At 40.7% G+C, this 122,599-nt stretch overlaps 1 protein-coding gene across 1 annotated transcript; it reads left to right on the forward strand.

Moving 5' to 3' along the window:
- The first annotated feature begins 35,698 nt into the window (after positions 1–35,698).
- CPM (carboxypeptidase M) lies at positions 35,699–121,181 on the forward strand. The gene is made up of 9 exons (XM_024736371.1): positions 35,699–35,740; positions 36,044–36,206; positions 76,874–76,971; positions 87,035–87,207; positions 88,585–88,769; positions 89,469–89,639; positions 92,535–92,687; positions 114,512–114,660; positions 116,918–121,181. Exons 2-9 carry the CDS (start codon positions 36,047–36,049, stop codon positions 117,158–117,160), a joined length of 1,332 nt encoding a protein of 443 aa, XP_024592139.1. The 5' UTR covers positions 35,699–35,740; positions 36,044–36,046; the 3' UTR covers positions 117,161–121,181.
- The last annotated feature ends 1,418 nt before the right edge of the window (positions 121,182–122,599 follow it).

Below are 122,599 nucleotides of genomic sequence, written 5' to 3' on the forward strand. Positions count from 1 at the left end.
AAAAACAGAGAGTACAATGGTGGTTACCAGGGCCTAGGAGTGGAGGGAATGGGGAGATGCTATTTAAGAGTACAAATCTGCAACTAGGAGATCAATAAGTTCTGTGGATCTAATGCACAGCATAGAGATTAGAATCAACAGTACTGTATTATAAAGTTGCTAAGAGACTCAAAGTTGCTAAGAGACTAGATCTTAATTTTTCTCACCACAAAAAAAACAATGAGACAGTAATTATCTAATGTGATAGAGGTGTGAGCTAAGGCTACCGTGGTAATCATATTGCAATATATACATGTATCAAACCAACATGTACGCCTTAAACTTACAGTGTTATATGTCAGTTATATCTCAACTTAAAAATTTAAGAATAATAAAGAGTAAGTAAAATAGATTTTGGAAATATACTGCCAGATATTATAAACTTATCTTGTTGCTCCCAGGGAGGTGAGGGTGTCCTGAAGGGGAATGACTGCTCCTCAGCTACCCTGGAAAGAGGTTGGTTTCGGGGTGGGGAGCAGACTGGAGGAGGCGCATGCATGGTAGGTGTAGGAAAGCAACACGTGGCCCAGTCTCAGGTTGTGAAATTGCCTGAAGCACTTTTTTCTTTTCTTAAAGGCCTGACTTGGTCTGACCCCTGTCTGCTTCCCCATTCTTTTTTTTTTTTTTTGTCTGCGTTGGGTCCTCGTTGCTGTGCGGGGTCTTTCTCTAGTTGTGTCGAGCAGGGGATACTCTTCATTGCGGTGCGCGGGCCTCTCATTGCAGTGGTTTCTCTTGTTGCAGATCATGGGCTCTAGGCACACAGGCTTCAGTAGTTGCGGCTCACGGGCTCTAGAGCGCAGGCTCAGTAGTTGTGGCACACGGGCTTAGGTGCTCCACGGCATGTGGGATCTTCCCAGACCAGGGATCGAATCTGTGTCCCCTGCATTGGCAGGACGATTCTTAACCACTGCACCACCAGGCAAGTCCCACCTGAATCACTTCTATTGATAGGGGGTGGCTGCTCCTCGTCACTGAGTGGTAACCTGGGAGGGAGGCCGAAGTGGGCAGAGAAAAGGGCCTTAGGTTAGGTCCTGACCCTGCAGCGTCTCTGAATCATTCTCTGTGCCACGTGTCCTTTCATCACCCACACAGCCTATTCTGCACTGGATCAGGAAGGGTCCATGCCCACATTTTGGTCAGAGTGATACAAGGAAATGCTGAGTCCCCTCCCAAGGTCAGAGAATGGTGCCAGCAGGGAACAAGTGGGCTCAGCTGGGGCACTCCCTAGGGGTGGTCCTTTGAGGAAGGCACTTAACCAAAGTGCTGTCTCACTTCCCCATTTGTAAGAGGAAAAGAAACGATATCTACCTCTCAGGGTTGTCATGAGGATTAGAAAAAATATGTGTGGAGTGACTGGACTTTACATATTCATTCAATGTTTACTCATCTCATCCTCTGTTACTGTAATTACTACATGCCACCAGGCAATAGGGGTATGCAGCAAGCAAGACAGATCAAGTTCCCACTCTCTTGACTTTACATTCTAGAGAGTAGAGGAGACAGACCATAAGCAGATAAACCACTGTCAGCCGGAGATTTTCAAGCCGTGTATTTGCACCCGTCATGTACAGCAAACCCTTCCAGCGCCCAGATTTAGCTGGCAAAATCTTCCCAAAGCAACTTGCAGTTGCTTCCCTTGATATCCACCCTGGTCGCCTATATTCCCAACCTTTATACAGATATAGCCATTGATCATTATGCTGGATTCTCTGAAGCCCCAATTCTATAACTAGCCCCAATTCTATAATACAGAATTGGGCCTGATGAATTCAAAAGAACTACTGCCATTTGGGTGCACGTGATTTACTCAGAAGAAACCTGTAAAAGGTGAGGGAACCAGGCTGGAGATGGGGAAGAAGCTGAGCAAGAGTGAGCTCAGGTCAAAGCCCACCTTGGCCTGATCACTGGGGGCTCTGGCATGCAAACCGTATCTTCCAGTTGTACTTTAAAGCAAGAGGATGAAGCTTTGCAGCCCTGTCTCTGTCAGTCCTTGGCCACCCCAGCTGAAGTGGCTCCTCAGTCAAGGACGAGTCTGCAGAAACGGTCACAGGTGTCAGCTGTGCCATTCACAGGAGGGGGGCTACAGGCTCACCCTCTGGTAAAGGGGCTCTGGGCGAAGCATCAATGCCCTCTACATATACTCGAAGGGGAAAATGTCAGAGAGTGATAAGTGCCAGGAGAGAATGGACACTCAGTGACATGAGACTGTGTGATTACTTTAGATTGGGTGGCCATGAAACAAGGGGTAGATTCAGATTTTGTAGAACCTGAGGCTTAAAATTTGGGGAGGGGTGTCTTCTAAAGTAAAAGGATATAAAATCATAAATACAAAACTAATACAATCATGAAGATTTGTTCAGAATGAGAAATCACAACAAATTATAAATAATAAAAGCCAATAAATATCTCAAACATCACAAAATCCTGAAAAAAAAACCCATGATATTTATATTAATTAACTCCCTGTCACACCTCTATAATACCTTTTCCTCCATATTTTGACGGTATATTTTTTGACTACCTCTCCGTTTGATATTTGATAATAAACTCTCTGCTAAGAGAATAAAGACATTATTTATCTTTCCCCTAAAAGTTAAAATGGTAGATGAAAAAAAAATTTTATTAGTGATATTTTGTTAAAGTTTCTTTCAGCTTCAGAACTTGTTATTTGGTAAAATCATGTGACTTTTGAGGATTATTGTCAAGTTTGAGAAAGCCTCTAGTAAGTTTCTTTCGTAAATGAGCTACGAGCTTTGGGAAGACGTACTGCAGACTGGCTTCTGACTCCACACATTTCAAACTCACTCTCCTCCCGTGCTCCTCATTCTTCGGTTGCTGGGTTTCATGGGGCATATTCATAGTGAGATGCCTGTATATGACAAGGATAGCAGTCAGCGGCAAGTGATAATAATATTCCAGGAAATCCTTACTGTGCATCTAGCAATAATGTACTTACACACAGAAATGACCACAAACCACTTAAATATCTCCCCTAAACTCAGATGAAATGAATCCTTAAATCAACTTCCCTTTAGTCAGGTCCCCAGAATGCCCATAGCCACTCCAACGCTACCTGACCAGAGGTAGCAAGAGGGTGGGATATTTGGAGTAAAAAGAGAGTGTAGTTTTTCATTTCTACTGATCGTGCTTAAAATATTTTACTTTTGCAACATTTATAAGAACAAATAAGCAGGTGAATAGATCACTAGAGTCTCTCCCAGGACTTAGAAAGGCCCCAACAAGTCACTTGAAATCTGCCTGTCAGTGCGGGCCTCTGGGAAGAGGTGCCATAAAAGATGAAAACGCTTAGTTGACACCCAATAAATTATTATTAACTGGAGACTTGGGGTGAATCCACTGTGGTCTTTGAAGGCAGGGACCCTTGGCTGTATCCCGAGACTCAGATCAAATGACAAAAGGACAGGAACAGAACACTTCCCCAGGAAAGCCTGTTTTAAAATAGAAGTGGCCCACGTCAGAGACTCTCCCTAAAGTACCCCATTTATGGTTTTCAGCCACCCAGCATACAGGCAATGAATGGTAGCTGTCTAGCTGTGCAGTGTTGGTTGGAATCAGTAAAGATTTAAAATCGGTGCATTATTTCACTGTGATTTGCATCTTCTCTTCCTTTGCTGGCTCTGGGTCTCTGGGAAGGGTGGCAGGGGGAGGGGGAGGGTCCCTTGCTCCTGCCAGGTGTTCCTGATTAGGGCCTGCATCTCCCAGCCTTGGGATTATTTGTTTACCTGCCTTCCTCTCTTCCAAAAGTAAGCTGTGCCAGGGCAGGGGCCCTGTCTTATTTTAAGTGCCCAGCACACACCCCAGAGGCGCTTGATCCATGTTGCGAGCTGAATACATTATTGCCCACCCGGGAATGTACGAAAGAAGGAAGATCATTTCACCAGTGTCCTTCTTTTATCTCAAATTCCCAAAGACTTGTAAGTTAATACTTTGTTCAATTTGCTCAGTACTGTAACTCTTGACCCTGAGCGATTTCTCATTTACATAAATAATTTTCACTGTTGGCTAGAAAGCAGTCACAAAATAAAGGAGAAATACAATGTGCAGTTTTCATTCTGGTGACTCTGCCCCAAAATATGGAACAGATTCTCTTTCTTATTTTTGAGAAAGACAAGAGAGCTGCTTGTCTAGAATCACTGTTCTCTTTGTCAATGAATAAAAGGTTCTTGTGTTTGCAAGGATTTCACATGATGTCCTAAAAAAAGAAAAAAGAGTGTAAAGTTTTCATAGCAAGTATGCTTACCACGTTTGCATGAACCACTTAATTGCAGAGAATTCAGGGGGGTAAACTGCACTTCTGGGCAGTGCTAACAGAAGGGGTGCAGGATGTTGGCTTGTTTTTCCTTTGTTTTCCCCTTTCCTCTCTAGCTTTCACAGATCCCAAAACAACAAAAGCAGTAACAACAACAAAAACTCCACAAATTATTATTATTTATTTATTTATGGCTGCGTTGGGTCTTTGTTGCTGCGCACGGGCTTTTCTCTAGTTGCGGCGAGCGGGGGCTACTCTTCGTTGCGGTGCACGGGCTTCTCATTGCAGTGGCTTCTCTTGTGGAAGAGCATGGGCTCTAGGCACGTGGGCTTCAGTAGTTGTGGCACGTGGGCTCAGTAGTTGTGGCTCGCGGGCTTTGGGGTGCAGGCTCAGTAGTTGTGGCGCATGGGCTTAGTTGCTCCGTGGCATGTGGGATCTTCCTGGACCAGGGCTCGAACTCACGTCTCCTGCATTGGCAGGCGGATTCTTAACCACTGCACCACAAGGGAATCCCTATTTTTTAATTAAATCTGAAAATTTGAAGCTGATTTCCAAGGGAATAACAATATCTGACATCAAGCCAAATTAATAGCAGGAGAAAAATTTTTTTCTGTACTTAAACTACCGACCATGGTTAATAGAAGATACTTAAATCCTTCATAAACTTTCTAGGGTTCTCAAATAAACCCTGGATTAAAATAAAAACCTTCTTAACTCCAAATATTTCAAAGGAGTTAAGAAATATAACTATTTTTATAAAAAATTAACATCTAGATGAAACCTTAAACTATTGTAGCACATGAAGGATATTTAGATAAATATTTAGATAAATATCTGGATATTTAGAAAAGATCTACATGTATCAAATATCTCTGTGTGTAAAGCAAGAAGAGCATTAGTTTCATTAATAAAGAAACAACGGGGCTGGTAAATGGAATTTTATTAAGTAAAAGTTAACTTATGTTAAAAAAATTAATAAGTTAATCCATGTAGCTTCAGGTGATAATACTCTAAACCAACTGCCCTATTTTTAAGGGTAATTATGAATGAAACTGAAAGTTTTTGCCTAACTCCACTCAACGATTTCTCTGTACACTGGTCTACTATGTATGTGAAAATCTGGTATCAGCCTCATGACTGGGCTCTGCTAAAATAAGTTAGCTCTTATAGATCATTAATACGTTGTCTGAGTTGGCATTTGAGCTTGCAAACATGTGAAGGCAAGAACTCTGGGTAGGTAGATGGGCTTCAGGGGTCAGGAAAGGTAAACACATAAAAGGGTAAAAACAACAGCCTCTGGGAGCAGATATCCTCTCTTCGGGTGCAACCTGTAGAATGAGATCACACCCTGGACTATGGTCAACTCATCCAAGTCATGTCATGCTCAAAGGCTTGTCAGGAGATGGCAGATAACCTCCGAGGCCCATGTTCTCTCCATGTGGCATCGGGTAGAGGTCAAGCCCACAGTCTCTGCAGCCAGACTTACAATTCAGCTGTATGACCTTGGACAAGGTACATTTTCATTTAAGCACGTCTACCCCTTTAAAAAGTAACGTTCATGAGGGCGAGAACTTTCTCTAGCTCACAGCCATAGAAGAGGACCTAATGCATAGTAGGTGCGCAATACTTACTTTTTCGCAGCTTAATTGCTCTAGGCCTCTATTAGTTAGGATTAACACAGCAAAGAGGGGACAAAAGCTCACAAACACTTTATACAGTTTCACAAGATGCATGGCAGGGAAAAAAGTGACTAAGAAGGACCAATAGTATCCTAGGGTCTCAGTGGATGCATTCCTGGGGAAGGTGGACCTCTAATTCATGGTGGAGGGGGTCTCATTCCTGGAGGGGACCTGCCTATGGGTGTCCCTCAAGCAGGGGGAAGCCCAATGCGTGGGCCCATGGGTGGTCTCATACCAGGTCGAGGAGCCATAATGCCATGTAAGCCATTCCCAACTCAAAAGAGTCCATAGCCTTTCATTAAAAACCAGTATCCAGGGACTTCCCTGGTGGTCCAGTGGTTAAGACTCCACACTTCCACTGCAAGGGGCTCAGGGAACTAAGATCCCACATGCTGCGTGGCGTGGCCAATAAAATAAAATAAAATAAAAAAGAAATTCAACAAGAAAAAAAATAAATTAAATAAAAACAAAAGAAACCAACCAGTATCCAAAAGTGGGAAACATATTCCAAGCTCCTATTTAGGTTCTCAGGCTAAGTCTTCATTCAGTATCTTCAGAGTAAGTTTAGTCATCACTTCCTCAAAATGATACAATCTCTTCACAGGCCAGTGCTTATTAATTGAATGAGTGAATGAAGTGTTTAGCTCCTCTGGACCTAGGTTTTTCAGTTGTAAAATGAGGATAATGGTAGTACAACATGACATATACACAGGTAACAACCTTCATTAACACGCAGGAACAGGGTTTACCCGTCCGAGGGGCCCTTTATGTTCTTCCTGTTCAGACAGAGCATGGTTTCAGGATGTCCAGCTGCTGACAAAGGAGGTGTGTGTGAATAAACTACTGCAGGTGGGTCCTCTTATGCACTGTTTAACCGTGTTTACTTGGAAATTCACTCGGCTCTTTCAAGAAACAGATTTGATCGTACAGATGTCCTTATGCTCTTATTTTTGGTTTCATGGCACTAATATTTAATGAAATGAAAGTGACTCAAATAAAACGTGATTGAGGGAGTAAGAGGGATAGGAGGAAAACTCTTCAGTTCCATTTCGAAGCCCTCATTCTCATTTCACTTCCACATGGGTGGGAAAATATTTTTAGAATTCAGTATGCTCAGTTACAAAATAAGTGTATAAACATTGGAATCTTTCCTACAGACGGCTGTGTTCAGTTGAGAAAAAACTAGTGGAAATATTTTTGCAATAGCAAAACTAAATAATAAACACCAATGAATAAACTTAAGAAACATGAAGAATCCTCTACAAGTTTACTCAGAGGCATAAAAAAAGACATTATATGAAGAGACACACTTTATTTATGGATGAGAAGATTCATTATTATGAAGGCACCAATTCCCAAATTCATTTATAAATGTAATGTGAAACTTTCCACTGTATTTTTCTTTGGACCTATTCAAGATAATTTTCAAAAAAACATCAATTTTTTAGACTAAACTTATAAGAATAACCAATATAATTTAGAAAAACAGGAGAATATTGTAAAGGAAGGATTTGTCTTATCAATTATTTAACAAAACATATTATAAAGGTATAATACTTAAAGTGCAATAAATAAGACTGTGTCATGACCTCCAACATTTATTTCATGGCCTACTAAGGGTCATGAGCTGCAGTGTGAAAAACACTGGTTTACAGATATCAAAAATGGCCAATTTGGTTAAATACAGTATAGTCATAATGCAGAATACATGCAGCTATTAAAAATAATGTGGTAGAACTATATTTATTGGCATGGGAAGGTATTGACAACATATTGGTAACTAAAAACCTACTAGAATTATCCCTTTTTTTTTTTGGCTGTGTTGGGTCTTCATTGCTGCACGTGAGCTTTCTCTAGTTGTGGCGAGCGGGGGCTACTCTTCGTTGTGGTGCCCGGGCTTCTCATTTTGGTGGCTACTCTTGTTGCGGAGCATGGGCTCTAGGTGCGGGGGCTTCAGTAGTTGCAGCTCGCAGGTCCTAGAGCATGTGGGCTTCAGTGGTTGCAGCACGTGGGTTCAGTAGTTGTGGCACGTGGGCTCTAGGACACATGGACTTCTCTCGGGCTCTAGAACACAGGCTCAGTAGTTGTGGCACACAAGCTTAGTTGCTCCTTGGCATGTGGGATCTTCCTGGACCAGGGATTGAACCTGTGTTCCCTGCATTGGCAGGCAGATTCTTAACCACTGTGCCACAAAGTCCAGAATTATCCCATTTTGAAAGAACAAAAAACCATATATGAATATATATGCAGAGAAAAAAACATATGGACAGATAAGTGCCAATATGTTAACAAATGTTATAGCCCATTTGTCTTTAGCTTAAACCTTTTTTCCAATTTTTTTTGCTATTATAAATAATATTATGATTACTAACTTTATGAAAAAACCATTTTCCGAATTTCAAATGATGCTCTTGGGATAGGTTCCTAGAAATAGAATTACCACAATACACATTTTTAAGCTCATATCACAAAATTATTTTCTGAAAGGGTTGCATCAATTTTCATTCCTATCAGCAATGTATGAACGACCATGTTCTTGTACTCTTACTCATATTAGGCAACTCATTAAAAAAATTAATAGATACCGGGCTTCCCTGGTGGCGCAGTGGTTAAGAGTCCGCCTGCCGATGCAGGGCACATGGGTTCGTGCCCGGAAATATATTTTAAATATATTTGCTATTTTGATAGGCTAAAATTTTTTCACTATTGTTTTAATTTGTATTTCTTTTATTTCCATTGAGGTTAATCACTTTCCATACATTAGTCATTTGTAGTTCCTCTTTTGTGTGTTGCAAATGCTTTCTGCCTGGACCATTTCCTTTTGAGTAAGAATGAACATTCACACCATGATGATTACTTTGACCCAACTCTTTTTTTTAATTTTAATTTTACTGGAGTATAGTTGATTTACAATGTTATGTTAGTGTCAGGTGTACAGCAAAGTGATTCAGTTATACATATACATGTATTCATTCTTTTTTGGATTCTTTTATAAGTTATCACAGAATAGTGAGTAGAGTTCCCTATGCTATACAGTATGTCCTTGTTTACTGTGACCCAAGTCTTTTCATTTTCTAGAGAATATATTATTACATAACTCCATATCAAAACTCAGGGTCTAAAATCTTTTCCCATCTGAAGTCCTACCTCATGCACTGTGGTGACCTGAATGGGAAGGAAGTCCAAAAGGGAGGGGATATTTATATATGTAGGGCTGATTCATTTTGCTGTACAGTAGAAACTAACACAACATTGTAAAGCAACTATACTCCAATAAAAATTAATTAGAAAAAATAAAGTGCTACCTCATCATAAAATGAAAAGTTTTACAACATCTAGGGACCTATATGCTCTATAAATTTATTATAATCATCCATTGCCAAAGCTATTTTTCATCTATGCTTGATAATTCTAACATAATGGCATTTAAATTTCCCCTTTTTCCTCCACTAAACATGCCCCCCCAAAGTAATCTTAGCTAATATGTTGGGCCATTACTCTGACAAATTTATTTACACAGCATAAAATTCCCCTATGAACAACACTGAATAAATAAAGTTGTTTAGAAAAAAATTGTGTCCAACAGACCTAAAAAATTAAATAAGCTTACTGAGCTGGAACTAATTCTTGGTCTATTTTCAGCAATCAAAAGAGCTATGGTGGAACTTTCAGGACATACTTGTAGAGCCATAGTGAAGACACTCATTATTTTATTTTCATGAGTTGGGTATTTTGTCAAGTAAAAGCACTTTAGATCAGAGTTTTTCAAACTGTGAGTAGGTAATGAAATCAGTTAAGTGGGTCAGACTGGCTTTTTTTTTTTTTTTAATGAAATGGAATGGAAGGGAAAAGAAAGGAAAAAACAAGAAAAGAGTACACATGTAATAAAGGTTAGTGTTAACTTCATATGATATGCCAGGTCACTATGTCAAATGTATCCCTACTATGGGCTGTGGTCACATAGGTATAAAAGCACAAGACTGTAGGTAATAGCCAGTGTTCTTCTCATTAAGAAAGAATCCTTAATTAACTATATCCTTACCCCAACAATTACTGCTCATTAACATAGCCCTTAATAACTTAATTTTTTAATTTTTTTGTTTTAATTTTTATTGGAGTATAGTTGATTTACAATGTTGTGTTAGTTTCAGCTGTACAGCAAAGTGAATCTGTTATACATATATATGTGTATTTATATATATATACAGTAGGTCCTTATTAGTTATCCATTTTATATATAGTAGTGTGTATATGTTAATCGAAATCTTCCAATTTATCCCTCCCCCTGCTTACCCCCTGGTAACCATAAATTTATTTTCTACATCTGTAACTCTATTTCTGCTTAATAACTTAAATTTGTTTTAAAGGGGGTTATTCATTTGCTGCTACCAAATGCTAGGCCTTGTTCTAGGCACTGAGGATACAGTGGTAATACTGAGATCCGTACTCTCATAGAGCCCCCGTAGAACGGAAGACAGATGATGTATAGCCTCAGTGGTTATAAGCAGCGTGACAAGAAGGAGCTTAAAGGGAATGCAAGTGACTCAGGTGCAATTTTAGATAGGATGGTCAGGGAAGGCATCGCTGAGAAGGCAACATCTGGACAGAGCTCAATATTTAATTTTTTAATCTGGCATTTTAAATGCTATTTTAAATCTAAATGAACATCTTAATAAATAATAGTAGACAACTGCTGAGATTAAAAATATAGAAACTATTTGATGCCCTATTATGATGTTTAACTTTTCGTTTATATATTTAGAAATATGTATAAACTGAGAAAAAGACAAACTTCTTTCTTGCTCTCAAAAATGTCCAGTCTACTCGGATGTTCAAGCAAAGGAAATAGGCAAAGGCAATCAGAATGCGATAAGTATATAAGGGAAGGGGGGTACAGACTGCAATTCCCTTCTTGGAGGATCAGGGAAGGCTTCTGGAAGGAATGATGGCCATACTGAGTTATCACGGGTGAAATAAAATTATTTTAAGTTCAAATTTTTTTGACTCATCCTCATTTAAAGTTGTACTTGTGATCATAAACATTTCAATAGTGCTTAATGAGAAACTTCGAGTTGTGAGAAGTGCTTCTAACTTCACATAACACTGGATTGGTCATTACCCTCTCTTTAAAAATACAAAAGGAGGTTAGAGAATGTTTACACACCTGTTTCCATTAAATTTATGTTCAATCTGTAATGATTCTTTACCTTGTAATGGTAAAGTTAGGTTTCCCTCTCTCTGTTTACTGAGAAGGGCAAAGAGTGTTCCTGTAATATTCAGACATGTCCTTTAGTTGTAGGGACTGTTGATTCATAACATGGAGACTATGGATATTTGTACTGCAGAACTACATCCTACATGTTAGGATGTTGCTGCAGAGAACCATGTTTCTTCACTTGAGGTTGTAAAGTGTCATGGGAGGTTAAACTAGCTCACCTGCCTTGTGATGATTACTAGTAAGACCTCAATGATGCTGTTATAATGAACTCAACCAGGATAAAAGACTGGTTTTTCTTGGCGGAAGACATCTGAAGCTTTTTCCTCCTGTGCAGATTATGCAAATAAAAATAAATGAGTAAAGCTAAACCAATTACTTTTAAGCACAACCCCAAATCTCATTCTTCCTCTGAAGTCAGCACACAAAGTGGAACGGAGGAGTTCAGTGTTCCAGATTGAAGGAACGGAATACAGCAAAGCCTGGGCATTAGCACAGCCAAGTTTCAGGAACTCAAGTCAGTCAGAAGCAAAGCTTCCAGATGAAGATGGCGGATTGAATAGATGTCTGTGATTTTCCTCCCCAACTCGAACTGAATCTACTATGGCAATACCCTCTGGAAATGCCGTTTCATAACCACTACCACCTAATTTTTATACAAAGCATTTGTTGCCTCTAAAATGCTATATATTTTACCCACTTGTTTTCTGCTCCTCTCCCCAATTAGTATGTCAACTCATAGAGAACAGTACTTTTGTCTCTTTTGCTTATTAACCCCTCAGTCAACAATAGGAGACTGATTGGAAGTTCAAACAGAAGCCCTATTCAGTATATTTTAAATCAACTTTTCCATATTGCCTTGTAGACTCATGGGAGCAAATCCATGTCCCAGTTATCTCAGTTCAAGAAATAGAAGCAAGGGCTTCCCTGGTGGCGCAGTGGTTGAGAATCTGCCTGCCAATGCAGGGGATATGGGTTCAAGCCCTGGTCTAGGATCCCACACGCCGCGGAGCAACTAGGCCCGTGAGCCACAACTACTGAGCCTGCGCGTCTGGAGCCTGTGCTCCGCAATAAGAGAGGCCGCGATAGTGAGAAGCCAGCGCACCGCGATGAAGAGTGGCCCCCGCTTGCCGCAACTAGAGAAACCCTCGCACAGAAACGAAGACCCAACACAGCCAAAAATAAATAAATAAATAAAACACTAAAAAAAAAATAATAGAAGCAAAAAGCTGATTATGTGTCCTATGTCTTCCCATTCTATGCCTTCAACTTCTGCCAGTTCCTTTGGTAATCTCTCTTTGGTCCAGTTTATCAACTTAAACATGAAGATACGTCTGTTCACTTACCTTAAATCTTTGACATGCTTTGTGTGGATCTTTGCTCTGAGGCTTCCTCACTCATTCTTCCCTGTCCTTCTACCCTCAATGAACCCCACCTGTTCTTTTTTTTTTAAATACAGCAGGTTCTTATTAGTTATCCATTTTATACATATTAGTGTATATATGTCAATCCCAATCGCCCATTTCATCCCACCACTACCACCCCCGCCCCCCGTGGTGTCCCCACATTTGTCTTCTACATCCGTGTCTCTATTTCTGCCGTGCAAACCAGTTCATCTGTACCATTTTTCTAGATTCCACATATATGCGTTAATATACAATATTTGTTTTTCTCTTTCTGACTTACTTCACTAGGTATGACAGTCTCTAGGTCCATCCACGTCACTACAAATGACCCAATTTCATTACTTTTTATGGCTGAGTAATATTCCATTGTATATATGTACCACATCTTCTTTATCCATTCATCTGTTGATGGACACTTAGGTTGCTTCCATGACCTGGCTCTTGTAAGTAGTGCTGCAGTGAACATTGGGGTACATGTGTCTTTTTGAATATGGTTTCCTCTGGGTATATGCCCAGTAGTGGGATTGCTGGATCATATGGTAATTCTATTTTTAGTTTTTTAAGGAACCTCCATACTGTTCTCCATAGTGGCTGTATCAATTTACATTCCCACCAACAGTGCAAGAGGGTCCCTTTCCTCCACACCCTCTCCAGCATTTGCTGTTTGTAGATTTTCTGATGATGCCCATTCTAACTGGTGTGAGGTGATACCTCACTGTAGTTTTGATTTGCATTTCTCTAATGATTAGTGATGCTGAGCAGCTTTTCATGTACTTCTTGGCCACCACCTGCTCTTCTTATTTAGGGCAGGACCTGTTCCATATAGAAGAGGTCTTACTTATCTTTGTACAAGGCAAGCGTAAGCCTCATACAAGATGGAAGCTGCATGTATCTCTAATCAAAGAGGAGGAGATGGAGGGAAAGGGAAGCAAGGGAGCTGACTGGAAGTCTGCAAGCACCATAACAGCATATTTGGATGTTTATGGAAAGTTCGTGGAGCTCCTTAACTCTACCACATGTATATGAAGGTTCCAGCCGAGTTTACACGAACTTGATGAACTTCATTTCTCCATGAACTCATATCGGCAAGAAAAATGTCCTTCAAAATCAAGTCCTTCTTGGCTGAACTTTCCATTAATTCTTCCGGTTCCAAGCTCCTGTGCGCAAATGAGCTGCAAAGGTGAGTCAAGGTCACTCTTTAGCAAACATTTACCAGTGGGGACCCTGGATTCTCAGGCAGATGATGTGACTTTCCTCAAACAGTAGCAATACTTTACCTAATCATGGCTTGACTTGCTTTTTTTTAACCTGGCAGCCAAAACACAAATTTGCTGTTGATAATAATGGAAAAATCTTATTCAGTAGGATTCTTTTGGGGGGGAACACTGCAGTTATTTTGAAGGAATATCTTGATAAGACCTTTTGGGAGTACAAAACAAAAGACTAGTAACCCAAGTGTCCATCAGTAGATGAATGGATCAATAAAATGTGATATGTACATATGATGGAGTATTATTCAGCCTTAAAAAGGAAGGAAATTCTGACAGGTGCTACAACATGGATGAAACTTGGGGACACCGCTAAGTTAACTAAGCCAGTCACACACAAAAAAACAAATACTGTGCAATTCCACTTGTATACGGTATCTAGAGTAATCAAATTCAGAGACAGAAAGTACAATAGAATGGGGGTTGTCATGGGCTGGGGGAGGAGGAAATGAGCTGTTTAATGGGTACAGACTTTCGCCTTTGCAAGATGAAAAAGTCCTGGAGCTTGGTTAAACGACAGTGTGAATATACACACAACTGAAGTGTAGGCTTAAAAATGGTTATGATGGTAAATTTTATGTTATGTGTATTTTACCACAACTAAAAAATTGTTTTAAAAACTATTAAAAAAGTGAAATATGATATTTAAAGTAACCTCATATTTTAAAAGTTTGCTGATTTAAGCATACTTATGATGGCTTTCCAGCTTATACAGTTGTTTTTAAAATAAAAAATATATAATACAATTTTTAAATTTAAAATTTAAGTTTTTGAAAAGAATGTGTTTGCATTCTTTTTCTCATGACCCCTTCTATCCTTCTGACACTTTGGGGTCAGAACTTTTTCCTCCTGACCATTGCTCTGAGCATTCGATTTGGGAAGGACTGTTATCAACCCAGTACGTTAAAATTAACAAACTTTCCTAATTGTTACCGAGGATGGCAGTTCCCAACACTCAGTTGCGGAGTCCCTCAAATGGCCTTTCATCTGCCTGACTGAGTATAGTAAAAAGTCAAGATAAATAGGCCCAAGAGAATGTTCTACTTACTATTTTTTTCTATCTACTTTCTCACAGGGAACTTAGGCCCAAGAGATTCTGCATAGGTTTGCAGTGGGAATCTTTACTTTTTAAATGGTCTCCAAATATTTATGATGATCAGCCAGGCCTGGTAACCACTAGATGGTAGGGAAAGCATTAAAATATTTGCCTGGGCTACTAAATATTGGTGACTAATATTCTCAAGGATTTTGAAGCTCTTACAAAAGAGTTCCAAGTTTAAATGAGAAGACCCTTGTCAGGAGAAACCCTTATACTATAAGATTTGTTTTAAATTTTTATTTTTTCTTACTTAAAGATCACAACTACAAAAACAACTTGATTTCCTCCCTCAGATATTATAGGCAATCAGCATGCTTAATTGAAACTGTGTTCTTCTTCTTACCTATTGTGCGATTAGGGAAAGGTAGGTTCAGAATGGCAAGTTCACTTGAACAAATCATGCTTAGAGGATCTAAAATAAAAACTTATGCAGGGCCAGCTTTCTGGGCTCAAGACCTGTGTAGCCACATAGGGCCTCATGCTTAGAAAGGCCTCATGCTGGGTTTAATGCTCTTCTCTTGCCATCTTGAAACGCTTAATATTTTTTTTGCAAGGGGCCCCGCATTTTTATTTTGCACTGGGTCCCACAGATTATCTAGCTGGTCCAGGACTTAGGTCACTGATTCCAAAGCGTGATGCTCAGCTGGGGGAAGGGTCATATGAGTATAGAAGAAGAATTGTCCCTTTTATTCAAGATTCAATGTAGCCATTTTATACAAAATTTTCATACTAGTTTTGCCATGTAACATTTTAATACTAATGCTAGAATCCACAATTTAAAGAGAGGCCAGAGCACATAATAGTTACATCGAGATTCCAACAGAAATCCTCACAAAGATGGATATAATTTTCTCATAAATAGTTATAAGTTTCAAACTGATGAACGTAAGTCACTCCATTTATCTTGCTGTTTCCTTGTCAATGAAATCCATCCGGTGTATACATCTTATTGAGAAAAATCTGTGAAGCTAATGCAGAAAGAAGTATCCAAGAATGCCAAAAATAAATGTTTCCATCCTGAGCCAGGAATGAAACACTTGTGCATTCATACGTTAGAGAAAATGTGACTTCTTTTTTCTAGTGTTACAAGGCCAACACCTATCAGAAACACCAATTCTTACATTTACTGATTCGGACTAGGTCTCCAAAGCCATAAAAGGGCCGTTCATGTAAATGAACAAAGAACATATGTATGTGTATCTGAGACCTGTTGCCAGAATCCATTCCAAATCAGCAGAGTAACATTTATGGTTACATTTCCATGTTTTAGTGAATTTTATAAATCCTGAGGCTAACTGACTTTTGCTTATAGAGATATTTGCTTATAGAGTTATTAACTGATGCTGGGAGAGAAGACCAGGGATATTGCAGAATGAAATGTTTGTGCATTACAATACATTAAACCTGATCATCCTTCCTCACCAGAAATCACCATAGAGCCAGCTTTCCCAGAAGGCACTGAGATCCAAAGTTTGTGTTTCACTTCTTTGTTATCCATCAGACACTTAACACAATGCTCACACATGGAAAGTACTGAGTGAAACTTCTTTTCAACTTCTTTCCAATTTTGGCCTCTAGGGGATCAACTTCCTCCCGCCTGCTAATTTTTCACCCATATCTGTCCTGATTGGGTAGTGTCCCCAGGTAGCCAGCACATCACATTCTGTCTTTCATGCTTCCTGTATAATTTACTTGTCTTTTGTTCCATTCCCTCTGATTCCCAAAATGACCATAATCTGATTACTAACTCAGGCTCATGTTTCAATGAATTCGTGTTTTAACAAGGTAGCATGAAACTTCTCCTTTAGGGAGTATTTTTTTTTAATTAATTAATTTATTTTATTTTTTGGCTGTGTTGTGTCTTAGTTGCTGCGTGTGGGCTTTCTCTAGTTGCGGTGAGCTGGGGCTACTCTTTGTTACGGTGTGCAGGCTTCTCATTGCGGTGGCTTCTCTTGTTGCAGAGCACGGGCTCTAGGTGTGTGGGCTTCAGTAGTTGTGGTTCGCGGGCTCCAAAGCGCAGGCTCAGTAGTTGTGGCACACGGGCTTAGTTGCTCCGCGGTATGTGGGATCTTGAGGGACCAGGGCTCAAACCCATGTCCCCTGCACTGGCAGGTGGATTCTTAACCACTGTACCACCAGGGAAGCCCTAGGTAGTATTTTTTATAATAACAATGATACTTTAAGACAGTGGCTCATGGAATGATTCTAAAGGTTGAAATTTCTGGCTCGGCAATTGGGATTTTGAAATCACCTCTGAGTCAATTTATTAGGTGGCAGTCTTTGAACAAGACTGGCTCTTTCTAAAAGATATTTATTCATTTCTTTATTTGATCATCAAACATGCATTGAGGACTTACATAGACTGTGCCAGGACATACATCATGGAACAAGGTGACCAGGTCCCTACTCTCATTGAGCTTACATTCTAGGCATGTGGGGAGGGAACCTATGGACAAATAATAACATATTTCGTAATAATAAGTGCTATGATGAAAATAAAACCCAGTGATGTGAAAAGAAGAGACTACTAAAGCATGAGATAAGGGCTATAGCTGAGTGGTCAAAGAAGGACTCTCTGGGGAGATGACATTAATGTTGAGACCCTAATGATAAGAAGGGACCACACATGGGATAGTCTAGAAAAAGAACATATCTGGCACATGGGTAGAGCTAGTGCAAAAGCCCTAAGATGAGAGGCAGCTCTGTGTGTTCAAGATTGTTGTGGCTAGAATGTAGGATGATGAAGGGAAGTGTGGGTCAGGGGGAGGGCTTTGCAGGGGCCAGTTCATGTGGGGTCTTAGAGGCCAGGAAGAGGCTTTGGGTTTGATTCTCAGTGTGATTAGAAGCCACTGGAGCATTTTAAGCAGGGGGATGGTATGTTCTGCTTATGTTTTAAAACAACCCCTCTGGCATTTGCATTGTGACTAGACTATAGGTGTCAGAGAGGAAGCAGGGAGGGCAGTTAGGACAGAGCTGATGGTGGCTTGGGGAGGATGGCACCAGCAGAGATGTCAGCAGCAGAGTCAGTATATATCTTGGAGACAGAGTCAAGAGAACTTAATGATGTATTGCGCACCATTAAATAACTGAATGTATGGTGGTGTCATTTTCTGAGCCGGAAAACCTGGGTGGAGGGGAGAGTTTGGTGGAACAGGTTCGGAGAGGGAAATCAAGAGTTATGTTTTTAGAAAATGTTGAGTTTGCGATGTCTATTAAACATCTAAGTAGAATTGTCAGGTGAGCATTTGGATGTATGCCTGGAGCACAGAGGAGAGGTCAGGGATAAAATTTTAAATTTGAGAGCCATTGGCATATAAATGGAACGTAAAGCCACGGGGTAGGATGAGATCATCTAAGGAGGGAGGGTAAATGAAGAAGATGAAGAGTCAAGAACGCCACCGCCTAAAAAAATACAACAAACTAGTGAATATAACAAAAAAGAAGCAGATTCACAAATCTAGAGAGCTAGTGGTTACCCGTGGAGTGAGGGAAGAGGGGAGGGGAAAGGTAGGTATAGGAGAGTAAGAAGTACAAACTATTAGGTATAAAATAAGCTACAAGTATATATTGTACAACACAGGGAATATAGCCAATATTTTATAACTGTAAATGGAGTACAACCTTTAAAAATTGTGAACCGTTATATTGTACACCTTTAACGTATAACATTGTACAGCAACTATACTTCAATTAAACACACACACACATAGAGAATGCCACCACTTAGAGGATAAGCAGAGAAGTTAGCAAAGGAGCCACTGGGAGGGATAAAAATCTGGACTATGTATGTCTCAGAAGCCAAGAGAGGGTGTGTTTCATGGAGAGGGAGTGTGAAATGTGCTGGATGCTGATAAGAGGCTGAATAAGAGGCAGACAGATGTGTGGTCATTGGAGGTCTTTGGCAACCTTGACAAGGCAGTTTCAGAGCGATGGGAGCAGAGTGAGGGAAACCGAAGAAGTATATGTTATATTCTTCCAGGTTGGGCAATACCACCAAAGCTGTGCTGGTCTAGGATCACATGATGTTTTCTCAAAGGTTTTTTTAATTTTTCTGAACTGTGTGGCACACAGAAAACACAGCCAAAAAAAAAAAAAATGCTGTGACGTTTTCATTGCCACCTACATAGCCCATAAATCTTGAAATCCGTGAAGGAACTCCTAAGCAACCAGCATTAATAATTTTATGCAGTAGCTCTCCAAGACATCATGAAGGAACAACTAATAAAAGCAATTGTAAAAAGTCTAACAAAAATAAAAAACTTGACTGGGAATCACTCATGCCTGACGAATTTCTATGTTATAATGCTAACAATGAAGCTACCATAAACCTACAGTATCGACTTCCGCGGTTAAGGCATTCGTATTATAGCAATTCCCACAACTAGCAAAACATTGTGACAGACTTTTATTACACTTGTCACAAAGTGTCAAGTGTCATATCATACTCCATTTAATTTGGCAAATATTTTTATTGAGCAGCTAGTAAAGGGAAGGGACTGTATTGCTGGTGAAGGAGACACAAAGATGAATCACAAGTGGTCCCTGCCTTCAAAATCTAACAAGAACTCTCCCTACCACCTGGCCGCCAGCACCACAGGGGCGGGTACTAAGTCTCTCTGGATTACCACCGTAACCCAACACAGATGCAGAAGGCACTTGTCCTCCTCTGTTTGGGCTGCTATAACAAAATGCCATGGACTAGGTGGCTTGTAAACAACAGAAATTTATTTCTCCCATTTCTGGAGACTGAGAAGTTGAGGATTACGGCTCTGGCAGATTTGGTGTTTGGCAAAGGCTTCCTGGTAAATAGACAGCCATCTTCTTGCTATGTCCTCACGGGGCTGGGGAGCTCTGTGGGGTCTCTTTCAGAAGAGCACTAATCCCATTCATGAGGGCTCCACACTCATGACATAAGTATCTCCCAAGGACTCCACCTCTTAATACCATCACCTTGGACGTTAGGTTTTCAACATATGAATTTTGGAGGGACACAAACATTCAGACCAGATGCCCTCTCCTCTGGGAATCCTTCCAGGACATACCCCACCCCAGCTCACCGCCAGGACTAAGCAGGTCCTCCCATCCTCCTCTTTCCTCCCCTAATAGCAATATGTATCCCACTGCACTTAATAATTCTTGCAACTTGTCTGCATCCCCCGCTGAACCCCAAGAAAGATCAGAAAAGGGACTAGCTTGCCTGTTCTCCATTGTACTCCCCAGACCTGGCAGCTTCCTCCCCTCGACCACACATACACACACACACACACACACACACACACAAATTGTTGAACATTGTTGGCGGCCAGACGCTGTTAAGTGATTTTCATTCATTATCTCATGGCAATATTAGAAGGAAACGATTAGTGTTCCCACTTACTCCTCCCCTCGACCACACATATACACACACACACACACACACACAAACACACACACACACACAAATTGTTGAACATTGTTGGCGGCCAGACGCTGTTAAGTGATTTTCATTCATTATCTCATGGCAATATTAGAAGGAAACGATTAGTGTTCCCACTTAACAGATGGGGAAAGTAATTAAGATCTCTCTCTTAATCAGAGAGGTTAAGTTGCCCAAGGTCACACAGTTGGAAGTGGTGCCATCATACTGTCAGACTTTAGTCTGTATTGTGAACGCCCTGTGTCAGTCGGAGTTCAATCAGAGAAGTAGCACCACTAAGAATGATACAGAGTGAGGGATTTGTTTTAAGGATTGGTCTTGAATGGGCAATTGTTGGAGCTTGTTAAATGGTCCACCTAAGGCTACTGCTTCTGCATCTGGTGCTAGGGCCTGCAGTTTGCAGGGCAAGTAGTCAGGAGGGAAAGATGGACATGAAGTGGGAGAGAGCAAGGACAAACAGGAGCCTGCAGGGACCAGCTAGAATCCTCCAGGACAGACTGGAACCCACACTGGTACGTCCCCTGCCTCAAGCCTCCAACTTCCATGTGAGAAAGACTTCCATGAACAGTAAGCACCTTTGTCAAGGGTAAGCACACACCTGGCCCAGGGATCATGGAAGCTGAAGGAGGAGATCTGGGAGGGTCTGGAAGAGCTGTGGGCCCAGCTGCTCTACATCCACCAGGTGAAGCAACAGAGAAGCCTGAGCTGCAACAGCTCTGAGGCTCTGCCCTGATCTTCTGAGCATAAAAAGAATAGATGCGTCACTCCCACCTTCCAAACCTTGGCAAAACATCTCTTGTGACCATAGCAACCCAGAATTATGCAGGGAAAGGAATTCTGGGAAACACAGTTCCAGCTTAGTTTACTTGCCACGGTGTAAATCTACTTCACTCCCTCTCTTAGTTGCTTTTCTGTTACAAGTTAAAAAAGATTTCCATTTTCCTGAAATCCAATATTTATAACATTAATATACTATACAATATTATGCAGTATATTAATGACCTCAATAATTATTTTCATGCCAATTGTTTCCCATAATTCTGAAGTGGGCTTGCCTACATCAGCGATCTAATCTCATGTCTAGTTTTTCTGGGACCCCCTCCCCCCAAACTGTACTTGGAGTGGCTGTCCTGGCTGAATGGCTCTCCCAAAGTAGTTCTATATGTTCTCCAGAATGGAATGTGTTCATGCTTGATTTAATCAAAGAGGAACCTCTCCTCACAGCATTGCAATCAGGAATTTGGAATTGTGAAAATCTAGAGCGTTGTAACAGGCTCTTGTCTTTCTGTGCACTAGTTATTCACTTTCTTCTAGTGTATGTGGCTCAGTTTCCCTCTGAGGAGCCAGACTTTCTTCTACTCTCTTAGTCCATCTGGTTTAGGAGCAGCTGTCTCCACCTTCACTTCAGAAGTGAACAGATGAACAAGGCCACTCATCACCCCTCTTCCATCTTCCTCAGAGAATGATCATTTAAGATCATAAAACAGGTAGTTTCACACTTCCACTGAAAACTCCAGAAAATAAATTGTTAGCAGTATTTTTCTGATACCCATATCCCAGCTATTATAGGTAGATAGTGAAACCTGGGCTATTTGGGAGAACAGATCAAGGGGACAATTATAAAACTTCAGTTTCAATAGTTCTGCTGATTCTGGAAAGGTGAAACTGAAATGACTCCTCCATAGTCTGAAGATAATTCCCAATAGGAGTTAAATAAAGGCCTAACCCAGCAAAAGCACAGAACCCTTAAATGTTTGGGTCCTATTTGTTTGTTAGTTAGATTCTATTTGGGGCCTTGAGAATTTGCTTTCAGATGCTGTGATGTTGTGACTTATAATAAGAAATATGTATTTTGTCTTCATTCTGACACAGAGCTCCTAAAATGCCTAGAATGTCATAAGTGATGAGAGCTTAAAGGTGTCTCTTGCTATATAAAAATGAGACAACTTTTGCACATAAGGATAGGGACTGGTTGCCAGGAGAACCAACTGTGATTAGAGAGTTGGAACTTTCAGTCCTACCCCCTGGGTCAGGGAGGGAGAATCAGTTGCCAATGGCCAATGATTTAATCAATCGTGCTTTTGTAATGAAGCATCCATAAAGCCCCAAAGGAGGGGGCTCAAAGAGCTTCTGGGTTGGTGGAGATTTAGTGCTCACCTGGAGAGCATGGAAGCTCAGAGTCCTTCCCACATACCCTGCTCTATACATCTCTTCCATCTGGCTGTTCCTGAGCTATATCCTTTTATAGGAAACTGGTGCTCTAGTAAGTAAAATGTTTTTCTGAGTCTTGTGAGCCATTCCAGCAAATTAATTGACCCCAAGGGGATGGAGGTTGTGGAAACCTCCAACCTATAGCCGGTTGATCAGAAGCTCAGGTGATAACCTGGATTTGTGATTCTCAGCTAAAGGTGGGTGGGTGGATGGGAGGACGAGGGACCAGTCTTGAAGGACTGAACGCTTAACCTGTGGAATCTGATACTATCTCTGTGTAGATAGTGTTGACTTAAAACAATAAAGCAGCCAGTCGTTTTACCATCAGAATGAGTTTATTCAAGAAACAGCAAAGAATTGCAATTCAGGACACGCAATTTACGGAGAACCACGGGCAAGTCCAGAGAACAAAGGAGAGGACCGTTCTTTTATAAAGTAGAAGAGGAAGTTTGGAAGAGCTGTTATAAACAAAGAGTCCATTGGTGGAAACAGGAGTTTGAAGTGTAGTGGCTTTTTATTGGCTGAGTTGTGACAGTCTCATTGGCAGGGCAGTGGCCGGGCAAGGAGAAAGCCTTCTTTCCTCCTGCTGGGTGGTAAAGTAGTAGCTTTCTTCCTGTTGGAGATGCAGGATATGTCTCTTGCTGTTAGTAATGCAATTGAATTTGAGAGATAGGGCCTGAGAGCCCCTTCTTCTGGCCTTCCCATTCCATTTTAAATGTTTTCTGTTTATTAGTTTTCAGTAGTGTCAGAATTGAGTTGAATTGTAAGGCACCCAGTTTGTGTCCAGAGAACTCTTGTTGGTTGGGGGGGGTGGATCCCCATGTCCCCACATTGAAATTAGGTGTTCAGATGCTTTTAGATGAGAAACAGCTATTAGAATTGTTTGGAAGGTCAGGATGTTGGAAATGGATAGAAAATATGACAGTATAAATGTATACAAAATGGAATGACTCATCTCAATATTGTTTCTAATGGGTATGAACAAATGTAATAAAAAATACATGAGTATATAAAATAAAACACACTATTATCTCTGTCTGGACCCTCCCTTTCTCCATCCTTTAGGTTTCAGCTTAAAGAGACACACCTTGAAGAAGCCTTCTCTGACCTCCACTCATGTCCACCCCAACCTGATTAGTTCCTTCTGTTAGTCTGTCTCATAACACCCTGTGATTTCCTTATTTGTGATACACATCAAAATGGTCACTGTTTCTTGATCTCTGTGACTTCCCCAATAGAATATGAACTCTATTAGCATGAAGGCTATGTTTCTCCTTTCCACCATGGTATTCACAGTGCTTAGTATATTATTAGATGGTCAATAAATAATTATTGACAGGCTGAATCAATCAGGCAATCGTGAGGAGATGAGAATTTGTTTTGGGTGTTGTCTAAGTATATTTATAATTTGATTTTGTGGAGATCATTGTTGAATGGACATGATTTGGGCTATTTTCAAAAGGATCACTGAAAAGTAAATAATTAGATGAACTTACAAGTATCAACTATATGCAAATAGTCTGTCATTCTGGTACAGACACATCTTCTTCTTTCTTTCTCCCTGCCCCCCACCCCTTTTCTTTTCATGGCAGGTATGGGATATTAACAAAGTTGGAGAACGTTTCTCAAATACACAGGTTTTTTTTTTTTAATGAGCCAAAAGATATTAATTTCTCAACATTTAAAAGAAAGCTAGAGAAGAAAATGGAATTCAGTGATTATACTGTTTCCTAAACAGACATGAGTACATTTATCATCTGCTCTTATGGCAGATGGTTTGATAGCTACATAATCCAGTGACCCAATTAAATGCTGCTAAATGTTACCATCTTGGCTTTGGAAATTTGCCTTATTTGGCCCAGGGAGCTTTTTCTCAAATCTATCATATAAAATATAGCAGAAAAAGTGAGAATTATTTTTGCACTCAAAGCTTATAAGAGAAAAAGTCACTTCTAACAATTGTTCCCTAACAGTAGATTATCATGATTGATTAAGATCTATTCCACTATTGGGAATATGTTGGAAGAAGCTGGGATATAGAAATAAAAGAGAGGAACAGAAGCAATCTACTATATCTTTTGTCCCTTTCTGTCTTGCTCATTTTCCCTAGGTGATAATAATAACGATAACAACAATAGCTCCAGTCTGGGGCTTATGAAGAATTTACAATATGCCAGTTGCTGTTTGTTATAAGCTCTTTGCATATAATAACTCATTTAATATGTGCCACCCTATAAGATCCCTACAAACCTGTAAGATTGATACCATGATTAACCCCTTTTACAGGTAAGGCCATGAAAACACAGAGAGGTTAAGTAACATGCTCAAGGCCAAACAGTAAGTGGCAGAGCCTGGGTTTAAACTTGGGTGATCCGGCTCCACAGACTTAGTTTTGAGCAATTTACTATATTGCTTAATATGTAAAAATATTATTTAGGCTCTCTTCTTCCTAGAGTAACACTTATAAATCAGCAAGCATACACTAAGCACTGACCTAGATGCTGTGGAGCACAACTCACTCTAGTTGGGGTACCTTCCTGACCTAAATTAAATACATACCACACTTGTTTAGATTTTTCCCGACAGTGGTTCTCAACCGGTGTGTCAGGACACCCTGGAGTGTCAGATCTAAGCTTTGATCTGATTAAACTTTCATTCTGCTCCACTGTCAGTAGATAGATAAAATGTTGAGCCAAGAAGGTCATGCTTTGCAATGTAGAATGTGGTCCAAACCCCTGAAGATAATACATAAGAGGCAGAAAGTAATGTCAAGCCAGCTCCCAAGAAAGATCACAGGTTTCTTCGAACAAATGAGCTTCTTTAGCGGAGAATTTTGATTCCAGAATGTAAGCTACGTAAGGGCGGGGATTTGGCCTGTCTTGTTCACAGTTGTACTCCCTAGGAGATAGCACAGTGCCTGGAACAGGTAAGCAATAAATAATTGATAAAGAATGAATGAATGAAAGAGAGGGAGGAAGGAAGATAGGAAGGAGGGAGGGAGGGAGGGAAGGAGGGAAGGAAGGGTGGGCAGAGCAACAAATACGGTTACTCCCACAGTGATGCATGCAGCACTGAAGAGGGACCATGGGGAGAGTGATAATGGTGGATGCTTTTGTAGTCACTGCTATCTATTGTTATACCCTTCCAGGACCTACGTTGTGCTTTTTGATGACTTAGCATTTTTCAGCTCTTTCTTTCCGTATGCTATCAAAAATTCTAGAATTCAGAAATTTATCATGAACACAGATGTGTACACAAATCCTTTATAAATCTCCCAAAGGAATGCTAACATTTTTCCAGCTGCACAGCCAAGATGAAAGAACTATTCTGCTTGGATTTCAATAGAAGCTTGCATAACAAATAAAAAACACAATCATCATCCCTAGAGAAATGCTTATTAAAGAGATGCACAGTTCTAAAAAATAAGGGAGCACAAACAAAAAGAAAAAAAGATACAGCACAGACTACAGAGTTCTTGTTTCAAACAGAGTGCTTGAGTTGAACTGTGTTCTTTAAATTTCTGGGTCCCACTGTTTAGATATCACTCTGTGGTCGTCTAGAAGAAGGACAGAATCTTGGACCTTACTGGAAACCATCTCGCTTTTCACTGACAGCTTTCATACCCCTGACTAAAAATAGTAATCTTTCCATCCTTCAACACTGTAAAGTCACTTTCTTCTCTTATTTTTATCAAGAACTAACAGATTCCATTTTGGTAGAGGTAGAGATCTGGTTTGGGGGAGCTAGTTTGCGGGAAGTAGGGGTAGGGCTGAGCGGGGAGAGTCAGGCTTACAGTAAATACCCCTCTCAGCTATGTGGGAAGCAGCAGGCAGTGGAGCCATTGAGTGGCATTAGTATGAGGCATCATATTCTACAGGTGAAATTTCAAGAAAACTTGTCTTTTTTAAAGGCGACGTTTTCAAGAGCACTTTTACGTTTACACCAAAATTGAGAAGGAGGTAGAGAGACTTCCCGTATACTCTCTGCCCCTATATGTGCATAGCCTCCCCATTATCAACATCATTCACCAGAATGGTAAATTTTCCACCAAGGATGAGCCTACATTGACACATCATAAACACCCAATCATCCATAGTTTACCTAAGGGCTCACCGTTGGTGTTGTAAATCCTATGGGTTTTAACAAATGTGTAATGACATTTATCCATCATTATAATATACAGAGTATTTTCACTGCCCTAAAATTCTATGTGCTCTGCCTAGTCATCTCCCACCCCTTCAACCCTACCCTGGCAACCAGCGATCTTTTTATTGTCTCCATAGTTTTGACTTTTCTAGAAGGTCCTACACAGTAAGTCCCCTACATAAGAACCTTCAAGTTGCAAACCTTCAAAGATGCAAACGTGCGTTCGCGTGTCCAATCACGTTAAGTTAGTTCACGTGTCTGGAGTACATTGTCACATGCATGCATCCTCTACAACTGGTTGTGCTTTTGTGTACTTCATGGTACTGTATAGAGTACAGTAGGACAGTATCTTTATTTCAAGCCCAGCATGTCCGGAAACAAGAGTAAAAGCAGCGGTGATGCAGCTGGCACTGCTAAGAAGCGCCAAGTGATAACGATGGAAATAAAAGTGAAAATAATTGAGAGAGTGGAGTGAGGTGAAAAGATGGGAGAGCTGTTGTACTTTTCAAGGTAGTGTACTGTAAGATTAAAAGTGTTTTCTGGGCTTCCCTGGTGGCACAGTGGTTGAGAGTCCGCCTGTCAATGCAGGGGACACGGGTTCGTGCCCTGGTCCGGGAGGATCCTACATGCCGTGGAGCAGCTGGGCCCATGAGTCATGGCCGTTGAGCCTGCGCGTCCGGAGCCTGTGCTCCGCAACGGGAGAGGCCACAGCAGTGAGAGGCCCGCGTGCCAGAAAAAAAAAAAAAAAAAGTGTTTTCTTTATTTTTTTGTGTTTTTTATGTATTATTTGTGTGAAAAGTATTATAAACCTATTATAGTACAGTACTATATAGCCAGTTGTGTTAGTTGGGTACCTATGCTAACTTTGTTGGACTTACAAACAAATTGGACTTACGAACGTACTCTCGAAAGGGAACTCGTTCATATATAGGGGACTTACTGTAGTTGGAATCATATACTATGTAGCCTTTTCAGATTGGCTTTTTTCTCTTAGTGATATGCATTTAAAGTTTATCCATGTCTTTTTATGGCTAGATAGCTCATTCCTTTTTTTTAACTTTTATTGGAGTATACTTGCTTTACAATGTTGTGTTAGTTTCTACTGTACAGCAAAGTGAATCAGCCATATATATACATATATATATATATATATCTCCCCTCTTTTTTGGATTTCCTTCGCACTTAGGTCACCGCAGAGCATTGAGTAGAGCTCCCTATGCTATATAGTAGGTTCTCATTAGTTATCTATTTTATACATAGTATCAATAGTGTATATATATCAATCCCAATCTCCCAATTCATCCCACCACCTCCTTCCCCCTTGGTATCCATACGTTTGTTCTCTACGTCTGTGTACCTCATTTCTTTTCTGCACTGAATAACATTCCACCGTCTGAATGCACGACAGTCTATCCATTCACTTACTGAAGGACATCTTGGTTGCTTCCAAGTTTTGACAGTTATAAATAAAGCTGCTATAAACATCTTTGTGCAGTTTTTTTGTGTAGCCATAAGTTTTCAACTCATTTGGGTAAATGTCAAGGAACGAGATTGCTGAATTATATGGTAAGGATATGTTTTGTTTTGTAAGAAAACACCAAACTGTCTTCTAAATTGGCTATTTTGCACTCTCACCAGCAATGTATGAGAATTCCACATCCTCATCAGCATTTGGTGTTATCAGTGATCCCAATTTTGGCCACTCCGATAGGTGTGTAATTAAATCTCATTGTTGTCTTAATTTACATTTCCGTGATGACTTATGATGTGGAGCATCTTTTAATATGCTTATATGCCGTCTATATCTCTTCTTTTGTGAAGAGTCTGTTAAGATCTTTGGCCCATTTTTTTTTTGCGGGGGTCGCGGGGGGTTGGTACGCGGGCCTCTCACTGTTGTGGCCTCTCCCGTTGCGGAGCACAGGCTCCGGACGCGCAGGCTCAGCGGCCATGGCTCATGGGCCCAGCCGCTCCACAGCACTTGGGATCTTCCCCGACCGGGGCACGAACCCGTGTTCCCTGCATCGGCAGGCGTACTCTCAACCACTGCGCCACCAGGGAAGCCCCTTTGGCCCATTTTTAAATCAGGTTGTTTGTTTTCTTACTGTTGAGTTTTAAGAGTTCTTCGTATATTTTGTATAACAATCCTTTATCAGATGTGTCTTTTGCAAATAATTTTTCCCAGTCTGTGGCTTGTCTTCTAATTCTCTTGATATTGTCATTCTGCAGAAGTTTTTAATTTTAATGAAGTTCAGCTTATCAATTATTCTTTTCATGATTCATGTTCATTTGTGTCAGGGAGGAAGAAATTTTCCTCTACCCTTCTAGATTGTTCTGGCTGGTCTAAGAATTAAATTGACATGAGACAGATTAACAGGAGAAAATCAAACCAAAGTTTAATAATGTGTATACAAGGGAGAGACCAGGAAAACTGAGCAACTTGCCAAAATGGCTGAAGCCTCACCTTAAATACCATCCTCAGATAAGACAAAAGAGGAACATTTTGGTACATGGTTTTGAATTATGGTTTTCTCAGGGTATATGCCCAGTAGTGGGATTGCTGGGTCGTATGGTAGTTCTATTTGTAGTTTTTTAAGGAACCTCCATACTGTTCTCCATAGTGGCTGTATCAATTTACATTCCCACCAACAATGCAAGAGTGTTCCCTTTTCTCCACACCCTCTCCAGCATTTATTGTTTCTAGATTTTTTGATGATGGCCATTCTGACTGGTGTGAGATGATATCTCATTGTAGTTTTGATTTGCACTTCTCTAATGATTAATGACGGGAATAAAGACACAGACCTACTAGAGAATGGACTTGAGGATATGGGGAGGGGGAAGGGTAAGCTGTGACAAAGTGAGAGAGTGGCATGGACATATATACACTACCAAATGTAAAATAGATGGCTAGTGGGAAGCAGCCGCATAGCACAGGGAGATCAGCTAGGTGGTTTGTGACCACCGAGACGGGTGGGATAGGGAGGGTGGGAGGGAGGGAGACGCAAGAGGGAAGAGATATGGGAACATATGTATATGTATAACTGATTCACTTTGTTATAAAGCAGAAACTAACACACCATTGTAAAGCAATTACACGCCAATAAAGATGTTAAAAAAAAAAAAAAAGACCAAAGAGGATGTTGATGGTGCAGAGTCAGTTACAGGAGGTTACTGACATTGATCTATTTGTTTACTCTTTCACCAGTACCTCACTGTCTTGATTATTGTAGCTTTATAGTAAGTCACTAAGTTGGATCATGTCAGTCCAAATTTGTTCTTCTCCTTTAATTAATTGTGTTGGCTATTCTGGGTCTTTTGCCTCTTCAAATAAACTGAGGACTCAGTGTGTTGATACTGACAAAATAACTTGCTGGGACTTTAACTGGTATAGCATTGAATCTACAGATCAAGTTGGGAAGAACTGACATCTTGACAATATTGAATCTTCCTATACATGAACACAGAATCTCTCTCCATTTATTTAGTTCTTTGATTTTGTTCATCAGAGTTTTATAGTTTTCGTCATATAGATCTTGTACATATTTTTAGATTTATACCTAAGTATTTCTTTTTGGGGGCTGCTAACATAAATAGCATTACATTTAAAATTTTTAATTCCACTTGTTGTTACTATATAGGAAAACATTTGATTTTATATACTGACCTTGAATCCTGCAACCTTGTAACCATCACTTATTTGTTCCAGGAGGTGTCTTTGTTTGTCTGTTTGTTTTGTGAATTCTTTCAGATTTTCTACATATATGATCATGTCATCTGTGAACAAAGACAGTTTTGTGTCTTCCTTCCCAATTGTGTACACTTTTTTTTTTACCGTTTTTCGCCTGATTTCATTAGCAAGGACAGCCGGTATGATGTTGAAAAGGAGTGGTGAGAGGGGACATCCTTGCTTTGTTCCTGATCTTAGTGGAAAAGCTTCAGGTCTCTCATCATTAAGCATGAGGTTAGCTGTAGGTTTCTTTTTGGGGTTTTTTTTTTTTTTTGCTTTGTGCAAATGAATTTTATTTTATTTTTTATTGGAGTATAATTGCTTTGCAGTGTTGTGTTAGTCTCTGCTGTACAATGAAGAGAATCAGCTTTGTAGTCTTTATCAATTTGAGAAAGTTCTCCTCTACTCCTAGTTTACTGAGAGTTTTTATCAAGAATGAGTGTTGGATTCTGTCAAATGCTGTTTTCTGCATCTATTGATATGATCACGTGGTATTTCTTTTTTTAGTCTGTTGAAATGATAGGTTACATTATTTGATTTTCAAATGTTTAACCAGCCTTATATACCTGGCATAAATCTAATTGGGTCATGATGTATAATTCTTTTTATACTTTTTTGGATTCAATCTGCTAATATTTGGTTGATGATTTTTGCATCTATGTTCGTGAGAGATACTGATCTGTAGTTTTCTTTTCTTGTAATATATTTTTCTGATTTTAGTATAAGAATAATGCTGGCATCACAGATGAGTTAGGAAGTATTCCCTCCGCTTTTATACTCTAAAAGAGACTGTAGAGAATTAGTTAAATTCCTTCCTTAAATGTTTGGTAGAATTCACCGGTGACCCATCTGGGCCTGGCATTTTCTGTTTTTAGAAGGTTATTAGTTATTGATCAATTTCTTTAATAGATATAGGTCAAATTTTGTCTTTAAGAAAAGAAATTTAAATGTTAACTTGTAGAAAATTGGTAAGATGCTAATATTTTTGTCTAATAGAGATACAAATAACTTTTGTCCTTTACAGATGAAAATGCTTTCTGCTCTGTAGAGAAGATAACACAAAAAGTTATAGTTTACTGCTCTGTAGGACATTAATCAGATTTATATCTAATTTACCAATAATTTAGAATGATTTCAGTATTCTTTTGTTCTTACACTGATATATATAAAACATTATTTCCCATATCTTTCTTGGAACCAGATTTGTTTCTTGCTGCTTCCTTAATAATGAGTTAAAATAAAAACTTGACTTACGTTTACTTTATATTTGTATGAGAACTTTTTCAAACATTTTGAAATTATACTTTTGAAATTTTATAGGAATACAGCTTGGCCAAATGCCTTAAATTGCATGTCTAAGAATTGATCCTAAGGAAATAAGTATGTGCTCAAAAATTTAGCTCTAAGACTATTTACTGTGTATAACAGTGAAATACCGGAAACAAATGTACAACATTAGGGGACTAATTAATACCTAAATTTGTTTTAAGATGGTTGTTTCTGGGTAAATGGAATTTGTAGATTTTAAAAAATTCTTTTACCTTGTTCATATTTTCTTGTGACACTTTTAGAAGAAGGAAAAAGCAAGCTGGTAGGTCACAAAGTCTAGTTTCATTGGTCTTGCCATTTTTGCTGACATCTATTGAGGTATTTAGCCTCTGACCTTAGTCTCCCCCTCTGCTCCAATTCCTACCACTATCTCAGGGAACTTCAGAGTTCTGTCCTTTGACAGAATCATCTACCCACACTAGTTTCAAATTCCTTAATATCCCATTTCCAATGACCTTCTTCACTTCTGTAATTCACTCCACAGAAATTGTAGATCCCGTCTTCATTTAGAACTGTTTACCTCTGACACTTCTGTGCTTTTCACTCTGTTTTGATTTTAGATGAAAATGCCTTCATTGTTCTTCCGACTAAAAGTAACACATGTTTAACTGCAAATTTTTTTCAGAAAATACAGAAAGATTTAAAAAAGAAAAATCAAAACCTGGCAACTTAGAGCTGACCACTCAGCATTCTGTAACCATTAAAACTTTTCGCTAGGAATAGTTTTTTGTTTGTTTGCTTTTCAAAATGGGAATTTACTATTCATTTTACTTTTACAATCTGCTTTTTGCCACTCAATGACTTATTTTTTCAAGCCAATAAATACACACCTATATCATCATTAATGTGGCTGAAAATATTTTATTGTATGGCTATAATATTCTTTATCTGACCCAAGGTGTCTCAACCTCAGCACCAAAATTTGGGGCTGGATAATTCTTTGTTGTGGGAGGCTGTGTTGTCATTGGAGGATGTTTAGCAGCATCCCTGCCCTCTACCCACTAGATGCCAGTAGCACTGTCCTCCCTGCCCCCCACCCCTACACACCAGTCATGACAATCAAAAATATTTCCACCTATTCCCAAATGTCTTCTTTGGGTAATGTTAACGTCCAGTTGAGAACCACTGATATAATCAACCTGCTATTGTTTGTTTATCTACTTTGTCACAATTAAAAACAGTGGTGCTTATAAAGATCCTAACATATAAACTCAGCACTTCTGCAAATTACTTCTGTAGTTTAAGTTTTTATCAAGAAAGAGCGTATTTAAAACTTTGATGTCTATTCCCCAGATTTCCTCCAGAAAGGTGTATCAATTTATAATACCATTAAAATAGCAGAAATGTCATTTCCCCAGATCTTGTTCATTTCTAGGTATTATCAATCTTTTTAATCTTTCTTGGTGGTAAGCAAAACAAAATATTACTTTCCCCTTTTAATGTGTAATTCTTTGATGGCTAACCAGGTCAGTAACTTTTACTATGTTTATTGACCATTTGTATTACTGCTTTTATGAACCACCTATTAATGGCCTTGCCCATTCTTGATTTTGTAAGAGCTATTAATTCTTCCAGTTTGCAATTTTTTGGGTAACCTTTATGCTGAGTTTTCCTTATAGAAGGTATACATTTTTATGATGTTAAGTTATCTGCCTTTTTATTATGTTTTTACCTTTAGTGGTGTCGTGCTTAGAAAGATCACCTCTGAAGTCTTAAACTTTAGTGTTTTAGTCTATTAGGCAGTTTTATTCCTCCATGTCTTTCACACTCTAACACTAAACTTCTTTGACCTCTAGACCACTGCAAATAAAATTTGAACGTACATAGGACTGGAAATCTTATTAAAATGCATGTTCTGATTCAGTAGGTTTGGTGTGAGACAAGTGACTCTGCATTTCCAGCAAGCTCCCAGGTGATGTCAATGCTAGTCCTGGACCACACTTTGAGTGGCTAGGTTCTGGACCTTCAGCCCTCAAACCCCAGGAGATTGGCTCTCTCCTGAATTTGCTTCCATTCCTTACCTAGTGTGAACCCCAAGGGCAATAATTTCAACTATACCTCACCCCTTTGTTTATCTGGAATAAGAACCCTGGCGACCTCCATCCCAGTATTGACCAAGCCACCATCTTCTCCGGGCTCCAGCCACAGCATCACTAAAGGAAATCTCAAAACTGCCACTTGCTTATGTAACAAATGTTTGATTTCTAAAGTCAGATCAGAAATCCTTCACTTTGTTCCTTGACAGTTCCCTTTCCCATTCCTTAGAGTAACTTTGCCTAATCTCCTTGACCCTATTCCACCTCCTTTCAGGCCTCCAGTCAATGAACGACAATGAAAGAACTTCTTCAAACCATCTGGTAAAAATCACAGTTAGCATAGCAACTGCTGCATACTTTTTCTTTTAATCCGCTCAAAAACCCAACACCATCGTATTAAGATTTTCCAACTCTTAGAAAATTCTGCTTAGATTTATGAATTAAACTGGCTATTTACTTAATAGATACCTCCCAGAGTTCTCACAATATGCCTGCCAACCTTATTTAGGTAAGCACAATTATCATTTCCATCTTACCGACTAGGAAACTAAGGCACAGAGAGTTGACACAACCGTTGAGTGTCAGAGAAAGGACAGGGATCCATATCATGTGATGATATACTCATAGCTCAAACTTCTTTACTCTGCTACCCGGGAATCACAGGGGGCCTCAGGTTCCAAACCGCTCGATTCTACAGTAGTATCTGTATCACAAACAAAGAAGAGGCAGGATGAAAAGTAACCTTTAAAAATTGTATAAAAAAATAAAACAATAACTTATATAACAACAAAAAAAGAGACAAGCATTCACTAGCGGTTCTCAGCTCTTGAGGGCACGTTCCATTCACATTCCTGGGCCTCAGAAGTTTTGTTCAACCTATCTGGGGTGGGGCCCTGGCACTACTGTTTTTAATCTGTTAAAGGGGCATGTTATCCCAAATCAGTGCTTTTCAAACGTTTTACATTCAGTGGACCCGTGGCACAAGCCCCCCGTTACTCTGATAGGTAATGTGTGACAGGTGTGCGCAGTCTTGGCCCGTCCCACACACCCTCTGGGTAACGGCAAAGTCCTTGCTATCTCTAGTGCAAACACAGATCACCCCATCCTTCCAGAAAGAAGCATTTTAGGTAGAGATAACTGAAGCTGGCCTAGGCAGTGTTAGTGGCGGCAGCGTTGACTTTACAGTGATGCCTCTGATGCCTTCTTCCGTGTGGTTTCCAGATTGCCAGTTTTCAATGTAACGCTGATTTAGTCAAATCTCATACACTATAAATATTTGTCGGAAAATTTCCTGGACTCCACACGACGGCATTTAAAACTTCTACACGCACGTTCTGAAATGCCACGCGACTGCAGAGCAGGGTTGGGCCGCCTGGCGCAGCTGGGAGCGCGGCCCTGGCGACTCGGGTCGGCGCCGAAGAGCAAAGGAGCCCGCTCGGGGCTGCGGGCGCCCGAGACTCGCGGCGCCTCGTGGGGCTCCAGGTGAGCCCAGTACGCGCCGGCCCGCACCGCCCAACTCGAAAAGCCGTCCAAGCCTTTAGCGTCTCCAAGCTCGCTGCAGCTGGAGACACCTCGTGCCCCTTTGGTGGAGCGCCCCGGACCCCTTCAGCGGACGGAGCCGTGGCCGGGATGAGCGCACTGCCAACCTGGGGCGCCGGCAAAAACGGGCCGCGCGAGGTAACTCGGTTTCGGGAAGCTCGCCGCCGCGCCCAGGGACCTAGAAGGAGGCCGAGGAGCCCGGACCGCCCGGCTCGGCCCCGCCCCGGAGTGCTCCTCGCGGCGCCTGAGTGGGCCGGAGAGACGTCAGTCAGGCGTCGTGGGTGGGACCCTGGCCGGGCTATTAATACTGGGTCCCGTCTGGTGGCAGCCGCCGGGCGGCGGTGCGCGCCTGGGCTTGGGGTGAGGAGCCGGACGCGGGGGGTCGGGCGCAGCTGCTGCAGCTGTCGGGCGGCGGAGAGCGGCCGAGACGTGGGGAGGAGGAGAGGGTGGGAGGCGGGATGGAGGGCACCAGGGGCTGCCCGTGTTCCGGGTGCGCTAACTCCCGAAGCTGTTGCTTCCAACTTTTACGTCCTTCGGAAGCTGGGAGTGTTAGTGCCGGGAGATCTGAGACTAGACAGCGGAGCCGAGGCGAGTAACGTGCACACTCCCCACTACCCCCTTCCTCACCTGCTCAGCTTTATTATTGTTTTTATTCATCTCTAGAACATGGACTGCGCCCGCCTCTGGCTAGGGCTGTTGCTGCCTGTGATAGCTGCGCTGGACTTCAGCTACCACCACCAGCCAGAGATGGAAGAGTTCCTGAAGAGTATTTCCCAAAACTACAGTTCTATCACTCACTTACACAGTATCGGGGAATCTGTGGAAGGTAGGGTCCGTTTCGTGTACTTTCCCAAACCCCTAGTCCTCAGTTTCATTCATTAAATATGCCTTAGCCTCCTGTCCCCTCCCTCTCCATGAAGCGACTCAGAGGGTCTCGAGCGGTTCCATCCCTGCCTTGCGTGTTGGTTGTTTCTGCTTTTGTGTGTTGTGTTGCTTTTTGTCAGGGGAGTAGTAAGACCTGAATTTTACTAAACGTCTCCGCTGTCGTTCGGTGTCGAGTGCTTTGCGTTAATGGCGTTCTGTTTTGGGATCTTGCAGACAGTGATTTCCTGGGATGAGTACTTTAGGTTTTAGTTTTCTACATGAACTTCTGCCAAGGAAGTCTGTTTACCCATCTCAGGTTTGTTTCCCTTTTTGATGGCTTCTTTAAATATGACTCGGACTGTTAGGATCGTGTCTTCAAGTCTCTTTTAAACTAAAACAGGGCAGTTCTGTTGGTGAGATTTCTGTGTCACGTATAATTAGCCCTATGGCTTAAAGTTATGCAAAAAAGTGGCTTTGGTACTGATTAAAAGGCTATTTTAAAAGTTATCCATTTGAACGAGACAATTGCTGGATAATAAGTGTACCATAGCAGTGATTGGTATTGCTCTTAGTATTTTCACGTTCATTATTAATTACTTTGTTTTAATTTAGAAACCATATATTAAGTATAAATATACAACTATATATTAAGTAATTCTAATTTTAGTAGATAGGAAAATTGAATCATAGTGAAATTAAGTATTTTGCCCTAGAACACTCAGATCTTGAGTGAGTTTTATAACCAGGATTGGCACTCAGATGATTCTACTTTAAGGCTTAGCCATTTTGGGACAAGGCAAATAATTTTACCAGATATTATTATTTCTCAATCTTTTATTATATTGGTACCTCCCCAAAGAGATTAGCAAATAACTTAATGCTTAAATTATAAGTTTTGTCAAGTGTATGTAATTTGGATGTCAGCTCTTTATACGGTGTATTTCAACCCCGTGTGAATTTTAGCTCTGAGTTTTTCAACCAATTTGTGAGTCTCTTAATTACCATATTCTTAAGTAATCGTTTTCCAAACAATTAAGGCCATGGTTTTTATATTTTAAAAGTATTACATAAATTTGTTTATGTGCAACGCAACAAAAATTCTTGGCTTATGTGTGTAATGGCATTTTTGTTTTTAAACAACGTTGCTAAGGAGTTGGAGCCAGAATTACTCTATATTTTGCTGTATCATCCAAACTTATAGAGGTTGGATGTATGAGAAAGCATATCTTGAATCAGCACGTGTATTCAGCCTTTTGAAATCATTTTCCCCTAGGGCTAGAGAAGAGCAATTTTAAAAGATCTAAGAATACTAATTATATTAATAAAGGAAATATAGAACACAACTAACTTGAGTTATTGTTCAGTCATTTAACCCACAAGGTGATGCCAGTGTTGTTAATTTTAAGTACTAAATGATTTGGTTTTTATTTTTTTCAAGCACAAAGTGCTTGTGACGGGACTCTCAATGTCAACCAGCTATTTTGATCTACCCTGCGTGCTATCAGACCACGGTAATAATGAGAGGCAGCAGGCTTAATTGTTTTTACCTTGTGTGCACTATTGTGGTTAAAGGACTGAGGAATTACCATGTAAAAAATAAAATCTGACACTAGTTTAGGTCAAATATTTGTTTTGAGTATGTTCTGAATAATTACTCCGGTTTAAGAAAAATCCCAAATCTGCTGTTAGGTTCTGAGTAGTAGGTTAAACTGCTCGCTAGTAACTGGGAGTCGGTTGCCAAGCGTATTTGTTGGTACTCTTTTCACTAGATGCGCAGTTTCCCCTGGCCATCCTGCCCTCTGATGTAAGATAAGCTTGCTTAGCAAACAAGATTTACCACATGTGTTATTTATTTTTCTTTGTTATTGTGAATGTGGGCAACATACCTAGAAGGGAAAGTAATCTTCCTACCTCGCCAAATACATTTTTAGTTTTTGTAGATGCATATCACGTGTATTTTCATTACCGTAATCATGGATTCTCTTCTGCTTTTTTTCCCCCAGTTCACATTATTTCATTACGTATTTCCATGAATTGAAAGGTCTGCAGGTGTGAGTTTATTGCTATATAGTCTTTTATCCTCGATTATGTGAATTTCTTAATCATTCACCTCTTTGCGGCATCTATATAGCTTCTGGTGGCCTCTGTTATAAACAGTGATGCTAAAAAAACCATTGATACATGTCATGATTAATGGCCTTCTATTATAATTGGTTTTTTTCCAGTTTTTAATATTGAAATGTTTGAAACCTACCCAGAAGCTGAGTACATATATACACTTCACCTAGATTCAGCCAAAGGAGACAGACCATATTTCAGTTGAGCCTTCTAGAGGAAATCCCACTACCTAATATCAGAGTAAAGAAAATCTTAGGTAAAACAACAGAGGCAACTATAAAACAAAAAGAACAGACAGCTGAGTTGAGAAAAATCAGAACATGTACAGTGTTCATTGATTCATTCCTTCATTCAGTTAAGGGAACACCTCTCCTATCCTTTTTTTTTTTTAATTACTCCTAAGCCCCTTTGTCTAGCATGTTCCTGGCACCTATTCAGAGATTTTTATCTGTTTGTTTAGTGGCTTGACTATTTGCTGAGGGATAGCTATGTGAAGCAAGCAAAAAGTTGTGCCATTTGTGCCCTGCTATCAGGTAGCCCCCTTTAAAATACAAATGTATTTATTATAGATTCCCCAGCTATTCTCTCCACATCCTCCCAAATTAGTTCTAGGACCACTTTAAATGAGATTTCCTACCTCTCTTTTCTAAGAATCTTGTCTTTCCTCCTGCTGAGTCTAACCTTGATCTGAATAAGGAGGGTTGCAAAGAGCAAGGGTTAGATAATAAAATTTGTTCTAAAGTGCTTTCCATGTATTTGGTGTTGTAATACATTATTTCAATCTCAACAACTCAAATAGGCCTTATACTCATTTACAGAAAGGATCCAATGAGGCACAGAGAAGTTAATTAACTTGCTGAAGATCACACAGCTGATAAGTGTTAGAGGGAGGCTTCAAACTCAGATCCACCTTCTCTGAAGCACATCTCTTTCTCATTAAGGAAGTGGTTTGACACAGATGTGGCTGGTCACATGAAGACTGAGGTAGTTACTGGAGGGTTTCAGAGTCATGTTTTGGGCACACTAGATCTGAAAGTAAAGCTTCTACCAAGGATCCAACACAGTAGCCAGTAGCCACTTGTTTACTGAGCAGCTGAAGTGTGACTAGACCAAATTAAGGTGTGCTAAAAGTGACTTTGAAGATTTCATACAAAAAAGTAAAATAGTCCATTAATATTTTTATATTGATTCCATGTTGAAGTGGTAATATTTTAGATATAAAGGCTAAATAAGAAACATTTTCTAAAAAACTTCACCTGTTTCTTTTTACTTTTGTTAATATGGTTGTGGTTTCTAAAACATTTTAAATTACATATACGACTTGCACTGTATTTTGATTGGGCTGTGCTGATCTAGACAGAAATTTGTTGTTAGCAATTTTCTTTTTCTGAGTACAAAAGGAACTCAAGCTCATTTAGAAAATTGGGAAGATACAACAAAGCACCAAGGAGAAAAATAAAATCTCACCGTCCAAAGGAAACACTTAGTAGACCTGAAAGACTACATGCCCTGTTTTGTGCCTTTCTCCCCTCCCACTGAGCCAAATATCTTGCTTGCCCCTGCAAACATGTTATTTCTAAGACCTGAGTTTTAATGCCTGCTTTTTGTCCTATCAATGGATATACTATTGTTTATTTAACTTACACCCCACTGACATTTAGTTTGTTTCTAAATTTTCCTGTTATTAAAAAAAAAAAGTGCCATAGTGGACACCTTTGTAGCTAAGACAGCAAAAGTTGTCAGAGCACACACAGGCTTTGGAACTACAAGGCCCAAGTTCAAATTCTAGATCCTCTACTTTGTAGCAGTGTGACACTGGGTGGTTAGAATAATTTCTGGCACATAATAAGTACTACATAAGAGTTGCTGTTAAGGATACATTACCTGCTATTGGGGATATATTTCCAAAAAGGAAATTACCAGGTCTTAAAGCAGTTCTATATATTTGATACATGTAACCAAATTGATTTCCAAAAGGAGTATTGATTGATGATCTCAAGAAATGTATGCTTACCTCTTATCTTTTTTCTTTTTTTTTCTTGCGGTACGCGGGCCTCTCACTGCTGTGGCCTCTCCCGTTGCGGAGCACAGGCCCCAGACGCGCAGGCTCAGCGGCCATGGCTCACGGGCCCAGCCGCTCCGCGGCATGTGGGATCTTCCCGGGGATCTTCCCGGACCGGGGCATGAACCCGTGTCCCCTGCATCGGCAGGCGGACTCTCAACCGCTGCGCCACCAGGGAAGCCCTTACCTCTTCTTTTATATCAGTCATAAATCAGACATTCCTGGTTTGAAAGATTACTGTAGTATTTGTCAGAGGGTGCAAAGTTTTGGTCATACAGGATGAATATGTCCTAGAGATCTACTGCACAGCAGAGTGCTTATAGTTAACAATACCGTTTACTTTAAAATTTGCTATGAGGGTAGATGTTATGCTAAGTGTTATAGTGATGATGATGATGAAAGATCACTGTAGCATAAAGTTTTCGTTGTTGTGTTTAAAGTATAAAGGAGAATTTATTTCTCCTGCATTTTTCCCCAAGGATTCTCACCTTCACATATGCATTCAACAGATATTTATTGAATTCCTCCGCCAGGAGTTGTCATAACGTTGCAGATACTCAAAAATCTCGCTAGAACTGGCTTAAGACTCGTGCCCCAAAGAGGCATGTACTGTGCTCATGTACACAGACCTCTCATTGCCTACTCCCCTGGCCTGGGTAGATTCTGGCTGGCGATTTACCCTCTGAAAAGGACACTTGATACGAGAGTTTGCCACAGCATTCGATTTTCTGTCACCCTATTCATTTCTCAAGTGTGATCGGCAAGCCAGTTTGCTTGAGATCCTGTATAAAATGCTTTCTGTGATGTAAATATTGACATATTGAGACAGCCACTAAAATCTGGGAATTTCAGCTGTAATATACATACTTGTGATTTAAAGTTACATTGGGGTAGCAAGCCTTTCCCCTTCTTTAACTTGAAATGTAAAGTCCTTTTGTGAAACACCTTAGGAACATCAGCCTTGTTTTATAACCATTAAGTTTCTTAAAGACACTGCCTTTTTTTCTTACAAGGAAATGATTTAGATTTCCACTATATTTGTGGTATGAGATTTTAAGAGGAAGAGACAGAATATCCAAAAAGTAACACGGATGTTACTCTGCTTCAACCACCAATACTTTAGTGACATTTGAAACTTAAAAAAATAATAATTGCAGCCAACATTAAGTGAATTTTACTCTTTGCCTGGCACTTTACATATACCCCTCAATCACTCTAACAACGGCACGAAATACCATTATTATCCCCCAATTTACATGTGAAGAATTGAGATTGAATGAATCATCCACAGTTAGTAAATGACAGAGGGGTGATTGGAACCAAAGTCTGTCTTGTGCCAAATAGTGGACCATTAAAGCTCTTTGCCGTAGAGAAAAGTTTCTCCAGTTACCTTTTTCTCTGTTCTTGTCCCTTTTCCCCTCCCCCATACATCCTGCTCCTCCCCTTGCCCCGACTGCTGTGATTCTGCAAAAGTTGAGGAGCATCCTCCATCATCCAAGAAAAGGCCTGTGTAAAATGTATTTTATGTGCGGAGTGATAGGCTATGGAATCCTAGACCCCTTTTCAGTATTTACAGTTTCATCCAAAGCAGTGTGAATTACATATTTTGGTGTAGACTTAATTTTTTTTCTATATACTAAAACTGTTTGGTTATGAGGCAAAAGGAAAAGACTGAGATTCTGGTTTGCACACTTTCAGGACACCCACCCACCAAAATGCTGTCTCCTGAGTTGAGAACAGTGGTTCTCATTAAGAGTAGTACTGCCCCCTAGGGGGAATTTTGGAAATTGAGGGGAGGTTTAGGCCATAACTTTCAAGTCTTTGGAGGGGGGACCTCACTGATGCAGCCTCCTGATCTTGTTAGCAACACACAGAATAGTCGTGCCTAGTGAAAAATCGTCCTCCACCTTTTCTAATGTCTTCCATAGGTGCAAGACCAGCTTACCAGCTAAAACCAGTTTCGATTTATGTACAAACACAAAATACTTTTTCCCCACAATTTTAATATGTACCAAACTTTCCAGGAATAGTACCTGTAGGCAAATTGAGGGAAAATTCAATTATATTTTTCTCTGAACTCGATTCTGAGATATTTCACATTCTTAAAATCCTGGCATCAGTGACCACACAGCTGAATCAGTCTGCGTTTGTAATAAATGCCTTCACCGTGAATCTCAAGAATTGATCTAAGCAGCTTTTTCTTATTATAAGTTGCTTTCTTTTTATTTCCCCTTTATGTAAAGTTTGAACGTTTTATCAATCTTTCCTGAAATTACGTATGCAAATATTCTGTGGATTTCATGCCAGCATGGTGAAGGAGGAGCTGCAAAATCTTGGACGTGAAAAAAGAGGCATCAACTGATAGGGTTAGGGACTGTTGGTCTAAAACCACAGATGCAGAGAGCTGATAAGACCCACTTCAAATTTATGTAGCCAGCATACAGAAGGTGTTTGGTTTCCGTTCTTAATCAAAACACGAGTGCCTAGTGGTAACACCGCAGTGACAAATAGTATCTAGAGTTGAGAGATAACTGCCATTCGCCCTGTTTCCTTCCTTTGGTTTGTGAATTTAGAATGCCCCTTTCTCGAAGAGTGCAAAGTCAGAACGTAAGATAAGAAGAATCTTAAAGTAAAAAAAAAAATGTTTTTTATTGAAATATAATCGATTTACAATGTTGTTAGTTTCAGGTGTACAGCAGAGTGATTCTGCAAAAGATCTCTTTTGCAGATTCTTTTCCCTTAGAGTTTATTACCCAAAAAAAGGTAAAGTTTTGAAGGTTATATCAAATACCAACGTGCATTTGGGTTAGGGGAAGAAGATTAAATCGGAACTTCCTATGTAGTGATTGAAAAGAATTGGTATTCTTCCTAGCTCCGTAGCCATTCAATGTAATATAGGGTAGTAGTTTGCTGAGAGGTTAGGAAATCCTAATTTGAGTTTGTGTGCAAATAAACAGACATAAAGTAAATAAAACAGACATAAGTTGCACATTAAAAATGTTTTCTCAACCCTGTTTTACAAGGACTGCTACATGTCAGATGTTTAAAAAGTGTACATTTTCTGGTCTGTGACCCTTCATGTACATAACTTCGTCAAAAGCTCAACTGGAGGTTTACTCTCCTTGGCATCACAAAAATGCCGCCAGCTTCAAACAAGTTGCCTTCAAACTAGCTTCACAGACATATCCCGAACTTCCTCAGAGCTGAAGATAGCAGCCTTCGTGGTGGGGTATAAAGGCATTAATGACAGGGTAAACCCTTCAAATATGCAAGCACTGTCACAGAGTCTAGAAGAAGAAAGCAAACCCTCTGTTTGTATAAACAAAGAACTTTCAGTTAGTTGTTTACTCAGTTTTAAAAATTTCTCTGATAGGAATCTCTCTGAGGAAACTAGAACCACACTTAAGGAGCACAGCCAAAGTCACCTGAACTGACAGTTATCCAAATACATAACTCAGCCTCCTTTCTGACAAAGTGCATGAATACAGTCAGGTGAAATTGAGCACAACGTCACATTTTTAGAGCAGGAATGGATGTTAGAGACCACTTGATCATTTATTCAGTTGATTGAGGCTTGGTTCAAAATGTCACCTCCTCCTGGAAGTCTTTTTCTAGTCGCCTGGGCAGAGTTAGAATCTCCTTGCGCCCCTCTTCCAGAGCATCTTCCAGGAGCTCTGTCTATGTTGTACCTGGAGGGCAGGGACCAGACTTCATTCATCTTCATATCTTAGGCCCAGTTACGTGCTGATTATATGTGACAGGCACAGTGAGGATCACAGCTGAAGAGTTTTTCCATGCATAGCAAAGGAAACATTAATGTAAATATGCTTTTATACACTTTTATACAGTATAGTATATAGTATGCTATTATGTATAAGTATATAGGATGTATATATATATATGCTTTTATATACATTTATATAGTTACACATACTATATGTAACTTTATATACGCAACGTTATGTAGTTATACATATGTTGTATGTAGTAAATACTTCAGTTCCTCAGGAAAATGAAATAGTTTTAGCAAAAACAGGTTATACTGCAATAAAACAATGTTATGGGAAGTAGCATGATACCTTGGAGAGGTAGTATAGGAGGACCTCATTGTGACACAGCTCATGCTGGAGGGCAACAGGGAGGTTAGTGTCCTTCAGGCAGTCAAGGGCATAACTGAGTCATTCACTGACATACCTAGAGGGGTTCTGGCTCAGCCCCCAAACACTAACCAAACATGTATTAAGAGAAGAGAGAGTAAATGTAGGAGACACACACACACACACACACACACACACACACACACACACACACACACACCCTCCATTAAGAAGAGGTTAAGTAAATATCCCTGGTTTTATTTGAACAGTGAAAAAATAGTTCAAGTGTCTATCTAGAGAATGTGAAAAAGCGAAAAGGACCATGTGATGAAGCCTCCCCCCTACCCCCCCCACCAGAAAAGTTAAGCAGATACTTGGAATCCCTCGATTTTAAGGGTCTTTTTTCCCCTCCATACTCAGGAATGCTTTACAGGTTTAAGATGTTCAGGTTTTGGAAGTAAACAGGTAGACAGGCTGAAGGTTGAAAGTATCCTAGCTTTAATTTTTAGTCCCTGTTAAGTATCCATTCCCTTGCCCATTGTTGGTAACTCAGTCAAGCCCAACCATTAAAATTCTTTTAAAGGGGGCTGTTCACTCTTGTGAAAGTGTGGACACATGGGGAGAACAGATCATTTTAACATGGGGCAATTCCACAGGAGTTTTCCTGTTATTTTAAAATTAGATTTACTTACACCTTAGTAATAATACCAAATGCACGTGGGGTTGAATTTGAGATGCAGGTTGCTCAGTTATGGAACACATTTTATTTTTTTTCTGTTACTCTTAGAGACTGAGATGAATAATCTCTCTCTACTAGAGATAACCTAGAGATAAGCCTAGTGGGATTATCATTTGTTACCGGTGAGTTCCTTTCTATTTATGAAAAAACAGAAAGACAAATTGGGAAATACCACATTCTAGCCTTAATAAACACGTAGCTGGGCCTCGGTATCTTGTGAGTTTTAATGACATATACTTCTAAATGCACAAAATGTGTCTTCAGTCTCAGCGGCACTCTAGCTCGCGGTGTAGGGGTGGGCAGAGAGTCCAGAGGCTTTGAGGTGGAAAGGATTGTGTTGTATTCCAAGAACAGAAATGAGGCCGGTGGTGCTGGAGCACAGTAAGCATGCAGAGAGTGGTACTGGGTAAAGCTGGAGAGGCGTGCAGGGGACAGTTCACAGAGTGCCTGGTATGCTAATTCAAACAGGGAGAGTTTGAATTCTGTTCTAAGAATAATGGAAAACCACTGAAGGGTTTTAATCGGAGTGATGTCATCTGATGTAGGTTTGGAAAAATTATGGCATTGGCTGCTGAATAGAGAATTAATTAAAAAGGGGCAAGTATAGAAGCAGGGAGACTGATCCAGTTATAATAATAATCCAGGCAACTGTTGATGATGGTGATTTGGATGAAGATGCTGTATTAGAAATGGAGAGAAGTGGAGGGATTAGAGATCTACTTTGGAAATAAAACCAACAATACTTCCTTACTGGATTGGAAGGGGGTGGGCAGAGATAGGGAAAAATAGAAGATCCAGGATGACCTTTAGGTTTTCAGCTTGGACAGCTGAGCACCTGAGGTATTATTTACCAAGATAGGAAATACTAGAAGAGGACAAGTTTGGGTTGAAATCAAGACCTCTGATTTAGACAATTTTTTAAAATTTGAAATCCTTAATAGACATCCAGTTGGAACGTCCAGTAGGCAGGTGTGTAGGTGGAGTTTGGAGGAAAGTTTTGGCTGTAGAAATAAGCTTGAGAGTCGTCAACATGTAGATGGCATTGAAACCCATGGGATTATAAAATAATCTAACAAGAAAGTAGAGATAAAAGAGGGCCAGAATAGAGCCAGAGGATACTGTTGTATTTTGAGTCAGGTAGAGACAGAAGCCAACAAAGGAGATGGGAAAAAAAAAATTCAGCAAGGAAGTAGGAGAAAGGTGAAGAGTGATATCACAGACATGAAGGAAGGGCAGCAGTTCAAAAAGGAGGCTGTCTTGGGGTCCCATGACCACCCACTAGTGAATTGCTGGAAGGACTCGTGACTCAACAAAGTCATACTCGCAGCCAAGATTTATGAAGCCAAGGAAACAGTGCAGGCACAGCAGAATAATGATACATGTAGGCAAAGACTAGAGGAGTCAGCATGGGCTTGCCTGTTCTCCCTCGGTGAGGACCCCACAGATGCATGCTTCTCTCCAGCTGTGCACTCAGGGAAGCCCACTCGAGTCTGTGGAGACTCAGAGTTCTTCACAGGAGCTGGTCACATGACTATTGTGACCCACAGGGTGCAGACCCACACTAGGTCCCAGGTGCCCATCATGAATCTTCACGTTTACTTTAAACAATGCTTTCGGCCTGGTACACGCTGACGCTCTGTCTTGCATCAATAATTAGTGAACACTGAAGAAGTTTAGTGCTCAGAGTTTGGTTAAGAGTCATTACAACGAGTGCAGGTGTTCCAGAGATAAGCAAGAAGTGAATAAAACAGACCAGCTGTGTTAACTCTTTCCTCACTGAGGTCGTGCTCAACCATGTTGGATGCAGTTACAAGTGAAGACTGAGAGCCATAAAGTTAACTGACAGATCCCAAAGTAGCCTTAGTTAAATCTGTTTATCTCTAGACAGATTCATTCAATTTATTCAGCAAACATGTATCGAATGCCTAGTATAGTTTGTGGCGTGTGCTGGCCACAAACTATATATAAAAATATAGAGGTAAAGAAGTCAAACATGGTCCCTGTCCTGATGGAGCCGATGATCTGAGGGGTGAGTGGGAAGGAAGAGACATCCTAGTAAATGCAGATGAGATTCACCCTAGGGGAGTAGATGGCAGGGGATCGGAAGGACAGAAGTCAGCCAGGTGAAAGGGGGAAGGCAAGGCCATAAGTGGCGTGTTCAGAGACCTGGTGGTTAAGGAGCATGTGGACCTTGTGTAGCAAAAGAAGTTGAGTGTGGCTGGAGAGGAGAGCATGAAGGGACGAGAGGAGGCAAGATGGGCAGATCGTGGAAGACCTTGCCCACCTTGTGAAAGACTTCTTGCTTCATCCAAAGGGAGTCACGTCATCCTAGGGACTCCTGCCTGATAGGAAAGTGACAGATTTGTTTTCTTGATTGGAAAATTCCTGATCATTTTACAATTCATTTTGCATTACAATAAAGATTCCCTTTAAGAAATAAGGTGAAACAGCCATGTCTGGAATAAGAAATCAGTGAGAAAATACAAACATGCCAGGGTGAATAAACGAGAGCACCAACAAAACGTAATAAGAAATCTGTAAAAATAATAACAGTTCCTAAGAGCTGTCAGTGTGAAGAGTTCTGATTTAAATAGCATAATTGGATCGGATTATTCACTTAAACCTTAAAGATCACTTACCTTTATCATACAGCTTACCAGAAACATTTCAGTGACGCATCGCACATCCTAGTGTCTTTTTGCCCTCACAGAGCCCGGATCACACAAAAAGAGATGATTTTTTAATCAGCCATTTTGGAGACAAATTCTGGTTATGCCAAACTTATACAGAAAGTGATAAATATTAATTAAATCTAGAATTCAAAGAAAAATGTCAGAGTACCTAGGAACAGACACTTAAAAAATTTTTCCCAACGGTATTGAGATATAATATCGGCATACGACGTTGTGTAAGTTTAAAGTGTGTGACGTGATGATTTGATAATACATGTACTGTAAAAGGTTTACCATAAAAAGATGAGTTAACACATCCTTCTCCTCACACAATTACTATTTTGTTGTGGTGGTGGTGCCAACTTTTAAGTCTAATCATTCAGCAACTTTATATAATACCGTATTGTTAACTATAGTCACTGTACTGTATAGTAAATCCTCAGAACTTAGAGCTGGTAGTTTGTACCCCTTGATCAACATCTCCCTATTTCCCCTGCTCCCCAGCGCCTGGCAACCACCAATCCACTCTGTTTCTATGAGTTCAGCTTTTTTAGATTCCACATATATGTGAGATCATAGCTCTGTCTCAGTTCACCTAGCATAATGCCCTCACTTCCTCCATGCTGTCGCAAATGGCAGGATCTCCTTCTTTTTCACGGCTGAATAATAGTCCATTGTATGTACATATCACATTTTCTTTAACCGTTCATCCATCTGCAGACATTTAGGTTGTTTCTGTGTTTTGGCTATTGTGAATAATACTGCATTGAACGTGGGGATGCAGATACCTCTTGGACATACTGATTTCATTTTTCCTTCAGATAAATACCCAGAAGTGGAATTGCTGGTAGTTACGGTTTTAATTTTTTTATAGTAGCTGTACCAATTTACATTCCCGCCAACAGTGCACAAAATAGAAACAGATTACCTTCTATTTTAAAACAGTATTGGAATATTGTTATTATGAAGTACAGTTGACCCTTGAACAACATGAGCTTGAACTGCGCTGGTCCACGTACACGCAGATCTTTTTTCAATAGTAAATACAACCAAACTACATGATCCGCGGTTGGTTGAATCCTCCACTGAGGAACTACAGATACCAAGGACCAGCTAAGTTATACACAGACTTTGACTGCTCAGAGGCTTGGCACTCCTGACCCCTCTCACTGTTTAAGGGTCAACTATACAGCCACTTGAACTTTTCAGGTGATATATAGCAGCACTGAGAGGGGACATAATCTTGGGCTCATTTTCTAGGTAAGCTATTGAATAGGAGCAGCAAGGATGGGAAAATGAAAGAAATGCAGCTGCTCTTTACTGAGTACCTGTCATGTGCCAGGCACCGTGCTAGGCCCTTTACAAATTTTCCTCGCTTAAGCTATATGAAAACTCTTTACATTCACGTTTTTAGAGCTGAGAGCAAAGAGACTTCATAGATGAAGAAATTGATCCAAAATTATGTCTTGGTAACTGATAAATCTGGGTTAGTAATCCAAATGTGTCTTTCAGTAATTCATTTACATGTTCGTTCAACAACGATTTATTGCCCTCCTGTTGTCTACCAGAACCTGGGCAGGTGGATACAAAGAACCTGGACCTTTCTCTTTAGGAACTAGGGCTGGGCCTTACACCCAATCACCTTAATGGGAAAAGTACTGTAACAGGGCCATGACCGTTCAAAGGCCTGGCCTCCAGGTTGCTTGGGAAAGTCGAGAAAGTCTTATCAAGGAAGCTGATAATTGGACAAAGCTTTGACTGTTCCCAGGCTGATAGGTGAGGGGGTAGGAATTCCCGGTAAAGTGAATGGGAAAACAGAGTGGAGCTAAGGGGCAGGGTGAGATTTTGCTTCCAGCAGCAGCTGGGGCACTGCCCCTGTACACGGTCAAGGATAAAGAGCTGACGGTGATTTCTAATGTGTCTTAGCATCTAGGGTATCTTAGTTTGTGCTCACTGCAAAATACAAAGTTTTAGAAGGATTTTGTCATTATGGGTTTGGTTTTGGTTTGGTTTTGGTTTTTTGTAAGCAGATTGTTCAAAGGACAGTGATAAATAGGGAAATATTTTGACTCACTCTTCACTAAAACTGCACTCTTTGTAGCCCCCAAGGGGCTATGATTCCATAGGACATTCTGTTCTCTGTCCTTGGGAAAATATGTTTAAAGAGTAATAAAAGGGGGTATTTGACCATTAGTAATAAAGCTGTACACTTTATTGAATGCTTGTTATGTACTAGCTACTTTCATGCCTTCTTTTAAATCCTGCCATCAACCCGGGAATTAAGTAGTGTTATCCCTGCTTTACAGATGGGAAACTGAGGCTTGGGGAAAAGGTGACTTGCCCAAGGCAACTTAGCTGGTAAGGGGCAGAGCTGGGAACTCAAACCCAGGTTTCAAAGTACCAGTTCTTCCAGTTTTCAAATGGTCTCTAGAAGCTGGAGGCTTCTGTCAAGATGACTTAGTGAGTAAGGAGACAGTCAACAGCTTGGGTTCCCCTTCCTTAAACCAGAGCAGCTCAGCTTTAACTTCTTACATTGGATCTTCATACAAGAACCTATTGGAATAAAGGTTCCATGACCCAGGGGCAGGTAACATGAAAACTACTGCACTGACTATGGAGTCTTTGCAAGAATAGACTGAGGAAGTGCCATAAACAAGGCAATATGCCAGTCTTTCTGGCGGGTGCTGAGGGGTATTAATTTCTGCCCTTTGGCATGTTCTTTTTTAGTGGGACATATATGTGTGATGCTTTACAAAGGTTCAGAGTCCTCTGAAACTGATCAAAACAAGATTGTATCTGTTAGAAAACATTGAATATACTCTATCAAGCCAAATGCTTGTATAAATAAGAGTATCTTGGCTGATCACCTGTGTGTTGGATTAGACAAAAGATCTCACTCGTGAGACTTCCCACGCCTACATCCTTGCTATACTCTGGGCAGACATAGTCTATCTAAATATCTCAAAATGCTCAGAAACGCTCTCAACACCTCTACCGATTTGTCTGGGCCCAGGAGCTCTGTCCTGACAACTGAGATTTAGACTTATACAGCCTCCATTGATGGATGAGGTGGTAGAGAGCAGAATCTGGCCATCAAGAACTTTGGATTTTCCAATGAGCAGAGTAAGATACCTTAGATGCTAAGGCTGCAGGACCCCTGCCACCCGATGGGTAGGACAGAGTGTACTCAGCATCCTTAATGTCTGGGAGGAGAAGTTGCTGGTGTAGTATAGGGGTGCTTGAGCTGCCCTGACCTGACTGAACTCCTCCTGTGCATGCCGGGAACCAGGTGGTTGGGTCAGACAAGTAACTGTGTCATTCCTCACCACTGGGGTCCTACTTGCTAGAGGGGGAAAGCTTTCCCCTGTATGCTAGAGATGGAGATAGAAGTGAATTAAGGGAGGAAAACAAAAGTAACCTTTTACATGGGGTAAATTAACAGAATCCCAGCTGCTAAACACTGAGGTTTGCTCCATGAGCAGTCCAAAGCCTGTTTCCTCTGAGAGGCATGTTATGAGCTGATGTTAAAAGCACATGTGATCTAGTGAGAAACTGTTCAATTTTCAGGTGGAAACTCTAGGGAAATAGAGTAAGCTAATGAAACAGAATACTGTTCAGTATGAGAAGGTAACTCTCCAAGCATTTGAGTTTCAAAACACCTTAGGCTCATAGGAGTCACAGTGTAATCTTAGAGTGACCAATGAGAAGTTTAATAATGTCCTCGCTTATATTCATTCTTTTTATAGCTGCCTTTAAAACAAGTTCTCATTTGGCAGTCATTTAAAAAATAGGTTTTAAAATTAGGTGGTAGGGTGAAATTTGAGTGTTTTATCGAAGTACTCTTAATTTTTTACATCTTGGTAAGGAAGGGATGTTGATACCAGGTATTGAAACTGGAGAGCTATCAGAAAAGGGGGAAATACCACATTTATGTCCACACCTATAAATACACAGATATTTGCATTTAATAGTGCCTAAGAACACAGACTCTGTAGAGTACAGATTGCCTGTGTTCAAAGACTGGTTATGCTATACAGTAATTGTGATCTTGAATGAGATTCTTACCCTCTGTGCCTATTTCTTCTTTTGTAACATGGAAGTAATAGTATCCATCTCATAGGATGATCAGAGGGTTAAATAAGTTCATAGATGTTAAGCACTCAGGATGTGACTGGCACGTAATAAATGCTACAGAGGTATAAGCTACTATTGCTGTTACATAAGTTGGGATATTTGGCAACTTGGATGAATGGCACTGACACATGCTTTGGTGTTTAAAACACTTGAAGCTACCCTTTATTGAGGGCATCTTTGGTGTCAGACACAAGCGAGGCAGTATGCGTGCTTTGTCTCATTGAACCATCACAACACCCTGTAAGGTAAATACCAATTGACAGCTTTAGAGACTGACGTGTCAGCGGTTTAGTAACTTGCCCGGGGCCGCAAAACAAGTCGCTGGCACATTCAGACCAGAGCTCCCAGACTATAGAGCTTGCCTCCCGGCATATCTGTGGTTTTAGGCTGACCTCGTTCCCGCCAGCACACCTTGTGACCTGGCCCGCACAAGTTCTAGCATCCGGGCTAGACCCTCCATTTTACAAAGCAGGGACATTAGTCCATTGGATTAAGTGAACTGCCAGCCGTCACCCTCTGGTTAGACTGAGAAGTTCAGGTTAGGAAACCAGATCTAATATTAGGCTGTGTCTCTCTACGTAGGGTCCAATTGCTTGTGGTGTGTTTGACGAAAAAGACTCAGGATAAGTTGTCAGATAGCAGATAACGGATTCCATTGGGATCTAGCATATGCATGCTCAGATACTGGGTGACAGATCATCCTTTGCTTTAACTGGTTTTTATGTACTTGACAACTTAAATGAACATAGGAAAATGAGGAGTTTTTGCTTTTCCACTTTTGCATTTGCTTTGGAAAATCCCCTATCTCTTTGAGAGGTTTAAAATCACATTTAGGGCTTCCCTGGTGGCGCAGTGGTTGGGAGTCCGCCTGACGATGCAGGGGACAGGGGTTCGTGCCCCAGTCCGGGAGGATCCCACATGCCGCGGAGCGGCTGGGCCCGTGAGCCGTGGCCGGTGGGCCTGCATGTCCGGAGCCTGTGCTCCGCGGTGGGAGAGGCTGCGGCGGTGGGAGGCCCGCGTACCGCAAAAAAAAAAAAAATCACATTTAACAGTAATGTAGGAAAAAACCCACCCATATTTCTCTTTATCATTCTTTATCTCTGGCCCTCAGCAGATGAGAGCTTTCTGTCCTATAGAGAAGCACATTGGCACAAAGTATGTATGAGGATGTAGATTTACAGCATTTATTTACAATAGTAAAAATGAAAATGATATAGTCATCTAATTAATGCCATTGAACTGTACACTTAAAATTGCGTTAAAATGACACATTTTATGTTATATTTTATCAGTTTTTAAAAATTAATAATGTAATATACCAAAACTATTGAATTGTACACTTTAAGTGGGTGAATTGTGAATTGTGTAGTATGTGAATTATATCTCAATAAAGCTGTCCAAGAATAACCATACATTCATCAACAGGGAATTGATTAGCTTATGCTATACCCGGTCAATGAAACATTCCACAACCTCTATAAAAGAACAAGTTAGATTTTTCTTTTGACACGGGAAGATTCCAGAATATATGTGAAGGAAAAAAATTCATATACAAACTTTTTTCTGTGCATTTACATAGAGAACATATGCATGTGTCTACAGTTTTATGGGTATTGCTTAGCTAGTATTGTTACGCAGCTTGTCTTTTTCACTTATGTGTGTTGGAGGTTGGTACCTGTAGGCGTACCTCATTGTTTTAAACTGCCCCATACTAGGCATGGTTTGATTTTACCATAGCTTATTCAGTCAATTCCATGTTGATGAGTGTTTAGGTCATTTACAACTTTGTTTTCTCAAACAATGCTATGATTGATACCCTCAAACAATGTTGTGATTGATACCCTCAGTAATTTCCTGAGGTAGGCATTGCTAAGTCAAAAGGCATGTGCATTCTTGTACTTGGTAGATATTCACAAATTGCCCTTCGATAGGATGTATATTTACCCTCCCAACACCACATGAGTGTGGACATTTCCCCACATCCTAACCAACACTGAAATTTTTTTCCAATCCAGTGTGTAAAATGTCTCCGTTTAAAATTGCATTTTTATGATTGAAACTTAGAATGAGCATGTTTTCACAGTTTACTTCACATTAAATAAACATCAAGGTACTGCTCTAGATGCTAGAGGCAGTGAACCAACACAAATTCCTGGCCTGTGAAATTTACATTTAAAGTTCACTGGCCTTTTTTACTTCCTCATGCCTTTTGCCTGTTTTTCTACTTGCCTGTAGGCCTTCTTAGATATTCTGGGTAGTCTTTGTTATATACGTGGCAAATATTTTCACCCATCTGTGGCTTGTCTTTAAATGTTGTTTTCAACAGCTTTTGCCTTACAGAAGTTTTAAATTTCTATGAGGTCATATTCATCAATCGTTTTCTTTATGCTTTTATGTTTTATGTCTCATTTTAAAAGGCCTTCTTTACTCCCAAGGTCATAAATGTATCCTATACTTTTTTCAATATTCTTATAGTTTTAGTTTTTACATCTAGCACCTGAATCCATCTGGAATCTATTTTGGTGAATGGAGTGGTCTGTGGATGGATTTCACATCCTACAGTATATATATATATATATTTTTTTTTTTTTTGCGGTACGCGACCCCAGTATATATTTTTAAATGCTCAAATTTTTTAAAAGTACGTATGATTTTCGTAAGCAGCAAGAGTGATGATGATTTTGAAAAGATACTTAGGGAGTGGATGTCCAGAGGAGAAAAGGTAAAGTGATGGGAAAAGAAGCCTCTGGCCTGTGGAGTGGATTTGGGTCACAATGGATCCAGATGGGGACAGAGACAGAAAGAGAGCCCCTGGCTAACCGCGTGTCCTGGGAGCTACAGCAACTCAGGCAATACATGAAACATCTCAAATAAACGAAATGTCAACTTCAGGATACAAGAATGAGAAAACAAGCCAGAATGCATCAGAGATTGGAGTCTTTGGTATTTCTAGTAGTAATATAATAGAATTTGTTAATTCATCATCTGGGACAAAAATGAGCTTGGGATAATTCCCTATTTAAAAATAATCCAGTGCTGCATTAATGATTGACTTTATTCCCATCAGTTCTGGCTACCAGCGGTTAATAATAAGTGGGCATATTGATGAACACTTTTTTAGATATAAGAAAGCAAATGTTGTGTGGCAGAAATAAGGGTAACGAGTGAACGAAACTCTGGTAGATAATTCTTTAAAGGGGGGTGGGGTGGGGTCTAGTCTGGGCTAAGCCACTCAAAAACACCTGGTACCCTTCTCCCTTGGCATTAGATCCGTATGATCCTTTAGTGTCTGTGTTACGCTGATGAGTTTAAAAATACCAATCCAATTATCAAACATGTTTACTTGCTTTGTGCCAGGCTCTGTTTAAGTGCTTTTCAAATGTTAGCTCACTTACTCCTCATAACAACCCCATGAGGCACAGATATAAGCCTTATCTTACACGAGGAAACTGAGGCTCCGGAGTTAAACAGGGGCCCAGCATCACACAAGAAGTAGCAGAATCACAGCCTGGACCGAAGTGGTGTGGCTCCAGGTAAACATAACCACTATGCTAATGCTGCCTCCACATGGGCGATTTCAGGCAATGCAGCGGTCAGGAAAGACTATACTCTGAGCCTCATGAGGCGGAACTGAAAAACCAGTATCAGGAAAAGATAGTTGTAATGCCTCTATGGTTATCAGATCACCCAGGAAGGAGCCTCTTTAAAGTAGAAAGACAGGACTTCCCTGGTGGCGCAGTGGTTAAGAATCCGCCTGCCAATGCAGGGGACACGGATTCGAGCCCTGGTCCGGGAAGCTCCCACATGCCGCGGAGCAACTAAGCCCGTGCGTCACAACTACTGAGCTTGCGTTCTAGAGCCCATGAGCCACAACTACTGAGCCCGTGTGCCACAACTACTGAAGCCCGTGCGCCTAGGGCCTGTGCTCCGCAACAAGGGAAGCCACCGCAATGAGGAGCCCGTGCACCGCAACGAGGAGTAGCCCCTGCTCGCTGCAACTAGAGAAAGCCCACGCACAGCAATGAAGACCCAACACAGCCAAAAATACATAAATAAATTTATTGGAAAAAAAAAAAAAAAAAAGCAGAAAGACAGCTGGCCCATCTGCCCTCCAGACCAGCCCTCTGACTTCAGTTCCAACGTGAGTTCCGTAGTTCCTGGCAAAGTTTAGCCTTGTGGTAAAAATTGAGAAGAGTACCTGTAGATATAACATGTGGCACAACCGTGCAGGGCTAGTCTGCTACATTCTGGAAGACAGTGGTTCTCCATTTGGTTTGCATCCCAGGATGGAATACTACACGCTCCTGAGAAGGAGTTACATTTACACACGACAATATGAGTGAATCCACAGTAGCGGATAGATAGCACCGGGGAGTAGGCACAAGGGTGCCTCTAGTTGCTGGATGAGCAACTGTGTGTTCAGTTTATACAATCAGCAATAAGCTGTGCAATGTGTAGTTTTCTGTGTGAATATTGTATTTCACTGCAGAGGTTTTTGTTGTTGTTTTTAATGGTGTATATTATAGTCAGCTGAGGTATTGGGAAAAATGCAAACTCCTGAACTCACATCTAGGGGACCACGAGTTTGCAGTTTTAACAAATACCCCAGATAATTCTGCTGCAGGCAGCCCAGAGACCTGCTCATAAGAAACACAGTCTGCCGTTGACCTGATTAACCCTGGCCAGCAACAGGACTATGTAAGCTGAGGAAAAGAATTATTTGAGGATGATTATTCAAGAGATATATCTTATATGATTTTAAAGATCCACAGAAATGCGGAAACACTGTATAAAATGCCTGCAACAAGATTTTTCTGAATCCTTCTCATGCCTGCGTGAGAGATATTTAAAAATCTTCCCGCATTTTAATGAAAAGAGCATAAACTCCAGGCCTGGCTCTATTCTACTCCAGTTTATCTCCATTAGATAGAAGTCTGTACATGACTATCGTCGTTCACGTCCTCCATTGTCCCTACTTCCCCTTCCACCCAAATGCAAGTGCCGTGGTTATAACTGCTCCCCCCAGCTTCCCCAGTTGGGCCTCTGTCATACCATTTCATGCCCACTTACACATATGTTAAGTGGGGAGGGCGGTTTGAACAGCACATTATCGCTGGCACCTGATTCTGAGGAACGGTTGGGCACATCTCAAGGTGTTGCCCTAATAGTAATTCTGTGGCCCAGCATTGCTAGCTTGTTGAACAATGAGAAACCCTGGCAAATCTCGTTGCCCAACCTTTCTTAGGAATCTGCCTCATCTGTATATCCCAGCCATTTGATTGAGCGTGGTCAGGTGAAATAGATGACAGCTTGAACGAGGTCCCTGTATACACATGTCTGAAACTCAGTTGAGGTAAACAGAGGCACACTCTCCGAGAGGATGAAGGCCGGCCACCATGTGTGGCAAATGATAAGTGCAGAGCTGCCTCTGTTGCAGCAGGTGTGAAATGATCCAGGGCTACATTGACTCATTGTAGGAAAGTGTCTAATATAGTCAAAAAGGGTCTCTGGAATGGCTCCTTATAACTATTTGGACTTTTCACTAAAGATTCCTGTGTCACAACCCCTGGAAAAGAAGGTGCCTTTCAAGAGGCCTGACTTGCATCATATGTTTATGTGCATGAAATTGACCGTAGGCCTTTGGACATGGCATCTGGCCCACTCTCCCTTCAGAATAGTTTGCCAGTGAGCCATGTGCTTTGTGACCAGGCTGCCTTGTATCCTTGTGAAATTGGAAGGGCATAAATTGTTAATTAAATATATATAAACAAAGATGGAGATAAGATGTGCTTTAGTGGGTGAGTAAACTCTGGTGGCTGGTTAACAGCTGCGTTTCCTCATGCTTCTTTAGGAATGGGCATTTCTCAACCCACATTTTAAGGTAGGAGCTGATCTGAAATGCAAGCTAATTATATGGTTTGAAGTGGAAAAATTGGATCTGGAAGGTTTTCTGACCTTGAAATGTTCAGTCGCAGTGGCCCATGTAAAGTATCGGGTCTGCTCTGGCAGACAGCTCAGAGCCTGAACATTCAGTGTCGCTCCCTTGGACATACTAAGCCAAAGTTGCAGTTATAGGTACAAGATGGCACTATTAAAGCTATCAGTTTAGGAAGACTTACGATCAGTCAGTTGGACATACACAGCCAGAGAAACAGTTGGGAAACTTAGCAACTTCCAAAGTAAATGACTTCTTTGTCCATAGGTCTACTTTGCAGGTAACATTAACTTTGAATGGTAAGGAGTTAGTGTCTCAAAGATCTTCTAGACACACAAGGAAAACAAAGGACTTTCCAAAAGCTTCTTATTGATGAGTCTAATGCCACTAACGGAGAAGTGACTTATTAAGGATTGCTTTTATCAGGCAGGGAGAGGGACATGGGAGATGAAGCTCTGGCTTTGTTTTAGGAGTCAGATGCTTCATGGATTTAGGAGTTAGCTGCCTCAAGTTCTTTGTCCTAAGAAAGATAAACATTTATTGCATCTAAGATCGTAACAGGAAGTTCCACTTTACATTGAAGGAGCAGTGTGGAACAAACAAACAATCTTTAGAGTGAAACAAAAAGCCAGTTTGACCCCAGGCTGTCAGAGCCTATTCCCTCAACTGTAAAATGAAGATAATACTAATTGCCTTACCTATCTCGTGGGGTTTCTGTTGAGGATTAAATGGTAAGATGAAGAGTGAAAGTGTGTGAAACACTTCGGAAATTATGTAAAATATCAGGATTTTAAGTAGGTAAAATCCTGAAATCTTTGAGTTCTTCCTCAAATTCCATGACTATGACATCATTTAAATATGCTACCCCTTCTGTAATCCTAGTAATCAAATTCTCAGTGCAGCACTGGAAAAGCCCAAAATCAATAGAAATTCCTACTAAAGCAGCTCACCCTATAATGCCCCTCAGTGAGTGACGGTTGTTGACGGGTCTGCTGAAAGCATCATTGCCAACTCTTCTGTAAGCTTGAGAAATCCGTTGATAATTTCTGAAGGTTGAGTGTTGTCAGGATGTGACTGCCAAAGCACTGATTCTTGTTTTTGTTTTTGAAGTAAATATTTATATTTGTATTGACTTTGCAATGAACTTAACATGTTACTTTGTTACCGAAGTTAACACCAGCTTGTGGCTTAAATGATCCAGAACCATAGTGTTAAATATGCTCATATTCTTCTTGGCCGTATTAAAAATAAACAGAAGCAGAAATGTAAATAAATCTCATATTCACCACTCCTTTGAAAGAGGCTGAGTGATTATCACGTAGCTTCTTAAGGTGGTTGACAACAAACATATGCTGTGATTTTGCTAAGGGATAAATTGAAAGGACCCTTGAAAGCCACAAACTCTGAGTCCACGTTCACAGGCACTTTTTCATCCTCTCCTTCTCAGCAGTCACGGTCTGTCCCTGCCTCCCCTCCCATTCCTCCCTGTAGTGGTCTTACTGCTCTGTTCTACCCAAAGCCCAGAGGGGAGTGGTGACCAAATGCAGGCAGAGGGAACAGTTCCAACCATTTACATCCTTTTTTCCCTGATCAGAGCCCAATCTGGAGGAAGACACGAAAGTCACAATTAAAACTACCTACCATCCAAGCTTTACTGATCCCTTATTCTTATCCTATGTTAATCACTTTGCCTTTGCTAAGTTAATGACTTAATGTTGTGACCAGAAAACTCAATGATCACATAAATCATGTGATTTAAAAATATTTCTGTAATTTTTTTCTGGTTGTAATAGAAGTTTTAAAATATCCTGTAGTTGACATTCACATTTGCATCGAAATGACTTTTCTTTCTTAATATATGTGGAGATTTAATAAGCTATTGTGCCTTGGTTTTGCATAGTAACTTTTTTTTTTTGGCTGCATTGGGTTTTCATTGCTATGAGAGGGCTTTCTCTAGTTGCGGTGAGTGGGGGCTACTCTTCATTGCGGTGCATGGGCTTCTCATTGCGGTGGCTTCTCTTGTTGCGGAGCATGGGCTCTAGGCGCGTGGGCTTCAGTAGTTGTGGTGCACAGGCTCAGCAGTTGTGGCGCACGGGCTTGGTTGCTCCACAGCGCGTGGGATCTTCCTAAACCAGGGATTGAACCCGTGTCCCCTGCATTGGCAGGCAGATTCTTAACCACGGTGCCACCAGGGAAATCCCATAGTAACTTCTTTTTTTTTGGCTGCATTGGGTCTTCGTTGCTGCGCACGGGCTTTCTCTAGTCGCGGCAAGCGGGGGGGACTCTTCATTGCAGTGCGCGGGCTTCTCATTGCAATGGCTTCTCTTGTTGCAGAGCATGGGCTCTAGGCGCGTGGGCTTCAGTAGTTGTGGTGCACAGGCTCAGCAGTTGTGGCGCACGGGCTTAGATGCTCCGCAGCATGTGGGATCTTCCCGGACCAGGGCTTAAACCCATGTCCCCTGCATTGGCAGGTGGATTCTTAACCGCTGCGCCCCCAGGGAAGTCCCCCATAGTAACTTCTTAACCCCTTTTCTAGTACAGTTCTGTGTTTTCATCAGGAAGAGGCAGCCTGTGAATTTCTCACCTTGGCGCCTCCATTCCCCACCCACCATGGCTTCACCTTTCAGGTGAACATCTTGACCCTGCATCTCACCTTACTACAGAAGCCAATGAATCAGGCCATGATTTTTTTTTTTACCTTTACCTTTAAAAAATCTTTGCTCCCCAGCTTTTTATTTTGAAATGTTTCAGATCTATAGAAAAATTGCAAAAACATTACTCAGTCTTCATTTATATATCCACAGCTGTTAATATTTTGCCACATTTGCTTTCTCTCATGAGCTCTATCTGTAGGTTTTGCTGCATTAGCAAGCTTACTTACAAACACTTGAGCATGTACCATCGAAAGATAACTTCTTCCTAACCACAGCACACCATTATTAAATTAAGAAAATAATAAATACTCAATGAACAATATGCTCCACTTTCAAAGTTCTCCAATGGTTCCAAGAATGCTTCTTATAACGTTTTTTTCCTCTTAGAATCCAGTCAAAAATTGGAAACACATTGTCTGTAGTGTTCTATCTCTTTAGTCTCATAATCTGGCACAGTCCCCCTGCCTTTTGTTGACATTGACTGCCTCCCGTTGGACCAGTTTGGTGTCACTAACTGATTCCTAACAAACCAGTTCCTTTTCAACAAACTCTGGGGTTGCCCACCTACAGTGATGAGTTGGAATCTCTCCACATCAGGACCAGACTGGAAATCTTAACATGATTTCCAGCCTCATTCACCTGGAGATGGTTAAAATCTGAGGGATGGCCTCAATCACTTTGCCAATAGACCACGTAAGAACATGTTGAGGAAGACGTGTCTATGATCCAGCACAACAGGCTGAGGCGACCTGCTTCCTCCCTGACCTCGTGGCAACGTGTGCTCACTGCTTCCAGACTCAGCACCAGCCTTAGGCGTTTTGCTCTGGGAGTTCTGAATGAGGTTCAGTCCTCTGGTAGGGTGAAGGTTCGTGACGATTTTTACGCTGTCACCATCGATTTTGAAGGACATGTTCTCTCAAGACAGCCCATTCTGCTCTGTGAACCCACACTTCAATTTTTAAAAAACTTTAGTTGATTTTCATCTACCTGAACTGATCTGCAGATCTTCTGAAAGACACATTTTTTTGGCATGAGGTTTCTGTCAGTATGTTAGGGACACTGTTTACATTTGAAATTTGTCTTTAATTGCTCTGATGCTGCGTCATCTCCTAGGGCCTCTAGGGACAATAGCACCATCAGCCGGTTCTGTGCCCTCAAGGCCCTCGAACAAACATGTGCTTACCATGTTTCTGGCACTGTTTATAAAACTTGTGAGGATTACATGAAATAGAAACCCCATGAGGTGTGGGTACCATCAGTCCTACAACAGATGAGAAAACTGATTCACTCGGTGAATTTACCCAACACCATATGGTCAGTAAGGGGCAGAGCTGGGGTTTAAACACTAGCAATTTGATTCCAAAACCTGCACATGGCGTTGTTACATAAGGTGCCACTAAAGGGACCCTGTGTAACCTTCAGGAACTCTCAGATGCTGTTTGGAGGCATATGTTGTGCTGAAATTCTGGTTTAGATGTGCTTACCAAACTATAGACCCATTTGTGAGACAAAGGATGGTAAAACCAATGAGAGGTCCACCTTTGTTAATCGCACAAATGCATCAAATGTGCTATTTTTAGGTCAAGTTTAGACCTTGAAGGAACCTCATCTTGGCAACTTCGGGGCTTCTCCCATTGTCAGGAGTTCAGCATCCTTCTGTCTGGACCCTGGCTTCCTTCACTTTCAAATGAAAGCCTTTTAGGTAAAAACTCAGCAAGTAGGATGGCTGAGAGAAAAGGTCTTTATTATCCTAAGTAGCTTATGAGGAAACTAGTAAATTAATTGCCATTACTCCCTGCCACTAAAAGGTGAGTTCTTATGGTAGCAATAAATAGGCAATGAGGATAAGCAGGCCTCCAACAAACTGAGGGTTTTTGGGCAGTGGGGGTTGGGTTGGGGGGCTTCAAATGAATCTGAATTGACCTCATTGTAAAACACAGCTATGTGACACCTACAGGAACTTATAAGAAATAAAAACACCAACTGGGGAGAAAGAACCAAAACACCAACACTGAACCAGAATGCCCCTGCAAACCATGAGAGAACCCACCAACGGACAGAACACGTATAGTGCTAACTATAATTATTGATCTTTTAAAATCAAGCATTTTTTAAAAGTCTCAAGTACTTGTTTGTACTTTAAGATGACATTCAGCTTGGCTGTTATTACTGAACCACTTTTCAAAAAGAGGATCTGACTGGGCTTCCCTGGTGGCGCAGTGGTTGAGAGTCCGCCTGCCGATGCAGGGGACACGGGTTTGTGCCCTGGTCCGGGAAGATACCACATGCCACGGAGCGGCTGGGCCCGTGAGCCGTGGCCGCTGAGCCTGCACGTCCGGAGCCTGTGCTCCGCAACAGGAGAGCCCACAACAGTGAGAGGCCCACGTACCGCAAAAAAAAAAAGAGGATCTGACTTTGTTTGACCTCTCCCCTAAGGGACCAAAAACAGAAGTTCTCAGGACTTCCCTGGTGGTTCCGTGGTTACCAATCCCCCTGCCAAATAGAGACACAGATGTAGAGAACAAACGTATAGACACCAAGGGGGGAAAGTGGTGGAGGAGTGGGGGTGGGATACTAAGACTGTGCTCTAGAGCCCACAAGCCACAAGTGCTGGGCCTATGTGCCACAACTACTGAAACCTGTGCACCTAGAACCTGTGCTCTGCAACACGAGTAGCCCCCGCTCGCTGCAACTAGAGGAAGCCTGTGCGCAGCAACAAAGACCCAATGCAGCTATAAATAAATAAATTTATTAAAAAAAAAGAAAAAACGGAAGTTCTCAGCTTTTTATAGTATGAGGCCTCTAGAGATTTTCACTTTGGGGATTTAAAAATGAGTTTCCTGTCTCTGTATGAAAGAAAGACTAGAAGGGAACATAAAGAAATTAGGGTGGTTGGAACATGTGAATTATGGCTAGTTTTTAAAACTCAATTTTCTAAAAGCTTCTTTTAATTTTATAGGTTAAGAATTAAAATTTTTTAGAGGAAGTGGAGCAGATGTATTGGCTTCTGACCTGGGCATAGAGTGGGAGGAACAGAGGAGGTGGTGTTGGAAGGAGGATGGAGGCAGAGGAATTGCCTGCCGTGTTCCTGTTTGGGTTGACCGGTGGTGATTAATGAGACAAGCGCTTTGCTTCTCTCGGAGTCACGACTAGTCTTGAAATCAAAAAGAAGAAGAAGAAGAAAGGAAAATGTCCTCCAGCTCAGTTCATCTTCAGATTTTTCCTTTTCTCTCTCTTTTTTTTTTTTTTTTTTTTTTTTTTTTTGGGGGCGGGGGCCCTCCCCTGTTTTGGCCTCTCCAATCGGCAGGCGGACTCCCAACCACTGCGCCACCAGGGAAGCCCTCCTTTTCTCTTTTCAGTTGAAAAAGGTCATGTCCCCAAGCAATCAGAAGAATCCCTGATTTAGAAATTGAAACCTCCAAACCTCCCATCGAGCTGTTCAGAAACAAATAAAATGGAACTGACATCTCCATTTCTCAGGTATCCTTTCACAACATTAGTGCCATGGGGACACGTGTGTAAGCAAATGAAATCCCATCTCCCCGTGATGACAGAAGAGTCTAACTGGAAGCCAGATATTTTCTTTGGATCTTAGCACTCTCTTGTATGGAAATATCCCCAAGAAGGTCTGCATGCCCTGGAATTGATCTAGAAATCTGGATCTTTTTCAGAGTCCACCCCAGATAGCTCTTGATAGACTAGTCCAGTATTTCCTTCAGTACTGGACCAGGGGTGACCCTGGCTCCAACTGGACTCCCTTATTTGGTCGTTTATCCAGCCATCCATTCCTTTTGCAAGCATTTATTGACCATCTACTGTGTATGTGCCGGGCACTACACTAGATGCTGCAAGCACAGAGATGCACAATACCTTGCCTAAAGGAAAACCTGTGGTTTCAGTGTTAGGAGAGGGGTTGCAGAAGCACTGTGGGAGAAGTTGAAAAGAGAGAGCAACTCAGGCTAGTAAAATATAGGATCAAGGAAGGAGAAGGGTAAGAAAGGTGATGGATGGGAGGGGGCGTTTGGTTGAGCCTTGGAAAGGCAAGTGGAAGTTGGCTACTTAGATCAGGTAAGGTAGACAGAGGACTACCCATGCAGGAGAAAGAGTGTGTATTTATAAGCGTCGAGGCCTTTTGGAATCACACATGATTAAGAATGCCTAGGTGTATGGGATTGTGGTGGAAGGCTAGAGGCAGCAAGGGGATAGTCCATGAGAGGCTGGGGTGCCATGTTGAGGGGCTTGGGTTCTACCTTGATGTCATGGGAGAAAACGGGACAGGTCCATCACAGGATAAGCAGTGAAGCCATGCAATCTGATTGACATTTGATTACCATGTCCACCCGGACCCACCAAATAATGGAAAGTTTACCAAACATTGTTGTTCTTTTGGACTTTGTTTTTTCAAATGCTGAAAGTGATGTCAGAAAGCAAAAAGTTAGTGTTTTTCAGGGCAATCTAATCATTTAGTGATTTACATTCGTTTCAGCTGACTTAATGCAAGGCTCGGGATTGTCATTCAGGGCATATTTGTTGAATGAATAAATGAGAAAGTGAAGGGTTAAGCCTTTGTACAGGATGGTAGCTAATATAATGAAGGTGTACCTGATTTTAGCTCCTACAAGGATTTACAAACAAGACTCTTCCACATGAAACCCTTAGAAAACTAGCTGAAAAGCAGACTGTTGTTTGTTTGGTTGTTTTATTGAGAAACAGTCGACCATAGTGTTTTCAGTGGCAAAGCTTGTGATGCCATTTTGTAGAAATATCTTACAAAAGGAGAAATCAGGGTGAGCCAGAGTAGCCTGGGGAAACTTCTTGGAACTGAATGCTTTGGATTTGAAAAGGCAGAAAATTCAGTGATGCCTTTTAGGCTGAGGATGACACAAGTAAAGATGAGTAAAGCCTGATGCTAGTGAGAGCACTTGTGTTAGCAGATGGTGGGCCATACGGGTGGAGGTCTGGGGTGGAGGACCCTGAACCCCGGGGGGAGGGATTTGGGTCAGATGTGCCAGGATTTACCAAGAAAAAGTAGTCCTGCGATGCACCCGTAACTTTGGAAAAGCTACAGTACATCTTTATTGAACACCTACTACACACGAGTCACCTTTAGGTGCCAAGAATATAGCAGTGAATAAAACAGGCAAACCCAACAAAATGGCAGACACACCGGCAGTGCTCGTGTGTGACGTTCTAGTTGAGGTGGCCATTACACAACGAAATGATTAAGCTTACAATCTCAAAGAGTGAAAAATGCATGAAGAAGAGTTCCACAGTATTAGGGAATGACCAGGCTATATCTGGTGATGGTGGTGGTGCAGCCAGGGGGTGGAGTGGGGAGGATGACAAGTCACTGGTGAGGCTGGTGCAAGTGAGGTGGTCCTTGGTAACAGCCAGCCCTTCCCTCCAACGATAGCAGGATTCGCACTCTCCACTGATCGAAGCTTCCTTGTCTAGGCCTGGCCCATCAGTGTAAGAAGCCAGGAATGCTGGGTCTAAAGGAGCTGGCCATTGGGATCTACTGCTGGTGGGCCCGTTGGAAAAGTGCAGACGGACGTGTTTCCCAGGTCTAAGGCACGCAGGCTTGACACCTGTGCACAAGCTCTGGGACCGCTGAGTCCCACAGCCTCCTGCGGGACCCGGCTCACCCTCACACAGCAGGTGGCCGCACTTTGGACCCCCACACCGAGATCTCTGCAGTGGGAAATTCTAGTGTGACAGACTTCGGCATTAAACACCTGCCTATCGGTCCTGGGATGCCTCCTGTGCCCCCCTCCTCCCCATATCCAACTGGGCCCTGAAGCTCAGGGCCTCAGATGGAATTTAGAAGAGGCAGCCCTGTCCCACGGCTGCTTCCAGGCAGAGCAGAGCGCTCGCTCTCATCACCGTAGCTGCAGGACCCCGGGGATGCCCGATTCCTTTCTGCACCCCTGAACCCCTTCTTGACAAGTTCCTCCATTCATGAACAAGCCCAGGAATTCCTAGCCCACTACACGGGAAATGGCAGCGAAGCTTCTTGGGGTCATGTGGCTGACTTGGGGGGTTTGGGGATCATTGCATCTGTCCAAGTGGGTTCGCAGCTTTGCAACTACAGAATCAGACAGACTAGGCATTCACGTGGGCTGGCCAGACTGCTCAACTCAGTGCAGAAGCCACAGTGAATGCTGGACCATTTGCCGTGACGGGAGGGCATGTGTGTGAATCTTGGGCCCCATAGACAGGGTTTGTGGAGAGCAGAGGGGTTTCGTCCATGTCTCTCTGTTGCTGTTCCACCCACCCTACTTTTTCAGCCTAGTCAACTTAGCAGACAGATCTATGAACCACAATCATCTCCAGATTCCACAACTTTGGGGCAAAGCCACTAAGGATTGCCTGTAGTCTGTGTTTTTTTTGTTTTATTTTTTGTTTTTAATTGACCTATTTTTCCATATATATATATATATATATATATATATATATATATATTCAGTACAATTTATTGAAAATACCTTCAACTCCTTTCCCCCCATGATGTCCATACGTTTTTTCTCTACTTCTGTGTCTCAATTTCTGCTCTGCAAACTGGTTCATCTGTACCATTTTCTAGGTTCCACATATAGGCGTTAATGTATGACATTTGTTTTTCTCTTTCTGATTTACTTCGTTCTGTACGACAGTCTCTAGATGCATCCACGTCTCTACAAATGACTCAATTTCATTCCTTTTTATGGCTGAGTAATATTCCATTGTATACATGTGCCACATCTTCTTTATCCATTCGTCTGTCGATGGGCATTTAGGTTGCTTCCATGACTTGGGTATTGTAAATAGTGCTGCAGTGAACATTGGGATGCATGTGTCTTTTTGAATTATGGTTTCCTCTGTGTATATGCCCAGTAGTGGGATTGCTGGGTCATATGCTAATTCTATTTTTATTTTTTTAAGGAACCTCCATACTGTTCTCCATAGTGGCTGTATCAATTTACATTCCCACCAAGACTACAAGAGGGCTCCCTTTTCTCCACACCCTCTTCTGCTTTTGTTGTTTGTAGATTTTCTGATGATGCCCATTCTAACTGGTGTGAGGTGATATCTCACTGTATTTTTTTTTTTCGGCTGTGTTGGGTCTTCGTTGCTGTGTGCAGGCTTTCTCTAGTTGCATCGAGCAAGGGCTACTCTTTGTTGCGGTGCGCAGGCTTCTCTGGCTTCTCTTGTTGCAGAGCACGGGCTCTAGGCACGCAGTCTTCAGTAGTTGTGGCATGTGGGCTTCAGTAGTTGTGGCTCATGGGCTCTAGAGCGCAAGCTCAGTAGTTGTGGCACACGGGCTTAATTGCTCTGTGGCATGTGGGATCTTCCCGGACCAGGGATTGAACCTGTGTCCCCTGCATTGGCAGGCAGATTCTTATCCACTGCCACCAGGGAAGCCCCTCATTGTAGTTTTGATTTGCATTTCTCTAATAATTAGTGATGTTGAGCAGCTTTTCATGTGCTTCTTGGCCATCTGTATGTCTTCTTTGGAGAAATGTCTATTTAGGTCTTCTGCCCATTTTTGGATTGGGTTGTTTGTTTTTTTAATATTGAGCTGCATGAGCTGTTTATGTATTTTGGAGATTAATACTTTGTCCGATGATTCGTTTACAAATATTTTCTCCCATTCTGAGGGTTGTCTTTTCGTCTTGTTTATGGTTTCCTTTGCTGTGCAAAAGCTTTGAAGTTTCATTAGGTCCCATTTGTTTATTTTTGTTTTTATTTCCGTTACTCTAGGAGATGGATCAAAAAAGATCTTGCTGTGATTTATGTCAAAGAGTGTTCTTCCTATGTTTTCCTCTAAGATTTATAGTGCCCAGTCTTACATTTAGATCTCTAACCCATTTTGAGTTTATTTTTGTGTATGGTGTTAGGGAGTGTTCTAATTTCATTCTTTTACATGTAGCTGTCCAGCTTTCCCAGCACCACTTATTGAAGAGACTGTATTTTCTCCATTCTACATCCTCGCCTCCTTTGTCATAGATTAGTTGACCATAGTTGCATGGGTTTATCTCTGGACTTTCTATTCTGTTCCATTGATCTATATTTCTGTTTTTGTGCCAGTACCATATTGTGTTGATTACTGTAGCTTTGTAGTATAGTCTGAAGTCAGGGAGTCGGATTCCTCCAGCTCTATTGTTTCTTTCAAGACCCTCAGGGTCTTTTGCGTCTGCATACATATTTTAAGATTTTTTGTTGTAGTTGTGTAAAAAAATGCCATTGGTAATTTGATAGGGATTGCATTGAATCTGTAGATTACTTTGGGTAGTATAGTCATTTTCATAACATTGATTCTTCCAATCCAAGAACATGGTCTGTCTCTCCATGTGCTGGTATCATCTTTAATTTCTTTCATCAGTGTCTTATAGTTTTCTGCATACAGGTTTTTTGTCTCCCTTGGTAGGTTTATTCCTAGGTATTTTATTATTTTTGTTGTAGTGGTAAGTGGGAGTGTTTCCTTAATTTCTCTTTCAGATTTTTCATCATTAGTATATAGGAATGCAAGGGATTTCTGTGCATTAATTTTGTATCCTGCAACTTTACCAAATTCATTGATTAGCTCTAGTAGTTTTCTGGTGGCATCCTTAGGATTCCCTATGTATAGTATCATGTCATCTGCAAACAGTGACAGTTTTACTTCTTCTTTTCCAATTTGCATTCCTTTTATTTCTTTTTCTTCTCTGATTGCCATGGCTAAGACTTCCAAAACTATGTTGAATAATAGTGGTGAGAGTGGACATCCTTGTCTTGTTCCTGATCTTAGAGGAAATGCTTTCAGTTTTTCACCATTGAGAATGATGTTTGCTGTGGGTTTGTCATATATGGCCTTTATTATGTTGAAGTAGATTCCCTCTGTGCCATGATTTCTAATCTCATAGTATTGTGGTCAGAAAAGATGCTTGATATGATTTCAGTTTTCTTAAATTTACTGAGGCTTGATTTGTGACCCAAGATGTGATCTATCCTGGAGAATGTTCTGTGTGCATTTGAGAAGAAAGTATAATCTGCTGGTGTTGGATGGAATGTTCTATAAATATCAATTAAATCTGCCTGGTCTATTGTGTCATTTAATCCTTGTGTTTCCTTATTAATGTTCTCTTTGGATGATCTGTCCATTGGTGTAAGTGAGGTGTTAAAGTCCCCCACTATTATTTTGTTACTGTTGATTTCCTCTTTTATAACTGTTAGCAGTTGCCTTATGTATTGAGGTGCTCCTATGTTGGGGGCATATATATTTAAATTGTTATATTTATGCAATTTAAATTGCATATATACTTATATGTTAGATTGTTGATCCCTTGATCATTATGTATTGTCCTTCCTTGTCTCTTGTAACATTCTTTATTTTAAAGTCTATTTTATCTGATATGAGTATTGCTACTCCAGCTTTCTTTTGATTTCTATTTGCATGGAATATCTTTTTCCATCCCCTCACTTTCAGTATGTATGTGTCCCTAGGTCTGAAGTGGGTCTCTTGTAGACAGCATAGAGATGGGTCTTGTTTTTGTATCCATTCAGCAAGCCTGTGTCTTTTGGTTGGAGCATTTAATCCATTCACGTTTAAGGTAATTATTGGTATGTATGTTCCTATGACCATTTTCTTAATTGTTTTGGGTTTGTTTTTGTACCTCCTTTTCTTCTCGTGTTTCCCACTTAGAGAAGTTCCTTTAGCATTTCTTGTAGAGCTGGTTTGGTGGTGCTGAATTCTTTTAGCTTTTGCTTGTTTGTAAAGTTTTTGATTTCTCCATTGAATCTGAACGAGATCCTTGCTGGGTAGAGTAATCTTGGTTGTAGCTTCTTCCTTTCATCACTTTAAGTATATCATGCCATTCCCTCTTGGCTTGTAGAGTTTCTGCTGAGAAATCAGCTGTTAACTTTAAGGGAGTTCCCTTGTATGTTATTTGTCATCTTTCCCTTGCTGCTTTCAATAATTTTTCTTTGTCTTTAATTTTTGCCAGTTTGATTACTATGTGTCTCGGTGTGTTTCTCCTTGGGTTTATCCTGTTTGGGACTCTGCACTTCCTGCACTTGGGTGGCTATTTCCTTTCCCATGTTAGGGAAGTATTTGACTGTAATCTCTTCAAATATTTTCTTGGGTCCTTTCTCTCTCTCTCTTCTCTTTCTGGGACCCCTATAACGTGAATGTTGTTGCGTTTAATATTGTCCCTGAGGTCTCTTAGACTGTCTTCGTTTCTTTTCATTCTTTTTTCTTTATTCTGTTCCGCAGCAGTGAATTCCACCATTCTGTCTTCCAGGTCACTTATCCGTTCTTCTGCCTCAGTTATTCTGCTATTGATTCCTTCTGGTGTTTTTTTTTTCATTTCAGTTATTGTATTTTTCATCTCTGTTTGTTTGTTCTTTAATTCTTCTAGATCTTTGTTAAACATTTCTTGCATCTTCTCGATCTTTGCCTCCATTTTTTTTCCGAGGTGCTGGATCATCTTCACTGTCATTATTCTGAATTCTTTTTCTGGAAGATTGCCTATCTCCACTTCATTTAGTTGTTTTTCTGGGGTTTTATCTTTTTCCTTTATCTGGTCCATAGCCCTCTGCCTTTTCATCTTGTCTATCTTTCAGTGAATGTGGTTTTTGTTCCACACAGGCTGCAAGATTGTAGTTCTTGCTTCTGCTGTCTGCCCTGTGGTGGATGAGGCTATCTAAGAGGCTTGTGCAAGCTTCCTGATGGGCGGGACTGCCTTGCCTGTAGTTTTTGAATAGAGAGCAGTTCAGGGACAAACTGGTACATCAGTTGGCAAACCAATTTGAGATTTGCATACCAAAGGGAGCAGATGATAGCTTTAACTTCTCAAACCATACTCATAGGATCCTGTCAACCTCCTCCTTCCTTTTCCAATTCTCCCAAGGAGAGACAGAAAAAATCTCAACACCAGAAATGGGACATGGCAAGCTTGGGACACAGGTTCACATTTCTCTGATATTTTCCATCTCTTAGGTGACTGAAGCAGTGCTGCATAGTAGTTAAGAACAGAGCTGGCTCTGAATAGACTGTCCTGCACCATGCCTTGTTACTTTGGTTCTCAAACTTCAGCATGTGTGAAGATCCCCTGGAGAGCTTGTTAAGACACAAACTGCTGGTTCTCCCCCTGAGAGTCTCTGACTCAGCACCTAGGGGTGGCTCCTGAGAATGTGCATTTCTAACAAGTTCCCAGGTGACACTGATGATGGTGGTCCTGGGACTACACGTTGAGAGCCATGGCCTTATGAGCTTCCCTAAGATGGCATCCACCTGTGTGAAAGGATAATCTTTGTGCCTACCACTGTGGTTTCAGGGCTAAGTGGATATATGTAAAATGCTCTGAGCTGTGAGTCACTACCGTGCAAACACAGCCAAACTGGAGACTTTTGTCCCTGTTTGGTTTGCGTCTGTTTTGTTTTTGTCGTGAGCCACTTAGCAGGAACCTCTTCCTCCACCTCCAAGCCCAAGGACACATGACTTTGGAGACTGAGTGTTTAACCTGACTGCAGTCATTGCAATTTTTCAGCTCTTCTGGGACATTATTTGAAATAGGGCTTTGCGTGCTGTGTTCAGCTCTTTGTGTGTGTGGTAATGGGAGCATACCTAAGTGAGACTGAAGTTTTGGTGTCAGATCATTGGCTTCTTTTTAGAGAAGGCAGGAGGAATTCGCCAGCCTTACATCAGCCTTGCCAATGGAGTTGTTATTCCCACTATGTACGAGGTCACAAACTCATGCATTGAGAAAGCTCCCCCAAGGTTTGACTTAGGTCCAAGGGTAATTGTAAGGACACAAAGAGAAATATGGAAGTCTAGGAAATAACTGATCCATCTCCCTGGAGATCGGAGCCTGGTGGGTGGGATCATGAATACAACCAGCCTCATCGACACTGCAGCTCTGCTCCTGGGACCGGGCCACCCACGCAGCATCTCCGCTTCTCTCTGGGCATGTCTCGCTGAAACTCTGGGAGTAGAGAGAGTCTGATGGGGTCGTTATGCCAACACTCAGTATGGACCATCCCTGTAGGGTAGCCCTCGATTCGGGTGTCTTGCTCTGGCTCAATCATCAAAGCCAGGTAGCAGCCTGGAACTTGCTCCAGGCACAAATTATGGCAGCGCCATGCTGAAAGAACTGCCGGGGAACTTTCCACCCAGGGTGGGGTTGGCCCTGGACTACCTAGTACTTTCAGGGAGATTGAGGCAGCCTGGCGTCATCAGAAGAACACAGATATTGGAATCAGACAGACCTGAGTTTGAATCCTGGTTCTTCCACTTAAATCAGTGAATTGTGGATATCACCCACCACACAGAGGTATTGGAAAGATCAAGTATTAAAAAGTGCGCAGCATACTGCCCAGCACAGTCTCTGAACTTAATAAATGATAAGATTTGGTATTTTACTTTTTAAAAACTGGAAAGACGGAAATGTGAGGGAAAAAGAAAAGTACTTGGCTTTATCATCCTATCACTTAGCCCCTTATTACCGACAATGTGCAGTTTTCAGTTCTTGTAGGGACTCACCCATTATTTCATTTAAGGCTTTATATGCTTTGGATCTGTTTTCTTCCATGGTATTTTTTTACTGAACAGTCTGTTTTATATGGTTGTAGTTAAATAATTATGCATTCTGATTTCTTTCACATGATAAAGTAGTTTTACATTATAAATTCTGGACGTAATTTGAGTGGACATGCTGTAATTTACATAAAATTACTTAGAGTTGGACACCTAACGATGGAACATTGGTTGAATAAATGGTGCTGCATTTGTGTAATAAAATACTAAGCAGCCATTTATAAAGATGTAGTCAAAGTCTATTTGTTAATATAGAAACATGTTCATGATTATATGGAAAATGAGATGATTTTACCTCAAGATCCACTGCCTCCCAAATCTATCTGGATATTCACTGCCTCAAGATCAGCACCTTTCAAACTTCAATGGGCCTCAGAATCACCAAGGGAGCCTGTTAAGTGCAGGTTTGGGGCCCTCCCCCTAGACTTTGATTTAGGAGATGGGGATCAGGGATTGGTGCTTTTCCAAGGATCCCGGCAATTCTGATGTGGGAATGACACTCCCCCCATTTCTACCTGTTGAAGCTGTACTGCATTTACCAAGCTTCTCCTTCTACTTTCTCCTGAACGCCTGGAGCGTTGTTTCCTTGCCTTGTGGATCTCTGTGAAGCCTTCTGAATTGTAAGACTTTTCCTGGTCCTACAAGCAAACTCAGTTGGACACCATGTCACATCCCTGGGCTTTGTGTCAAGCTCTGAGTGGGTTCCTGGATATAGATACTGAAATCCTGGCATCCAGGTTTTGTTTACTTTGTAGTGAAGAGAAAGTGGCCGAGCATTTCAGAACTCTTGAGCACACCTGGTATTAGCAGGAACTTTGAGGAATAAAGGCAGCCTGTCGAACCTTGGCAGAGAAAAATCTTATTTAAATTACCCGCACCTTGGCAATCAAGCTGTGAAAAGTCAGTAGTTTGTCCTTTGTGCATTTACTCTGGTCTAAGCCAGAGATCAGTGTTCGTTGGAGAGGCTGGTTAAAAAACTTCAAGAGTCTTGTCATTCCTGGTGAATATCTCCAGGTTTTCATTCTCAGACTTTGTGCCATGGAGGTTATTCAAGGGAAGTTTCTCATCTTGCGGTTTACTTAGGGGCCATTCGAGCCAAAATTGAGATTGAGTTACCACCCAAGTTCTTCTTCACTTAGGTTTTATTTTGATTTCCCTCCTTCCTTAAACCAAATAATATTGGATACGCATGTCGAGTCAGGTTTTTCTTGTCTTACACTATCCTTTATATTACAGGTCAGCTGTTGCAAATGCAGAGTTAGAAATGTAACAACTAGTAAACATTATGTTGAGATGATGCTGAATTTTTTCCTTTGTTTGTGAGGGAACTAGGCCATAGTCTGTATAAATCTGTGGTTATTCTAAGTTTAAAAGCTACAGAAAAGAATTCCCCAGAAGGAAACTAAAGAGCCAGGATTAATAGAAAAAAAGCTCAGAAAAACCTCTCCCTTGCTTCACGTGAAAATATTAACTTGGTAGATTTGAAGCCCTAGGTGACCTGAGAATTGGTACTATTGGGGGATGAAAGGTTCTGGTTGATGACAGCAGTTCTGGCGGGAAATCACTGGATGGATTGTACTTGTCCACGTGACTCACTCAGAGTCGTTCTTCAGAACTCGGTTTAGAAGTCAGCTCTAAAACCCTGCATCTGTAAAGCTTTATGTGATCCCACTCCTTGGAAAAAGTTCCTCGTTTATTCTACAGCCACAGCAGTACCTTATACACACTCTAAGGTCGTATATGTCACAGTCTAGTGTAATGATGTTTGCACGCTGCTGTTCTCCACTAGACCAGAAACTCACTGGGCATAGAGTGTGACTTATTTGTAGGGTCTAATCTCCTGGTTAAATGCCTGGATATAGTGGTACTAAATAAATGGATGTGTGAATGAATGATGTGAGCGTGCTGCACTGAACAGGTGGCACCAATCAGATAGACTGCCTTTTGGGGGTGTTTTCTGACAATTTCTGCAGTTACTAAATTTAAAGCATCACCCTGTCAAGACGAATTTCCCTGTAATTGTTAGAATAAATTAAGAATAAATGGTGAGGGCTTTCCTGGTGACGCAGTGGTTGAGAATCCACCTGCCAATGCAGGGGACACAGGTTCGAGCCCTGGTCCAAGCAGATCCCACATGCCACAGAGCAACAAAGCCCATGCGCCACAACTCCTGAGCCCGCGTGCCACAACTGCTGAGGCCTGTGCGCACAGAGCCCGTGCTCTGCAGAGGGAGGGGCCACCGCAGTGAGAGGCCCGCGCGCCACAGCGAGGGGTAGCCGCCACTCACCGCAGCTGGGAAAAAGCCCGCGTGTGGCGGCAAAAACCCAACACAGCCAAAAATAAAATAAATTTATTTTAAAAAACCAACAAAAACCATTCTTAAAAAACAATAAATGATGAAAAAGACAAGTCCAGTATCTGCTTCTCCCTGGATTCCTTATGGCAACTGGGTATTCCCCAGCCCATTGGACCACCCCCCCCACCCCCAGGTTGAAGGAGCTACACCTGAAATTCTGCAGAAATCTGCTCAATGTTAGCCCATGAGCTGCTGTTAAATTCCTTTCCTGGGTACTTGAATTCCACAGAAGGCTTAGCTGTCACAGATATGTGAACTTTGTATCTAGGTGCTAGATATCAAATATTTACCCAATCTCTAATTTTAAAGTGTTTGTATTAAAAGAGCCAGATGATTTTAGAATCGAAAGAAACCTCTTCATTTTACGGATTAGGACACCAACCTTCTTGTGAGACAGGTAGTTTTCGTTAGTGGCAGAAGCCCTAGAGTTGAGTCACATAGGCCAGGATTCAGGTCTTGGCTGTGGGGCTCAAATCACAGCCTCTTACTGGCTGTGTGATCGTAAGCAGTTTATTTATTTAGTTATTTATTGAAGGTCAGTGTTTTCATTTGTAAAGTCCGGTTAAAAATCCATCTCCCTGGGTCAGGACAAGGGATTGCCTCAGGTAACGTGAACCAGAGATGCAATGGTAACATCTGCCCAGAGCAGATGTTCAACAATCTTGAGTCTCTGTCCTCCCTTGCCCAAATCACACCATTTATGGCAGAGTTAGGACTTAGAAGTTTCCCTTGAGGCATTGTTAGGATGGCTTGTGCTTCCCGGCTTACGTGGCAGGACTCATGCCCATCAAGGACACTCATTGCTGAGGGGCTGTGTTATATGAGCACTTGAATATGACAAGACTCAGGATTTACTGTAAAAACAATCTCCCTTCTGAGTTACATATTTTCTTGCTGTTGCTTTCTTCACTTTCCTTGCACTGAGAGTTACGGCACCCTCCCCATCAACTATCAGTAATAATTTTGTGTAATTGTGTGAATTAGCAAGATCACTTCTATAAAACACCAGAAACTCAGAGCAAACTATATAAACATTTTGGAAAAATAAGACCTACATAGCCTAATAAGTCTTTGATTTTAAAAAGTCGCATTCTAGAATAAGAACTTAAATATTTGTGCTAAATTGAAAGGGTTTTGGAAACTGAAAGTGTTTTAAGCAAGGAAGCATTAGTCACATGAACTGAGGTGGTTGTGAAACATTCGTCAGGTGGGAGAAGCAGCATCATTTGTTCACTGTTCTCATTCTCCCAGAGTTCCTTCATCATTTCAAAAGACAACTCATTTTTCTATACTCTTCTTCCCTGTAAAGGCAGAAACCTGTGGGTTCTTATTGTGGGACGCTTTCCAAAGGAGCACAGAATCGGGATTCCAGAATTCAAATACGTGGCAAATATGCATGGAGATGAGGTATGTATATGGCTTGCATGTCTGACATGTCACCAGAGAAGCTTCCCGTCGGGTCTCTTGTGCTCTGTCTAAATGCAAAGGAAGCAGCAGACACTGTAGCAAAGAATCTGGAAAGGTCTTCCGGTGAGGCCTTCTGAGAGGATTGAAGGAACCAGGTTCCAAAGACCAGCACAGCCATCTGGTTGTTTACCCAGTGCCCTGTGCAGGTAACTGGAACTTTTTTTGTTTGGGGTCTGGAAGAACAACAGTGCCCCAGCTCTGGACTGCCAGCAAGTCCCCGAACTCCTGCCTGTGTTGGTTTTCCCCATCTCCTGCTCAGCATCGAGGTGACCCAGCAGAGGAGCAATATTCTATTTGAACTAAAACAATCAGATCCCAGCTAGCTATCCAGACTCCTAGGAGCTGGCGTTTTGAATGCTTTTGTCACTTTCTCTTAATCTAACACTTAGCGTTTCCAATGCTTAAGTTTAGAGCAGCGGTCCCCAACCTTTCTGGCACCAGGGACCGGTTTCATGGAAGACAGTTATTCCACAGGCCGGAAGGAGGCGGGGGATGGTTTCGGGATGATTCAAGCGCATCACATTTACTGGGCACTTTATTTCTATCATTATTACATTGTAACATATAATGAACTAATTACACAACTCACCATAATGCTGACAGGAGGCGGAGCTCAGGCGGTAATGCGAGCGATGGGCAGCGGCTGTAAATACAGATGAAGATTTGCTCGCTTGCCCGCCGCTCACCTCCTGCTGTGCGGCCCGGCTCCTAACAGGCTGCGGACCGGTGCCAGTCCTCGGCCCAGGGTTGGGGGATCCCTGGTTTAGACCATCAAGCTTAGGGCTCTGTCATCCCCATCATTCAACAAACCCTTAAATTCCATCATGATGTCTTGCCTCTTTTCCAACTTACTGGGGATCAACTCTCTTTTTATTTTGTTTTGTTTATGTTATTTATTTTATATTTTGCAAAATACCCTTTACCACACCTGCCTGCCCAGCCATTCTTGCCAGGCGTTTGAAGATGCTCCTCTCCATTTCTCACCTTTCTTCCTCAGAGTATTTTGAGAATATGACAACTGCAGGGTCTTCTGTTTCCCAGAACCCCACACAACTGGGCAATACAGTGGGAGGGAAAGATAGTGCCTAGTCTTGACAGTAAAGAAAATTGACGTAGGAATATCAAACACACTTAACTTTAAGGAATGTCAAAGAACAGGAATATTCCTATAAGTATAACCTGCTGACTTGCTACGACACTTCCAGGTCTGCAGTAGCGTGGGTGGCATGCACTGCTCGAACGCTGGGCTTCCTGTCCCGGCTTAACCCTCCCCAACCCCAAGCTTTCTAGGAACAGGCTCCACCCCGCGTGACACACACACATTCTGCCCTTCCTAGGCACGCTGCTCAACCCGCCCTGGTCCTGCCGAGCCAGGGGACTTCTTGTCACTGGAGCTCAGATGCAAACACTTGCCTTTGAGAGAGTGGTTGGTCTTTGAACCTGATTTGGGGGTGGATGGAAATTACTTTTTTAAGCATAATGGGCTTTGCTCGAAAAGGCTTGATATTGCTGGGAGTCTGATCATAGTTGTTTTTAACAAAACAACTATTCATGACAGACAGCAGCCCAGACTTCCTTTCTCTTTTGCTATCTAGTCAATTGATCGAGGTCCTGTGGGATCCATTTTTAATGAGACATTGACTCCAGTAGTTTATTTATTGAATTCCTGGCGTTTCAGAGGTTGCAGCCTGATGCTTAGAAGTTAATCCTCTCAGTTGAAACTTCCAAAGAAAAGCAAGAGTCCTTCCTCTCACTCACCCCTGAATTCACTTGTACTTTCCCAAATCTCTGACATCTTGCCTTCCATGTAGTTAATGTATCCCATCAAATCGGGCTCTCTCATTCACTGTGATTCTTTGAGGAATGCTAAGGAATGAGGTGACTCAGAGGGAAAAGTCCCAGTGTGTTTCGGGTGTGGGATCCTGAAGTCCTGCTATCCCCTGTGTGTCCCAGCTGGTAGCAGTATCTGGCGGCTCTGGGGGCCATTGAGAAACTTATTATCCCGAATTTAGATCTTGTATGTTCTGTCCTCCCGGAGCCACTAGGAGCTGGGGAAAGTGATGGCGTAACCCAGGAGCCAAAGGGTCACTTGGATTAGAAGGTTTAATCACCCTACTCATCCTTCTTCTCTTAGACCTTTTGGAATTGAAAGAGCATTTTCAAGAACCCACTATTAAAAAGCAACATAGATAACATTTGGGGGCATCTTAACATTCTTTGGTTGGATTCCTTGCTATTCTGGCACAAACTTTGAATGCTGATCTCAGGGTCCATGGATCTTCTAGGAGTTTGTGGATCTCACGTGAAGAAGCCCAGCAGGGGTCATATGTGTACCGAGTAGTGTGGTGGACAGGATTGACCATGGTATTTTTTAAATGTTTCCTCTGTTCCCTGGACCCCACCTCAGCACCAACAGGAAGACCCAGTTATGTTGACCACACACACCATTTTCCCCCCATGAATTTTCACCTACTTCGTGATGCCTTCTTTTAGAATTGGGTCTTTATTAAATTAAAAATAACCTGTTATTATTACAAAATCAACATACGTACATCTTAGAAGAAATACAAACAAAAAGAAAACATTGTGTACTGACCTTCTCCAAATTAGGACTGTCGATTCCTTATCATTTATCCTTCCGGATATTTTTGTGTGTGCATTTGCACCAAATGAGCAATGCTAATTTGCTCTTTGTAACATTTTTCAGTTAATACAAGCTACCCTTTCATGTCAGTAAATGTTTATCCTATCTTTACCTTATATCCCATGTTCTAGTTTCTCCAGTTGTCCTCAAAATGTCCCCCAAAGTGTCCGTTCAAAATTCTGTCCAAGATTATGCATCATATGTGGTTGACATATCCCTTGAATCTCCTTTAATCTAGCATATAAAGCATCTTTTCGTGACGCTAGACTTAAGCGAGAACGTTGATCCATTGTGTGTCCTGCAGAACGTCCCTCAGTTTGGATTGTTTCCTTCCTTATAATATCATCGATTTTGTGCCTCTCATCCCTCATGCCTCTTACTTCAAACTGGAAGTTAAATCTAAAGGTTTGTGGGATTCAGGTGAAACATTTTTGGCTACTGTGTATCTTCGGAATCGCGAAGGTGGGTGACTTTGGCTGGTGCTGAAGGTCCAGGCTGATTAGCCTGGCTACATCTGGAATGCATGAAGCACACTGAGGGGAGTAAAATCTACTTGAAACAGCCCATTTTCAGGTGAGAATTGTTACAAGAGAATGAAGTCAAACCTCCTCTGGTTTTGTATGATATGCCTCTTGTTCTCAGTCACCTTGTCATGAGCTCATGTCCTCACGATGCTGCATCGATCAGGCTGGCAAGTTCCCCTCCATACAGTACTCGCCGACAAGAAAAGAGTAACAGTAACCAACATTTACTGAGCATGGGCTACGCTAAGTGCTTTGTGGGCGGGCTTTCTTTTGCTCACTTCTGCAGAAGGCATGTTTGTTAGTGCGTTGACCAGGAAGGGAATGCAGGTTTCTGTTGGTCCTCTGGGCCTGCATCAGAGCCTGAGCAGTGAGCCTTTCCCAGCTATGGCTCTGCCTCCTTGACCCCCTCCACTGCCTTTGGAACGTTCTGTTTTGACTGTTTTCCTTTTTACATACAGATCTATGATCTATCTCAAATTAATTTTTGTTTGGATGGATTCCCAGTTGTTCCAGCCCCATTTGATTAGAAGATTTGGGCTTGTTCACCGTGTGAAAGCGTAGCAAACTCTTAGAGTAAGACTGGAGTGAGCATCTCCGTGTCACTTTTCTCTGTCCCTGTCTCATGCCTGCTGCCCGCCTCTCCTCCCTGATTGCTGGGGAGTCACACGGGGGAGCCGACGGAAAGAGCACCCGCCGCCCTTGTCACCTGCTGTTCATGCTTTTTCAGAGTGAGGGAGACATTTCTGAGCTTCTAACTTTTCTCATTTTAGTAAGACAAGCAGGTGTTTTCCTGGTTTATCCAGGTTCTTGTTTGTACACACATCAGCGTGTGGAATTGTAGAAGCCCCAGTCCCGGGTGTCATTCACACAGGCTCCTAATCGGCAGTGTGCGCACACCTGACATCCAATCCTTGTTATTCATTGCGAGGGATGAGACCAGAGGTCCCTGGGCGGGGCTCTCTGCCCTTCCCCTGCTCCACAAACATTCACATCGTTTGGGAGCGGGGTCTTTGTTCCCCTCGCCCTCCTCTGACACCTCATTCTGCTACTGGCTGGCTTTGTAGTAAACTATTACCTATAATCTAAAATCAGAGCTTTAATGAATGCTGGGACCATCCCCTGGAAATGGAAACATCTAGTACCCTCAGCCTAAATGTGGGTGCAGGAGAGAAGCCTGGAAAATCACTCCTTGCTCCTTCCTCGAGCCCTCCCTGTTCTATGTTTTGTGCCTATCTGCCATCCCATGTTTAAAAATTTTTGCAGGAAAGAAAATTTTATATCTGGGCAATCTCTAGATTGTTAAGACATCTCTAATCCCTGTCTAATGGAAATATCCAAGCAAAGCATGACTATGTGTTTAAAAGGTCAGGTGCCTGGAATTTTAAGCTAATCCAGGAGCAGGCAAAGTGCAGGTGAGAGGTTGGGTCCACAGGTTCCCTTGACTGCAGGGCCCATGGTCTTTAAGTATGGGGGGAGGTATTCAGTCTATGTCTGTTAAGCATAACTGAATTGCCAATTCTGATTCTTTTTTTTTTCTAGAGTTTTTTTTTTTAAGCTTCTGTTTCTTAAACATCAATGAATTATTTTTCCTATGATGGTTTATTTGGGTATAGAGTTCTGAAATACCCACATCACACTTAGAATTTCACATTTGGTGGCATTAATTTATAGTTTATTGGATTCCAGATACATAATGGAAAGGAAAAACATTGCAAAAATATGGATAATACTGATCATATTTTTCAACCCAAAAATAAAGGCTAAATGGTTTTTTGCACACCTTCTAGGTATAAGAGACATTTAGACAGTAGTTTGTATGTCTAAATGTCTATATTTAGAGGGTATTTTAATGTTCTACGTGAACAACAGGACATAATGTCCAGGATTGTGCCTATCCTGGAAGATCTTGGGCTGTGTAGTCAACATGCAATAGAGGTTCCAAACTTACTAAAACAAGACAAAACAAAGCTTGCCACTTCTCAAGTCCTTTATTCCACCACTATCTCAGATGATGACAAAATGTCCTCAGTTACACAGCATGGCTTTGGATAATTATTTCCTTTTGCATTTAGACCAAACTAATCCTTATTCCAGGCGAAGTGTCTAATTCCTTTTAAGCATGTATTAAGTTCCTCATATAATTATCCTCTTTCTCTCCATCTCCCTTTTTTGGTGAGGGTGGGCCGGGGGACCAGGGTGTCGAGTCCTTGGCATGATCAGAATTGCTGGCCCCCAGCCCTGTGAAGTGTGTTCAGTATTGAACGTCCTTGCAATGAACTAACTTGATCATTTGTATACCCCCTCTCACTGAGAACCTTAAGTCCTCATGTTTTCAGAAAGTTCCTCCTCAGAATAGTCATGACTTTGTAGTGGATTTGGCAACAGTAACCAACAGTCATTTATTGAGCACATGATATACCTGGAGCTGGGCGAGATACCAGGGCTACACAGGGGGCTGGTTAGGATCGCTGCCATCAAACCTTGGATGGTGGAGTTGAGGGGTGGGGGTGGGGGTCAGTCAGGGTCGGTCAGGCCATTGTAATATGTGTGAACACTGTCAGGAGAGCACAGGTGAGGAGAGTTAAAGGACCACCTAGGCAGGTCATGGAACCCAGACTTGGGGAGGCCACAGAAAAGTGTGCTAGATAATGTAATATTAGGCTAATATTTGAAGATGGAGGATTTAGCTAGGCATTAAGACAAATGAATTAAGTCTGTTACACACCATGTGGAGCCCCAGAAGCTGCATTACAGTGTAGCATTTCAAGACTCCACGATTAGGAGAGCTGAAGTGTTGGTACTACCCTCTAATTCACTCTCGCACAATACACTACCCAGTTGTGGATTGTTGCTTCAAAATTGTTTTCCAATTGTTCTTAGAAGTGCTAGAACGTTGATTTTTATCTGTCTAACAAATTCCCACTTGACTGAATTGAAGAAAAACTGATAGAGAATTTATTTTCTGCTTTCTGGGTTCTTGCCATCTTTTTTAACTTTTTATTTTATACCGGAGTATAGTTGATTAACGATATTGTGTTAGTTTCAGGTGTGCAGCAAAGTGATTCATATACATGTATCTATTCTTCTTCACTTTTCCCATTTAAGTTGTTACATAATATTGAGCAGCATTCCCTGTGCTATACAGTAGGTCCTTGTTGGTTACCTATTTTAAATGTAGACATGTGTACACGTCAATCCCAAACTCCCTGACTATCCCTTCCCCCACCCTCCCCCCCGGTAACCATAGGTTCCTCCTCTAAGTCTGTGAGTCTGTTTCTGTTTTGTAATAAGTTCATTTGTATCATTTTTTTTTAGATTCTGCATATAAGCGATATTATACAATATTTCTCTCTTTCTGACTTACTTCACTCAGTATGACAATCTCTAGGTCCATCCTGGGTTCCTGCCATTTTAATGACCGGATGAATTATCAGAGAAAGACTCTAGAAGCTGGTGTGCTCACCCAGCCTTTCAGGCTCTTCATTAGGGATTCTTTCATTAAGTCCACACTCTCACAAAAGGAGCTTAATGAAAGGCTGGTTAAGCTAACGGAAACAGTTTTGACCACATTCTTTTTTAAAATTTTAGTCTCTCTAAGGTTTCATATTCAAAGACTTAATTTTAAATGAAGGGAGGTCTATACATAAAACATGAATGAGTGTTTGAGACATTTATATTAAGGTTGAGAAGAATTAACTTGAATAATATGTGGCATAAATTTGCTGTTACAGAGACAGGAAAATATGGTCCAAGAAAACAAGAGGACTTTGTTTAACTCCCTCTGAAATTGCATCTGTTTACCTCACCATTTTTTTAAGTTATCTAACTCTTAATTGGTTCTTTATCATACTTCCAAGATTTTTCTTTCACCCTCTGCAGTTACGAACTTGTGGTTTGTTTTGGAATATGGAGACAAACAGAAAATACCTTGGTCACACATTCGTTACCTTGAAAGAACCATAATTTTATTGTTTTTGTAAAAATAACATAGGTTTTCTTTAATTTAAAAAGCAATACTAGAAAAATAAGAGGAAATAAAAACTATTCAGAATACTATCGCTCAGAAATCACCGTCATTAGTATTTGCCAGATGGTATTCTAGACATCTGTTATTTCTACAGTAATAGAATGAGAGGAATCAAAAGGATATAAAATGAAATGTGTGTCATATTATACGTGTTATCTTTAAATAAGAAGTATGAGATTTAACTTTACTTGAATTTAACAGAATAGAACTGAAGTGAAATGAAAATAATTGGTGAACTTGGTATTTTCTCAAAATAATAAATTATCGGAAGATTCTTCTAAAGTCAAAAAATTAGGAAAAACTTTGGGCTTCCCTGGTGGCGCAATGGTTGAGAATCTGCCTGCTAATGCAGGGGACACGGGTTTGAGCCCTGGTCTGGGAAGATCCCACATGCCGCGGATTAACTAGGCCCGTGAGCCACAACTACTGAACCTGCGCGGCTGGAGCCTGTGCTCCGCAACGAGAGGCCGCGATAGTGAGAGGCCCGCGCACCGCGATGAAGAGTGGCCCCCGCTTGCCACAACTAGAAAAAGCCCTTGCACAGAAACGAAGACCCAAGACAGCCAAAAAAATAAATAAACAAATGTGGGGTTTAAAAAAAAAGAATTTTTTAAAAAAGGAAAAACTGAAATTATAATGATTTGAAATATATATATATTTTTAAACTTTGGATAATATCCCATGACCCATTCCTGGGAAAAGTGAAGGAATTAGCAGTTTGAAAAGTCTTCTGTCCTCTCCTTTCCTCTCCCCCCGGCACCCACCCTTGCCGTTAGCTATAAACCTTAACTTTTACCTTCTATCCTATACCCACACCACCACAGTTGCTTAATTTAGTTCTGTAGTTTAATCACAGCTTCTTACTCTTTGTTTTCATTTTCTTGTGGGTGGATGAATTTAACTGCGAACTCCTGTCTTGAGTTTGGGCGTGCTTGAGAATGTAGGATTCAGATAGTTAAGAGGAAATTCACATTTAGAACCATGCGGGGATTCCAATATAATCTCACTTGGTACTTAACCTGGGACTCAGAGGGGCCTCAGGTTTTTCCTGGTACGTCCCTCTAATGGAACCATCCTACAGTCTCCAACCAGCATTTAGAAATCTCACTTCCTTCTCTCTTTCCTTGACCTTTTCTCTTCCCCAACCCCTGTCCAGAAAAGCTCCTTCAACCAACTACACTGTCCACCTTTAAAGCCACCTTTCACAGCTTGAAATTGCCAGCCCCTCCTCCTCTGGTTTCAGGGAAGCCAGTAAGGAGTGTCCAAATGTGCGTGATCTTCCAAAACACTGAATTGGAAACCCAGTGTGTGATTCACTTGACTTTTTTGGTTATTAAGCACCTTCTGTAAGGTTTGTAAGGACCTTTTTCAAGTGACAATTTTGACTGTAAAAGCAAAAATCACAGTGGTGGAAGAAGATAGACATGAGTAGGAAAAAAATTGCAGTTAGAATGGAATTTACTTCTACTCTGAATATGTAATTTACATATTTAAAATTTTCTTAGTTCCATTTTAATTATTCTGTGTTCATTAGGGTAACAAATTCATAAAATGTGATCTCTTTGCTTGCCAGCGAGGGGCATAAAGTATGGAATTGCTCATCCTTTGTCCCAACAATGAATTGCTACAGAGCAGTCATAAATGAAAATTCTTTTCCTGCCCACGGCCTTCATTAATGCACCAGAAGCACTGTCCTTATTTAACCACCTGCTGCCCTGATTTCCCATATACTAACTGCTCTACAACATCTGATCACGTGTAAGAGGTAAATATTCCTTACTTAGAAGCAGAATCTTTGAACTCAGGATTACAGGGGAAAAGTAATATAGCCTAATCAAATCTTTCTAGAATAAGGTTGAATATGTGAATTCCTTTAAAAAAAAATACTAAATCTCTCCCTTGGGGATTATAAAGCAAGCTTCTTCACAGGCCTTCAGTTTCCCAATCATTGTTGGTACATAAGGTAATTTTAGGTGAACGTGACCATGTTTATTCTCAGTCATGCTTTTATTTTACTATACAATTAGAAACATATCTAGCAAAATGGTAATTATACAAAGTTCCTTATTTTTAATGTAAGTAAAAAGCCAATTTAAAGAAAATGCAAACTAAATAATAGTATAGATAATATGCAGATATGGCAAAAAATTGTGAGGATGTTGTGCCAAAGAAACATGAGGATGTGGAAATCAGAAATACAGAGGTACAGCAAAAATTGCACAAACGTGCAAGAGGGGAATTTGGAGATAAAAGAACTTGGAAACGGGGGAATATGAAAATCAGACCTATTTAAATTAACCTACTTAAATTATGCATATTACAAATTCAGATTTTTCTCTATTAAAATCTACATATCTACTGCAGTGGTTCTCCACGAATCATCCACCGAGACACGCACCACGGCTCTCCCGTGTGCCAGGCATGCTTGTGGAGGCGCACAACGCCCTGCCTGATCTCTAGCTCCCCCTCTCGCCACCCCTCCAGGAAGTATTTGGAAGACAGACAAACTGGAAGTAGGATAATAAGAATAACCTTTACTCCACTCTTAATTCATTTTTAGTAAATTATTTACTTATAGGCACTTTTTTTAAAGTTAACTTTAAAAAAACCTTTTACTCACAAAGGTTTTGCAGCACACCAGTGATGGATTGCCACGTGCCAGAGTGTCAGTATACCAGAGAAACGGTGGTCTGACAACTGGTTTTGGTCTCACATATCATGTGTAGTGCTTGTTGTTGGGGAATTTGTGCTTTGGGGGCTGTTTTCCTCTCACCTAACGATATCCTCTTCTCTGTTTAACACCTATAGGCTGTAGGGCGGGAACTGCTGCTCCATTTAATTGAATATCTCGTAACCAGCGATGGAAGAGACCCTGAAATCACAAATCTAATTAATAGTACCCGGATACACATCATGCCTTCAATGAACCCAGATGGATTCGAAGCTGTTCTAAAGCCTGACTGTTTTTACAATAAGGGAAGGTAAGCACGGGCTAGTCTATCTTTATTTAAAACTACAAAAGCATAAAAAGCCCCCCATCAGATCAGACCCCTTCGCTCTGTAAAGAGAAGTTAGCGAACCATTTCATAACCTGTGTCATGTCACTGCTGTTCTGGAAACTTTTCAGGGCTGCCCATTGCTTTGACTTTGAGAAGTAAAATCCTGAGCAAGGCTGCTTTACCCCTGCGCCTGCCTCACTGCTCCGGCTTCATTGCCTGTTCCCCCGCACTCACCCTGCCGCAGACCTCCCTTCGCCTTCTGCAACCGCCAGCTGCCTTCTCACCCCTGGCATTTCCCACACCTTCCCCCGCACCCTGCTTCAACAGCATTTCCTCAAAGCCTCCTTCCCTAACCTATCAGATATTAGAGCCCCAATTATTCTCACATCACCTGGCACTTTACCCTCATAGCACAATCTTTAATGTCTCATTTCTTGTTTAATGTCTACCTGAGGGCAGGAATGCTGCCCGTGTGTTCATCCCTGTTAAATCCCAGGGCCTAGGGTAGTACCTAGACCCTCAATAAACAGGTTGATTTATTAAGCCAGCACACGAACTTATCACAAAGAAGGGTGGGTCTTGTAGTATTTCTGATTTAAAGTTTATTGTGTTTCAAGCAGCCTCAGGAAGTTTGGAATTTCTCAAATGTCTGATAAACACTGATATTTGTGCAATTAAAAATTTGTTTTTACCAAAGATTAATAAAACACCGCTTGATTCCCTCCCACGTTTAAGTTTCTTAGCCTATTTAAACATGGCCAGTCCACTTTTCAGAAATACGTTTGTATAAAATAGCATGTTCCTGTTGTTTCTGTTACCAATTGCTATGGAACAAACTGCCCCTAAATTGAGGAAATTAAAACCACCACCTCTTTAGTTACTCTTCACTCTGTAAGTTAGGAATTTGGGCAGGGCAGAGCAGGGATGGCTAATCTCTATGCCATGATGTCAGGGGCTTCAGCTGGGGTCTGGCTGGGACCATATCTCTAGAGTCTCAGTTCTGGCTGTCACCTGGGTTCCTCATTCTTGCACATTGACCCTTGACGTGGATAGCAATGGGGTCTCAGGGTTCCAAATGGGAGTGTCAAGAGCAAAAGCCCCGAAACGCAAACACTTATCAGACCTCTGCTTACATCCGAATCACTACTGTCCCATTGGCAAGAACAAGTCACACGGGAGGGGACAACACATTGTGTGAATGCCAGCTGTGATTCACTGGAGGCTGCCAAGGCAACCATCCACCACCTCTGTATTCATATTTGGAAAAACACCTGGAGCTCAAAGCAAAGGTCTACACACTGCACGAATCTGCTCCCTCAGACAGCAATAGTAAACCCTAAAAAATTCTTTCTTTTAAAGGGAAAATAGTAACTTCTATGACCTGAATAGAAATTTCCCCGATGCTTTTGAATTTAATACTGTACCAAGGCAGCCTGAAACTGTGGCAGTCATGAAGTGGCTGAATACAGAGACATTTGTCCTTTCTGCAAACCTCCACGGTGGTGCCCTGGTGGCCAGTTACCCATTTGATAATGGTGTTCCAGGTAAGCAAACTTGGGCCCAGCTCTTGCTTTCTAAGTCCAGAGTGAAACTGCAAACTCTCTGCCTCTGAATGGGGATACACTCTTCCTGTCCCCACTTAACTTCTCTGGCAGGGATAGAAAGAGCCCCGTTCTCTTGACCCCCAGCTATCCTTCCTACAATTTATAAACAGTAGATGGGCAAGGTGGCTGAACTGATAACAACACGGGATTACTTGACATTCATCAGTGAAACAGTGAAATTGGGATTTAAATTAGCCCACAAAAGGCAACACGGCTAAGTAAATAAATAAATAAAACTAATCATGTAAGTAATAGTTCCTGATTCCTCTTAAAACTGTGGGATAAGGTATGTACCAAGGACTTAAAGTATTCGAGTGGCTTCATTTAATCCCTACAGTACCTAAGGAAAGTTTACTGACCTCCAGAAATCAGCAAGGGTGACTAAGAGGGTATTTAACTTTTAAGCTGACTGAGAAGGAGTTTAGACAGGGACATGGTTGTTTTGTGTAGTATTGCCTTCTGTATGTCCATTAAAAACTAGGAAGAGGAATGAAGGGAGTATTCGTGGAAGTGGGTAGAGGATCTCACTAGGAAATTAGAGCCTTTGTGTGTGATGTGATGATGTATGTGCTAATATGGTGTGTGTTTCCTCCAGCTATAACTTCAGCTAAAAGGTCTTGGTCTGTCTTTCATGTACAGCCACTGGAACATTATACTCTCGGAGCTTAACCCCTGATGATGATGTTTTTCAATATCTTGCACGTACCTACGCTTCAAGAAATCCCGACATGAGGAAAAGAAACCCATGTAGAACTAAAATAGAGTTTCCTGGTGGAATTGTAAATGGATACTTTTGGTATCCACTCAAAGGTGAGTTTCTCTTCATTCTGCTATTCTCCTTACTGCCTTCCCCCAGAGGTGCCAGCTGGCCTTCACCCCGGCAGTTGCCAAACGTTAGGCACAGTGCAGTCCCTTCAGTCATGTCTCTGTCAGCTAACATCACAGAGCAGTGAGGGGAACTGATCATTTGAGAGATGCTCAGACATGTTCCCCACTGCCAAAGCCTCCTAACTTCAGACACTGGTTCAGCATGTACCTTGGAGCTGGGAACTGTGCCAGGAAAGATGAACAGGACACAGATAGTAAGCCCAAGTTTAATAGAGAAGAGCAACATACAAATAAATAATTGTGATGGCATGTAATGTGAATAAAAGTAGAGATGTAGGGCTTCCCTTGGTGGCGCAGTGGTTAAGAATCTGCCTGCCAATGCAGGGGACACGGGTTTGAGCCCTGGTCTGGGAAGATCTCACATCTCAGTTGCACGGAGCAACTAAGCCCGTGCATCACAACTACTGAGCCTGCACTCTAGAGCCCACAATCCACAACTACTGAGCCTGCGTGCCACAACTACTGAAGCCCACACGCCTAGAGCCCGTGCTCCGCAACAAGGAGAGCCACTGTAATGAGAAGCCCGCCACCGCATCGAAGAGTAGCCCCTGCTCACCGCAACTAGAGAAAGCCCGCGCACAGCAAGGAAGACCCAACGCAGCCAAAAAAAATAAAATTTTTTAAAAGTAGAGATTTAGAAAAGGTACAGTGTATCACAGGGGTGTAAATCCAGAATACATCAGGGAGTAGTGAAGGCCTTAGAGAAATGTAATGCTTATGTCTCATCCAGTGGGGACAGCTGCTACTTAGAACAAGGTAATTATTGCCATGCAGCAGTGGGGGGCAATATTGCCAGATCTTCCAGTCTGTGAAGCAAGCTGGATATTTCCATGAAGTCTCCTGATTTTAAAACCACTTTGCAGGCTAAACGAAAGAGCCTTCTAGTTTTTCTCCCTTGGAACAGGACGGCCAGGCGAGGGAGGGAGTGAGAAGCTGGCCATGTAGGGAACGTGGCGGAGGGGTGTTCTTGTCAGAAGGAATAATATAAGCAGAAGCCCAGGGGTGTCAGAGCGGGGACTAGGCTACAGCCCCTGGTGGCGCAGTGGTTGGGAGTCCGCCTGCCGATGCAGGGGACGCGGGTTCATGCCCCGGTCCGGGAGGATCCCACATGCCGCGGAGCGGCTGGGCCCGTGAGCCATGGCCGCTGAGCCTGTGCGTCCGGAGCCTGTGCTCCGCAACGGGAGAGGCCACAGCAGTGAGAGGCCCGCGCACCGCAAAGAAAAAAAAAAAAAAAATGAAGTCAGAGAGAAATACAAAACTTGTAAGTAAAGGAAAAGAAAGGACAGAGTAATTCTTCCTGGCTAAAATCTGTACGTACATAGATATTACTCAATGTTGACATAATATTTTGACCATTTTATAAGTATAAATTTTTTTTACTTCATTACTTCCCAAATACCCTGATGAAATTGAGAATACATATTTCACCGGGCAGATATCAAGTATAACTAATTAAAATCTGGCAGAGACTACTTCCTTCAAAGTTACCATATTTCTTCAAATCCAAGATGCCACTGATTGTAAAACATGTCCCACCAAGAAAGAAAAAAGTTGCCAGCCAAACTAATAACCCAATGATGTTATTCAGCCATCAAATTTAAGATACTTCCCAATTCAGAGATTTTAAAATATGAAAAGTTTTGCATCTTAGAAACTATAAAATACGGTTATAACCCTTTGAAAATAGGGTGTTGAGAGGTAAGAACTAGAAAGTGAGCATGGGCAGTGGTAACCCCAGAAGTACCAGGGGCCTGGGTCTTCCCCTGCTCCCTGAGAATCAGCATGGCACCTTCCCTCTCATCCCCAAACGCAGTGCGGTGTGATGGCTGAGAGCATGGGGGCGCTAGGAAGATGGCCTGTGCTCCAGTCTCAGCCATTCACTGGCAAGAATCCCTGGGCACATGACCTACCATTTGTGATTAAGCTTCCTCATCTGTAAAATACGAGTGATAATTACTGTGAGGATTAAATGAGTGGATGGTGAAGCTCTTCAAACAGTACCTAGCAAGAGCAAACACTCAGTAAACACTGGCATTATTATTCCTCCAAATTCATATACTTAGCTTTACAGAATAAATGTGTTTATGAATGGTTTGTAGAAATATTTTAAAAGAAAATATCACTCTAGTTTATATCTGTTTAAAATGTAATTTAGGAAGAAATGTAACTTGAAGAATCCTTTCTTTTTTTTTAAATAAATTTATTTTTGGCTGCGTTGGGTCTTCATTGCTGTGCGTGGGCTTTCTCTAGTTGTGGCAAGCAGGGGCTACTCTTCGTTGTGCTGTGTGGCCTTCTCATTGCAGTGGCTTCTCTTGTTGTGGAGCACAGGCTCTAGGCACACGGGCTTCAACAGTTGTGGCTCGCAGGCTCTAGAGTGCAGGCTCAGTAGTTGTGGCACACGGGCTTAGTTGCTCTGTGGCACGTGGGATCTTCCCAGACCAGGGATTGAACCTGTCCCCTGCATTGGCAGGCGGACTCTTAACCACTGTGCCACCAGGGAAACCCTTGAAGAATCCTTTTTGTAATTGTGATTTTTAAAAAGGACCCTTCCTCTACCCCTCGCTTAATTTTGATGCACAGCTAAACATCAGTCAGCTCTGATTCAGTTACCCATATGGGAGTATTTAGGATTGCTTTGTCATGCCTGGATAATAAAATGTCAAGCTCTAATTGTACTTGCTAATATGTCAAATTCATCTTTTCCTGTTTACGTGTACTTTCATTACCACTGTCTGATTCACCTGTCCCCAAGGTACGTGATACTTGGCTTCACTCCAATTTCAGACCTTAAAAAAAATTAAATATGCTTGTGTTTAGGTGGAATGCAAGATTACAACTACATCTGGGCCCAGTGTTTTGAAATTACGTTGGAGCTGTCATGCTGTAAATATCCTCGCAAGGAGAAGCTTCCAAGCTTCTGGAACGAAAACAAAGACTCACTGATTGACTATATAAAACAGGTGCACATAGGTTTGTAAGATTTTCTTATTAATTCCTGTTAACACAGAATATAGCATCTGGCAAACCCTCTGGGCTGAGAAAATGCAAGCCCCTATTTATGTTTTCTAGGTATAGCCTCATTTTTAGTACCAGAACAATGGTTCAGAATTCTCTCTGCGTGAACATCTGCAGCCTGTGAGAAGTGCAGCACCTATCGGTTCATGTAAGAGAAAGCATGGTGTGTGTTACTTTAATATGGGGGTGTAAAATCCAGGGTACTTCTAATTTTACAAGTTGAATGACCTGGAAATCTGGCAAAAGATCAGGAACACAGGCTGTTACTCTGTTACATTTATCACCCATTTAGAAAGAAGCCAAGTTTGCTTGTCACTTGCCATATAATATCACAGACCAGAGAACTTTGGACATGCCATTTTGCATTTCTTCTAGAACTGGGGTGGTTACCGAGCACCGTTAGCTTCAACCCCTCCCACCCCTCAACTCTGCCAAATGACCTGGCATTGGGAGTCTTTGCAGCCTGTTTTTTGATGGCTGTCTGGCCTTTATCACAGATGAGCAGACTTAATGTGACAAGAGTGGTCCTTCTCAAACATGTACAGCAGACTCACCAGGAGGGTTTTTTAAAACGAGATTGCCAGGCCCCATCCCCAGAGTTTCTGATTTAGTGGGTCTGGAATGATTAACATCTTCCCTGGTGATGCTGACGCTGCCCGTCCAGGGACTACTCTTCGAAAACCATTGTACTAGAGCAACACATTGCTTGTGATGATGATGGAATCCTCGGCAGGGTGTGGTAGGCTCTTCTGCATTGCCCGGGTTAGTTATTTTTCTCCATTGAGAACGGCTTGGGGGAGAAAGGTATCAGGAATTAGGGCGACAGTTATGCTACCACATCAAGCCAAAGTGGAGGATGTGTGTTTGTGCTGAAGAGGTTTGCATCGTGGGCCTGCTGCATAATTGCATAATTCCTGGATTTTCTGCATGCTTCACACCAAAGCTTCCCACCTGCTGAAAAGAGATGGAGACGGTTGAGGCAGGGAAAAGTCAGAAGCAGAGGGGTACAGGGCTGAGTGCAAGGAAAATTAGGAGCTTCCCTTGGCCACACATCCCTACCATGGCTACTCCTTCCCCCTTTCATATTTGACTCCCAACCTCTTCACCCCCATGACACAAGTACACAAAGATTATTTTTGAATTGGCAGAGCTGCATCTAACTGGCTGAGACATTTATGGGGTAGGTTGATGGGGGAGATTATGAAATGTCATCTTTCTTTTTCACCAGCATCTTAATAATTTTTATTAAGCTTATTATTGGGTCTTTCTCCTTTTTCATTATGTCACCAGACTTTGTATTCTGGTATGTCTCTACGTGACTTTTCTCATGAGGCACATTTCTACTTTTACTGTACTTCTACCTATATCAACTTCTAGTGTGTACTCTGTCCTTTTCTAAAATTCCTCCTTCAGAAGCATCAGCATGGGAGTGCAACTGAACACGAAATACACTCCATGAACTGCACTGCTATCTTCGGAATTTCAGTCTAGCTGGAAAGGTTATTTACTGAGCCCTGAATTAAGGTGGGCTCTGAAGTATCCTGCTGAAATAACATTGCCAGTGAAGGAGCTTTGTCAACTGTTAAATAACATACAAGTTACAGCCTAACCATTGTTATTTATTAATTTAAAGTGCTTACTAGTCCATTTAACTAGGTTTTATAAAGAATATTCATACATCTACCTATCCCTATAATCAGATGTGCACAGCTTACTTAAAAAAACATATGTATATATTAACACATCAACCCTACCCCCTGTGGTTTAAGACAGGGTCTTTTGTTTTGTTTTTGTTTTCTAGTTTAATAATGAAACCCTATTTCAAAACACTGATACAGTGTGGTTACTGTTACTTGATAGAGAGGTTCTCTCCTTATTGGTGCCCAATAGGAAGCCAAAGAGTATCTCTGATTGTGAGTAATGGAAGCAAACATCTTTTTACCGCTATTGCTCTGGTTTAAGAAAATCACTGATGTTTGTCAAGCTGCATCACATTCACTGGTTCAGTGTCACCACTTGCTAAGATGGTCTCTGAGATTTCCAGATGGGTCAAAGTCTCTGGCCTACCTTGTCTGGGAAGGAAAGGCCTCCTGCTGTAATGGAAGGACTAGGCCTAGACGGCAGGAGCCTGGGTAAGGCCTAAGCTGTTCTGTCATCTGCCCCCGTGTGAAACTTTGCAAGCCACTTGTCTCGACTGGTTTTAGTCAACTGATAGCTGGGAGTAATAGCATATGCCTTTTCTCACCCCAGCTTGTTCTACGCCTCCGATGGGGTCATTCTTTCAATTAAATCTCACTGCCAACCTCAATCTAAACTCAGGTCCTTTGGTGCTGTGTTGTCATGCTTAGAGGGTTGACTAGGCTCCTGTTGGGATGAGAGTAAGGCAGACATTAAGTTGAGTGTGAATTCTAGGGATCTGGAATGTCCTGCTTGTTCCCTCTCTGGGGAGAAGCAAAGATGAGCAAGACATGATATTACCTGCTGCTGTTCTCTCCCTTGAACTCCTCAGAGCAGATCTGAACCCAGAGGTTTGGGGGATGGCCCACAGCATCCAGAAACCTAAGCAACCTGGACCTGAGAGAATCTGGTATGTCTTGAGTTCCAGAAGCCTGTGAGACACAGATACGCATCTGTTATCAGATCCAAAGTCAGTGGCAGCTATAATCATTAGGTGGGGACATGGGAGTGAACAGTCTCCCGAGTACCACCGGCTCAGACTCTGCGCTGTGGCCAGTCCTTGCCCAGCACGGGCTTTTCATCCACAGAGCTTGATACATCCCCAAGGGAAGGAGAGCTTTACATTTCTGCCCCTCATTTCCAGATGTGGCCACAAAATTTAAGTCTCAGATTTTATTCTCCTTTGCTTATTATCTGAGCTTTTTTCAAAATTTTGCTTTTTGTTCTCCTGATGTCATAGTGCTGGCTGTCTCTGCATCTCTTTGGATCTTCTGGTCTTTTTTCAATTTTTGATTTTAGCATATAGAAATAAATAATCTCTTCTGGTAAAACAATCACTTCCTTCTAAGTGAAAAGTTTGGTGGTGCCTGGACAGAATATTGAAAAGACGTATAAGATCAAAGGCAGCTTATATTTGGCAGGTGCTATGGGGTTTTCCTCTAATAGAAATTCTGTATTTAAGAATGGTCTGTGTTTGTCCAGTAACAGAGTGATATTCAGATATTCCCAGCTTGAACAATTGTCTCTAGGTTTGGCTAAGGGTCATACAGAAATGAATCTTTTAATCTTTAGAGGACATTGAATGAGAGTCAAAACTGGAATATGAAGACTTTTGGCAATCGACCTGAATCCAAATTACTCTTCCTTTTCCCATGTTTGAGGATAGTCAGACTACCAGTCCCTGGAAATCTTTGTTTAGCTTGACACATGATATAGGGGTGTTGTGTGGGTACCTAAGGCCATCCAAAAACACTGTTCATAGACTGTCAAAAAAATTCAAATCTGTTCTGTTAAAGTGTAACAACCAATTCCAGCCAAGAAGGAATTTGCAAATTTTTAAAAGTTTGAAGTATAGTTGTTTTATAAGTTGTCTTAATTTCTGCTGTACAGCTATAAATATATATAGCTGAATATATATGCATATTCTTTTTCATGTTCTTTTCCATTATGGTTTATCACAGGATATTGAATATAGTTCCCTATGCTATACAGTAGCACCTTGTTGTTTATCCATTCTATACATAATAGTTTGCGTCTGCTAATCCCAAACCTCCAATCCATCCCTCTCCCACCCCCTCCCCCTTGGCAAACACAGTCTGTTTTCTATGTCTGTGAGTCTGTTTCTGTTTCGTAGATATGTTCATTTGTGGCATATTTTAGATTCTACATATAGTGATCACATGGTATTTGTCTCTCTCTTTCTGACTTCACTTAATATGATAACCTCAGGGTACATCCACGTTGCTGCAAATGGCATTATTTCATTCATTTTCTATGGCTGAGTAGTATTCCATTGTATGTATGTACCACATCTTCTTTATCCATTCATCTGTCGATGGACATTTTAGGTTGTTTCCATGTCTTGGCCTTTGTGAACAGTGCTGCTATGAACATAGGGGTGCATGGATCTTTTTGAATTATAGTTTTGTCTGGATATATGCCCCAGAGTGGGATTGCTCGATAATATGGTAATTCTATTTTTAGTTTTTTGAGGGCCCTCCATCGTGTTTTCGATAGTGGCTGCACCAACTTACATTCCCACCAACAGTGTAGGAGGGTTCCATTTTCTCCACACCCTCTCCAGCACTTGTTATTTGTGGACTTTTTGATGATGTCCATTCTGACTAGTGTGAGGCAATACCTCATTGTAGTTTTGATTTCCAATAATTAGCAATGTTGAGTATCTTTTCATGTGCCTGTTGGCCATCTGTATGTGTTCTTTGGAGAACTGTCTATTTAGGTTGTCTGCCCATTTTTCAATTGGGTTTTTTCTTTTAATTGAATTGTATGAGCTGTTTGTATATTTTGGAGATTAATCCCTTGTCAGTCGCATAGTTTGTAAATATTTTCTCTCAGTCCGTAGGTTGTCTTTTCATTTTGTTTATGGTTTCCTTTGCTGAGCAAAAGCTTATAAGTTTGATTAGGTCCTGTTTGTTTATTTTTGTTTTTATTTCTGTTGCCTTGGGAGACTGACCTATGAAAACATCGTTTCAATTTATGTCAGAGAATGTTTTGCCTGTGTTCTCTTCTAGGAGTTTTATGGCGTCGTGTCTTATATTTAAGTCTTTAAGCCATTTTGAGTTTATTTTTGTGTATGGTGTAACAGTGTATTCTAACTTCATTGGTTTAAGTGCAGCAGTCCAGCTTTCCCAATACCACTTGCTGAAGGGACTGTCTTTTGTCCATTGTATATTCTTGTCTCCTTTGTCAAAGATTAATTGACCATAGGTGTGTGGGTTTATTTCTGGGCTCTCTATTCTCGTCCGTTGATCCATATGTCTGTTTTTGTGCCAGTACCATGCTGTTTTTTTTTTTTTTGTTTTTTGTTTTTTGTTTTTTGTTTTTTTTTTTTCTTTTTTGCGGTACCCGGGCCTCTCACTGATGCGGCCCCAGACTCTCAACCACTGCGCCACCAGGGAAGCCCTACCATGCTGTTTTGATTACTGTTTGCTAAATTTTTTTTAAGGTACCATGACATTTTTTTTCTTGGTGTCTTCTGCCTTAGCGTCCTGAATCTTTGGTGTAAAGTCAGTTTCAAAGATAGCTTAATTTTTTATGAGTTTGGGTTGGTTTTGTTTCATTTTGTTGGTTTTGAAGACGACAATGAAAAATAGAAAAGATGCCAACACACATACTGCCAGTACTACAAGCTATCTTGCTCAAATGCACAGACTTTCAAAGTGGCAGGAAGACTATAAGCTAGTTCAGAGACCTAAAAAAGGAAGAAATAAGCATAGCTTCCTCCTTCACATATTCTTGCTCTTGCGGAACAAAGATGAACTGAGACCCCAGCAACTTATCCAGTATTTCTGTGTCAACTTCAAACTTATATAGTTAGTCTTTCTTTTCCTTGTATCATTTTTCTTATCCAAATAAGAAGAAAGAGAAGGATTAAGAAAGGATTAATATTCGTTGAGCCTCCTGTTCTGTTACTTGTGTTTGATCTTCACAACAATCCTGGAAGGTATACATATTATCCCCATATTATAGGTGATGAAATTGAGGCTTGGGAATGTTTAGTGACTTGGGAGCTGGGATTCTAATGTGTTGCTGCAAATGGCATTATTTCATTCTTTTTTAATGGCTGAGTAATATTCCATTGTATATATGTACCACATCTTCTTTATCTATTCCTCTGCTGATGGACATTTAGGTTGCTTCCATATGTTGGCTATTGTCAACAGTGCTGCAGTGAACATTGGGGTGCATGTGTCTTTTTGAATTATGGCCTTCTCTGGGTATATGCCCAGGAGTGGGATTGTTGGATCATATGGTAGTTCTATTTTTAGTTTTTTAAGGAACCTCCATACTGTTTTCCATAGTGGCTGCACCAATTTACATTCCCACCAACAGTGTAGGAGGGTTCCCTTCTCTCCATACCCTCTCAAGCACTTGTTTGTAGACTTCTTGATGATGGCCATTCTGACTGGTGTGAGGTGATACCTTATTGTAGCTTTGATTTGCATTTCTCTAATTTTTAGCGACACTGCGCATCTTTTCATGTGCCTCTTGTCCATCTGTATGTCTTTTTGGAGAAATGTCTATTTAGGTCTTCTGCCCATTTTTTGACTGGGTTGTTTTTTTGATATTGAGCCCATGAGCTGTTTGTAAATTTTGGAGATTAACTCCTTGTCAGTCGCATTGTTTGCAAATATTTTCTCCCATTCTGTGGGTCGTCTTCGTTTTGTTTATGGTTTCCTTTGCTGTGCAAAGGCTTCTGAGTTTCATTAGGTCCCATTTGTTTATTTTTGTTTTTATTTCCATTACTCTAGGAGACGTATGCAAAAAGATACTGCTGCAATTTATGCCAAAGAGTGTTCTGCCTGTTTTCCTCTAAGAGTGTTCTAGTATCCGATCTTACATTTAGGTCCATAATCCATTTTGAGTTAATTTTTATGTATGGAGTTAAAGAATGTTCTAATTTCATTTTTTTACATGTAGCTGTCCAGCTTTCCCAGCACCATTTACTGAAGAGACTGTCTTTTCTCCATTGTATAGTCTTGACTCCTTTGTTGTAGATTGTGACCATAGGTGTGTGGGTTTATTTCTGGGCTTTCTATCCTATTCCATTGATCTATATTTCTGTTTTTGTTCCAGTACCGTACTGTTCTGATGACTGTAGCTTTGTAGTATAGTCTGAAGTTAGGGAGCCTGATTCCTCCATCTCCATTTTTCTTTCTGAAGATTGCTTTGGCTATTCAAGGTCTTTTGTGTCTGCATACAAATTTTAAGATTTTTTGTTCTAATTCTATGGAAAATGCCATTGGTAATTTGATAGGGATTGCATTTGTAGATTGCCTTGGGCAGTATAGTCATTTTGACAATATGATAATATTTTGACAATTTTGACATTTTGACAATTTTGACAATATTTCTTCCAATCCAAGAACACGGTATATCTTTCCATCTGTTTGTGTCATCTTCAATTTCTTTCATCAGCATCTTATAGTTTTCTGAATACAGATCTTTTGCCTCCTTAGGTAGGTTTATTCCTAGGTATTTTACTCTTTTTGATGTGATGGTAAATGGGATTGTTTCTTTAATTTCTCTTTCTGATCTTTCATTGCTAGTGTATAGAAATGCAACAGACTTCTGTATTTATTTTGTATCCTGCAACTTTACCGAATTCATTGATGAGCTCTAGTAGTTTTCTGGTAGCATCTTTAGGATTTTCTATGTATAGTATCATGTCGTCTGCAAACAGTGACAGTTTTACTTCTTCTTTCTCAGTTTGGATTCCTTTTACTTCTTTTTCTTCTCTGTCATGGCTAGGACTTCCAACACTATGTTGAATAAAAGTGGCAAGAGTGGACATCCTCGTCTTGTTCCTGATCTTACAGGAAATGCTTTCAGCTTTTCACCGTTGAGTATGATGTTAGCTGTAGGCTTGTTGTATATGGCCCTTATTATGTTGAGGTAGATTCCCTCTGTGCACACTTTTGGAAGAGTTTTTATCATAAATGGATATTGAATTTTGTCAAAAGCTTTTTCTACATCTATTGAGATGATCATATGGTTTTTATTCTTCGATTTGTTGACATGGCGTATCACTGATTGATTTGTAGATATTGAAAAATCCTTGTATCCCTGGGATGAATCCCACTTGATCATGGTTTATGATCCTTTTCATGTACTGACAGATTCAGTTTTCTAGTATTTTGTTGAGGATTTCTGCATCCGTGTTCATCCGTGATATTGGCCTGTAATTTTCTTTTTTGTGGTATCTTTATCTGGTTTTAGTATCAGGGTGATTGTGGCCTCATAGAATGAGTTGGGAAGTGTTCCTTCCTCTGCAATTTTTTGGAAGACTTTGAGAAGGACTGGTGTTAGCTCTTGTCTAATTGTTGGATAGAATTCACCCGTGGAGCCATCTGGTCCTGGACTTTTGTTTGTTGGGAGTTTTTTTTTTTTTGCGCGGTACGTGGGCCTCTCACTGTCGTGGCCCCTCCCGTTGCAGAGCACAGGCTCCAGATGCGCAGGTTCAGCGGCCATGGCTCACGGGCCCAGCCCCTCTGCGGCATGCGGGATCCTCCCGGACCAGGACACGAACCCGCGTCCCCTGCATTGGCAGCCAGACTCCCAACCGCTGTGCCACCAGGGAAGCCCCTGTTGGGAGTTTTTAAATCACAGTTTTAATTTCAGTACTTGTGATTGGTCTGTTCGTATTTTCTAATTCTTCCTGGTTCAGTCTTGGAAGGTTATACCTTTCTAAGAATTTGTCCATTTCTTCTATGTTATCCATTTTATTGGCATATGGTTGCTTGTAGTAGTCTCTTATGATGCTTTGTATTTCTGTGGTGTCCATTGTAACTTTTTTCATTTCTAATTTTATTGATTTGAGCCCTCTCTCTGTTTGGCTTGATGAGTCTGGCTAAAGGTTTGTCAATTTTGAACCAGTTTTTAGTTTCATTGATCTTTTCTATTGTTTTCTTTGTCTCTATTTCATTTATTTCTGCTCTGATCTTTATGATTTCTTCTAAAGTGTAGGTTTTGGATTGTCATATTTTCATTTTCATTTGTCTCTAGTTATTTTTTTACTTCCTTGGATTTCTTCAATGCCCCATTGGTTGTTTAGTAGCATTTGTTTAGCCCCCACGTGTTTTTTTTTTAAAGGATTATATCATATAGACTATATTTTCTGCTCAAAATGCAGTTAAACTAGAAATCAATAACAAATATGCAATATATATTTGGAAATTATGAAACATAATTCTAAGTAACTCATAAGTCAAAGAAGAAGAAATAACAGAAATTAGAAAATATTTAAATCTCAATGATAATGAAAAATACTGCCTATCCAAATTTGTGGGATTTAGTTAAAACAATATGTAGAGGGAAATTTATAGCATTTAAATGCTTATGTCAGGGTAGAAGGGCTGGTGATTAATGAATATATTATAATAGTCTCTACTGTTGCAAGATGAATTACACCAAAAGCTAATGGTGTAGAACAACAATAAATATCTATCTTCTCTCATAGTTTTTGTGGGTCAGGATTTCAAAAGCATGGCTACATGGTTCTGGCTTGAGGTGTCTCGTGAGGTTGCAGTCACATCATCTGAAGGCTTGAATGAAAGAGAAGCATCCACTTCCAAGGTTGTTAGCTGGCAAGCTGGTGCTGGCTGTTGGCAGGGAGGCCTCAGTTTCTCTCCACCTGGCCCTTCACAGAGGGCTGCTTATATGTTCTCATTAGATGGTGGCTAGGTTCTCCCAAGTGGGTGATCCGAAAGAGGAAAAGCCAGGCAGAAGCTATTCTTTTTGTGACCTATTCTTGGAAGCCACATACCATCATTTTTGCCACATTCTATCTGTGAGAAGTGAGTCACTAAGTCTTGTTCACAAGAGGAGGAAAATCAGGTCCCATTTTTTTTTTTAAGGAAAGGGTGTCAAAGCATTTTAAAACAATCACAATGAGCTGAGCACCTATTCATTGTAGAGGTGAGAAAAAAACTCTAGCAAAATAAGCCCAAGGAAACAGAAAAAGGCAATTTTAAATGACAACGTCAGAAATTAACAAAATAGAAAACAGATACACAATAATCTGCAAAGTCCAAATTTGGTTTTTTGAAAAAGCTGACAAAATTGACAAACTTCTAGTGAGAATGAAGAAAAGAGAGGAGGTACAAATAAACAACATGAGAAATAAGGAACAAGTACAGATGCTACAGAGAATAACGGGGGCACTTTGAGTATATTCTTTAAAAACAAGAGGATATTATACATAACTTTATGCCACTAATTTTTTAAAATCATAAACAAAATTGATACATTTCTAGAAAACTGTAACCTACTAAAACAGACTTAAGAAACAGAAAAACTGAATAATCCTATAACAATTTAAAAATCTGTCAGTAGTTTAAAATCCTCCCTCAAAAAAGAAGGTCTTACAGGTAAGCTCTACCAAGTGGAAAAATACACTAGTAATTCCAGTCTTAAACAAACTATTCCAGATTACATAAAAGGGAAAAGAAGAGGGAGGAACACTCTGTAACTCCTTTTCTGAAGCAAGAATAACCTTGATAGCAAAATCTAAACACGTCATTGCAAAATAGGAAAATTACAGGTCTAATACACGATGTGAACATTCCTTAAGACGTTAGCAAATCCAATCAAAAGTAAATTTCTATAAACGAGCAGCAAACAGAAAGTGTTCACAGCAGCACCGCTAATAATAAATAATGGAAACAGCCCAAATGCCTATCAACAGTAAAATAGATACTAGAAATTATAGCATATTAACATAATGGAATATATTCAGCAATGAAAATCAATGAAATACAGCTACAAGCAGTAACACGGGTGAATCACTGGAATATAATATTGAAAAAAAGAAGCCATGAAAGAAGATGTAATAAAATTCCATAGGATTAAGTCTAAAAACATGCAAAATGATTAAACACATATGATAAAACTACAAAATCCAGGATGGTGCTCTCTCAAAGGGAAAAGAAGTTAATAGGATCAGGGAGAGGCACATAAGAAATAACAGAGGTAACAGTAATGTTCTTTATATCTTCAGTAAGCTTCATAAGCTTTCTTTTATAGCTACTCAATATTTAATTTAAAAACCTCAAAACAACTAACAGAATGAACAATAGCTCCTAGTATGGTCTCTTCCATCTCATATGCTCTAAATTTCTTTACAGCATAGGAAGGAGTACTGTAGCTCACCATTCTATAACAATAGGTGAGAATTTTCTCCAAGCTCTCCTGAATGTTGATTTTTAAAAGAAATTTGGAATATATGCCAAATAGAACTCTTTCATAATGTTGATTATCTAGCCACATATTAAAACAACCATACCATTTGCTCTGTCATTTTAATAAGTATGTTTCTGTCTTAACCATATTCCAGCTACAAGTAAAAAAACTGGAAAGCTATTCAAGCTTTCAGTCATAATAATGTCAAAAACTGTTCTGTGGTTTTTGAATTTACCCACTCCAAATAGAACAGACAAAAAATTTTTGTTTGAATTCACTTTAACTCTCTGGTTGTTTAATCTTTTCTATTATTGTTGCATTTTGTCACCCTTAACTACCATAATACACGATTTTTAGACCTTCATACCAAAATAACTACTTGGTTCCTTGAAAATGGAGGGGGAAGGTGGGCAGGAATCCGTGGTTTCACTGAAACTATAGCATGTGTTTGACAGGCCAAAAGAAATATTCAGGAGTAGTTCCATGGCAACATAGCTTTAGACAACAAATGAACCAAAGACTGTATATGTACTGGTGGTGATAAATGCTAAATGACTGAGAGGAGTTCTATTTTTTCTGGTCTCTGATGGAGACCTGTTCTTTCAGGTCCAACTCTTAGACTGTTTGAGAGCTTCAAGTAATTTAAGTAAATCCAAAAGTATAAACAATATGAATAAAACATATTTAAACCTATTATTTCAGCTTTATTGAGGTACAATTGACATAAAATTACAAGACGTTTAAAATGTACCTTGTGGTGATTTGATGTATGTGTACATTGTGAAAGGATTCCACCCATCTCATTAATTAACACATCCATCACCTCACGTATTTATCCTTTTTGGGGGGAGGTAAGAGCATTTAAGTTCTACTCTTTCAGCAAATTTCAATTATACAATACACTGTTATCACTACAGTCACCATGTTTTTCGTTAGATCCTCAGACCTTATTCATCTTATAACTGAAACTTTGTACCCTGTGACCCCACATCCCACCCTGGCAACCACGTTTCTGCTTTGCTTCTAGCCTTTGGCTTTTTTTTTTTTTTTTTTTTAAGATTTCACATATAAGTGATTCTATGCAGTATTTGTCTTCCTCTGCCTGGCTTATTTGAGATTAATTACGTTTAAAAAGTATTCCAACCCATGTCCTCAAAAGCTGTATAATCTTCCTTTACAAACCAGAGTTTTTATTTAAATTGTAAAAAAAATATACGTTTTGCATTTTTTTCTTATTATTCATCAATTTTATACACACCAGTGTATACATGTCAATCCCAATCGCCCATTTCATCACACCACCACCACCCCACCTCTTACCCACCTTGGTGTCCATACGTTTCTTCTCTACATCTCTGTCTCAATTTCTGCCCTGCAAACTGGTTCATCTGTACCATTTTTCTAGGTTCCACATATATCTGTTAATATACAATATTTGTTTTTCTCCTTCTGGCTTACTTCACTCTGTATGATAGTCTCTAGATCCATCCACATCTCAACAAATGACCAATTTTGTTCCTTTTTATAGCTGAGTAATATTCCACTGTATATATATGTACCACATCTTCTTTATCCATTAATCTGTCGATGGGCATTTAGGTTGCTTCCATGACCTGGCTATTGTAAATAGTGCTGCAGTGGACATTGGGGTGCATGTGTCTTTTTGAATTATGGTTTTCTCTGGGTATATGCCCAGTGGTGGGATTGCTGGATCATATGGTAATTCTATTTTTAGTTTTTTAAGGAACCTCCATACTGTTCTCCATAGTGGCTGTATCAATTTACATTCCCACCAACAGTGAAAGAGGGTTCCCTTTTCTCCACACCCTCTGCAGCAATTGTTGTTTGTAGGTTTTCTGATGATACCCATTCTAACTGGTGTGAGGTGATACCTCATTGTAGTTTTGATTTGCATTTCTCTAATAATTAGTGATGTTGAGCAGCTTTTCATGTGCTTTTTGGCCATCTCTATGTCTTCTGTGGAGAAATGTCTATTTAGGTGTTCTGCCCATTTTTGGATTGGGTTGTTTGTTTTTTTAATATTGAGCTGCATGAGATGCTTGTAAATTTTGGAGATTAATCCTTTGTCTGATGATTCATTTGCAAATATTTTCTCCCATTCTGAGGGTTGTTTTTTTCGTCTTGTTTCTGGTTTCCTTTGCTATGCAAAAGCTTTGATGTTTCATTAGGTCCCATTTGTTTATTTTTGGTTTTATTTCCATTACTCTAGGAGATGGATCAAAAAAGATCTTGCTGTGATTTATGTCAAAGAGTATTCTTCCTATGCTTTCCTCTAAGAGTTTTATAGTGTCTGGTCTTACATTTAGGTCTCTAATCCATTTTGAGTTTATTTTTGTGTGTGGTGTTAGGGAGTGTTCTAATTTCATTCTTTTACATGTAGCTGTCCAGTTTTCCCAGCACCACTTATTTAAGTGACTCTCTTTTCTCCATTGTATATCCTTGCCTCCTTTGTCATACATTAGTTGACCATAAGTGTGTGGCTTTATCTCTGGGCTTTCTATCTTGTTCCATTGATCTATGTTTCTATTTATGTGCCAGTACCATATTGTCTTGATTACTGTAGCTTTGTAGTATATTCTGAACTCAGGGAGTCTGATTCCTCCAGCTTCGTTTTTTCCCCTCAAGACTGCTTTGGCTATTTGGGGTCTTTTGTGTCTCCATACAAATTTTAAGATTTTTTGTTGTAGTTCTGTAAAAAATGCTATTGGTAATTTGATAGGGATCGCATTAAATCTGTAGATTGCTTTGGGTAGTATAGTCATTTTCACAATGTTGATTCTTCCAATCCAAGAACATGGTATATCTCTCCATTTGTTGGTATCATCTTTAGTTTCTTTCATCATTGTCTTATAGTTTTCTGCTTACAGGTCTTTTGTCTCCCTAGGTAGGTTTATTCCTAGGTATCTTATTCTTTTTGTTGCAATGGTGAATGGGATTGTTTCCTTAATTTCTCTTTCTGATCTTTCATTGTTAGCGTATAGGAATGCAAGAGATTTCTGTGCATTAATTTTGTATCCTGCAACTTTACCAAATTCATTGATTAGCTCTAGTAGTTTTCTGGTGGCATCTTTAGGATTCTCTATGTATAGTATCATGTCATCTGCAAACAGTGACAGTTTTACTTCTTCTTTTCCAATTTGGATTCCTTTTATTTCTTTTTCTTCCTTGATTGCCATGGCTAGGAATTCCAAAACTATGTTGAATAATAGTGGCGAGAGTGGACATCCTTGTCTTGTACCTGATCCTAGAGGAAATGCTTTCAGTTTTTCACAATTGATAGGGATGTTTGCTGTAGGTTTGTCATATATGGCCTTTGTCATGTTGAGGTAGTTTCACTCTATGCCCACTTTCTGGAGAGTTTTTTATCATAAATGGGTGTTGAATTTTGTCAAAAGCTTTTTCCTGCATCTATCGAGATGATCATATGATTTTTATTATTCAATTCGTTAATATGTCATTGATTGAATTGCATATACTGAAGAATCCTTGCATCCCTGAGATAAATCCCACTTGATCTTGGTGTATGATCCTTTTAATGTGCTGTTTGATTCTGCTTGCTTTGATGTGTTGAGGATTTTTGCATTTATATTCATCAGTCATATTGGTTTGTAAGTTTCTTGTTTTGTGGTATCTTTATCTGGTTTTGGCATCAGGGTGATGGTGGCCTCATAGAATGAGTTGGGAAGTGTTCCTTCCTCTGCAATTTTTTGGAAGACTTTGAGAAGGATTGGTGTTAGCTCTTGTCTAATTGGATAGAATTCACCTGTGAAGCCATCTGGTCCTGGACTTTGGTTTTTTGGAAGATTTTTAATCACATTTTCAATTTCATTACTTGAGATTGGTCTGTTCATGTTTTCTGTTTCTTCCCAGTTCAGTCTTAGAAGGTTATACCTTTCTAAAAATTTGTCCATTTGTTCCAGGTTGTACATTTTATTGGCATAGAGTTGCTTGTAGTAATCTCTTAGGATGCTTTGTATTTCTGCAGTGTCTGTTGTAACTTCTCCTTTTTCATTTCTAATTTTATTGATTTGAGTCCTCTCCCTCTTTTTCTTGATGAGTGTGGATAATGGTTTATCAATTTTGATTATCTTCTCAAAGAACCAGCTTTTAGTTTTATTGATCTTTGCTATTGTTTTCTTTGTTTCTATTTCAGCTCTGATCTTTATGATTTCTTTCCTTCTGCTAACTTTGGGTTTTGTTTGTTCTTCTTTCTCTAGTCCCTTTAGGTGTAAGGTTGGGTTGTTTATTTGAGATTTTTCTTGTAGCTTGAGGTAGGCTTGTATAGCTATAAACTTCCCTCTTAAAACTGCTTTTGCTGCATCCCATAGGTTTTGGTACGTGGGCCTCTCACTGTTGTGGCCTCTCCCGTTGCAGAGCACAGGCTCCGGATGCACAGGCTCAGCAGCCATGGCTCACGGGCCCAGCCACTCCGCAGCATGTGGGATCTTCCCGGACCGGGGCACAAACCCATGACCCCTGCATCGGCAGGCGGACTCTCAACCACTGCGCCACCAGGGAAGCCCTTGCATCCCATAGGTTTTGGATTGTCGTGTTTTCATTGTCATTTGTCTCTAGGTATTTTTTGGTTTCCTCTTTGATTTTTCAGTGACCTCTTGGTTATTTAGTAACGTATTGTTTAGCCTCCATGTGTTGGTGTTTTTTACATTTTCTTCCCTGTAATTCATTTCTAATACCATTTACTTAATTGTTTTGGGTTTGTTTTGTACGTTCTTTTCTTCTCGTGTTTCCCACTTAGAAAAGTTGCTTTAGCATTTGTTTTAGAGCTTGTTTGGTGGGGCTGAATTCTCTTAGCTTTTGCTTGTCTCTAAAGCTTTTGATTTCTCCATTGAATCTGAATGAGATCCTTGCCAGGTAGAGTAATCTTGATTGTATCCATTCAGTAAGCCTGTGTCTTTTGGTTGGAGTACCTAATCCATTTATGTTTAAAGTAATTATCGATACATATGTTCCTATGACCATTTACTTAATTGTTTTGGGTTTGTTTACCCTCATACCATCTCATTGTGGCTTCTCCTTTGTCTTTGGATGTGGGGTATCTTTTTTGGTGAGTTCCAGTGTCTTCCTTTCGATGATAGTCCAGCAGCTAGTTGTGATTCTGGTGTTCTCACAAGAGAGTGAGAGCAAGTCCTTCTACTCCATCTTGGTTCAGGCTATATATCCCCCACGTTTTTTAGTTTTATTTTCTTGTAGTTGATTTCTAATCTCGTACGTTGTGGTTGGAAAAGATGCTTGATATGATTTCAGTTTTCTCAAATTTACCAATTTATGCTTTGTGGCCCACCATGTGATCAATCCTGGAGAATGTTCCTTGTGCACTTGAGAGGAATGTGTATTTTGCTGCTTTTGGATGGAATGCTCTATAAACATCAATTAAGTCCATCTGGTCTAATGTGTCATTTAAGGCCTGTGTTTCCTTATTGATTTTCTGTCTGGATGATCTGTCCATTGATGAAAGTGGGGTGTTAAAGTCCCCTACTATTACTGTGTTACTGTCAGTTTCTCCTTCTGTGGCTTTTAGTATTTGCCTTAAATATTGAGGTGCTCCTATATTGGGTGCATATATATTTACAATTGTCATATCTTCTTCTTGGACTGTTCCCTTGATCATTATGTAGTGTCCTTCCTTGTCTCTTGTAATAATCTTTATTTTAAAGTCTATTTTGTCTGCTATGAGTATTGCTACTCCAGCTTTCTTTTGATTTCCATTTGCATGGAATGCCTTTTTACATCCACTCACTTTCAGTCTAAATGTGTCCCTAGATCTGAAGTGCTCTTGTAGACAGCATATATACAGGTTTTTGTATCCATTCAGCTAGTCTATGTCTTTTGGTTGGAGCATTTAATCTGTTTATGTTTAAGGTAATTATTGATATGTATGTTCTTATTGCCATTTTGTTAATTGTTTTGGATTTGTAGGTCTTTTTTCTTCCCTTCCTCTTTTGTTCTCTTGTGATTTGATGACTAACTTTAGCGTTGTGTTTGAATGCCTTTTCCTTTTTTGTGTGTGTCTCTGTTGTACGTTTTCGGTTTGTGGTTACCATGAGGTTTTGCTATAGCAGTCCATATACAAACAATATTGTTTTGTTTGCGGTACGCGGGCCTCTCACTGTTGTGGTCTTTCCCGTTGTGGAGCACAGGCTCCGAACGTGCAGGCTCAGCGGCCATGGCTCATGGGCCCAGGCCCTCCGTGGCATGTGGGATCTTCCCGGACCGGGGCACAAACCTGTTTCCCCTGCATCGGCAGGCAGACTCTCAACCACTGCGCCACCAGGGAAGCCCAAACAGGATTGTTTTAAGTTGCCAGTCTTTTAATTTCAAATGCATTTCCTGTATCCTGCATTTTTGCTCTCTTCTTCTCACAGTTGCTGGGTTTGATATCATATTTGTGTCCCTATGATTCCCTACCTTTACTGTATGTTTGCCTTTACCAGTGAGTTTTTCCATTCATAATTTTCTTGTTTCTAGTTGTGGCCTTTTCTTTTGCCCATAGAGAAGTTCCTTTAGTGTTTGTTGCAAAGCTGGTCTGTTGGTGCTGAATTCTCTTAGCTTTTGCTTGTCTGTAAAGCTTTTGATTTCTCCACTGAATCTGAATGAAAGCCTTGCTGGGTATTCTTGGTTGTAGGTTATTCCCTTTCATCACATTAAATATATCGTGCCACTCCCTTCTGGCCTGCAGAGTTTCTGCTGAGAAATCAGCTGCTAACCTTATGGGAATTCCGTTGTATGTTATTTGTTGCTTTTCCCTTGTTGCTTTTAACATTTTTTGTCAATTTTATTACTATGTGTATTACTATGTGTATTACTATGATTACTATGTGTCTTGTTCATCTGTTTGTTTGTTCTTTAGTTTTTCTAGGTCTTTGTTAAACATTTCTTGTATCTTCTCGATCTGTGTGCCTCCATTCTTTTTCTGAGATCTCAGATCATCTTTACTATCATTACTCTGAATTATTTTTCAGGTAGATCGCCTATCTCTCTCCCCTTCACTGAGTTGTTGTTCTGGGGTTTTATCTTGTTCCTTCATCTGGGACATATTTCTCTGCCATTTCAATTTGTCTAACTTTCTGTGATTGCAGTTTCCATTCTGCGGGCTGCAGGATTGTATTTCTTCTTACTTCTGCTGTCGCCTCCCCCTGGTGGATGAGACTGTTTAAGAGGCTTGTGTAGGCTTCCTAGTGGGAGGGACTGGTTCCTGCCCATGGGTGGGTGGAGCTGAGTCTTGTCCCTCTGGTGGGCAAGGCCATGTCAGGGGGTGTGTTTATCAGGCAGCTGTGTGCTCAGGAAGACATTAAGCAGCCTGTCTGCTGATGGGTGGGGCTGTGTTCCTACCCTGTTGGTTATCTGGCCTGAGGCATCCCAGCACTGGAGCCTACAGGCTGTTGGGTGGGGCCAGGACTTGGTGAGAAAATGGCAGCCTCCAGGAGGGCTCATGCCAATGAGTACTCCCCAGAACTACCACACTACCACCACCAGTGTCCTTGTCCCTGCAGTGAGCCACAGCTGCCCCCAACCCCTGCTTCTGCAGGAGACCCTCCAATACTAGCAGTTAAGTCTAGCCCAGTCACTGCTTTTTTCCCCTGGGTCCTGGTGCATACAAGACCCTGTGTGCACCCTCCAAGATAGAGTTTCTGTTTCCCCCAGCCCTGGGGAATCCCTGTGACCAAAACCCACTGGCCTTCAAAGCCAGATTCTCTGGGGGCTCCTCCTCCCATTGCCAGACTCCCAGGCTGGGGAGCCTGACACAGGGCTCAGAACTTTCACTCCTGTGGGAGAACTTCTGTTTCCAGTTTTTGGGTCACCCACCTGGCATGTATGGGATTTGATTTTATTGAGATTGCACCCCCTCCTACTGTCTTGTTGTGGCTTCTTCTTTGTCTTTGGATGCAGGGTATCTTTTTTGGTAGGTTTCAGCATTTTTTGGTCAATGGTTGTACAGCAGTTAGTTGTGATTTTGGTGTTTCCATAAGAAGTGGTGAGCTCACCTTCTACTCCGCCATCTTGTCTCCTCTCAAGTAACAGTGAATTTAAATGTACAGTTTTGGAGGTTGGAAGTTCAAAACCAGTCTCACTGGGCTAAGGTCCAGGTGTTGGCAGGGCTGGTTCCTTCTGGAAGCTCTCAAAACATCTAGCTTTGAAAATGATGGGGCTCACATCCATGAGACCCACAAGGCTATAGCAAACTGAGAAACAGTTCTTAAAGACTTACCTGGCTACCCCCCAGGACCCAGCGCTAAGGCAGCTGACTGAAAAGTGCCCAGTCTGTGAAAGAGGCGTATCTGCTTGTCTGAAAGTTTCAGTCTGAGGGGCAGCCATCTAATTTAACATACATCTAGGAGCCAACTGAAATACTCTCCAAAGATGGATGCTTGTGGCTGCCATCTTTGCCCTGTCCCTTCACCTCCCTCCAGGATCCTGGAATCTCCTGGAAAAGAGTTTGTGCACTCGTCTGGTGCACTGTTTTTTGCAGTTGCCACCCAGAGGCTACCCCTTGATTTCCTGGGTCTGTTGGCCAGCACGTCTTTTGTTCATAAATCCCACAGAACTGTAACAAACAGAGAAGGAGTTCTTAACCAGCTACACTCAGGGCACAGTGGAGAGGCAGCAGACTGAAAACCCAGTCTTTCTGTGAAAGAGGACTATTAGTTTATCTTCACAGTTGTGGCCTGAGGAGCAGGATTCTAATTAAATACACTTCTAGCGACTGACTACAATCATTCATCAGAGGCCACTGGGCACCATCTTCACTCTCAACCTATGCCGTACCCCAGATCACCAGTGTCTCCAAGAAAGGAGCCTGTGTACCCATCTGTACCCCTTGGCTTTTTTGGCTACTGCCCAGAGAACATATCCCTTGATAGCCTGGCTCTTGGCCAACATGGCTTGTGTTCATGAGTGCAAGAGATGAACAAAGCAAACAAAGAAATGGTTCTTAACTGGCTGTCAGTCACCCCAGGGCTCAGTGCAGAGGGAGTAGACAGAAACACCCATCTCCCGGTCTTCCCCCAGAAGAGGTATATTTGTATACTTTCGAAGCTGTGGGTTTGGCTCCCAATCTGCCTGAAACTTTATGCTGACTGAGATACTCCCCTTTGGGATACTGACAGGTCTTGGCACACCCTCAACTACTGGAGCCATTAAGACTAAAGTAAGCTGCTTGGATAATCATAAAAGTTTGAGAGAAAACCCAGAGCTGGGGCAGGGTTGAACAGTAAGTTCACCTCTTACACAAAGCCACTCCTTCAAGACTGGAAGAGATGGTTGTTTTATATAATGCATAGAAACCAACACAGAGAGTCAACACAGAGGAATATGTTCCAAATGAAAGAACAAGATAAAACCCCAGAAAAGAGCTTAATGAAATAGAGGTAGGTGATTTACCTGATAAAGAGTTCAAAATAATGGTCATAAAGATACTCACTGAGCTCAGTAGAACTATGCATGAACAAAATGAGAATTTCAACAAAGAGAAAGAAAATATAAGGAAGTACCAAATAAAAGTCATAGAACTGAAAAATACAGTAGAGGAGTTCAACAGCAGACTAGATGAGGCAGAAGAAAGGATAAGTGAACCTGAAGACAGGACAATGGAATTCATCCAATCAGAGCAGCAAAAAGAAAAAGAATGAAAAAGAGTGAAGATGGCTTAAAGAACTTATGGGACAACATCAAACAGACAAACATTTGCATTATAGGGGTCCCAGAAGGAGAGAGAGAAAAAGGGATATAAAACTTATTTGAAGGAAAAATGGCTGAAAAGTTCCCTAACCTGGGGAAGGAAGCAGACATCCAGATCCAGGAAGCCTGGAGAGTTCCAAATAAGATGAACCGAAAGAGACCCACATCAAGACACATTGTAATTAAAGTATCAAGAGTTAAAGACAAGTAGAGATATCACCTTACCCCTGTTAGAAAGGCTATTGTCAAAAAAGACAAGAAGCAACAAGTGTTGGCAAGGATGTGGAGAAAAGGGAACCGTTGTGCACTGTTGATGGGAATGTAAATTGGTGCGGCACTATGGAAAACAGTATAGAGATTCTAAGAAAAATCAAAAATAGAACTACCATATGATCCAGTAATTCTACTTCTGGGTATTTATCCAAAAGAAATGAGAAAACTAACTTGAGAAGATATCTGCACCCACCATGTTCACTGCAGCATTATTTATAATAGCTGAGACACAGAAGCAACTTAATTGGATGGATGAATAAAGAAAATGTGGTATATTTATACAATGGAATACTATTCTGCCATAAGAAGAAATCTTGCCATTTGTGACAATATGGACAGACACTGAGGGCATTATACTAATTTATATCAATAAATCAGAGAAAGACAAATAGCTTATGATGTCACTTATATGTGGAATCTTTAAAAAAAAAAAAAAACCAACTCATGATATAGAGAATAGATTGGTAGTTGCCAGAGGCAGGGGGTGGGGGAAAATAGGTGAAAGGCAGTCAAAAAGTACAAACTTCCAGTTATAAAATAAATAAGTCCTGGGGATGTAATGTACAGCATGGTAAATATAGTTAAATACTGTATTGTATATTTGAAATTAGCTAAGAGTAAATCTTAAAAGTTTTCATCACAAGAAAAATAATGTGTATGTTAACTGGGCATATTGTGGTGACTGTTACACAATACATATATTAAATCATTATGTTGTACACCTGAAACTAATATGTTATATTTTTATTATATCTCAATTTTTTTTTAAGTTTACCATCCCTTCTGAAACACTCAATTAACTCAAAACAGCTAATAAATATTGGGCATATTTTTCTTAAATAATTACAAGAATTTTTTTTCATATGCCATAAAATGTGGTATTAACATTTAATTCTCTTTTTGTCTTGCAGGTGTAAAGGGTCAAATTTTTGATCAGAATGGGACTCCATTACCCAATGTAACTGTAGAAGTCCAAGACAGAAAACATGTCTGCCCCTATAGAACCAACAAATTTGGAGAGTATTACCTCCTTCTCTTGCCTGGGTTCTATGTAATAGAGGTAAGTATACAATGCTAATAACTATTGTTATTAAAATATTATAGAACTCACAATACTTACTTACCTAGAAAGGATCTAAAATAAGTCTGGAAAGTCCAAAAGTAGATACATCAGGACAGAATAAAAGGCCAACTTGCATTTAGCAGGGAGTGGGTGAGGTGGCAATAATAGGAAGAAACTCAGAAAATCATGTTTTTTCCCCAACTGGCAATTTTTCAAATAGAAGCCTAATCCCATTTCGGGTGGTACCTTTTATGATAAAAAATGGAACAAACCTTATCAATAAGAATAAATAAACAATGTGGGGTGGTGGGATGAACTGGGAGATTGGGATTAACATATATACACTACTATGTATAACATAGATAACTAATAAGAACCTACTGTATAGCACAGGGAACTCTACTCAATGCTCTGTGGTGTCCTAAATGGGAAGGAAATCCAAAAAGGAGGGGATATATACATACATAGAGCTGATTCATTTTGCTGTACAGCAGAAACTAACACAACATTGTAAAGCAACTATATTCCAATAAAAATTTAAAAACACAAACAAAAATACAATGTGGCCACAGTTCTTCCAAGCTTCATGGAATACCAGTTTAACATCTGTTCCATGAACCATAACTTCTACTATTAAAAATTGATTGCGACACAAGTTCCTTAGAATTCACTACAAATAAAATTAGATCCACAAAGTTTACCACTATATTAAGTGATACATATTTTGCAGCCTGCTCATGAGCAAACGATGGTGAGTTTTCCAATCAATGCAAGTATAATTCCAGATTTTAATTTTATTTAGATGCATGTTTCTAAGGCTTTTCTTCCTCTAAGGACACATGGACTAGTTTGAGGCTGAGTGAGTTTATGTGAATGAACTAAATGAATAAGTATCTGATTTATTTGGCCAGATTATGACTCTTCCTCTTTGATGTGACTTTAAGAATGTCAAGATTCATCTAGTTTGCTTAGTGGGTCTAACGCCAGCCATAGTAGTCATTCCGTATAGAGCTACTCCTGAGAGAAGGTAGTCATCTATTCTGTAGTAAAAACTGGCTTTGTAGTTGTTTCATCTTTAGGACATAATAAAGGGCATGGTTTTCAGTTCATAAAACTCTAGGATTAAAAACCCCTGCTCCATAGGTTATCACCAAAGTACTCAGCACTTTGAGTGAGGGGCTCATGCTTTTCTTGAGTATCTTTCCTCCTACCGAGGACATGAATAGAGCTGGAAAGACCTCAACTCACTATGAATCTTTGCCTAAAAAGACCCTTTATTTTCCTGTTATTTACTGTGACATTTTCATTCTGTGAAAAAAAAAAGGGTTTTCCTTATAGTGAATCTATCAACAAACTGTTTTTATGCAATCCCATAAATAAGCCACATCTTGGATATATGTATAACAGATTCACTTTGCTATACACCTGAAACTAACAATTTGTAAATTAACTATATACTCCAATAAAAAATTTTAAAAATAAGCCACATATTTATAGAATAAAGTTATGAATTGTTCATTTCCAATTAGACTAACTCAGCACAAGTTGGCTTTAGTTACTAGCTCTAGGACAAAAACAGAAGGTAAGAAAGACTCTGGAAGCTGAAATGAATGGCTAAAATACATGCCAATTAGTGGTTATGTAAATGTTTAATAAAAGCATTTCTCAGTAGCAATAGTCTATAGTTAGTTTAGTATTTGTCATTATTTTCCTGATCATTTCCTCCACCAAAAAGATAAATCTAGCTGAAGATTCAGACTCATGGACAAAACCAGGTAAAATCAAAGCTTTTTAAAGAAGCAATAACTTATATATACACTTAGATCAGCTGCAAGGAAAATGGAATAAATTGAGAAAAAAATTCCACTTATAAATAATCTTGACACAGAATCAGGATATTAAGTACAGACTTGAGACAAAAAGAAATAGTCAGCTCTTTACCTTTGCGCTCCATGAAAACGATGGGGACAGAAATCAGTCTATTGCTTCTGACTTACATCTTCAGATAAAGGAACTGTCTTTATTTCACTTTGTAATTCTCAGCAACAGCGTTAACAACTGCGGTCCATATCAGTAGGCACTTGGTAACTCATTCACCAAGCAGGACTGAAGCTGTTTCTAGCCTGGGGAGACCTGGCAGGTTGTTACATGTGTTTCATAAAGGCTGCATTTTAGTGGTGGATATCAGTGTTTTTCACTGTTGGCACCACAAAACATCTGAAATCACTCAGATAACTTTCTTGTTTCCTCTCAGGTTACAGTCCCTGGACACAATCCACATCTCACAGAGGTGACTATTCCCCCAAAATCCCAGAACTTCAGTGCTCTTAAAAAGGATATTTTACTTCCATTCACAGGGCAATTGGATCATATCCCAGAGTCAGATCCTTTATGTCCTATAATTCCTCTTTACAGAGATTTGCAAGGCCACTCAGCTGCAACAAAGCCCAGTCTGTTCTTATTTTTAGTGACTCTTTTTCACATATTGTTCAAATAAAGCAGAATGTGAAACTCAACCCCCATCACCACCTGGAATCAGGGCTTACTCATGCCAGGTTACTGCAACTCTAACTCCCTCTGTGGGACCTTGACTGGATAAACTCCACGGTCCTTCCCTAAGAAGAGAAATGTTTGTTTCCAAATCCTGCAACAAGCAAAGTATGGTGATAATGAAAGGAATGATTTAGTCTTAATGATGGAAGACACCTACCCATCAAGTACTGCTCACTTACACTTAATCTTGAAGTAGTCTTAGAAATTTGTAAGAAGTTAAACTTGAGAAGCATGAAAGAAGTTCCTGCAAGAAAAAAAGGAGGTAATTTTGTATACAGAGAGCCATTTGAATATAAGCAATGAAGATGAACATTTATTGATCACCTACTATATACAAGACCTTGCCATGTGTACTATATGTGAAGAGATAGTGCCATATATAATTCTCAGTGCAGGGAAAAATGATGATAGGACTGGGAATATTAAGTTTTGCCAACGTTCTAAGGAAATATGAGAGAAAACAGGCAACCACGTCTCAGTGGCCCAAGAAAATATGGGCCTGATGGGATGACAAATTTGTCTACTGAGCCCCAAAATAAGAGGTCAATTACGGTAAGGGTCCCTGCCTTTCTGCAAGCAGATGCCACAGTCTTCTCTTATGCTGATGACCCCCAAATGCCTGAGCTTCAGACTCAGGTCTGACTGCCCACTGGACACATCTACCTGGATGTGACCCATAGATACCTCAAACTCATCATGTTGAAAAATTGAACATACTTCTCTCCCCAGAGCTGCTCTTCCTCCTGCATTCTGTCTCAGTTACTGATAGCACCAAACTAGAAACCTGGGAGTCACCCTTGATACCTCCTCCTCCTCCTCCATCCCATCTATCCAGTCAGTCACTAAAGATTGATGTTATTTGTATGTGTTGATTGATTCTACCCTCTCTTGATGGCTACTAACACCACAAGGTTTAGGCCATCATAGCTCACCTGTACCACGGCAACAGCTCTACTGGTCTCTTGCTTCCAGCTTTCTCCTTTTCAAATCCAACCTCCACACAGCACTGGGGAAAGGGGTCTATTTAAAACAAAAATCAGCAATCAACTGCTTGTAGTTCCTACACACATAACACGCTGTGTGTCCCCTGTGTCTGCAATGACATTCTGACCCACTACATTTTCTTTCCCACTCCTCCTTTAAAACCCAGTTCAGGTTGTTTAATGGGTACAGAGTTTCTGTTTGTCATGATGAGAAAGTTCTGGAAATAGATAGTGATGATGGTTGTACAACATTTAATGCCACTGAATTGTATACTCAAAACTGGTTAAAATTGTAAATTTTATGTTATGTATATTATACCACAATAAAAAAAGAGGATAGTGACTATTAAATATTAAAATAATGCTTCATTAGGTGCTTCATAATAATGTACTCTAGAAAGTGAAGGCTCCAAGGCATACATGCTGTGTAAATTACATATCTTACTTAGGTGAAACTCCAACAGAAACAAAGACTAGTCTGTTAAAGAGTAAACAAGTAAAATATAAAGATCAATGATGATTCCCTTAAAAAAAACAACAACAGTTCAGGTATCAACTCCTCTGGGAAACCTTTGCTGACCCATTGTCCCATTCCACTCAGTTTCACCCCCTCCCAGCCTCTTTGCTCCACAAATTAAACAGGTTACCTCTGTTGTGGGATTTATAACACTGCATTATGCTCTTCTATTTCCATGAGTGATTTTCTCTGGCAGAGTGTGAGGTCTCTGAGACCAGGGTCAATTTGATTTGTTTGAAAAACTTATTCTAAACCCTATCACATGGTGAGACCTGAATGAATGAACCAAGTGCTCCAGCAAACTGCTGCTCTTAAAACATTATATGCAAGAATTAGGGGAGGTGGGGGTATCAAACAAACAGCAGACCAGCAACTCCGGGGAGCAGGTTTCTGAGTGCTGTGTATCGCTCATGAAAGTGAGTTGCCTTGGCTCTTATTTTAAATTGAAAGTCCTATAGGGTCTGGAAACAGAAACTGTACTGGGCTTGGTACCTGCTTGAGACCCACAAATGAAAGGGAGCTACATGGGCATTTAGGAGCTATTCCTATGCCAGTTTATTCTACATGCACAAAATCATACATGTTAATATCAGCAATATTTGTAGACCTCTTTTAAATCTGGTAATAACCTAAATATCTTGATCATTTTTATTTAAATAAGTGGTAATTTATTATATACTTGAAAGTATATATTAATATAATATTGCAGAAAATGATTTTGGTAATATTACAGATAAAAGTATACAAAACTCAACTTGATTTACTATCAAGTCCTAAACAATTTTCAGTCAGGCATTCTGAGTTCTAACTTTTCCTTTTCTAAGATAGCAATTCTGAAGGGACATGAACCAAAATCTGATTTGGTTCATGGGCCTTAATGTAAATTTCTGAAGGAAATAATGCTTTTAAAATCAGAAATTTTATCAGAATCAAACTCAAAACCATTTAGAGACAAGCAAAACAATTTAGAAAATTTCCAAACCAAATATAAACCAAACCTGAATTTAGTTCAGAGCAGGTTTGGGGTATATTTTGCAGCAACAGCTCTGTGCTTGAAAGTGAAGTTTGCTGCAAGGATTTAGTATGGTAGAATCCCAGCTATACCCTCCACTCATCAAGTGACGTGTTCAAGAGAAAAAATGACCATGGAATTCTGACTACAGTGAGACCAGATCCCCAACACCTTTCCTACTATTCTCCACCCTCTTAGGCTGTTGATTATGCTCCCCGGGTTCTAAGTTCAGGTGTAATTCCTTTTATAGAGAAACCAACATAGTAAAAGATTTTCAAGATAGGCGAAAAGAAGATAGCATGTATAATAGAATGATAATTAGGAGGCAGGAGCCCTGTGATTCAACCCACCACAGTTCAGTTTCCTTACCTGTAAAATGAAGGTCTCTGCTTGACTGTGATGCTATGATTATCAGCAGCAGCGGTGTTAAGATGCCACACTCGGGTGCCAGTTTTGGGTACCTGCCCAGGTGGAGGAAGGATAATTAACACTCAAGAGGCATAAATATTTTGAAGGCAGTATAACTTATTAGAGACCAATAAAGAGAATTGGTCTGAAAGCTGAAACAGTGGCTAGCTAGAATGACCATTTAATAATATTTAAGGAAATGTTCATGAAATAACACAGCTTTTACCCACGTACCTCCTCAAATTATAATAAATGTTAACATGAATGAATTTAAATGGTGGGGAGTATTTTAGAGAAATGTTAAGTCTCTGCAGGTACTATCAGTGTTGACTTTGGTGCTTAATTTATCACAGACTTGAGCTGTTGGATGTATCAGAAATGTTAAAAAGCCTCTTCTCAAATATTTCTGAAAGTCTAAGAAATCAAATTTTTGTTCTAGAAGCAAATTTGCATTTGTAATATTTCTTAAAATGGTATGAGAGGTTAGCTCTACCTTTAGAAAGTAAAAATATCTGTCACTGGATTAAAAATATCTTTTCCTAGGGAATCTAGAAAAATGAGCATAGCATATTGTCTCACTGTGACAGAGGAGGTTGCTTATTGAGAAATTTGGTTCTTATTCTACACGGTGACAATACAGTTGATGCCTATGTCATCACAGATTTAGATTGGCGGGAAGGGGAGAAAATTATGATGGTTAAAGTGAAAAAAAGTTCACAGCACCTAACGTAGAAATTTGGGGAAACAGTCTAACCTCATTACAGACTTTACATTGTATCACTGATAAGCAGATATTGTACTGTATTGCTCACAAACCATTTTCTCATACTTCAGCATATGAACTACTCCATAGCCTTTTATAAATATTGCATAAGCTGATTTTATAAGTTTTCTCAGTGACTTTCTTTTGTACTATAATTAAAAACTTAAACTGCACAAATTGTCTAAGACTAAAAAGTGTTATGGGGCAGGGGCCAAGACTACCTCTGAATTCAGTAAAATCAGAATATTTCTGATTCTCAATAAAGAATATTGCTGTAAACAACAAATGCTGTTTCTTTCCATTACATTACTTTGAAAACAAATACTTACACCAGTGTACAAAGTCCACATACCAGAGAGAACTGATTGCCATCAAATAAAGACCAAATCTAATGACCTTTTATGAGGCAATAATATTGCAATAATTCTTCAAAGCCCAGAGAGTCCTTCCAGAACAGTTTATATGATATATACCTATCCAAATTACTTTGTGCCATGGGGGAGATAATGGATGAAAAGTGTGCCTACTGGCACAAAAAACAAACACACAAAAAACACATACCACAAACACACACACACACACAAAATCTTTGGAAAATTCCCAGCGCACACTACTGTAACGTGTCTGAGAAATCAAGCAGGAAAGAAATGGATTCCCCAAACAGACTCAGCCATGGGACCATTTTCTTAAATAATTTAGCCTAGTACCATCTCTTTGAACTTATATATCTAGAAATTTTGGGAAATGCTGGTATATAGGGAGGGGTCTTTTGTCTTGAATAATATTTTATTGATTTCAAAGTGCTTTTGAAACACAGAATAGTAAAAAATTTGCCTCTTCTAGGAGTTGGATAACTAACAGCCCTAACCCTCATCCCTTCATCGATGCAACCTCTTAACATCGAATTTCTAGTCATAGGACAGAGAGGTTGGGCTTAAGTGTATGTCTGCCCCCTGAAACATGCTAAACAAATAATAGTTTAAATAAGAGAAGACTGAGTAGGAACTAATTTACAGGTACCAATTTCTAAAAAGTGACAAATGTCTCAATTTTGAAGATGAATTGGGGCCAGTTTTTCTATTTTCAAAAGAAAATTCATTATATAGGACCACCTTTAGCAGGAGTTTCCTGGTATATCTTAGCTAGACTTTGGTACTTTTTTTTTTTAATTTTTTGGCCGTACCACGCGGCATATGGGATCTTAGTTCCCCAGCCAGGGATCGAATTCACACCCCCTGCAGTGGAAGCACGGAGTCTTAACCACTGGACCGCCAGGGAAGTCCCTAGACGTTGATCCTTAAATTTGCAGCTCTTTATAGCGTTTATTACTCCCTACGCCACCGTCCAAAGCAAAGTACAAATGAACTAAATTTTAAACTATTAGACATAGAGGGGAAAAAAGTAAAAGAAGATAAACTGTAAAAAGGATTAGTCAGCTTTTTGGTTGGTAGTATGTTTTCGTTTTTTCCTACTTCATTTTTGAAATTTTCTACTAACTACTTTTAGAATGAAAGAAAAGCAACTGATTTAAAAAATGAAACCTCAGGGCTTCCCTGGTGGCGCAGTGGTTGAGAGTCTGCCTGCCGATGCTGGGGACCGCTGAGCTCCGAAACCGCAGAGGCCGCAACAGTGAGAGGCCCACGTACCGCAAAAAGAAAAAAAAAAAAAAAAAACCCCAAATCTCAAAAGCACAAGCAGCC

The sequence above is a fragment of the Neophocaena asiaeorientalis genome, unplaced genomic scaffold (genome assembly GCF_003031525.2).
Source record: "Neophocaena asiaeorientalis asiaeorientalis breed wild unplaced genomic scaffold, Neophocaena_asiaeorientalis_V1.1 scaffold134, whole genome shotgun sequence".
Lineage (NCBI taxonomy): Eukaryota > Metazoa > Chordata > Mammalia > Artiodactyla > Phocoenidae > Neophocaena > Neophocaena asiaeorientalis.

Bases quoted from the DNA above. Each gene is read 5' to 3' on its own strand.
- CPM (XM_024736371.1), top strand. From the start codon at position 36,047: ATGGACTGCGCCCGCCTCTGGCTAGGGCTGTTGCTGCCTGTGATAGCT. The intron at 76,972-87,034 runs GTATGTATATGG...TAACACCTATAG, and splicing joins CAAATATGCATGGAGATGAG to GCTGTAGGGCGGGAACTGCT. The intron at 92,688-114,511 runs GTTTGTAAGATT...TTTGTCTTGCAG, and splicing joins TATAAAACAGGTGCACATAG to GTGTAAAGGGTCAAATTTTT.